The sequence below is a fragment of the Phyllobates terribilis genome, unplaced genomic scaffold, assembly GCF_046119375.1.
Source record: "Phyllobates terribilis strain yellow unplaced genomic scaffold, ASM4611937v1 Scaffold_4__5_contigs__length_816908805, whole genome shotgun sequence".
In the NCBI taxonomy this organism is placed as follows: domain Eukaryota; kingdom Metazoa; phylum Chordata; class Amphibia; order Anura; family Dendrobatidae; genus Phyllobates; species Phyllobates terribilis.
Genome location: NW_027362764.1, coordinates 89,647,551 through 89,791,729, shown reverse-complemented (window position 1 = coordinate 89,791,729; position 144,179 = coordinate 89,647,551). Strand labels below are relative to the sequence as shown.

Below are 144,179 nucleotides of genomic sequence, written 5' to 3'. Positions count from 1 at the left end.
GGCATTTCGTCAATGCTCACCATAACGATTGGGTTGAGCTCCTACCATGGGCTGAGTTCTCCTACAACAACCATGAGAGTGAGTCTTCTTCCAAATCCCCGTTCTTTGTGGTCTACGGTCAACACCCCCGGATCCCGTTTCCTGTCTCCGCTTCTGTGGACAATCCTGCCACGGAGTCTCTGGTCAGCAAATTTTCTACTATTTGGGAAGACACTAGATCCGCACTTTTTCAGTCCTCTGAACGGATGAAGAAACATGCCGATAAGAGACGTCTGGATCCGCCTCTATTCCGTCCGGGAGACAGGGTCTGGCTCTCCTCCAAACATGTTCAGCTCAAAATACCATCGTATAAGTTGGGTCCGCGGTTCATCGGCCCGTTTGAGGTTCTCCAGCAAATCAATCCCGTGGCTTACAAGCTAAAACTCCCGGCCACCTTACGGATTCCCAACTCCTTCCACGTATCTCTCCTCAAACCAGTCGTTCTTAATTCTTTTTCTGACGATCCAGGTACCACTCCAGCTCCAGTCTCCGTTGAGGACGTCTATGAGGTAGAGAACATTTTGGCTACCAAAAGGGTAAGAGGAAAAACCTTTTTTCTGGTGGATTGGAAGGGGTTTGGCCCGGAGGAGAGGTCTTGGGAACCCAGGGAGAACATCCATGCCCCTCTTCTCCTTAAAGAATTTCTTGCTGGCCTGAAAAAGGGGGGGCGTAAAGGGGGGGTACTGTAGCATCGGCGTCTTAGCCCCCTGCCAGGCAGAGACGCCGTCTCCCTTACCGCCGCGGTCCTGCTCCGGCGTCTTCTGGCCTCCCTGCAGCTGTTGCTGGTGCACGCAGCTTCCCTGGCCTTGTGCTTAGGGCGCGCGCGCTCCCTCCCTCTTAAAGGGGCCATGCATGCCGTCCTAAAAAGTCCCCGGCCAATGCAAGTCCTCTGCAAGTCAGTCCTGTCCGCCAGTCTGATCTTCAGTCCAGTCCGCCAGTCTGACTACTTTCCAGCCCGACAGTCTGCCTACAGTCCAGTCCGCCAGTCTGTCTATGGGCTCTGCCCATCTGCTTACCTGGAATCACCTGCCTGTTACCTGCTGTGCCCGCCAGCCTGCTTACCTGGAAGCACCTGCCTGTTACCTGCCGTGCCCGCCAGCCTGCTTACCTGGAAACACCTGCATGTTACCTGCCATGCTCACTTGCCTGCCTTTACCTGCCGTGCCCGCCTGCCTGCTTACCTGGAAGCACCTACCTGTTACCTGGCGTGCCCACTTGCCTGCCTTTACCTGCCGTGCCCGCCTGCCTGCTTACCTGGAAACACCTACCTGTTATCTGTTGTGCCCACCAGCTTGCCTACCCGGAACACCTGTCTGGCTATCAGCCGAATCAGCCTGCCTGACTACCTGGACCACCCGTCAGCCTGCCTGCCGTGCTCTTCTGCTGTACCGGTCAGTTCCTGCCTTCTGACCCGTGGGAGTCACCTGCTCTCATACAAGGTCGGTCCCAGAGTGACACCTGGTCCCTCTGCTTGGTCCCTCCCTGGTTCACGGAGTCGACTGAGCCGCCGTGCGACCTTGGTCAGGCCGAGTAGATACTTAGTCACACCCCTCTGGTCTCTCCTTGCACCGCAGCACAGAGGTTCCACCACCCGGATCCATAACACCACAGACTTTGAGATTTTCTCATAAGCTCCAGTTGTCTGATGGCTTGTTCCGTCTTCAACCGGACAAACCGCTTCGTGCGAACACAGTGCATGTCACTTAGGCTAGCCACCCTCTTCACTGTGATTTCAGTTGTGGACAGGACCACCAGCTGTTTAGCTTCTGAGGTCGAGTACACCTTACAGGCTCCCACGGCCTTCTTAAACTCTTCATGCACTGACTTTCTGGTGCATTCTTCTCTCAAATCTTTGGGTACATCTATGAGGCACTTGTACCAAGACGTTTCTGTCTCACCAGTGGTTTCCAAACGATCATCTGGCTCAGGTTTCAGGGACAACTGACTTTCAGCTTCTTCACCCTGTATGCTTCCCCTGAGCTGACTCACAGCTATGAACTCAAGAATTCTCGTCTTGACAACTTCCATTCCATACTTATCTTTTTTTAACATTCTCTCAGCTCTCCTCAGGTCCACCTTCTCATGGTTTAAAGGATTAAGCGCAATTTGTTTGCCCTTCTCCTTCTCCAAGGAGGCCTCGTTCACTGATTGGTACTTTGCCAGGTGACCTTTGAGCTCGACAACTTCTTCCTCTAGCTCAGCTACTCGCCTCTCAGCAACCCATCTCTGAAGCTCTTCCTGCTTCAACTGCTCCTTTATCAGCAGAATTCTCTCAGACCTCTCTGTCTCCAATGTGCCCACTCGGCTTTCGACAGCCAGTCTCTCAAGCTTCTCTTGCTTCAAATGGGCTTGTAGCGTCTCCTTGAGCTCCTTGATCTCGGCTCTTACATCCATCGAATCATCCAAGCTCGCATTATTCGAGGTGGTATTTACTTCATACCTCCCTTCTCCAGTGGCAAACTCCTGACCCTGGTCTGTGGCTTCTCTGATAGACTCCTCCAACTTTTTCCGTTCAGCCTCCATCCTGCCGATCCTATCCTTAAGGCACGACTCTGCCCTCTGGAGATCATCACAGAACGACTGCAGCTCCTTCACCTGAGCTTCCAGTCCTAGGATCTTTCTGCGGAGATCATCATTCTCATCACGGGTGCCCTGCAGAGTGGTCTCAATCACTTGGCGCATGTGCTGTGCATCAGCCTTATCATCCTCTAGATTTTTCTTAACCTTGAGGAGATCCTCACAATCTCTCTTGGTTTGTGGCTGTGGCGCCCTGCTGCTGTTAGAACCCTCCTGTTAGTTTTTTTCTATTTTGTGGTCACGTGACCTGCTGCCTATTTATTCCAGCTCCGCCCTCCTGGCTTTGCTGGACTTCAGTGTTACTTTGACTCTTAATCTAGCCAGGTGCTTTGTACCTATCTCTATAGTTTGCTTGGTCCTTGGACCTCTAAGTACTTTTTGTCTGTTTGTCTTTTTTGCTCCGCTACAACTTCTGCTAGGAGGTGTCCAATTTTGTCCCAGTCCTTAGTACTTTTATGGACCCCTCCCTTATATCTATGGGTCTGCGTTCAGACTAGCTGAGGACGAAGGCGGGTCTGTTCACAAGGAACAGGTTGCCCGCTGCATCGAAGGGAATCAGCTTAGTCCTTTTGTAGGGACAGTTTTCCTTTCTTTCCTTAGTTCTTGTAGCAGATCATAACAGTAAGTCCAGCCCAAAACAAAAGAAACTCTAAGGAAAGAAATCCGGAGATCAGCATGGTGTCTGTTCAGGAATTGGCTCAACGCCTGCAGGGATTGTCTCTTGAGGTGGCCGGGCTCCAGCAACACGTGAGTAGCTGTCCTGGAGCGCATTTTGTGGAACCAAAGGTAGGACTGCCTGATTTTTTTTATGGTAAACAACAAGATTTTTTTTCATTTAAAAATGCTTGTTTATTATATTTTCGTTTGAGACCCAGGTCCTCTGGGAATGAATCACAGCGCATTGGGTTTATCATGTCACTTTTGTGCAAGGAACCACAGGGATGGGCCTTTTCTCTCCAACCTAATGATCCGTGTTTTAGATCAGTGGAAGATTTTTCTTCTGCTATGGGGTTGTTGTATGACGATCCTGATCGAGTCTCATCTGCTGAGACAGAACTGAGACGTTTGAAGCAGGGGTCAGGTGATGTTGAAAATTATTGTACACACTTCAGAAGGTGGTCTTCTGAAGTGGAATGGAATGATTCGGCGTTAAAATGTTTGTTTCTTGCTGGTCTAAGTGAAAGGGTTAAGGATCTGCTGATTGCTTTCCCTGCACCTGGAACCTTGCAAGAAGCCATGCAGTTAGCTATACGTGTAGACAGGAGACTGCGTGCCAGGGTTAATGAGGAGAAAACTCCTGCTATGGCAGCTCCTAGTCATCAGAGGGTCTGCTCGGACGACGGAGAACCGATGGAGATTGGGGCAATGTCTCTCCGCTCTCAGGAAAAAGACCGCAGGTTTTCCAAGGGATTGTGCTTTTACTGTGGTAAATCTGACCATTTAATTAAGAACTGTGAGCTTCGGTTAAACAAAGAAAAAAAAAAGGTCAGTTACGCCCGTATTGCTTGTTTAAACTCTAAGGGAGTATTTCTTTCAGGAAGTACCTCATTGCAGGAGGAGTTGATTGAATTTCAGGTATTTGTGGATTGTGGTTCAACACTGAATGTGATTGATAAGGGATTTTTGGAAAAATTTAAATTAGAATCATAACCTTTGTCATCTCCTATTTCTGTGGTTGCTGTTTTTAACACTCCTTTGAAATGTATTACTCACAAGGTTGCTGAATTTCCCCTCACTATTAATGGTATTCACCAAGAGAATTTGGATTTGGTGGTATTGGATAATTTACCTTCTCCTGTAGTTTTAGGTTTGCCTTGGTTAAAACTGCACAATCCTTTACTAGACTGGTCTACTAATGAGATTAAGTCTTGGAGTCCTAAGTGTTATGATAAATGTTATAACGGTCGCATTGCTGCTGTGGAAAAAGGTGAATTACCTGTACCCATTCAGGATTTTTGGAAGGTTTTTTCAGAGGAGGAGTCGCAAATTTTACCTCCTCATAGGGATTATGATTGCACCATTGAGTTTATTCCGGGAGCTACTCTTCTCAAGAGTCGTTTATTTAATCTGACTATCCCTGAGAGAAAGGCCTTGGAGGAATACATACAGGTGAGCTTGGCTGCTGGTCACATTAGACATTCTAAGTCACCTGTGGCTGTTGGATTTTTTTTTGTAAAAAAAAAAAGGACAGCGGTTTACGTCCATGTCTGGACTTTCGCGAAATTAATAAAATTACCGTACGCAATTCCTACCCACTGCCATTAATTCCCGACTTGTTTAACCAGTTAGTGGGGGCCAAGTGGTTCTCTAAAATTGATCTCCGGGGGGCATACAATTTGTTGCGAATGAAGGAGGGTGATGAATGGAAAACTGCTTTTAACACTTCGGTGGGTCATTTTGAGAATCTGGTTATGCCTTTTGGCCTTACCAATGCACCAGCGTTTTTTCAGAACCTTATTAATGACATCCTGAGACCTTTGATTGGTAAGAATGTGGTTGTGTATTTGGATGACATTTTGATTTATTCGCCGGATCTGGAGTCTCATTGGCAGAGCGTACGTGAGGTATTGCAGTTATTAAGTGACAATTCACTTTTTGCTAAGCTGGAGAAATGCGAGTTCGCTGTGCAGAGGATTCGTTTTTTGGGCTACATTATCTCCAGCGAGGGCTTTGAGATGGACCTGGTGAAGGTTCAGGCTGTGCAGGAATGGCCTAGGCCTATTGGTTTGAAATCGATACAGAGATTTTTGGGTTTCGCCAATTATTACAGAAAATTCATTAAGAATTTTTCTAGAATTGTTAAGCCACTGACCGATCTCACCAGGAAAGGTGCGAATACGGTCCAGTGGACTACTGAGGCCATTGAAGCTTTTGTGTAACTCAATGAGAGGTTCAGTTCTGCCCCCATCCTTATGCAGCCTGATGAGACCAAGCCTTTTTTGGTCGAGGTTGATGCTTCTTCGGTGGGGGTCGGTGCGGTTTTGTCTCAGGAGAACAAGGATGGAGTTCATCCCTGAGCCTTTTTTTCGAAAAAAATTTCTGAAACCGAACTTAATTACGATGTTGGTAATCAGGAATTGCTGGCTATTAAACTCGCATTTGAACATTGGCATCATTTCTTGGAAGGTGCTAAATTTCCCATTCAGGTTTTCACTGATAATAAGAATCTGATCTATCTAGATGCTGCCAAGCGCTTGAATGCCCGTCAGGCTAGGTGGGCACTTTTTTTTTTGCGGTTTAATTTTTCTGTTACTTACATCCCAGGTACTAAGAATGTTAAAGCCGATGCTTTATCTCGCAGCTTTTCTCCCATGGTTGGTACCGAGGAGGAGGAGAGCATTTTACAGGAAGGAGTTGTGATAGCAGCATTGGACTCCGTTTTGGAAGATGGGATTCTGAAAGCCTAGGAGGATGCCCCATCTAACACTCCCTATGGGAGGTTGTTTGTGCCTAGAACCTTTAGGAGAGATTTGTTTGTTGAGTATCATGAGTCTCGGTTGGCAGGTCATCCTGGAATTTCTGAGACTAAGAGACTTGTAGGTTGCAGTTTTTGGTGGTCTGGGTGGCAGAAGGAAGTCATTAAGTGGGTGCGTCAATGTACTGTGTGTGCTAGATCAAAGGCTTCACATGCTCCTGCTGCGGGGTTGCTTTGCCCTCTGGAGGTTCCTAGTGCACCTTGGACGCATCTTGCAATGGATTTTATTACTGACCTTCCTGTGTCCGAGGGTTTCACTGTCATCTGGGTGGTCGTGGACCGTTTTAGCAAGATGTGTCACTTGGTTCCTTTCATTAAACTACCCTGCGCTAAGACACTCGCTAAGGCTTTTGTTAAGGAAATTGTCAGGCTCCATGGCGTTCCCACCGACATTGTTTCTGATAGGGGACCCCAGTTTGTGGCTCGTTTTTGGCGTGCCTTTGGTGACAGGTTGGGAGTCCATTTGTCATTTTCGTCTGGTTATCATCCTGAGTCTAATGGACAGACAGAAAGAAAGAACCAGGATGTTGAACATTTTTTGCGTTGTTTCGTGGCAGACAATCAAGAGGGGTGGTCTGAGTTTCTGCCACTTGCTGAATTTGCTCTTAACAACCATACATCCTCTTCTGCTGGGTGTTCTCCGTTTTTTTTTTGTACTGGGAGACATCCGTCATTTGGTTCGTTCTCCAAATTGGTGTCGGCTGTGCCGGAGGAGGAGAATTTTTCCGGTGATTTGGAGAGAGTTTGGACTGATGTACGTTGTAACCTTCAAGAGGCTAACAAAAAGTCCAAGAAGTATTTTAACAGGAAACGTCAAGAGGTTTTGTTTACAGTTGGTGACATGGTTTGACTGTCCTCAAAGAATCTGCGGTTGAGGATTCCTTCTAAGAAATTGGGTCTGAAGTTTGTGGGACCATTTAAGGTGCTTCAGGTGGTGAACCAGTCTGCTGTTAGGTTGGAGGTTCCCACCTCCTGGAAGATTAATCTGGTGTTTCATGTTTCCCTGTTGAAAAAAGCTGATGTATCGGATAGGGATGCCACTGTCACAGTTCCTCCGGTGGTGGAAGACGGTGAATATGAAATTTCTCGTATCCTGAATTCCAGAAGGCATAGAGGGAGATTGCAGTATCTTGTCGCTTGGAAAGATTTCGGTCCTGAGGATAACTCCTGGGTAAGGGCGGATGATGTCTCTGCTCCTAGACTTATCAGAGCGTTTCACAGGAGGTTTCCTGATAGGCCTGGGCCTGGAGGATCCGGAGGATCCTCATAGAAGAGGGGGTACTGTTAGAACCCTCCTGTTAGTTTTTTTCTATTTTGTGGTCACGTGACCTGCTGCCTATTTATTCCAGCTCCGCCCTCCTGGCTTTGCTGGACTTCAGTGTTACTTTGACTCTTAATCTAGCCAGGTGCTTTGTACCTATCTCTATAGTTTGCTTGGTCCTTGGACCTCTAAGTACTTTTTGTCTGTTTGTCTTTTTTGCTCCGCTACAACTTCTGCTAGGAGGTGTCCAATTTTGTCCCAGTCCTTAGTACTTTTAGGGACCCCTCCCTTATATCTATAGGTCTGCGTTCAGACTAGCTGAGGACAAAGGCGGGTCTGTTCACAAGGAACAGGTTGCCCGCTGCATCGAAGGGAATCAGCTTAGTCCTTTTGTAGGGACAGTTTTCCTTTCTTTCCTTAGTTCTTGTAGCAGATCATAACAGCTGCGCATTGGTGCCACAGAACCCAGAAGGGTGCATGGATGGACTTCTCCACAAGAGGCCCTCACACATTCACACACCTCCACCCTACCACCTCAGACCACCAGAGGGAGCCCGTTAAGGATATATAAAGGGAGGGTAGAGCCAGCAGCTCAGATTAGTTCCTGCTGAGACACAGAGAGGAACAGGGCTCAGAGTGAGCAGAGAGCGTGCTGACGCTCAGAGAGCAGCGAAGAGGCAGCACGCTGGCTGCTGTGCTTAGGTGAGCCAAGGCCTACAGCACAAGTGAAAGCCTAGTGAGGGCCTTGAGTGGGCCGAAGGCAAGAGGAGAAGGAAGAAGTAGTGAGGGGGCAAAGGAGCATACCAGGCTCACCCTGAGCCTACAGGGACTCTTTACACCCAGTAGCAACCACCAGAACCCCTGAAGGACTACAGGTCCCAGGTTCACCAAACGCTGACTACAGTACCAGGGCTAGGAGTCACGGAGGCCCCAGCATCCAGGGAGAGTGATCTCCAAAGAGAAGGCCCTACCACCAGGTCAGCAGGTGCAAAGAGAGACAGTAACCAAGTTAGGCCTAGTTCCAGGCAGGCCAGAAGCTTAGCGAGTAAAGCCACGGATCAGGAGGCCCTATACCCACTCACTGGGGAGAGTCCAAAAGTCCACCCTTCGCCCGGAGTACCCTTGATCAAAAATAGTTCACTAAGTACCCTATATTTATTATGCAATTTTGCTTTACATTTATATATAATTATGGTAGGGTATGAGATATATTTTTGTCTTGCTTCTTTTTTGCTAGTGTGAACATGCCTCTGTTTCTTGTATGTCTGCCATCTTAGACCTCAGTTCACATTGTCTGGTTTTTTGACTTGTTTGCATTCTGTGCAATTTAAGGGTGTGGCATGCCCTTTGTTGAGCTGATTGGTATATATGTAGCTTACCACGGGCCTAGGTGGTCTGGAGTTGGGACCCGGTCCTATTTGTCTACCCTTTTATGTGCATTACTTCAACTTTGATATACAGTAAGGTTTTTAATATAGGCAGTATAGGTACCGTCCCAATTTAGGGTCACCTTGCCGCTGGTGGGACGGCTTGTATACTTTTTTTGATCAAAAATAGTTCACTAAGTACCCTATATTTATTATGCAATTTTGCTTTACATTTATATATAATTATGGTAGGGTATGAGATATATTTTTGTCTTGCTTCTTTTTTGCTAGTGTGAACATGCCTCTGTTTCTTGTATGTCTGCCATCTTAGACCTCAGTTCACATTGTCTGGTTTTTTGACTTGTTTGCATTCTGTGCAATTTAAGGGTGTGGCATGCCCTTTGCTGAGCTGATTGGTATATATGTAGCTTACCACGGGCCTAGGTGGTCTGGAGTTGGGACCCGGTCCTATTTGTCTACCCTTTTATGTGCATTACTTCAACTTTGATATACAGTAAGGTTTTTAATATAGGCAGTATAGGTACCGTCCCAATTTAGGGTCACCTTGCCGCTGGTGGGACGGCTTGTATACTTTTTTTGATCAAAAATAGTTCACTAAGTACCCTATATTTATTATGCAATTTTGCTTTACATTTATATATAATTATGGTAGGGTATGAGATATATTTTTGTCTTGCTTCTTTTTTGCTAGTGTGAACATGCCTCTGTTTCTTGTATGTCTGCCATCTTAGACCTCAGTTCACATTGCCTGGTTTTTTGACTTGTTTGCATTCTGTGCAATTTAAGGGTGTGGCATGCCCTTTGTTGAGCTGATTGGTATATATGTAGCTTACCACGGGCCTAGGTGGTCTGGAGTTGGGACCCGATCCTATTTGTCTACCCTTTTATGTGCATTACTTCAACTTTGATATACAGTAAGGTTTTTAATATAGGCAGTATAGGTACCGTCCCAATTTAGGGTCACCTTGCCGCTGGTGGGACGGCTTGTATACTTTTTTTGATCAAAAATAGTTCACTAAGTACCCTATATTTATTATGCAATTTTGCTTTACATTTATATATAATTATGGTAGGGTATGAGATATATTTTTGTCTTGCTTCTTTTTTGCTAGTGTGAACATGCCTCTGTTTCTTGTATGTCTGCCATCTTAGACCTCAGTTCACATTGTCTGGTTTTTTGACTTGTTTGCATTCTGTGCAATTTAAGGGTGTGGCATGCCCTTTGTTGAGCTGATTGGTATATATGTAGCTTACCACGGGCCTAGGTGGTCTGGAGTTGGGACCCGGTCCTATTTGTCTACCCTTTTATGTGCATTACTTCAACTTTGATATACAGTAAGGTTTTTAATATAGGCAGTATAGGTACCGTCCCAATTTAGGGTCACCTTGCCGCTGGTGGGACGGCTTGTATACTTTTTTTGATCAAAAATAGTTCACTAAGTACCCTATATTTATTATGCAATTTTGCTTTACATTTATATATAATTATGGTAGGGTATGAGATATATTTTTGTCTTGCTTCTTTTTTGCTAGTGTGAACATGCCTCTGTTTCTTGTATGTCTGCCATCTTAGACCTCAGTTCACATTGTCTGGTTTTTTGACTTGTTTGCATTCTGTGGAATTTAAGGGTGTGGCATGCCCTATGTTGAGCTGATTGGTATATATGTAGCTTACCACGGGCCTAGGTGGTCTGGAGTTGGGATCCGGTCCTATTTGTCTACCCTTTTATGTGCATTACTTCAACTTTGATATACAGTAAGGTTTTTAATATAGGCAGTATAGGTACCGTCCCAATTTAGGGTCACCTTGCCGCTGGTGGGACGGCTTGTATACTTTTTTTGATCAAAAATAGTTCACTAAGTACCCTATATTTATTATGCAATTTTGCTTTACATTTATATATAATTATGGTAGGGTATGAGATATATTTTTGTCTTGCTTCTTTTTTGCTAGTGTGAACATGCCTCTGTTTCTTGTATGTCTGCCATCTTAGACCTCAGTTCACATTGTCTGGTTTTTTGACTTGTTTGCATTCTGTGCAATTTAAGGGTGTGGCATGCCCTTTGTTGAGCTGATTGGTATATATGTAGCTTACCACGGGCCTAGGTGGTCTGGAGTTGGGACCCGGTCCTATTTGTCTACCCTTTTATGTGCATTACTTCAACTTTGATATACAGTAAGGTTTTTAATATAGGCAGTATAGGTACCGTCCCAATTTAGGGTCACCTTGCCGCTGGTGGGACGGCTTGTATACTTTTTTTGATCAAAAATAGTTCACTAAGTACCCTATATTTATTATGCAATTTTGCTTTACATTTATATATAATTATGGTAGGGTATGAGATATATTTTTGTCTTGCTTCTTTTTTGCTAGTGTGAACATGCCTCTGTTTCTTGTATGTCTGCCATCTTAGACCTCAGTTCACATTGTCTGGTTAGGTGAGCCAAGGCCTACAGCACAAGTGAAAGCCTAGTGAGGGCCTTGAGTGGGCCGAAGGCAAGAGGAGAAGGAAGAAGTAGTGAGGGGGCAAAGGAGCATACCAGGCTCACCCTGAGCCTACAGGGACTCTTTACACCCAGTAGCAACCACCAGAACCCCTGGAGGACTACAGGTCCCAGGTTCACCAAACGCTGACTACAGTACCAGGGCTAGGAGTCACGGAGGCCCCAGCATCCAGGGAGAGTGATCTCCAAAGAGAAGGCCCTACCACCAGGTCAGCAGGTGCAAAGAGAGACAGTAACCAAGTTAGGCCTAGTTCCAGGCAGGCCAGAAGCTTAGCGAGTAAAGCCACGGATCAGGAGGCCCTATACCCACTCACTGGGGAGAGTCCAAAAGTCCACCCTTCGCCCGGAGTACCCTGGACCGTGCCTGCAGCATCACCAGTAAAGGTACTGAAGCTTACCCCCGTGTGAGTGTCCGTCTTTCCTCCGGGACCGTCCTGCCATCTCTCCCCTGCACCACCATCTACCCCTACACTGCCCTGGAGCAAGCTCTACCTGTGGAGAGCCACACCATCCCTGCTGCCGTAACACCAGCTCTAGAGGGCGGCCCCCTTTAGCCGCATTCCACAGGTGGCGTCACGACAAATCCCCTATAAATAATATTCCCCCTTTTTGCACTGACCGCCCTGGGTCACGGACCAGGCCAGCCACCGTTATATTCCCCAGACCGGCATCAATAGGCCCGGCTGCCGAGTACCCCACGGCCCTGGGGGCGCGTCAAGTTTGGCGTCACGAACAGGATTGAGTGCCTGTTGCCACCGGGTACTGAGCACCTTAAAAAGACTGTAGTACTCACTGTGGTGAAGTTTCCCCGCCATTCCTCAGATTTCCCGCCATTGTCCGCCATCTTCCTGTCGCCGCGCGGGAAGAAGAGGGGCGTAACCACGGGAATCGGAGAGGCGTAACCGCTGGAAGCGCGCGAAGCCCAGGACACGCCCCGCCCCTGACTTCGAACCAGGAAGCGTCAGGTCCTGGAAGGAGCCCAGAGGACGCTCTGACATCAGACGCGAGCGACGCAAGGTCCTGGAAGAAGTCCATTGCCCGCGGAGCTGCGGCCTACCTGAAAAAGAAAGTGAAGAAGGTAGGCTCCGGTTCACTAGGGGGGCGCAACCATGGCCGACGACCAGTAAGCCGCCGGAGCACCGGTTAATGCTCCTGATGCCCAATTTGCGCCCGGCGCTGCACAGGCCGGAGCGGCCGCTCCACCAGCAGGGGTCATGACTCCGTTGATACCCATGGCCCTGCCGTATATCCCTGGAGCGAAATGGCTTCTCCAGTATAATGGCAAACCAGACACCCTGTCCGGATTCAAGAGAAAAATATGCGGTGTGCTAGATATGTACTCTATGACTGGCAAACAGAGAGCTGCTGTTGTACTAGGACAATTGACTGGTGCCGCAGAGCGGGAAGTTGAAACCTGGCCAGCCGCAGACCGGGAATCAGTATCCATCATCTTTAAGAGACAGCAAGCAGTGTTTGAAAACCGCACTGAGACAGATCTCCGGATGAGGTTCTACCACTGTGTCCAGAAACCTGAGGACATTGTCCAGGACTATGCCTGGCGCTTACAGGAACCCCTGCGGGCCCTGAAACAGGTTAGTCCAGCCAGCATACAAAATGAAAATAAAATGACGGAACAGTTCATCCGGGGGTTGAGGTCCCAGGAGGAGAGCAGAACTGTACGGTGGTGGGCCTTAGATCATCCAGATGCCACCTTTGACACCCTTAAGGACATGGCTATAAAGGGTCTGTAGCCCCTGGAAACAACAGATACTGCTATCCAGCGTTACCAGGGTGGGGCCACCCCAGTGCCCGCAGCACCCACTGCTCCTTCATTAACGGCTGAAACAAAGATGCAAACAGTGCCTCCTAGCGAGCTGGACAGCCTACGCTCTGAAGTGCGCCCGTTAAGTAAAACCCTGGCCACTGTCCTGAGCACCCTGCAGCTACAGACGGAGCCTGAGCCGGAAGGAAGGATCCTACTAGCCGACAGCCCTGAGGACGTCCCCTGGATGAGGAGAAAAAGGAGGACAACGCCACCCCGTAGGAGGACAACGCCACCCCGGAGTAGGACAACGCCACCCCGTGGGAGGACCAACGACCAACGTCACCCTCCAGGAGAATTAATCTGCTACTGCTGCCAGAAGGCAGGCCACACAGCGTGGAACTGTCCTTTAAATGAGCAAACCCTGGGGCCGAGGGCCGACACCCAGGAGTAGATCAAGCAGGTCCATCAGGCTGGTACCATCGGTTCGTGGGAGAAAGACCTTTCTTGTCCATTGTGCTGGATGGCATCGCGACACCTTCCCTGCTGGACACTGGATCTCAGGTAACCATCATGCCTGATGTCCTCTACAAAAGGTTCTGGTCCGTAGATGAACTTCACCCGCCAGCTCCAAACCTTTCCCTGTATGCCTCCAATGGCCTTCCACTTAACCTAGTCGGGGTTAAGGATGTGGCAGTAAAGGTGGGAAGAGTGGAACTGAAGGACCAGGGACTAATTGTAGTAGAGACTAATCCTGATGATACAGACTTGTATATGGTACTTGGCTCAAATATTGTTGGTAACTGTTTGGGAGAAGTGTTGTTCTTGCTCCAACAGATGGCCGACACTGCCAAACCAGGGCAGAGGAGGGTGCTCCAGAAAGAGATCTGAGCCCTTATGTACCAGCAACAGGTAAAGCTAACAGGTAGTGAAATTGGTAATGTACGGGTGACAGACCCGATATCCATTGTGATTCCCCCGATGAGTGAAATGCTGATTTGGTGTAGGGCAGCAATAGGTCTCAATAGGTCTCAAAGGACAGAACTATCAGGCGGTAGTGGAGCCCATTAGTTCGGAGCACAGACCTGCACTCTTAACTGCTAGAGGGGTAGTGGATGTACGCAATGGGAGGGTGCCCGTACGCCTCCTAAACTATGGAGAGGATGAAGTCAAATTACCACGATATGCCACTGTTGCCAGATTGTACACTGTAAATAACAACGCTATCCACACAGTGGAGTCCTTAACCTCACCAGACAGAGTGGAGGATACCGACTCGGAAACCCAGGTGGGGGATTGGTGTCAACAGCTCTATGTTGGGACTGATATCACTCCTGTCCATCAGAAACAGGGTGTACACAGGGTGGTTCAGGAATACAAGGGAGTATTCAGCAAACACCCACTTGATTTTGGGAGGATTAAAGGGGGTACAACACCATATACCCACAGGTGACCATCCACCCATCAAAGAACGTTACAGGCCCATACCACCAGCACACTACCAGAAAGCGAAGGAAATGTTGCATGACATGAAGAAGGCATGGGTAATAAGAGACAGCTGGGCAGCTCCCTTGGTCCTGGTCAGGAAATAGGATAGAAGCATGAGGATGTGTGTAGATTACAGACAGGTAAATCGCATAACACACAAGGATGCATACCCTTTGCCCCGTATAGAGGAATCCCTGGCTGCACTAAAGTCTGCAAATTACTTCTCTACCCTTGACCTCACTAGTGGGTACTGGCAAGTAGCAGTTGCTGAAGAGGACCGGGAGAAAACGGCCTTCACTACCCTGATGGGACTCTGCGAGTTCAACAGTATGCCGTTTGGACTCTGCAACGCCCCTGGAACGTTCCAGAGATTGATGTAGTGCTGTTTGGGACACCGTAACTTCGAGACCGTGCTGCTATACCTGGATGACGTGATAGTGTACTCCAAGACGTATGAGGACCATTTGAAGCACCTGGCGGAAGTATTTGAGTCGTTGTCCCGGTATGGGACGAAATTGAAACCTTCCAAGTGCCACCTGCTCAAACAGAAGGTTCAGTACCTGGGGCACATTGTCAGTCCAGAAGGAGTAGCACCAGACCTGGAGAAGGTCACTGCCATCCAGAAATGGCCAGAACCGAACAATCTCAAAGAGGTACGTCAGTTCCTGGGACTGGTCGGGTATTACCGGAGATTTGTGAAAGACTACACCAAGAAGGCAGCGCCTTTGCAAGATCTCCTGGTAGGACAGTCCAACAGAGGCAAGAACCCCCCCTTCCAGTGGGGTAAAGAGCAGGCTGAGTCCTTTGCAGTGATGAAAGAGATCCTGACTCGCGAAGAAATCCTGGCCTACCCTGACTACACCCAACCGTTCCTGCTGTACACTGATGCCAGCAACGAGGGACTAGGAGCTGTGTTGAGTCAGAAGCAGTATGGCAAGGAGAAGGTGATCGCCTATGCTAGCAGGAAGCTTCGTCCGACCGAGAGGAATCCGGAAAACTATAGCTCCTTCAAGTTGGAGTTCCTGGCCTTGGTCTGGGCCATCACTGAACGATTCAAGCACTACTTGGTCTCCAGTAAGTTCACGGCTTACACTGACAACAACCCCTTGACACATCTAGAGACAGCCAAGTTGGGAGCCATGGAACAAAGGTGGATGGCCCGGCTGTCAAACTATCAGTTCACCATCAAGTACCGGGCAGGCCACAAGAACGCCAACGCCGATGCCCTATCCAGAATGCCTCACCAGTCGGACACTGAAGAAGAAGTGGATGACCTGGAGGAGATTGAGCTACCTGTCTTCCACAGAAATGGGATGGTCCACGAGCAGCGCACCTCCAGGAGGTATCGTGGTAAGAAAATTAAACCCTTTACCTCACCACAGTTGGAAGGAGACCCAGGACAGCGACCCGGTTGTCAGCCGTATCAAAGAACTGATAACCCAGGAAGGTTCCTCCTTGGAGAAGGACGCTTCTCCACAAGCCAAGCAACTGTGGAATGAGAGAAGCGGGCTGTTCATCTATAGAGAGAATCTGTGCCGAAGGTATGTTAACCCTAGGACCCATGAGATGGTATGGCAGATCGTAGTGCCCAGGACAGACATCCAGATGGTATTGGAGGCCTACCACGATCAAGCAGGGCTCTTTGGCTGTAAGAAGCTGGAAAGCCTCCTGAAGAATCGGTTTTATTGGGTTGGAATGCGGAGTTCCATAGAGAGGTGGTGCCGGGATTGTGGACCCTGTAGCCTCAGAAGAAAAGACTACAGCAGCCAGAAGGCACCCTTGCAGCCCATCAAGACAATCCAGCCCCTGGAGATCGTCGCTCTGGACCACGTCAAGCTGTCACCCAGCAGGTCAGGCTACTCGTATGCCCTGACCATGGTGGATCACTACTCCCGGTTCCTGGTGGTAGCCCCAGTCAAGGATCTGACGGCAGAAACTGCAGCAAGGACGTTTCAAGCATACTTCTGCAGGCCCCATGGATACCCGGAAAAGGTGCTGACGGATCAAGGCCCTGCCTTTGAAGCCGAGCTGTTCAAAGAGTTTTGCCATCTGTACGGGTGTAAGAAGATCCGGACTACACCGTACCACCCCCAAACCAATGGGTTATGTGAAAAGATGTATAACATAGTCATCGACCTGTTGAAGACCTTACCTCTAGAAGAAAGAAACCAGTGGCCAGACAAACTACCTGACCTGGTAAATCTGTACAATCACATACCTGTGAGCTCCACCAATTGTACTTCAGCGTACCTCATGAGAGCAAGACCCGGAAAGTTGCCCATGGACCTTGAGCTTGGAGTGGTAGAGCCAGAAGCAGATATGTCCACTGAAGACTGGGATACTACTCGACAGGAGCAGTACAAGAGAGTACAGGCCTGTGTCGAAGACAGTCTAAGTAGGGTGAGAGATAAGCAGGAAGCACAGTACAACAAGAGTGCACCAGCCGAACCCTTGACACCTGGAGAAGTTGTGCTGAAATGAAAGAGAAGAAACCACAAGCTTGACGACCAGTGGGAAAGAGAACCTTACACTGTGTTGAATTACAGATTCGACAATAGGAAAACCTGTCTAATTAGCAAAGACGGAGGAAGAACAACTGCAACGGTATCAAGAGACCATCTGAAGTTGTGCCCAAGTCTGTTGAAGCCCCAGGAGGAAGTGTCTCTCACTGTACCGGAGGAGCCTAAAGAAGAAGTACTCCATACTGTCTTAGGAGATTTCCCGGCAGATTGGCCCCAACTGGATGGAGCGGTAATAATACCTGTGCTACACTTCTACCAACAGCCAGAAGACTCTCCACTGCAAGTAAGACCTGTAAGTGCCCCAGAAGAGCCTACTCAGGAAGAATCCCCGGAAGAAGGATCACCGGTAGAAGCAGAGCCAGTAGGCCCAGTAACCAGTGTACTTGCCAGTCCCGTAGAGAGGTTAAGGCAGTCTTGCAGTCCACCAACACATAGAACGGAAAATAGCGCACACATCCACACTACACGCATCCCCGTACTACCCAGGTCATCGCGTAGCACAAAAGGCCAGATCCCTGTCAGGTATAAGGAGTAAGTTAAAAATACCTGCAGTATAAATAATTACCCAGTAGGGTATTGCATAATGTTTATTGTATAAACTGAAATATATGTGTTTAGTTAGTTACCAGTAAGGGTATATATAAAGGACTCGGTGGCTGAGGACTGTGAGCAGCCCAAAAACTGTTCATGTACATAGTTGCACTCCCTGGAGTGCCCCTTAAGTGACCACGGAACAAAAACCCGTTTGGCGTGGCCGAAGACGTGGTCCAGCACCTGGATCACCTATGCCCTGTAGCCACGCCCAGGGCCTACGTTGAGGGTTTTCAGGCGGGTCCCTCATGTTCCTCATGTTCCTTCATCGGTGAAATGGACACCAGGTTACGGGACTTGCTGTAACCTTAATGTTATTCATAATTGTAATTATTGTATTATAATGTTACCTGCAATGTTTAAGAAAAGTGCCTCCCATAAAGGGAAGAAATGTTATTGTTAACCTGTTTTGAGAAAATTGCTTCAGTCCAGGAGTACTGAGTTTTACTAGGGGGGAATGTGGCGCCCTGCTGCGCATTGGTGCCACACAACCCAGAAGGGTGCATGGATGGACTTCTCCACAAGAGGCCCTCACACATTCACACACCTCCACCCTACCACCTCAGACCACCAGAGGGAGCCCGTTAGGGATATATAAAGGGAGGGTGGAGCCAGGCAGCTCAGATTAGTTCCTGCTGAGACACAGAGAGGAACAGGGCTCAGAGTGAGCAGAGAGCGTGCTGACGCTCAGAGAGCAGCGAAGAGGCAGCACGCTGGCTGCCGTGCTTAGGCGAGCCAAGGCCTACAGCACAAGTGAAAGCATAGTGAGGGCCTTGAGTGGGCCGAAGGCGAGAGGAGAAGGAAGAAGTAGTGAGGGGGCAGAGGAGCATACCAGGCTCACCCCGATATATATACCGGACACCGGGTCCGCGCCTACAGGGACTCTTTACACCCAGTAGGAACCACCGGAACCCCTTGAGGACTACAGCTCCCAGGTTCACCAAACGCTGACTACAGTACCAGGGCTAGGAGTCACGGAGGCCCCAGTGTCCAGGGAGAGTGATCTCCAAAGAGAAGGCCCTACCACCAGGTCAGCAGGTGCAAAGAGAGACAGTAACCAAGTTAGGCCTAGTTCCAGGTAGGCCAGAAGCTTAGCGAGTAAAGCCACGGATCAGGAGGCCCTATACCCGCTCACTGGGGAGAGTCCAAAAGTGCACCCTTTGCTCGGAGTACCCTGGACCGTGCCTGCAGCATCACCAGTAAAGGTACTGAAGCTTACCCCCGTGTGAGTGTCCGTCTTTCCTCCGGGACCGTCCTGCCATCTCTCCCTTGCACCACCATCTACCCCTACACTGCCATGGAGCAAGCTCTACCTGTGGAGAGCCACACCATCCCTGCTGCCGTAACACCAGCTCCAGAGGACTGCTCCGCAGCGGCGACCCCCTTTAGCCGCATTCCACAGGTGGCGTCACGACAAATCCCCTATAAATAATATTCCCCCTTTTTGCACTGACCGCCCTGGGTCACGGACCGGGCCAGCCACCGTGATATTCCCCAGACCGGCATCCATAGGCCCGGCTGCCGAGTACCCACGGCCCTGAGGGCGCGTCATTGCAGTTCCCTCACGTGTTCATCATACTCCTTCTTGGATTCACACAGCTCCCAGTTGAACTGTTTGCGCAGTTGTTCTAAGTCTTGATCATGTCCAGAAACTTCGTCCTTCAGCGCCCCTTTTACGGCAGGCAGCTCCCAGTCTTGCTGGTACAGAGAGTCCTCCAGCCGCTCCTTCTCCTGCATTAGAGACTTTACTTTGTCTTGAAATCTCTGCACTTCCTTTGCATCCACAGAGCCTTTCTTCACTTGGTTCAGCTCTGACTGTACCAGGGAGAAACGATCTTTCATCTCGTACAGCTCATCTTCAAACTCCACTTTGTCAAGCTTCAACTGAAAAACCTCCTCTTTATTTTTCTGGAACATTTCCTTCCATTTGTTGATTTCCTCGCTGCTTTTTTCCAGTTCTCGCTGTAAGTTCCTCACATCCTGGTTTATTTTCTGCCGTTCAGACTCCAGATTCAGCTGGTCCTGGGACACGTTCTCCATGTTTTTCCTTAGTTGCTGCACGTCACTCTGATACTGCTGCCTGATAGGCTCCAGCTCTTGGTCAGGATTGGCCACCTCCTCTTTCAGCGCCCCCTTAAGGGCTGTCGGTTCCTGATCCTTTTGTCTCAGTAGATCATCCTGCTTGTATTGAATCAGGTTCCTGATCTTCTTTGTTGTCTGAAACTGTACCGGAGGTTGCTACTGGCAACGTCACCTCCTCTTCCATCCTGATCTCCTCTGCTTCTAAAGGAGAATCCACACTCGGAATAAAGGCACCCAGCATTGCATTTTCTTTATTTACCCTTTCAGCAAATGCTGCAGGAGCAACTTTTTTGTGGCCCTTACGCCTTCAACGACGAGAGGGGGACTTTCTCACCTCGTTTAACTCCTCCTGACTGAACTCTCTTTCTACTTTCGTAGTGGCACCGTCAGCTGTGGGGTCTGTATCACTCCCCACGGTGTTGTGGACCAATAAGTCACCTCCCACTTTGACGTCAACCCCTTCTACTGGAGCTACCCAGTTATCAACGGTCGAATTGACATTTTTAGGCAGTACCAACACACGACCAATAACCAATTCTGGTTTTGTATGCTCCACCCCTTTTTGAGACTCTGCCCCTTTTGTACAACCACACCTGTAGGGGGTACTTTAAAAACAAAACCCGCGATAGTCTTAGGGCCCAGTTCACAACATATCTTACTACCTCCCTGGGCCCTCTGGGATAGTGCCAGCACCACAGGAGAACTCAAGGAATGGTCCGCTGCTGCCATTCTGTAATGTGCCAACAGCTCCCGCCGTTCCTGTAGCATGTCCTGCTGCTGCAACAGGCACTTTAATCGCTCAATAGCTTCGGTCTCATTTTCTGCTCCCTTCACAGCCATTTTCATCAGCTCCCGCATCTCTTCAGGACACTCCATTCCGTTGCAGAACGTCTGCAGCTTGTCATCCAAACAATTCTCCATTCCATCTGGGGATACCGCTCCATTCACAGCCATCGCAGTACGCTGTTCACACCACTCTCCCCGGAAAAATTTTCGGGGGGCCACAGCAAACCAGGCTTGAGTGCGACGACAATTTTCGTAACCCCGCCGAGTTACAGCCAGATGCTTTAACCTTCATGGCCCCATCGAGCCACAGCAAACCAGGTTTGAGTGCGACGACAATTTTCGTAACCCCGCCGAGTTACAGCCAGATGCTTTTAGTCTTCGTGGCCCTGCCGAGCCACAGCCAGATGCTTGCATCCACGTTCGTCGTCCTGTGCCGTTACCCCTTGCAACCACGCTGCAGTTGCCCGCATTCTCCACCAATTGTAAGGTAGCACTATTCATCATGTTGAGGGGCACTCACTTCACCGGGTCAATCAAAGCACACATGCAATGTTTTCTGGTAATATGAAGTCCAGCAGTTTATTACACATCATAAACTGCTTATTACATAGTCCATCTCAGTGGCTAGCAGGAATATTACACTTGTAATATCCTAGAGCCTTTTCAGTGGCAGCTATGCCCGCTTAGCTTCAAATACAGACTTCAGCAAGGTAACAACAACAATGTCCTTATAAAGCACCGTTTTTACCTTTGCCGGGTCTTAGCTGCTTCTATCAGCTCTGTTCTGCCAAAGCTGTGGTTTAAGGCTCCCCAGACATGGTCTCCAGGCCACGTGCCTTCCAGGGCTAATGGTGTCCCAGACACAGGGATCAGGCCTCTTGCCTTCCAAGGCTAATGGTGTCCCAGACACAGGGACCAGGCCTGTAGCCTCTCCACTGTTTCAAAACCACCAGGATTTATATATCCTTCTGCGCGCACAGGATCTGTGATGATGTCACAGTCATGTGATCAGTCACCTGAAGGGGAGCTATGTGTTCAGCCAGAACACACCCCCTGGACATTTTAGTAATGCAGCAAGCCGCTGCATTACAGTTGTGACAGTCACTGGAAAAGTACTGGAGGGGAGATATTTAGCACTGAGATTGTTAGCTCCAGTAATTAAACATAGGAAAAAGGTTCCAGCACACATAGGGGTTAATCAGCCATCTTTAATGCTAGGATGATTGAACACCTGTAGAGAGAGAGGAGGTCAGAGGATAAAATTCACAGCCTTTAGAGCATTTGGTGTGGTGAGGGCCTGTGTCAGGCAAGATGTGGGAAAGACTTAGTGCAACACAAAGGGAAGAGGGAAAGGGAGCCCAGACTCTAGGGAAAGGGGCGAGTGGAGACCTCCTGGCTGATAGAATATCACCCTGTCTCCCCTAGCGTCCCTTTATTGGCTCTTCACCAATCGCCCCACGTGTTCCTCGCCATGTTTTTCCCTGGCATTTGGCCCTGGTTAGGAAAGGAAGGGGATGAGCACTAGTCGATCCCCACTGAACACTAAAGACAACAAGGGAGGACCATAGGCGGATTATAATGAGGGCAATCTGGGCTACCGCCCGGGGTTCCGGGGAGCCCGGGGCTCCGGGGGGTCCATGGCCAGATTGCCCTCATTATAATATGTGCGGTGCCGCGGCACATACCGGCAGTCAGAGGCGGGGGGCCCCCGGACCGCTCCCCCAGCAGCGGCGCATGGCCGCTGCTTCTTCTTCGGCCGGGCCAGCACTGCACCTGTTAACTTCCCTGTGTGCTGGCCCGGCCGCGTTACAGCTAGGAGACACGGCCCTGTGCGTGGCCGGCCGTGTCTGCTAGTGTGACGTCACGTAGTGCGTGCCCTGCACTGCTACTTACCACCGGAGAGGAGCTGGACGACGGGAGCCGGGGGATGGTGAGTGAGTGAGTGTGTGTGTGTGTGTGTGTGAGTGTGTGTGCAGATATCATTGTGTGATGTCTGTTTATATGTATTTTTGTGTTTTAAATGTGTTTATGCGTGTATGTATATGTCTTTATATGTTTTTGCGTGTGTGCGTGACTGCGTGCGGCCTCCCGCTGTCTCTGGGGGGGCGCCGTGCGGCCTACCGCTGTCTCTGAGGGGGCGCCGTGCAGCCTACCGCTGTATCTGGGGGGCGCCGTGCGGCCTCCCGCTTTGTATAGATGGTGCCATGCGGCCCCCTGCTGTGTATAGATGGCACCGTGCGACCCCCTGCTGTGTATAGATGGCTACGTGCGCCCTCCCACTGTGTATAGATGGCTCCATGCGGCCCCCTGCTGTGTATGGATGGTGTCGTGCGGCCTCCTGCTGTGTATAGATGGCGCCGTGTGGCCCCCTGCTGTGTATAGATGGCTATGTTCGGCCTCCTGCTGTGTATAGATGGCGCTGTGCGGCCTCCTGCTGTGTATAGATGGCGCCGTGCAGCCCCCTGCTGTGTATAGATGGCTACGTGTGGCCTCCCACTGTGTACAGATGGTGCCGTGCGGCCTCCCGCTGTGTATAGATGGCGCCGTGCGGCCTCCTGCTGTGTATAGATGGCGCCGTGCGGGCTCCCGCTGTGTATAGATGGCTACGTGTGGCCTCCCGCTGTGTATAGATGGCTACGTGTGGCCTCCTGCTACGTATAGATGGATACGTGCGGCCTCCCGCTGTGTATAGATGGCTACGTGCGGCCTCCCGCTGCGTATAGATGGCTACGTGCGGCCTCCCACTGTGTATAGATGGCGCCGTGCGGCCCCCTGCTGTGTATAGATGGCTACGTGCGGCCTCCCGCTGTGTATAGATGGCTACGTGCGGCCTCCCGCTGTGTATAGATGGCTACGTGCGGTCTCCCGCTGTGTATAGATGTGGCAGCTAATATTGTGTGTAGGGTCTCATACTGTATATAGGGGATGTCAGCATACTTAATTCTGCTCAATATTAAGTCATACAATTAATGTAAAAAAAATTATTAGAATTAATATATTAATAGTGTGCCAAATTAATTTCACGTGAACTATCACATGATCTATCACAGGGGATCATGTGACATGTCACGTGATACATCAGGTGTGTTTTGTGGGGGGCCCGTGCCTTCTAAACTGCCTGGGGCCCTTGCTACTCTTAATCCACCCCTGGGGAGGACATACAAGGGAAAATTGCTTACCCCCCCTCTTTTCCTGGGAAACCCGGTCCTGAGTGTCCGGAGGCCACTCGTAGAGGGGGGGTACTGTCACGGGTGTGTTAGAAGTGACAAACATTCGCCTTGCAGTTGGCTGCAGGAGATCTCTACGTTTGGCATTACGGACACCTTCTTAGAGGCTGTCTCTAGGACCCAGCGGCTACTTTCCTCTGGCTAATTAACACCCTGGCTTGAGTGCATAAATACCTGCTGTATGTCAGAGGGAGATGCCGGCGATATTCATTACTCCTTGTGAAGGCTTGAGCGAGAGCAGCACGTCTTCCTCTCTGGTGCTTGAGGACGTGTGCACATTTGTCTGGAGTCGTCTAAAGCTAAGCAATTTTCCCTTGTATGTCCTCTCTTGTTGTCTTTAGTGTTCAGAGGGGATCGACTAGTGCTCATCCCCTTCCTTCCCTAACCAGGGCCAAACGGCAGGGAAAAACAGGGCGAGGAACATGTGGGGCGATTGGTGAAGAGCCAATATAGGGACGTTAGGGGAGACAGGGTGATATTCTATCAGCCAGGAGGTCTCCACTCCCCCCTTTCCCTAGAGTCTGGGCTTCCTTTCCCTCTTCCCTTTGTGTTGCACTAAGTCTTTTGAACACCTTGCGTGACACAGGCCCTCCCCACACCAAATGTTCTAAATGCTGTGAATTTTATAGTCTGACCTCCTCTCTCTCCTTTACAGGTGTTCAATCATCCTAGCATTAAAGATGGCTGATTAACCCCTATGTGTGCTGGAACCTTTTTCCTATGTTTAATTACTGGAGCTAACAATCTCAGTGCTAAATATCTCCCCTCCAGTACTTTTCCAGTCACTGTCACAACCTATAAGGCAATAAACCCTGCCTATATGCCTCTAATCCAAAACTACCCCTACGCTGAATGCAGATAACAGAGGTTTTACTAGAGAAAGGACAGTATATAGCCCTGAAAAGGACTTCTGTTTTTAGGTTACAGCAGCAATGTACCTATAGAAGGACGGTAAGGCAATAAACCCCGCTTATATATCTGCTCTAAAATAAGCTCTCCCTCTTGTAACAACTCTCCCTGAACTGTATGGCGGAAACGCTGCGAAAACGCTTGTTAATAGGTCTGCCAAGTATTGCAATGGTAATCCTGATGTGCTGTGCACATGATGAGGAAATTTCCACTCAGGATTACGATTGCGGTAAAAACCACAGCATGACCATTGTGCGGGTGTTTCCGCCGTGAATTTGCGCTCATTGATTATAATTGAACCGCATCAAATCCGCAGGTATAATATTTATACCTGCGGATTTGATGCGTTTCAATTAAAGCCAATGGTCACAAATTTGCGGCGGAAACGCGCTGCGGGTGGTACCAGGGTCGGAAGAGGAAGACTACTACTCCTCTCATCCGACCGCCGCTCCCGCTGATAACAGCGAGAGAGGCGCGGCTGGGAGGAGCAGTAGTCTTCCCAGCCAAGCAGGCTACCACGCGGTTAAAAAAGAAAAAATAAAGTAAAAATAGAAAAAACTTATACTCACCTGTCCGGCGACCCCCGATGTCCTCCTGGTCCCCCGCGATGCTCTCTCCCCGGCGGCCGGCGGTTTACTGCTGGAAGCGCGGTCACTCCCAACAGTATACTGTGCTTCCAGGACCTGCGGTCACGTGAGCGGTCAGGTGACCTCACCCTGGGAACAGAATGTTCCCAGGGTGATGGTGGTGAGAGCTCACCGGGGCTGTTCAGCTGACCTTCAGCTGATGAACCCCAGTGACCTCCGGCATAGCAATGTATACTGATAGGAGTGATATTACACTCCTGTCAGTATACATTCCTGTCTTCGACAGCAGTGACATCAGTGATTGCTGCTACAGAAGTGACCCGGATCACCGTGGGACAATCATTGGCGGTACGTGGACTGCATCGTTGACAGCAGACAGGTGAGGGATATGGTTGTTTGTTTTTTTTACTTTTTTTTCAGAAGATCGATGGCTTCACGGACTTAGTACAATAAAAAAAATGTAAAAACTGTGTGTTTTTTATTTCATTAAAATACTTAATTCTGGCCGTGTCTTTATTGAAAAAGCGGCGACCACTTTACTACGCGGTTAGACGCTCTCCACTTCTAACCTGGGCTTCACGTCAGCCGCCAATACAAGGCTGACGTGAACCCTACCCCATTACCCCACTCGCTACCACTACAGGGCAGTGGGAAGAGCGAAGGCTAAGCGCCAGATTTGGCGCATCTTATGGATGCGCCATTTCTGGGAATGCTGAGGGGTGATATTAATAGCCGCGGAGGAGGCTAGTATTCATGGCCCCTTCCCTGGCTATTAATATCAGCCCGCAGCTGTCTAGTTTAGCCTTTTCTGGTTAGATTTTATAGGAGGACCCCACGTCAATTTTTTTCCGGGGTACCCCCTGTAATCTAGCCAGTAAAGCTAAACAAACAGGTGTGGGCTGATATTAATAGCCAGGGAACATTGTTGGTTAATGGATACGAAATAGCTTTCCCTCTGCTGGTTATAAAAATGACGTGGGAGCCCACGCAATTTTTTTTCCCAATTTTAGGCTCTGTGCCCACAATTCAGACTTAGTAGCGCTTTGGACGCATATTTTTGCTGCGTTCAAAATGCTGCATTCTATTGCACGCAGATAAATCCACATGTGTTCACTGAACCATGCATTTTTACCGCATTCAATGCATTCTAGTGGTCAAATTTCCGTTGCGGAGATTAGCGACTCCGTAAGAGAATTTGACATGTTGCGGTCCTGAAAGATGCGCCGCATGTCACTGTCCACGGGTGACTCACAGCCTCTGATGCACGCATAGTGGATAAGGGATTTCTAGAGATCCCATCCACGATGCTGTAACATCTGCACGCTGCAGGTTTGAAGCTGTATAAACACGCAGCGTCAAACCTGCAGTGGCTCCTGACAGTGCCCAGGTACCCAAACTCACCCGCAGCATGTCAATTTCTGTAGCGGACACGCTAGTCTCCACTGCAGATTTTTACCGATTGAAGTGTCATTATATGTGGTGGATTCACATTTACCAACAACAAAAGTGCGGCATTAGAATACCGCGTTTTGGACACAACAAAAATACGTTGTGTCCAAAGCGCTGCTGGGTGCTGATCGGGGGAACGTAGCAGCTAACGAACCAGCTGTGATCTGTTAAATATAGTCCTGGACCATGTTTGCAAATGGCACCTTCCCAGGCTAAAAATAGCAGCTCACAGCTGCCACATAAATTACATGAAATATAAATGCTAATGAAGATTGGGTGAATGGGACTAGCTGACACCTAGCTCTTTTGTTTGGTGATGACAAGGTGTCAATCAGACCTTTTCATGACCAAACCTAATTAAAGTAAAGTAAAGAGTTAAATAAACACACAGAGCAAACCCTTTATTTGAAATACAACAGACACATTCTTTAATCATTTAAATTAACCAATATACTCACCCCAGTTCTGATGGTAATCCAAGGGTTTAAGCAATGTCCCACTAAATAACTTTATTTAGCTCTAAAAAGCATTAATTGATGTACAAAAACGCTTAAAAAAAAGCTTAAAAAACGCATCAAAAAACACGTCAAAACCGAATGGAATTTCTGCAGCGTTTTTCCTGCCAAGGAGATGCAGAAACACTCAGGAAATTTCTGCTTCAAATCCTGATTGTGCGCACATAGCCTAAGCTAAGACCCCATGAAGCGATGAGGCCGGCCAATCACAGTAATGCCAGTAGTCAACAGGGCTACGGCATTACCGTTTATGGCAGGCAATCCGTGCATGTTTATTGGCTGTCAAACAGGAGTGAAACATGCAGGGTAGGTACTCGAGCATGGCACTCGAGCGCCCGCGAAGCTTGATCGAGTAACGAGCACCCCCATGCTCGATCGAGTATCAAGCAGTGCCGAGCACACTCGTCCGTCACTGTCTCTTATCGACTGCAATGTTAAAAGCATACAGCACACAGATTGCAAACGGATGGCATTTGTGTGCTGGCTGTGAATTTCATAGATCTGTGTGGGGAACTTTGATCCATTACTTTTTTTTACAGGGATCACTTGATGTGTAAAACAAATCACACACATATGAACAGCCCCATAGACTGTAAGGGGTATATGTTCTATCTCTGAAAAACGAGGATAGAATACATACGTGATAAACAGCATCTTCATAAGGCCTAATGGCTTGCTCACGTGTTGTATTTTTTGTGTGCTTTTTTTCCATCGAAAAAACATAGCCTTTTTAGTACCAGCAAAGTGAATTCGATTTTTAAAACCTCATGTTCAAGCTGCTTGAACCTGGCTACGTTCCCACGATGAGCTTTTGGTGCGTTTTTGACGCTGTGTATTTTCCCTTTGTCAAAAACGCAGTCTTACAGTTCCAGCAAAGTGGATGAGATTTATAGAAATCTCCTGCCCACTGTGCTTCTTTTTAACGCTGCATAAACTCACCTGCAGTGTGCGTTTCAAATTCGTAGCAAGTCAATTTCTCTTGCAGGTACACTGTGCGGAAACTTCCCATAGACTTACATTAGATGCGGGAAAATCCGCAGCAAAAAAAACGCACATGCGATTTTAGTTAGTTTCCAAGGCGTAAACAAAACACATAAAAAATGCATGTAATGCGCACCTAAGTATAGGAATAGGGTTTTGGCAAAGCAAAAAAGACAGAAAATATCAAAAACAAAGCAGCTTTATTAAAAGCATGACACACCAAACAAGACACAAGAAATGCAGCGTCAAAAACAAAATAAAAAAAATACACAAAAAAACGCAATGAAATAGCTGCAAGTAACCTAATTTAAACCCCTTTAAAGCCCATGACGTACTAATACGCGTCTGTGCCCTGGGCTTTAAGAGCCTGACCCGTATTAGTACGTCATCGCGATCGCGCGCGCACACAGGCTGTGCGGGCGCGATCGCCGCCAGGTGTCAGCTGATTGTCACAACTGACACCCGGTACTATGTGCAGGGAGCAGTCCCGCACCGCTCCCAGCACATTAACCCCCGCAATGCTGTGATCGAAGAGTGCATCTCCAAACTATCTTCTTCCTGTCCAGCGCTGACTGCCTGCATGGCACAGGGATGGTGCTGCATTCCTGTGCCATGCAGGCGATCAGAATAAAAAAAGTGAAAGTCCCATAGTGGGACAAAGTAAAAAAGTAAAAAAAACTCCCAAAAAGTGAAAAAAAAAAATTGTAAAAATATTTAAAAGAAAATAAAAAAAAATAATCCACTAAAAATAAAAATATAATGTAGCCCCCATCAATAAATATTAATATGAAAAAAAACAAAAACAAACAATAAAAGTACACATATTTGGTATCGCCGCGTCCGTAACGACCTGGCCTATAAAACTGTTCCACTAGTTAACCCCTTCAGTGAATACAGTAAAAAAAAAAAGCAAAAAACAATGCTTTATCACAATACCGCCAAACAAAAAATGGAATAACACACGATCAAAAAGACGAATAGAAATAAAAATGGTACCGCTGAAAACGTCATCTCGTCCCGCAAAAAACAAGCCGCCATACAGCTCCATCATCCGAAAAATCAAAAAGTTATAGCTTTCAGAATAAAGTGATGCAAAAGAATAATTTTTTCTATAAAATAGCTTTTACTGTGTAAAAGCGCCAAACATAAAAAACACTATATAAATATGGTACCGCTGTAAACGTACTGACCCGAAGAATAAAGCTGCCTTATCAATTTTACCACACCCGGAGCAGAATAAAAAAATGTAAAAAAACACAATTCCTGAATTGTTGGTTTTTGTTTATTCTGCCTCCCAAAAATAGGAATAGAAAGTGATCAAAAATGTCACGTGTCTGAAAATGGCACCAATAAAAACGGCGATCGCCGCCGGGTGTCAAATGATTGTCGCATTGTCTCAACTCATCCCGCAAAAAACAAGCCGTCACATGACTCTGTCGGCCAAAATATGGCGATGCAAAAACTAGACTTTACAAAATATGTGTCTTTTAGTGTGTGACAGCTGTCAATCATAAAAACCCGATTCTGGTATCGCTGTAATCGCACCGCCCCGAAGAATAAAGTAATCTCATCGCTTATACCGCACGAGGAACGGCGTAAAAAATAAACGCTAGGGCTGGGGTTGGGGTTGTGCTAATGTTATGGTTGTTTTTTTTTTCAAAAGTAAAAAAAAAAAAAAGATGACGATATGGCAACTAGTGTTGAGCGCAAGTGCTCGCAACTTGAGTTTGCATCGGGTGCTCGGGTATGCACTGAGTATCGCGGGTGCTCGAGTCTCCGTCCCATATGCTTCGCGGCCAAAAAAACCTTGTGGGGATTGCCTGCCATGCACGAGCGATCCCCGCATGTTTTTTTGGGGTGTCTAATAACCGTGAAACATGCGGGCGGAGACTCGAGCATTTCACTTGAGCACCCGTGATACATGGTGCATACCTGAGTACCCGATGCAAACTCAAGTAGCGAGCACTTGCGCTCAAGAGTAATGACAACTCATTCAATATGATGACCTAATGTTATCAAATTCTGCGTCGTACCTCTGGGTTCAAAATGGTCACTATACCCCTTAATAAAATCCTTGAGGGGTATAGTTTCCAAAATGGGGTCACTTGTGGGGGAGCTCCACTGTTTAGGCACATCAGGGGCTCTCCAAACGCGATATGGTGTCCGCTAACAAATTGAATGGAAAATCGTCTCAAATTGTTAGCGGACACCATGTTGCGTTTGGAGAGCCCCTGTGTGCCTAAACATTGGAGCTCCCCCACAAGTGACCCCATTTTGGAAACTAGACCACCCAAGACACCTATCTAGATGCATAGTGAACACTTGGAACCCCCAGGTGCTTCACAAATTGATTCGTAAAAATGAAAAAGTGGAAAAAATACTTTTTCATTTTTACGAATCAATTTGTGAAGCACCTTGGGGTTCCAAGTTCTCACTATGCATCTAGATAGGTGCCTTGGGGGGTCTAGTTTCCAAAATGGGGTCACTTGTGGGGGGTTTCCACTGTTTAGGCACATCAGGGGCTCTCCAAACGCAACATGGCGTCCGCTATTTATTCAAGCAAATTTTACAATCAAAAAGTCAAATGGCGCTCCTTCCCTTCCGAGCCCTGCCGTGCGCCCAAACAGTGGTTTTTCCCCACATATGGGGTATCTGCGTGCCCAGGGGAAATTGCACAACAAATTTTGGGGTCCATTTTTTCCTGTTACCCCTGCGAAAATAAAAAAAATTGGGTCTAAAGTAACATTTTTGTGAAAAAAGTTAAATGTTCATTTTTTTCTTCCACATTCCAAAAATTCCTGTGAAGCACCTGAAGGGTTAATAAAGTTCTTGAATGTGTTTTTGAGCACATTGAGGGGTGCAGTTTTTAGAATGGTGTCACTTTTGGGTATTTTCTGTCATAAAGACCTCTCAAAGTGACTTCAAATGTGATGTGGTCCCTAAAAAAATGGTTTTGTAAATTTTGTTGGAAAAATGAGAAATCGCTGGTCAACTTTTAACCCTTATAGCTCCCTAATGAAAAAAAATGTTGGTTACAAAATTGTGCTGATGTAAAGTAGACATGTGGGAAATGTTATTAACTATTTTGTGTGACATATCTCTCTGATTTAAGGGCATAAAAATTAAAATTTAGAAAATTGCAAAATTTTCAAAATTTTCACCAAATTTCCATCTTTTTCACAAATAAATGCAAATGATATCGAAGAAATTTTACCACTATCATGAAGTACAATATGTCACGAAAAAACAGTCTCAGAATCAGGGGGATCCGTTGAAGTGTTCCAGAGTAATTACCTCATAAAGTGACAGTGGTCAGAATTGTAAAAATTGGCCTGGTCATTAACGTGCAAACTACCCTCGGGGGTAAAGGGGTTAAATTGAATGCAACATCAAAAACTCAACAAAAGCTCATCCTGGGAATGTAGCTTAAGACTCAACGTACCCGCAAAAGAGACTGATGTTTTGCGGAACACGCACCGCGGGTCAATTTACGCTGAGTAAAAAAAAAACACAGTGAGCATGAGATTTCTATAAATCCCATCCACTCTGCTGGAACTGTAAGATGCTGAGAGGCGGCACGGTGGCTCAGTGGTTAGCACTGTTGGCTTACAGCGCTGGGGTCCAGGGTTCAAAGACAACATCTGTAAGGATTTTATATGTTCTCCTTCAGTTTGCTTGGGTTTCCTCCCACACTCCAAAGACATGCTGATGTAGATTGTGAGCCACAATGGGGACAGCGATGATAATGTCTGTGGAATTATTGGTGCTATATAAGGGAGCAAAATAAATAAATTTTGATGCAGCGAAAATACATAGCGTCAGAAACTCATCATGGAGGCACAGTTCAGGCTACGTTCCCATCATGAGCTTTTGATGTTGCAGAATTTCCACATCATTTCTGCATCTATCATTTAAATTAGATCTCTTGCGATTCTGTGTGCGTTCTTTACATGTGTTTTTATCACATTTTTGACCCTGTGGTTTTTGTCTCTGCTGTAATTAAAGCTGTCTTGTTTTTGAAACTTTCTGGTATTTTGATTTCACTGAATTTTATGGACTTTATGGATTACATGCATTTTTAATGCATTTCTGCCACGGAAACCTACTACAAACTCATGTGCATTTTTTTACTTGAGTATTTTCCACATCTAATGGAAGTCTATGGGAAAAATCTGCACAGAAAACTCTGCGTACCCGCAAGAGAAATTGTCATACTGCAGATTTGAAAAAATGCACCGCAGAAAAAAACACAGCAAAAACGCAATGTGTGAACATAGCCTTAGGCTATGTTCCCACATGTTGTGTTGTTTTTTTTTATGTCAGAAATCTGCAGCAAAACTGCTCTCTGGCAGGAAATCAGCTGCGTCAAAAATGCAGGTGTTTTTTTACTGTCCTTCTGTCTCTATTTATTCATGTACATAAAGTTCAGTGAAAAAAAAAGAACCCAATTCTATTTTGCCATCAAAAACGCTGAAAAAAATGTACCTGCGTTTTTTGGTGCATTTTTTTCAGTGCTTTTTTACCACCCATTACTTCTTACGGGTGAAAAAACGCTGAAAAAAGCTGACAAAACGCTGAAAGAAGTGACCCAACCAAGGCACAAAATATGCAGCAAAAAAACAAACCAAGATGTGTGAACAGAGAATTCTGGTTTCTCATAGACTTTGCAGGTACTCCAAAACGCAGTTGAAAATTCGCATAAAAATCTGCAGCAAAATACGCTGAAAAACCCCAACGTGTGTGAACATAGCCTTTCTGCTGCGGAAAAGCTCTAAAAACGCATATAATCCGCACATAACTGTATCACTAAAGGTCTATCTGTAAAAAAATAAACAAACAAACATAGATATAACATGTATGTGAAAAACTATACGAGATTTGACTTTGGGAAAGCAAGATTTAATGTCAGCAGATAACTGAAAAATATATAAATTAATATCAGCTCTGCTCCCCCCCCCCCTAAAATTAAAAAAAAAAAAATGCTACATATAGCTCAAATAATATAAATGCATTTTTTGTGTTGTCAAGTAAAATTCAATCTCCATGAAGGTTAACTAGCAGCTCAGACAGTGAGCTCTGCTAACCACACTCCCATTACAACAGCTCACAACCCTCTGAGTCAGCTCTGCACAGAAAAGACACACAGGCATCACATTACACCAGCCCACTTGATTTGAATCCCTGCCAAGGTAGGTGAAAGACCTCATAAATATGCAAAGCAGGAAGTTTTTTTTTTCTTCTTTCAGTTAGCATATTCATGTAAATCCTCCATGATTGGCAGCTGATCACATTCCTAGAACAATGGTCTGTCTCTGGAAAGTTTCAGCTCTGGTCACAGGAATCAAGGACAGGAGCCTATTTTTTTTTTGTTCTGAAGGGGGCTGATCCACATTGTTGATCTTTACCACTTCCCTGGGAGAGAAAGGGAGGGGCAGGGGCAGGGGGAGGGTTTTTAGAACTCACTGCCATGGCCATTTTATTTGTGGGCAGCATGGTAAGTAATAAACTAAAGCCCCTTGTGCACCATATCCTTATTTATTTATTTTTTCACTCCCAGGAACAGGTTAGGGTTACAGATCAAGGGTAAAGGAAGTGAGAATTCCCTTGTCACAGTCTCTTGTATCAGATGATAAACAATGCCTGCATCAGATATTGTTACATTGTAGCAACTTGTCTCTTTCTTCCTCCTCCTCCTCCTCTTACATGACATCACTGCAATCTGATTAAATTGTGGAGGTGTGATTGATTCAGGCTTTATGTAAACAGATCAATCTGCTGGGTCTGATTGTATCATGGACAAAGGTTGTGTGCACAGTAGGTGCTATAGTTTGGCTTTCACATAAGAAAGAAAAAAAGCAGGTTTGTGTTTGTATGATAGGAGTTTAAAATGGCACACTGCCTTTTTTCCAGGCTGCAGAAGGGGGTGGGGGGGAGGATAGTGCAGACTGGAGGGACACTGCCCTCCCATCCAATCACAATCCGCCTATTTGCCATTGCAAAGTTGTTAACCCCAGAGTCTTGTGGTTATGCCTCTGCTTCTATAATCTTCTTTGGCTTTTTTTTCTTCTTCTTCTTCTTACAAAGCTTGAAGATTGAGGAAGAAAACCTCTGTGTAATCAGACATCATGGAACTAAGTAGGACTTCTTGCCTGCCCTGCCATTTCGAGAGGTTTGCAAACCCATCTGCTTCTTCTTGGAAATTGTTTGATAAAACCCAGATCGTCATCTTCTTTATATATTGTTTTAATCTTTCCTCTCTATGGCTTCCCATCGCCTGGCGAAGAGGTGAGTGCATTGTTAATTTTAATTCAAGTTCTCTCCAAAGTGTTAGTTTAAAAAAAAAAAGTGGGTGGATCTGGTAGGAAAATATATAATTTTTTTCTTGTACAGTATACTTTTTGTAACTCAGATTGTTAGATTGTAATAATGTTCTAAATACAATGTATCTTTTATATTATTGTTATGCTCTTATTATTTTTTTAAATATTACATGACTGTCCATAAAATATCTAATATTAGAATATCCTGCTCTGCGTTTTGTAGCTTACATCATAATACAGTACTAATAAAAAAAAAAAACTAAAAAAAAAAAACTAATATAATATATAGCTTTATATATTTCATTTATAATGAATGTATCAACAGATTAATTCTCTGCTTGACACATCTGGTGTATGTACATGGTGTTAAATGATCTGAATCGTTTGTTTAAAGCAAAGTAGAAGGAAGGAGGAGACGTGACACAAGAGGTTTATTATATTCTAAGTTATGGCTGGTACTAAATGGTGGCTGTTCTTATTTGTGAAGATCAACTCCCTCTATGGCGATGACTGTGTGTAGAATGACACTGGAGGAAGATGATCTATGGATATATACTCCCCTCTTGGCCTGATTGTTATTGAGCTGGAGACAATTAAAAATATATTGTAGGATTTTAATGTCCCTTTTTTGTCTTTTTTTTTTTTTTTTTTGCACACGGTGGGAGTTTTTTTTTTTTTTTTTAATACATTGATCTGTGTTGGTGGCGCTGTGGTGCTCTTAACCAATTTTATATGTCAGTTACACTAAGAGAAAGGGTAGAGAGGTGGGGCAAGGCTTGATCTGATCTGTGTACATTATGTGCTAAAGATATGTCATTGTGTCTGAGTAAGAACTGCAGCATTGAGCAAACAGTTTTTTAATTTTATTATTTATTTTTTTATAATTTTTATCTGCGGTTTCTAATACAGAACCTGGTCTAATCAGCATTTCTGCCCAGACAATGCTGGAACAACAAGAAAAAGGCTGATCCATTTTGTAGGCAGCTCGCCCCAAGACTGTTTATAATTTATAATTTCTCCTTTTTATTGTTGTACGATGTTCGAATAAAATAATAAGCTATTATAAATATATAATGTTCTCTCTAGAAATGAACTAAAAAAAAAAAAAAAAGTTGTCACTTTGTGTGTTGGGGTTTTAAGTGTCTGTCGATGGGAAAACTCTGGCAAAAGAAGGGGGGGGGGGGGGGGAGTTTTTTTTTTTTTTTGGCTTTCTTGAAAAGTTTCTGATGACCCCCCTTCCCCCACTCAGCAGGCAGACTATTCGCTTTGGGAGGTTGTTTTTTTTTTTAAAGTTTTATAAGTTCCTACTTTTTGCTGCCCACAAAGTGCCTAATTCACTGTTTGTTTTGTTTAGTTTTATATAAAATAATATAACATGTATATGATGTAAGTCCCCTACTGGGACATACTCAAGGACAATGTGTTCTATTAAACTGCACAAAAGAATTCAGCAGTTTTTTTGGTTTTTTTTCTACCCCCTTCCCTCCCTTATCTGCTGACAAAATGGCTGTTCATTTAATTGGAATCCTCTATGTGAGAGTTCTCGGTGTAATCCTCAGATTAATTTAAGACATGCGAAAAGCTGGAAAACATTGGTGTTTTGTAGCTTTTGGGAAATTAGCTGGAATGTTTTTTTTTTTTCGGTAAGCGCTCACTAATTGAAAAGGGCTAGGAAGTGATCACAAATACAAAGTGTGAGGGTAATATATATAAAAAAATATATATATATAACAGTCTATTCTCTGTCCCAATTTAAAATGCAATAAAATATGTATATATAATATATTTTATTGCATTTTAATTTGGGACAGAGAATAGACTGTTTATGCCCCTTTCACAAGGGCCGATCCATTGAACGACAGTCATTTACTGACCTATATCTATGTGTACAGGACGATCATTAATACAATTGTTCTGCGCACATAGAATATCATGTAATCGGCAGCACGAGGTGAGATGTGCTCCCAATAACGATTTTTAAGCCAGCTAAAATATCGTCACACTTGACGAACAAGCATTTGACTTGTTGGTCTGATTTTTGCCGGCCTGTTTAGATGAGCCGATATTCGGGATCGAGCAACCCAACAAACTCTCGTCTAAATGGGTCATTAGAAACTTGACAACCATACACATTAGACAAAAATGTTGGCAGAACCGTTCAATTTCAATTTTATCCGTATCATCCACCTTTTGTAATATGTATGGGGGTCTCCCGCCTCTCCCTTGACAGCAGATGTCAGGCAAAGCAGGAATTGAGCTCGGTGGGTTTCATCCTGCCCTATCCTTTGTTCTTATAGACGATGAGCCACTGCTGGTGACGTCCGCACTCCTCCCTCCTTTTTAAGGCCTTATTCAGACTTCTGTGTTTCACATACTTGTTATGTAGGAGTATTTCACAGATAGAACACATACCCATAATAGTCATCTGAGTGTTTTTTTTTGCCATAAGAAAAATTGATGATATGGTAAAAATGGATGAAGATTGGATCCAACATGCTGATTAGCGGGTGGAAGATCAGTGGTTTTATTTTATTTTATTTTTTTCCTTCTCATATTCAAAAATAATGGATGTCTGAATGAGGCCTTTATAATCAGGTTCAGTGTAATAGTGTTACAGGCAGCAGCTATTTTAAGGTCGATTTTGCAAATCCGTGACCAGTACGGACTGCAATACACGGACTGGCCGTGAGGCTCTAGATCATATATATACTGACTCACGGCCAGTCCGTGTATTGCAGTCCGTACTGGATATATAGCGTATATCAGGCTGTCGAGTTCCAGACAGGAAACCCTTAAAGCACCACTCCAGCTGGGTTTTTTTTCCCAGTGCTGGAGTGGCACCTTAAATCTAAGCCCCCTGCCTCCAGGCATATTCTCACCCTCCGGTGTCTTCACAGTTTTTTTTCGGTGCTGCTCCAGTCCCTCCCCTGCTCGCCATCTTGTGACAGTAGCTTTTGACTGGCCGGAAGTCAAAAGCTATGTCACACGTTCTCAATATAAGTCTATGACAGCCAGAATGAGGATCTCATAGACTTGTATTGAAAAGTGACCTCTCTGCGCCACTTCATGAAACACTGGAGCTGCCGTGAGGTCACTTTTCACCAGAGACCGACCAGAGCGACGCTGGAAACAGATGAAGGCGGCGGCAGGTGAGTATCAGACAGAGGGCAGGGGGCTTAGGTTTTAAAGCGCCACTCCAGCAGTGCAATAAAAAAACAATGCTGGAGTGGTGCTCTAATTAGTCAGTTCACTTCACTCCAGACTCGGACTAAGGGCTCATGCATATGACCAAGTCATCGGATCACACTCGGACCAATGTTATTCAATGACGCCGTGCACATGTCCAATTTTTTTTTTACCTCGGACCGAGTGAGAAAAATCACAGCAGGCATCATTAGACTCCAATAATCAGATCGCACTCGGCCATTCAAGTCTATGGATCCGTGAAAAAAATCGGAACGCACTCTCATGACATCCGAGTGCAGTAATATTCTGATCAAAGTCTGATTGGCATAATCGGACTGTTTTTCTGGGTATGACCAGCTTATCTGTGCATACAGATGTATATCAGCCAAAACAACACTTTGTTGGCCTCTGATGGTTGAATGGAACCCTATAAATACGTTCGACGTATGCAGGGAGCTTTTCCCCATGAACACACCGAAGTTAGGGTTCAGAAGCAGACAGGCCAGAGCATTATCCATTTTTCAAGTTCTATGGTCAGATTAAATTTTAGTTACTCCGGAAAAAAATTCAGGTTGGATGTTTAGTCTAAGTGCACGCCCAGACTGCAGGTCTCCTGACCCAAACTAACAACCTCATAGTCATATATGAAGCGTTTGGGTCAAGAGACCCGTGGTTGGTCCGGGCATTGTGGTCTGTTGACAAACCATGAAATGTGGACACGAGAATGTAGATTTTGCCGTGGAGTGGTCCATTGACTTCACCATTTCCATTGGGAAAAATCTCTTGCACAAATTTCACCAAAGGACACGGTAAAGAGCCACAAGATGTCTTGGTGTTCGTGCCATCTGTTGGTGAGGTTTTTGGGTATGACTGATAACAAGAAATTTACCAAACACAGCGACACAATCCTTCATGTGCGGCTATAGTGAAAGCCAGAAGGCGCTGTGGTCTTTCACCTTCATTCTTGTAATTTCGTTGGGGTCCCAACCTTGTAGTCAAATAGCAAAAACTAACAGAGTACAATGTGCTGTTCTATGAGAGAAACTGATGTAAGGGTTATGGTCATTGTGGCTTCCAACTCCAAAAGGTTGGTTAATTCCAAGTGGAAGGCGCCAGGAGGATGGACCGGTCACTAATTTTAGCTGCTCCACTGCTTTCGAAGTCTGAAGCGGTTAGAAGAAGTGCCAAAATATGGAACATATACAAAGAAAATCGTTTTGACATTTCTATGAATATATTAATTCTTTTTTTTTTTTCTTAATTTTTTTTTGCACTTGTTCAGAAGGAATCTGCCTGAAGAAGTTATGTGCACATACCCTGAGGCCTCATTTTCAGGTTTTTTTTTGCATACGAGTGCTATTTGTGATTTTCACGGATTTTCACGGATAGCACTCATACCTGTGATATTTTATGGGGCCATTCACTTGTATTTTATTTTTCTCTCGAAACGAGCAGAGACCTGCCCGATTTTGATTTGGGGGTCAGATCAAAATCTGCAATGCAAGTCAATGGGTCTGTGAAAAATCAGACTGCACTTGGACTACATCCGAGTGCAGTCCGATTTTTAACAGACAGTCAGAATGGAAAAGGAGAAATTTGTGTTTTGTTTTTTCTCCACGTACAAGAAAATCTGATGGCACTCGGATCCGAATAATTGATCCGATTTTTCTCGTATGCAACAAAAAATAAACCTGGCGTCTGAATAAGGTCTTGGGGTGTGTTTACACTGTTCAATGATGGTCTTTAAATGATTGCCAACCTGTTTGGACAAGTGGACCGCACTTCCCATGCGCACAGAACGATCGGTAATATGATTGTTCTGTACACACAGACCGTCATTTTTCTCGGCAGTACGTCCTGTTAAGTGCATGAAAATCATGTTACTTGATGAATGAGTTTTTCGCTCTGATTGGCCGCCTGTTTACACTGCCCAGTTATCGAGGAAACGAGCGTTACTAAAAACCGTTCCCAATTATTGACCAGTGTAAATGTACCGAGTGCTTAAAACATGTATTTAGTTGTGAATTGGGTACCAGGCTTCCAGTAAAATGGTCCCCATGATGTGCCGATGTTGCCCCAAGTAGTGTCGAATTTTTGTTTTGCATCAGTTAAGTATATGTGCACACACAGGGCTTATCCACTATGGGAAATCTGCAGCAGTCAATACCGCCATGCTGTGGATTCAAAATCCACCCAACAGGTCAATTTACATTGCCATTTTGTTACCTCTCAACCACAACTCTGCTACTGTAACTTGCGACAGAAAATCCTCTGCGCATAAGGAGTATATGTGCACGTAATCTGAAATTTATTTGAAAATGTCACCAAAACAAGTCACATATGAGATGGTTGGCTAATGGAGGGTGAATGCTATCTTTCTGGATCAGCTGAGAGGCCGCTCTTGCATGACCATTAGCTAGTATGTATGTTGTCAGAGGTGCTTCATACCCAAATTTATTGCAAAAAAATAATATACTTTCATGTGTCGTTAAAAATCTAACATGGGTTAAAGAGGTTTTCCCACTAACAAATGTTAATTTTAATCTATAGGTCTTGGAATAATAAGTTCCACAACTGGATGTGTTTAAATAAAATGTTCCTGTGCTGAGATAATCTTATAAATGTTCCCCTGCTGTGTACTGTGTAATGGCTGTGTCTGACCGTGTAGGGACATGGTCTGATCATACCACAGCTCCTGGGCAGGGGAGGACGCAAAAGAGTATACAGACGGGACAGCACAGGATCACAGCTGATTCTTTCTCTGAGGTAAAACATTTCCCTGCCTGTTTCTAAACCATGTTCTACTTCAAAGAAAGAAAGAATCATCTGTGATCCCATGCTGTAATGTCTGTATATTCTTTTGCTTTCCTCCTGCCCAGGAGCTGTGGTATGATCAGACCATGTCCCTGTGGTCAGACACAGCCATTACACAGTACACAGCAGGGGCACATTTATAAGATTATCTCAGCACAGGAACATTGTATTTAAACACATCCAATTGTGGAGCTTATTATTATTCAAAGATCTATTGATTTAAAATTAACTTTTGTTCATAGGAAAACCCCTTTAAATCACTTTTGTATGCAAGGATGCCTCCTGGTATAATGGTGTCCCCAGACATAACATTTTCGGTTAGCCTAAATCTTGGATCCCACTTAACCATTTTGGCCCCCATGGGTTTACAGTATGGTCAAATTTCTGGGGAGGCTTTGTTCACTTCAGAGGTGGCTGGTAGCCTAGGCAATGAGCAGTAAACTATAGAATTTACAAATTGCTCCATTCTTGAAAGTGAGGAAGATTTTTACAAAAAAAAAGTAAATTGCCAAGTTAAAGCACTTTGCAATTTTACCCATATCGACAGGTTTGTATGAGAGGCTTAAGACCTATATCCATTTTGGATTGTTTGGGCTAAACTACAGTTTTTTTTGTTCCCTTTTATTAAGACTTCTGTGTGCACCTTGTCCCCAAAGTCCATAAAGACCAATATATTTCCATGTACTTGAGGATTGTTGAAGTTTTTACCATTGATCATTTTGCTCATTTACATCGAATGATTATCACTCAGCCCAGATCAATAATACTTTGTCGCATTCAACAACCGCCCATGACATATGCTCTATTATCAGGACCCGACGCTATGAGCCAGAGTCAGGAGCCACTAACGAGCTGCTCTGCTCGGTCCAGCGGTCTGGAGACGTTGATGACCTTTCATACTACTATATGGCCAATGTAATGCTGCCATCACTGAAATAGTCTACGACTTGGGGGTCAAGAGTCAGACCTGGAGTCATGGTGGCTCTGAAAGTAATAAAGGGGTTCTCTATGATGAAACCACTCCTTTTTAACATCTTTTTCCAATTTTAATTTTGTGTTTTCCAGTAGGTTTGGGAAAATCTGCAGCGTAGTCAAGCACCAGCAAAGAAGTGAAGGTTGTCACAAATCCGCCTGGAAATAGACCTGTGGTGTGGATTTTAGATCTGCGGCATGTCCATTTATGCTCTGGATTTCACCCAATGTATAAAGTGAAATCTGAGACAGATCCATATGTAACTAGTATGGATGTGTCGTTTTGTTTTTTACACCTAGTTTGTGACAGATGTTCGTAAACTTATTTGGTGAACAAATGGTCAAAGTTGACAATATTTCCTTAAAGGGTTCCTCCACAATTTTTGTATTCGTAGATTATCTTGAGGATAGGTCATCAATAGACTGGTAGGGGTCCCACAGCTACACCCACTATTCGACCTAATAAGAGTGGATCTGTGGTGCAGGGCAGTAGCCATCAGTAAGTTGTCGGAGCTGTACTACATCCATGAGCCTTGATGGCAGCTGATCTGTGGGGTTTGGCAACCCCACCAATCACGCAATGAAGACCCATCCTCATGATAGGTCATCGGTATAATAATGGCACAACCCTTTAACCAATTCTTCACAAGCTGGAGAAGGTAGAGAATCCCGCAGCTATATATGACCCTATGGGGTGTGACCTGCAGAAATGCCCTCAGGTTAATGATACAACTTGAAGCTTATGGGCCCCAATCCAAAATGTCCAATAGGGCCCCCAACTAACACGAGTCTTTAATGGTTTTTGTCTTCTGATATGTGTCAAAGGGTTGTAGAATATTGATTATGGGGATAAACATCTGCAATCATATCTACATACAGTACATTAATAACCTAATGACAAGGTAGGAAGAGGAAATGTATAGATTTATGCTGAAAATGCACATCTTCATGTAGAAACCTAGAATGTAAGCGCTGGAAGGGACCTCCAGGGTCATCGTGTCCAACCCCCTGCTCAATGCAGGATTCACTAAACCATCTCAGACAGATGTCTGTCACACTTTTCAATATGGTCAATAATGATCATCTTTTATTCATCAAATCTCCTGCTTTATTAGTGTCTGATACTGACTTCAGTATTTCATCTTGTACGAAGATCCTGTCCATCATGGGCTGCTACTAGGAGGTTCGTGGACCCACTGAGCCACAGACCGGACCTACCCTGGAGGGGTGTGACTAAGCAGCTACCTTGGTGTTCACTGGAGCCTCTAGTGGAGAGGTCAGGCTTGTGCGGCAGGTAGGTACCAGGTACCACTCCAGGGCGATGTCTGGCCATAGCTGCTGAGCCCAAAGGGCAGAGATGTTCCCAAGGAGCAGAACGGCCACTTGGGACTAGAACGGACTGTGTAGGCCGGACGGCCACAGGGATAGATTCAGACACTCTGGTCTTGGGATAGCTGACAAGTACGGGGTACAGGTACCGCAGACGTGGTTTGGGATTCGGACATCGCCGAAGCGGGCACAGGATACTATGACTAACTATGGCGGACTAACAGGACTTGGGACACAGAATACTAATATGGACTACGGACGGGGGGCCTGGCAACATACAGTTGCATATACACATCAACCACCTAACACAGAACTATAGGGGTTGCTCAGGCACCTCCCTATTGGGGAGGGTGCATTTTATACAAGATATTGCAGGTGCGCAACATTTGGCTAAATACCTCCCAGCTGCCACTGGGGATATTTACCATGTGCATGCGCTGTCCCTTTAAAAACAGGAAAGTGCGCACCATAGGCACGCCGCCGTGACACATTGCAGCGTGCACGGAGGAGGGAGGAGGCAAGAACAGGAGCACGCCGTGGACCAGGGTAGTGAGTAACCTGGTGTCCCTGCACGGAGGGAGCAGGGGACAGCGTGCATGGGCGCCGGGCAGAGCGTTATTTACTTACGGGTTTTTTTCATAGGATTTTTTATCGCCTTTTTGTCTTTTTGAAATGTCATGTTAGAAAGAAAAAATGCCGCCTAGTTTTTGATTCTTACTGGCATTTTGCTTTGAAAAATATATTGATAGTCATGTGCGGACTTCATGTGGACTTTCCGCATCTAATGTAATTCTATGAGGAAAATCTGCACATTAAACTCAGCGTAGCCGCAACAGAATTGACATGTTGAGGATTTGGAACGCGCATCGCAGGTCAGTTGACGTTGCGTAAAATAAAAGCACAGTGGCCCTGAGATTTTCCTAAATCCCATCTACTTTGCTGGAATTGTAAGATGCTGCGATTTTTAGCAGAGAAAATACAATGTCAAAAACTCAGTGGGAACGTAACCTAAGGCCTCTTCCAGATCTTCACTTATGACTTCTGTGTATTTCACAGTTAGGCACAATTTCTATTATAGTGTATGGCGCTGTTCATATGTTAGTGTATTTTTGGACACCACTCGGGTGCCATCCACGTGTTCTCTGATCATTTTGGCTAAGATCACATGAACATATTTCACAATCTGTATAATGGACCGCAATGCCTGGTCTCTCAAACCAAAACAACAGCCTCATATGTATCTACGAGGCTATAAGTTCAGGTCGGGAAAGGACATGCGATCCCTCAGGGCATTGTGGTCCATGTACGGACAGCGTATATCAAGCTAGCTCGGCCTTTGATAGCTTAAGAAACTTCGATAAAATTTGATCAAAAACACTAATGCTACCGCTTTTTTGCATACGAGGAAAATCACTGGTGTCTGAATGAACCGTAACAAGGGGTTGTATTAGATTAGAAAACTGTGGTTGCTTTCTGCCAGAGCCAGCGCAACTTTGGACCATATGTTGTATGTAGTATTGTGGCTCAACCCAATTTGAAAGGGAGAGTTGGTTTTGAAAGAAATCAGACATGTTTTACACGTTGTTGGCATTGGAGCCAAGCAATATTCTTAAACTTTCCTAACTAGAAAAGTGTTGGAAACCAATGGCTGATCCAGCTACAGTGACTTTCCTCCTATGAAAAATTAATTGCTGGAGTCTTAAACCAATAAGGCGGTGGCTGGACGGAGACAGACACTGCAGCCAAATATCGCGTTGTGTTGTTGCTACACTGCGGCATAGCGCAGGTGAATCTGCAGGAAACTGATGAGCAAGTTGTAAGAAGTTGGAATTTTGTTTTCCAACTTTCTTGTCATGGTCACAGTACCTTGTAGATCACAATATGACCCCATTACACTGCAATATAATAGCAGCACTGAGCAATGTTTGGCTGTGCTACCAATGTCGCCATCCAACCCCCAGCCTGCTTTCGTGGGGCTTTGAATCAAACCCATAGTGTCGACATTGTGTCTGCACCAGGGCTGTGGAGTCAGAATCGGAATAAAATGGCCCGACTCCAACTCCTAAAATATATAATAAATTGGGTACAGTAGTTCAATGCAGTTTGTGGGGAATATTTTTTCATAAGAATTTGGGAAAGTTATGAAATGTCCTATAAATGTCGGTCCTATTCCTAATCTAAGGGTCTAGACTTTCAGCTTAGATGAATCTGTGCTATAGTAAATTTATCACTTAAACATGAGCCATGTATGAGGGAGTCGGCGTCGTGGAGTCTGTGTCATGGAAATTTAGGACTTGGAGTCAGAGGTTTAGCTTACTGACTTCACAGCCCTGGTCTGCACACACGGCATCGCGCCTATTTTGCAGAAATGTATTGAAATGCTATCACGTGTTACGTGATTACAATGGACCACATATCTTCATATATCTTTAGCCTTGTGCACTACTGTAGGCTTAAAATGGATCTCCCGCCATGATTATAGATCGGACTTCTAGCTATGGGTCTCATGTATTCCTGAGGAGCACTCCCTCCACCCATCACTGTAGATTGACGGCTGCTATGTGTATAGCCAGGTACACGTCAGTAAGCGGAACGCTTTGGAGCTTCTTCTCCCTCTGTTGGCTGCACATTTTGGCAGGAAATGTGGCTGTGGATATTAGGACGACCTTGATAATTCCGTTCTCTTTCTCTGGTCAGTATTCCCTTACAGTCGGAAAAGGAAGGAAGAAGAAAGACTTTTGTTTGTTGGGATCTGTTCTATTTTTTAATGTTGATATGTAACAACACACCAGACATATATTCTATTTTTTTTAGAGTTAAATTGATCCTCCACCCCCAATATTAAATATGACTACCGGTACATGTTTCTAATGTGCCGCCTTCTACTGTTGCTTCCTCGGTCTCTAGGATTGGTGCCACTTCCTAATCTCCAAATCGGCCTCTGCATACTGTAGGCTTGGGGAGCGCTATGGAAAGTCTGAACCATAACTTCTGCCTTTCCATTGTTGTTGGATTGACCATGATGACAGAACAGTGGCTGACAGGAGAGGCGTTGTTCACACTTTGGAGCATGCTCCCCATGCTTCTGGTCTTACTCATGCATAATATTTATTATTCCTTTCCAGCAGGAGCCATTAGCAGATTAGGCTGCTGTTTAGCATAGTCTTTGTACTAGTGCACTGCAGACACAATCATGGTGTGATGACTTCGTGACTCAGCAGTGACCACTAAAGTGTAGGGAGCTGTGCTTGCCCGTTCCGTTTACAGCAGAGCACCGGACCTCCACAATCTCATATACAGTGCTGGCCAAAAGTATTGGCACCCCTGCAATTCTGTCAGATAATACTCAGTTTCTTCCTGAAAATGATTGCAATCACAAATTCTTTGGTATTATTCTCTTCATTTAATTTGTCTTCAATGAAAAAAACACAAAAAGAATTGTCCTAAAGCCAAATTGGATATAATTCCTCACCAAACCTATAAATGGGGGTGGACAAAAGTATTGGCACCCTTTGAAAAATCATGTGATTCTTCTCTAATTCGTGTAATTAACAGCACCTGTAACTTACCTATGGCACCTAACAGGTGTTGGCAATAACTAAATCACACTTGCAGCCAGTTAACATGGATTAAAGTTGACTCAACCTCTGTCCTGTGTCCTTGTGTGTACCACATTGGGCATGGAGAAAAGAAAGAAGACCAAAGAACTGTCTGAGGACTTGAGAAACCAAATTGTGAGAAAGCATGAGCAATCTCAAGGCTACAAGTCCATCTCCAAAGACCTGAATGTTCCTGTGTCTTCCATGCGCAGTGTCATCAAGAAGTTTAAAGCCCATGGCACTGTGGCTAACCTCCCTAGATGTGGACGGAAAAGAAAAATTGACGAGAGATTTCAACGCAAGATTGTGCGGAGGGTGGATAAAGAACCTCAACTAACATCCAAACAAGCTCTAGCTGCCCTGCAGTCCGAGGGTACAACAGTGTCAACCCGTACTATCCATCGGCGTCTGAATGAAAAGGGACTGTATGGTAGGATACCCAAGAAGACCCCACTTCTTACTCCGAGAAATAAAAAATCCAGGCTGGAGTTTGCTAAAACTTACCTGAGAAAGCCTAAAACGTTTTGGAAGAATGTTCTCTGGTCAGATGAGACAAAAGTAGAGCTTTTTGGGAAAAAGCATCAACATAGAGTATACAGGAAAAAAAAAGAGGCATTCAAAGAAAAGAACACGGTTCCTACAGTCAAACATGGCAGAGGTTCCCTGATGTTTTGGGGTTGCTTTGCTGCCTCTAGCACTGGACTGCTTGACCGTGTGCATGGCATTATGAAGTTTGAAGACTACCAACAAATTTTGCAGCATAATGTAGGGCCCAGTGTGAGAAAGCTGGGTCTCCCTCAGAGGTCATGGGTCTTCCAGCAGGACAATGACCCAAAACACACTTCCAAAAGCACTATAAAATGATTTGAGAGAAAGCACTGGAGACTTCTAAGGTGGCCAGCAATGAGTCCAGACCTGAATCCCATAGAACACCTGTGGAGAGATCTCAAAATGGCAGTTTGGAGAAGGCACCCTTCAAATATCAGGGACCTGGAGCAGTTTGCCAAAGAAGAATGGTCTACAATTCCAGCAGAACATTGTAAGAAACTCATTGATGGTTACCGGAAGCGGTTGTTCGCAGTTATTTTGGCTAAAGGTTGTGCAACCAAGTATTAGGCTGAGGGTGCCAATACTTTTGTCCCGCCCTTTTTTGGAGTTTTGTGTGAAATGATCAATGATTTGATTTTTGCTTCATTCTCTTTTGTGTTTTTTCCTTGCAAGCAAATTAAATGAAGATAATAATACCAAAGAATTTGTGATTGCAATCATTTTCAGGAAGACACGGAGTATTATCTGACAGAATTGCAGGGGTGCCAATACTTTTGGCCAGCACTGTAAGTGACCTATCCAACGAATAGGCCATCAATATGTAAAGGCTTCCCATACATATTAGACTAACATCAGCTGGACCCACTGAAATGTTTTGGTGGGTGCAACAGGGCGCACCAGCCCGGTGCCACCTTCTCCTGGCTTTTCCTTGCACCTAGTTGATTGACAAGTCTATCCCGTATGTATACATAAGGAGAGATTAGTCAATCACCTGGAGGATGCAGGTAGAAACCAGCCAGGGGCAGCACCAGACTAGTTTGTCTTTTCTTATAGTCCCTGGCCATATCTCTAAACTACCATTTCTCTAAAATGCTGGAGAGTTTCTGAGAAAACCATGCCTAGCTGCCATCATGCAGCTCATTCTGTTCCAGAAGCACATTTTGAATGGCCCAAATATCTTTTTACCCAGCCCAATGTGCTAAAAGGTAGACTGACAGCATAGTATGACTGTTCAAACCAAGTACAAGTGCTCTGTGCACTATGGCGTGGCCAAACATTTAAGTGCACCGTCCCACTTACCTGTTTTCCCTCTATCTTGACACCCTCCTCTTCTTTGATGACTCTGGCTTTATAGAGCAAGAGAAGGACAGAGAGATGGGAAGGTGCACTTAAATGTTTGGCCACGCCATGGTGCACCAACGCCTGTACTGGGTTTGAACAGTCATTCTGTGCTGACAGTCACTTTAAGATTCTTGTTCAGGTGGCATTTTATATCTGCTGCTCAAGTAACGTGGGTTAATTTTCTTGGTGTGCTGCAGCAGCGGGGCAGTAAGCAGCGATCAGGCGAGGACACTGTGAGCTCTAGAGCGCCTCAGCAATCGGGCACGAACAATGTGCCATGTACTGTGTGCGCCTGACCTCCATCTCTACGCAGGTAATGTGCACACTGTGCCATAGAGCCCACACACTCGCGCGCACACAGCATTGCCGCAGCATTTGATTTGTTTCTTCGGCTGTCCCTCTCTGCGGGCCTGTGGTGGAGCATTCATTGACTTCATGAGCTGCCATACTACATTTATCCTGTGTGCATAAAGTCTAAGGCTGTGGTTACGCTGCTACTTATCATAAACAGTGTTTTAGCATTCAGTCATAGTGAATACTGTGGCCTCGCCGGCAGCTCTTGTGGCCTCGCCGGCAGCTCTTGTGGCCTCGTCCACGTTCTGGATGAGTACAGGAGCCAAGTTCTGTTGTGTGCAGTAGTCTCGTGCACAAAAAGGAGCCAACCCGTGCATGCTGCAATCTGTGTATCGGTTTAAGGCCACGGCCCCACTATCAGTATTTGATCAGTATTTTTTCTCAAGAGTGGGAGCCAAAACCAGGAGTGGGAGATCAATTCTGCATTGATCTCCCACTCCTGGTTTTGGCTCCCACTCCAGAGAAAAAATACAGACCGAATACTGATAGTGGGGCCGTGGCCTAATGCAGAAAATAGTCTGTGCTGTCACTTGTGCAGACTGACTGAAAATAACGCCAATGAGACTAAGCTAGATTTGCAAAACGGTGTCAAGGCCCATTTACATGGGGTCATTAGGCGCTCAGCTGATAAACCTGCAAAATGCTTGATTGTTGGCAGATCGGATCATTTATTAAGAGAAATTATTGTCGGCAGTCCATTGCCCCCAACATGCACACTGTATGGGAAAGGAATGATTATATTACCATTTGTTTTGTAAGACTTGTGAATGGGGCATAAACTAGCGTAGGTCGCCTTGTATATACACTGTGTTCCAAATTATTATGCAAATAATATTTTCTCAGATTTTACCAAAATGCCCCGTCTCATGCTGCACATAACACATCTGCATCTCTGGCTGCTATGGGCATAAAAGGGGACAAACTTATGGTGTGGCCAGCATGCTCCCCTGACCTCAACCCGATTGAGAACCTCTGGAGCATCATCAAAAGGAGTGTCTATGATGGCGGGAGGCAGTTCACATCTAAGCAACAGCTCTGGGAGGGTATTCTGTCCTCATGCAAAACAATTGAAGCAGAAACCATCCAAAACCTGACAAATTCAATGGACGAGAGAGTTCAGAAGCTCCTTTCGAACAAGGGGTCCTATGTGCAAATGTAACATCACCTAGAATAAAGTTTTGAGTTGAAAACTGTTTGATTTCAGTTTGTAATAACTTGCTAATGCTTATAATTTCAAAAATGACCATTTTTTTGTTCTTTATTGAGATTAAAAGGTTGAAAACTCTGCTGTGCATAATAATTTGGAACATGCATTTTGAGTGCAGTTTGAGTTTTTTATTTTTTTTTAAAAATATACTGTTATCATAGGCAGTTTGTACAAAAACCTTTCAATTGTACTCTAATAGTTATTTGACTGGAAAATTACAATGACTGCAATTCATATAGGTAATTTGGGAAAATCTGAGAAAATATTATTTGCATAATAATTTGGAACACAGTGTAGTCCGTCAGTGCTGGTTTATGGGTAGAAATCTGCCTGTCTAGATCAGCTTATTTTATTTCATATATTTATTGTTCTGGCCCATAAATGTCTTCTCTGTGAAGGTCATCACAGTGTAAATCTAAAAATGTTGTAGAAGTTGCACGCAGCAATGAAGGGAACGCTTTTTTTGTGTATGAACATTGTACATTAAGAGGTTTACAGAAGAGACCAGTCCTTAGAACTGGAGCTGACGCCGATCACTTCAGGACTATGTGTGGCCTTAGGAGGACAGTCTCATTCAGAGCAATCACCGAATTGGACGTGTAACAGAACATTGTTTTTATTATTATTTCTATTAGAATGGATACATTGTACGTTTATTAAGCAAAGATGAACTCCTATGCAAACAGTAAAGCCTTTCTTCCAATGAGGAATTATAACAGCATTCTTACCTTCTTGTACAGAAACATAAGAAGCTATCAGATTCTAATGATTGGCCAAACATAAAAAATTACCCCCAGTGTAGGAAAATCTAGAAGTTGCTGGATGGTTCAATGCCGATTCTTCAATAGAGGTAGTCTAGAGCCCATCGCAGCAGGGCACAGCCATTGTAGGTGGCATACTGAAGATGGGGCAGAGAGGGACACCGTTTTTCCAAATCTTTCTCCTCCTTTAAAAGGTTCTCTGAGCTTAAGAAAACAAAAATGTTTTTTTATTCGATGGGCCGATGCAAAAGTGAGTGAAACTAGATTACCCCTTTAAGTTATGGTCTTGACACCGCAAGAAGGGATAGTAAATTAGTCTAAATATGATTGGAAAGGTTCAAATAATGCTGTAGGCCAGGGGTCCCAAATTTGTGACTTGCAAACAACTGATGGTTGGTTCACGGATGTCTCCCAACTCTGTGCATTAGTGCCGAGTCTAGCAGACAACTGGAACTTTTTTTTTTTTACCCAGAGTATGAGGTAGAAGAGCTATAAAGAGGCTGTAGTGGCACTGCGGCTGCCTCCGGCCCCCAGCTGGGGGCCTCATCCCATCATACGTTCCTACAGTTTTGTTTCCTTTGCACTGACCAATTCACGCTCGGTATGTGTAGAGTGCACAATGCACACACTCATGGCTCCACAGTGCTCTCCCAAACCTGCCCTCCTCCAATAAGAGATTTTACTGTGAGGACAGCAGGTCAGATGGACAGACATTTTACATAACTATTGTCAAATTTGAAAAAACAATGATACAACTTATATGGGAAGAAATGACGTATAAATGAGACCTTAGTGTGAGTTCACATGAGCGCATGAAAAAAATCAGATTGTAAGGGCATCTCATGTGTACAGCTCCATCTTCAGGTCACCCACAGATTTCCTATTAGATTTGGCTGGGCCGTTACAAAACTTTGATCTGTCTCTGGTGAAGCCATTCTTTTGTTGATTTGGAGGTATGCTTAGGGTCGTTGTCGTACTGAAAGGTGAAATTCCTCTTCATCTTCTTAGCAAAGGCATTGTTGGTTTTGATATAAATTTGACTGATATTTGGAACGGTTAATAATTCTCTCCACCTCGACAAAAGCTCGAGTTCCAGCTGCCGAAAGCATAATGCTGCCTCCACCATGCATAACTGGGGGTATGGTGTTGTTTTGGTGATGCGCAGTGTTTGGTTTTGCACCAAACATAAATTTTTGGAATTGAGTCAAAAAGTTCAATCTTGGTCTCATCAGATCATAATCAGTTTTCCCACATGCTTCTGGCAGACTTGATGTAGGTTTTAGCAAAACATATCTGGGCCTGAATGTTTTCCTTTAATAAGAAAAGGCTTCCATCTTGACACCCTACCCCATAGGTCAGACATATGAAGAATATAGGCCTTGTTGTCACATGCAGTCCACAACCACTACTTTACAAAAATTCATGCAGCTCCTTGAATGTTGCAGTAGGCCTCTTGGCCGCCTCCTGGAACAATTTTCTTCTTGTCCTTTCATTAATTTTTGAGCTACGTCCAGTTCTACGTAATGTCACTGTTATGTCAAAGAAAGGTAAAGGATGCAGCTTTAAATTTATATATACACACAGTGCAGACCAAAAGTTTGGACACACCTTCTCATTTAAAGATTTTTCTGTATTTTCATAACTATGAAAATTGTACATTCACACTGAAGGCATCAAAACTATGAATTAACACATGTGGAATTATATACTTAACAAAAAAGTGTGAACAACTGAAAATGTCTTATATTCTAGGTTCTTCAAAGTAGCCACCTTTTGCTTTGATGACTGCTTTGCACACTCTTGGCATTCTCTTGATGAGCTTCAAGCGGTAGTCACCGGAAATGGTTTTCACTTCACAGGTGTGCCCTGTCAGGTTTAATAAGTGGGATTTCTTGCCTTATAAATGGGGTTGGGACCATCAGTTGTGTTGTGCAGAAGTCAGATGGATACACAGCTGATAGTCTATTCAGTAGGACTGTTAGCTGCTTTTTTCTTGCCATAATACAAATTCTAAGTAAAAAAAAACGAGTGGCCATCATTACTTTAAGAAATGAAGGTCAGTCAGTCCGAAAAATTGGGCAAACTTTGAATGTGTCCCCAAGTGCAGTTGCAAAAACCAGCAAGCGCTACAAAGAAACTGGCTCACATGAGGACCGCCCCAGGAAAGGAAGACCAAGAGTCACCTCTGCTTCGGAGGATAAGTTTATCTGAGTCACCAGCCTCAGAAATCACAGGTTAACAGCAGCTCAGATTAGAGACCCGGTCAATGCCACACAGAGTTCTAGCAGCAGACATACCTCTACAACAATTGTTAAGAGGAGACTTTGTGCAGCAGGCCTTCATGGTAAAATAGCTGCTAGGAAACCACTGCTAAGGACAGGCAACAAGCTGAAGAGACTTGTTTGGGCTAAAGAACACAAGGAATGGACATTAGACCAGTGGAAATCTGTGCTTTGGTCTGATGAGTCCAAATTTGAGATCTTTGGTCCCAACCACCGTGTCTTTGTGCGACGCAGAAAAGGTGAACGGATGGACTCTACATGCCTGGTTCCCACCGTGAAGCATGGAGGATGAGGTGTGATGGTGTGGGGGTGCTTTGCTGGTGACACTGTTGGGGATTTATTCAAAATTGAAGGCATACTGAACCAGCATGGCTACCACAGCATCTTGCAGCGACTTGCTATTCCATCCGGTTTGCATTTAGTGGGACCATAATTTATTTTTCAACAGGACAATGACCCCAAACACACCTCCAGGCTGTGTAAGGGCTATTTGACCAAGAAGGAGAGTGATGGGGTGCTACGCCAGATGACCTGGCCTCCACAGTCACCAGACCTGAACCCAATCGAGATGGTTTGTGGTGAGCTGGACGGCAGAGTGAAGGCAAAAGGGCCAACAAGTGCTAAGCATCTCTGGGAACTCCTTCAAGATTGTTAGAAGACCATTTCCGGTGACTACCTCTTGAAGCTCGCCAAGAGTGTGCAAAGCAGTCATCAAAGCAAAAGGTGGCTACTTTGAAGAACCTAGAATATAAGACATATTTTCAGTTGTTTCACACTTTTTTGTTAAGTATATAATTCCACATATGTTAATTCATAGTTTTGATGCTTTCAGTGTGAATGTACAATTTTCAAAGTCATGAAAATACAGAAAAATCTTTCAATCAGAAGGTGTGTCCAAACTTTTGGTCTGTAGTGTGTGTGTGTGTGTGTGTGTGTGTGTTTGATATATGTAATAACTGTTGGACACAGTAATGTTTCTGCCTTGAAATGAGGTTTATTGTACTAACAGAAAATGTGCAATCTGCATTCAAACAAAATTTGACAGGTGCATAAGTATGGGCACCCTTATCATTTTCTTGTTTTAAATACTCCTACCTACTTTTTACTGACTTACTAAAGCACTTTTTTTGGTTTTGTAACCTCATTGAGCTTTGAACTTCATAGCCAGGTGTATGCAATCATGAGAAAAGCTACTTAAAGTGGCCACTTGCAAGTTGTTCTCCTGTTTGAATCTCCTCTGAAGAGTGGCATCATGGGCTCCTCAAAACAACTGTCAAATGATCTGAAAACAAAGATTATTCAACATAGTTGTTCAGGGGAAGGATACAAAAAGCTGTCTCAGAGACTTAACCTGTCAGTTTCCACTGTGAGGAACATAGTAAGGAAATGGAAGAACACAGGGACAGTTCTTGTTAAGGGCAGAAGTGGCAGGCCAAGAAAAACATCAGAAAGGCAGAGAAGAAGAATGGTGAGATCAGTCAAGGACAATCCTCAGACCACCTCCAGAGAGCTGCAGCATCAACTTGCTGCAGATGGTGTCACTGTGCATCGGTCAACTATACAACGCACTTTGCACAAGGAGAAGCTGTATGGGAGAGTGATGCGAAAGAAGCCGTTTCTGCAAGCACGCCACAAACAGAGTCGGCTGAGGTATGCAAAAGCACATTTGGAGAAGCCAATTTCTTTTTGGAAGAAGGTCCTGTGGACTGATGAAACCAAGATTGAGTTGTTTGGTCATACAAAAAGGCGTTATGCCTGGCGGAAAAAAACACAGCATTCCAAGAAAAACACTTGCTACCCACAGTAAAATTTGGTGGAGGTTCCATCATGCTTTGGGGCTGTGTGGCCAATACCGGCACCGGGAATCTTGTTAAAGTTGAGGGACGCATGGATTCCACTCAGTATCAGCAGATTCTTGACAATAATGTTCAAGAATCAGTGATAAAGTTGAACTTACGCAGAGGATGGATCTTTCAGCAAGACAATGATCCAAAAACCGCTCCAAATCTACTCAGGCATTCATGCAGAGGAACAATTCCAATGTTCTGGAATGGCCATCCCAGTCCCCAGACCTGAATATCATTGAACATCTGTGGGATCATTTGAAGAGGGCTGTCCATGCTCGGCAACCATCAAACTTAACTGAACTGGAATTGTTTTGTAAAGAGGAATGGTCAAAAATACCTTCATCCAGGAAATCATTAAAAGCTACAGGAAGCGACTAGAGGCTGTTATTTTTGCAAAAGGAGGATCTACTAAATATTAATGTCACTTTTCTGGTGAGGTGCCCATACTTATGCACCTGTCAAATTTTGTTTGAATGCAGATTGCACATTTTCTGTTAGTACAATAAACCTCATTTCAAGGCAGAAACATTACTGTGCCCAACAGTTATTACATATATCTAACTGAAATAGCTGTTGCAAAAACACCAATTTTAAGAAAACATTAAGCTTAAGATTAATAGGGGAGCCCAAACTTTTTCATATAACTGTACTTTGTCACTGTTGTACCAAATTTAAACCACTTCTTCTTGACTATTTTCAGTATTCACTGCTATTATTTATTTTTAGAGCATTCCATGGTGCTGTACATGAGAAGGGGTTACGTACAAAATCCAAATTAATAGGGCGTTGATCCAGGGAACTAGTCTGATTGCTGTATGGAGTCAGGAAGGAATTTCTTTCCCCAATGTGGAGCTTAGTGTTTGCCACATGTTTTTTTTTGCCTTCCTCTGGATCAACAAGTTAGGCTATGGGTTGAACTAGATGGACTTAGTCTTCCTTCAACCTTAAAAACTATGTTACTATGTTAATTACAACGTATAAACTAGCAATGACAGACTGGTACAGAGGGAAGAGGACCCTGCCCTTGCGGGATTAAAGTCTACAGGATAATGGGGAAGGAGACAGTAGGTTGGGGGGTTGCAGCACCTCTGATGGTGGTGTGGAGGGAGCGTGGCCATTGCAGGTTGTAAACTTTCTTGAAGAGATGGGTTTTCATGTTCCGTCTGAAAGTTCCAAATGTGGCGGATAATCGGACATGTTGTGGCACAGAATTCCAGAGGATGGGGGATAATCGGGATAAGTTTTGGAGGCGATTAGGTGAGGAACGTATAAGTATGGAAGAGACAAGGAGGTTTTGGGAGGATCTAAGATTATGTGGGGAGATTAGTTCGGAGATATACAGAGGAGACAGATTATGGACGGTTTTGTAAATCAGTATTAGTAGTTTGAACTGGATCAGTTGGGGAATTGGGATATCTAATGCCTTGGAAATTTTTATTTTGTCCACTTCTCCTGACTGATAACTTTCAACAATGAGATCCCTTTGCTGTGTTGTAAGCAGTTTACTGAAAAATGCAACTAAGAAAATGTCAGGAAAATCCTATTAGAACAACTAAACTTTCTACGGGATTAATCAGAATTACTGTAAATGATGGCAGCTGTGTACTGACTACAATGTTACATGAGGGTAAATGTGATTTGGGGATGTTGTTGTGTTTAGAGTTAGCCAATTATAAGAGGGAGTTCACACTTATGCAACCACATTATTTTAGATTTGGTATTTTCTAGCTCCCTCCCCCCATTCCCTCCTCAATGCATTTGTACACATTATGGGGGACATTAAAGGTAGAAAATGTTCTAAATTGATTTTTCTTGGTATGATTTTCTTGCATGACAATTTGTCATTTTAATAGGGGTGTGTAGACTTTTTATATCCACTGTGTGTCCATTTTGACATTCCTATGGTCTCTGCTTTTATACATTAATAATTAAAACTAATAGGCCAAGTACAGTTTCCTATGTTAATAATTGCAATGGACCCATTAAAAAAAACAGATTTTACAGGGATTATGTCAGTATGACATCCATTTTTTTTCTTTTTCGTGCACACATTGAGATATATACGCGAGCGTCATCGGAATATCAGGTGAGACTATTACCTGCTGTAATTTCCCACATGCACAGTTGGTCAGTATGGAAAAGCGTTCATGTGAGCTGAGCGTGCATGTAGGTAGAATGGAGAGAGGGGTATAAGCTGCTGCCAAACTTCTCTAAGGCTATGTGCCCACGATGCAGAAATGCTCAGGATTTTTTCCTGAGCGTTTCTGCATCTCCCTGGCAGAAAAAAAACGCATGCGGATTGTACATGCGTTTTCCTGCCAGGGACATGCGGATGTGAAGAGTTCTACACTTGCATTTCCGTATGCGGGTTGACAAGCGCTTTCCAAGCGATTTTTAGCATCACTTGGAAAGTGCTTGACAACTCGGTCACACCTTATAAATCCATGCAACCAGCATGGATTTATATAGTGTGACCCGACAGAATGTCAAAAAATAAAACTTATACTTACCTTCCGATGGTCCCCGAGTCTTGCTGCGCTCCTGTGCTGGCTGCCGGTAGATCGCTGTACGCTGTACTGAAAGACCTGCCGTCACATGACTGACGTCAGCGCAGGTCTTTCAGTCCTGCGCGATCTCTCGACAAGCACAGAGAAGCACAGAGAAGGAGTCCGGGGGCCGTCGGAGGGTGAATATAATCTTTATTTTATTCTTTTTTTACAGCTTTTAATGGTACCTGGGTGTGGAGGAGAGTCTCTTCTCCTCTACACCCGGTTACCATCCGCACATTAGAACGCACCAATTACGCAAGTACAGATGCAGTCTTGCGGAATTGGCGCGTTCTAATGCAAGTCAATGGCGGCGAAAACGCAGCGCTTCCGCAAAATAATTGGTAGTGCTGCGTTTTTTTCCGCAATGATAATCCGCAGCGGAAATTTCCGCATCATGTGCACAGCACATGCGGATTATCATTGGGGGACATGGCAGGCCTTCTACCAAGCGTTTAAGTGTTTCTGCAGCGTTTTTGCCGCTGCGGAAACGCTTAAAAAACGCATCGTGGGCACACAGCCTAACAGTCGCTTATCGCCTGTGGGGGGTGTCTAACAATTGTCATGTTGAAATCCAACTTCTTGATCCTTCTTTCCCCTCACATCTGCAGGACACGGCCAAGCTTTATTTTACTCACTTATATAGCGCCATTAATTCCACAGCACTTTACAGACAAAATCACTGTCCCCATAAGGAATCTAGATTGTGAGCCCCAATCATTATGTCTTTGGAGTGTGGGAGGAAACCGGAGAACGTGGAGGAAACCCACGCAAACATGGGGAGAACATACAAACTACTTGCAGATGTTGTCTGTGGTGGGATTTGAACCCAGGACTCCAGCGCTGCAGGGCTAACTACTGAGCCACTTGTTAGCAATCTGTCCTGACCAATTTGTCAGGCTCATCAGCCTTTCCTCCAATGTGTACAAGCACATTAAATTTGGCCAGATGCCATCAGATTTTGCAGTGTTCTAACCCTGTTTTTCACTTATGGAACACGTATCTAATCTAGTCTATAGGGCTGTTCACATGGCTGTGTTTTTTTTTCTTGTGGACTGAGTGTTCACAAAAATAAAAAAATCACGGCGACATGTCTGTTTTTGATCTGAGTCACAGATCAAAATTACCCATATAAGTCTATGGGTCTTTGCAAATTGTAGAGCACACTGATGGCATTCGTGGACTCAGACAATGGAGACGTTAAGTTCTCCATCTTCTCACCTGTGCTATGATTCATCCCAGAGAAACTGATTGAAGTTTGTTCGGGATGCTATTAGCATAATCGAGGCGATTCTCTCGCATTAGAGAATCAACTCTTGTGTGACTCTGGCTTAATGGATAGAAGAAGCTTTTATTATTTTATTTTTTTCATATGTGTAAATTCCTGATGGTAAAAGCTGAAACACTCATGATACTTGGACCGATTTTTTTTTTTTTTTTTGCGTATGTGAAAAATAATAGACGTCTGATTGAGGCCTTATCTAACAACCATGGTTGCCACAGTTAATTTTTCTCTACCCTATAGAAGGGGGTATGCCGCTCTATAATTTCCATATAATCTAATATCCTATTTTATTGCACTCTAATAGCGAAACTAGAAATATAAAATTGTGGTATGTTCTATAGGGTGTGATATATGTGTTTTGGACTAGAAGCGGAGCATCTGATGAAGCCATACGGCAGACCGGTGCTGGCAGTAACCACACAATGCATTTACAGCAAAGCAGACACTAAATCCATGCTGCCTGAACCACTGGCTCCATGAATCGGATGGCGGTTGTGATATTGCGTTTCAATGTAAACCTTTGAAAAGCCGGTTGAGGCCCATGTGTCTCAGTCTAGGTGGCTTCTTCCTATGTAGCCATAAATAGGGGTAGACCTGTCCGTCCCGGGCACGGAGAAGCATAATTGGCCTCTTGTACGGCTCATCCGAGATGCACGATCCACAGTCGGCTTTTCAAATGACTGTTTTCTCTGAAACTCTGCAACAATAACGCAGCCAGTGTTCGATTCCTGCTGCTCGTCACGTGCAGCGTGTCTCTCGAACGTGATTTTTTTTTCGTGCAGATTTATCTCGGATTTGCTGTATATCGCAGAGGGAAAACTCTGCTGCATATATTTAAACTACACCACGTCACTTTCTGCGTGGCCTCCTTGCTGATTGTTTCCACAGTATGTGACCAAAGTTTTATTGTGCCCATTTGTGCTCCCTTTAGACCACACATGTCAAACTCTGGCCTGTGGGCGATTTATATTTGGTCCGCGACACCAGAACCACCACCCCTATGTGGGGCCCATTTATTCTGTGGGCGGGGCCCATTTATTCTTTATGCCAGTTGGCCCGTGACTTTGTCCAAGTTTTTTTATTTTGACCCTCTGTGTGTTTGAGTTTGACATCCCTGCTTTAGACAAAGTTTCATACTTTTGAGCTTTGTTTGTTGCATCTGAATCCCATTTCTCAGAGATTCAGACAGAGCCTATAGATGCCAACATTTGAGGACATTTTAAGCCCCCAATCTCTTGCTCGTGGGAACTCCCTACCCCTCTGTAATGCCCCTGAACTCGCTCTGCGGAATGTAGTGTGAACAGCATAGGTGATTATATATAATTGCAGGGGGTCTGCCTGCGGGGCTCCCCCACTAATTACACGTATAAGGGTCCAAAAGTGTGTTTTGTGAATGGAGAATTATCACTGCTCCATTAGTTTAATTTACACTGGGGATATTGTCCCCTTTCCCCTCTATCAGTGGGGGTCCCAGAGATCGGACACCAAGCTTTCATTATTCAAGTTTTTGGGACTATCCCTTTTTTAAAGATGCTTAATGTATAATGAAAAGTTCTATTTTTCTTTATTGCCCCATTTTCCAGATCTCTGCTGGCTGTCAGCGTACAAGCCTCAAGCAGCCCTGTGTCAAATGTAGTGTAAGGGGGGATTCATTCACTGACAACAGAAATCTCAAAAATGGTGGAAGCGGCAATCAATGTAGTTACAAAACGTAATCTATATAAAGATGGAGATGTAATGGTCATGGTGTAATTAGGACGGGCACCAGGGCAAGGTCCCAGGACTCGCTATGTGAGCACTGGGTGTATGGAGCGCCCCCTGGAGGTGAATCCACTCCCTGCAGCCCGGGGGGGGGGTCAGAGGTGTTGTGATCGCAGCAGCCTAATGACTTGAATGTCACTGAGAAATGGAGGCGAATGTCCCTTCTGCAACATGATTGAGGGGGTCTCACTGCGTTGTCATGACAACTGTCGGCCATGTTTGTACACCCATAAAGCCCAGCCTGCACTGTAATACTTATTATTGAACTGTATTGTACATCGCCCCATGGATGACCAGTTAAAAAAAAATGGAAAAAAAATTATCATTCCCTTTTCCCCAGAATATAATAATAATTCCACATGTGGCCTCTCCGCGTGCGTCACCATCTGCACTAACAAAATATATTATCCTTATCAGATCAAATAAGAGAAATGGCGGAATCGCTGGGAGGTTATTTATTTTTTTAAAACTTTGCCTTTAAAAAAATGGACTAAAAATACACGAAAAATGGTGATAAAACTACAGCTCGTACTGAAAAAAAATGGAAGAAAGTTATCAGTGAGGCGGGGGGAGAATGAAGGCACTAGAGGCTGCAGTGGATGTGATGGAGCAGAATGACGCAGCCCTCCGCCTCATGTGAGCGCAGCCCTCACTGCCTCCATCTGTCACCATAGTAACACTCGTGTGAGGCGCGGCCCCGCTGTCGTCCTCCTGTGTGAGGCGCGGCCCCGCTCTGCTCCCGTGCGCGCCCCCGCCCTCCTGTGCGCGCTCCCTCGCTGCGGCTGGCCCGGGCCCGGCGGACGCGCAGGCGCGCTATGCACTCTGGGAATGGCTGCGCAGCTCGGGTTGGCTGGGGGAGCAGACAGCGGAGTTTTAATGTCCGCCATGTTGGCCATGGCGTATTGAAGAGGGAGGGAGAAAGAGAGACACCGGAGAGCACAGAACCCCACGAAATAACAGCCCGAACCGAGCTACGGACCACCCGGAACACCGGGAAAGGCGCCATTTTGATCCCGGCGGCTGGTGGGCGAGCGGCGGCGGCAGAGCACGGAGACCCCATGAGAGCAGCGCGGCACGGGAGGATTTCCCCGCTCGTCGGTCGCATGGCTTTGTTGTGGTAGACAGAAAATGAGCAAATTATCGTTCCGGGCTCGGGCGCTGGACGCGTCCAAACCGTTACCCGTCTTCCGCTGCGAGGACCTCCCGGACCTGCACGAGTATGCCTCCATCAACCGGGCCGTGCCGCAGATGCCCACCGGCATGGAGAAGGAAGAGGAGTCGGTAATGATTGTGGTTTTATTTGCTGCCTGCGCCCCCGGCTCTGCGCGAGCCTGCACAAAATGGCCGCCATGTTCTCCTCACGGCCGCCGAGGGGGGGCCGGGGCCGCTCTCCGGGGGTGTCTCACCCCGCTGACCCCGGGGAGGGCGAGCCGGCCTCCTCTACACCACGTACCTGCCTTGTAGGGGGGGGAACGGGCGGGTTATCGGGGAGAATTTGGAGGCGAAAGGCACAAAGGGATCACGTGACGGGGCCGCGGTCCGCCATCTTGTTGTGTGGGGATCCTGTCTTTTGGGCTGGGCCTGCGCCTGTAGTAGCGGCGGCTATCCGCCTGGGGGAGCCCGAGAACAGGCTGTGCGCTGCGCTCACCTTGTGGGATTGTTTGTGTACATCCAGGCTGACAGCCCGGCCTCCTCCTCCGGAGATGTGTGTGTGTGTGTATATATACACTGCCAGTACTGTACAGGCTGACAGCCCGGCCGCCTCCTCCGGAGATGTGTGTGTATATATACACTGCCTGTACCGTACAGGCTGACAGCCCGGCCTCCTCCTCCGGAGATGTGTGTGTGTGTGTATATACACTGCCTGTACCGTAGAGGCTGACAGCCCGGCCTCCTCCTCCGGGGATGTGTGTGTATGTGTATATATATATATATATATATATATATATATATATATATATATATATATATATATATATATATATATATATATATATATATATACACACACACACACATACACATACACATACACATACACATACACATACACACACACACACACTGCCTGTACCGTACAGGCTGACAGCCCGGCGGCCTCCTCCGGAGATGTGTGTGTATATACACACTGCCTGTACCGTAGAGGCTGACAGCCCGGCCTCCTCCTCCGGGGATGTGTGTATATATACACTGCCTGTACCGTACAGGCTGACAGCCCGGCCTCCTCCTCCGGGGATGTGTGTATATATACACTGCCTGTACCGTACAGGCTGACAGCCCGGCCTCCTCCTCCGGGGATGTGTGTATATATACACTGCCTGTACCGTACAGGCTGACACCTCGGCCTCCTCCTCCGGAGATGTGTGTGTATATACCCTGCCTGTACCGTACAGGCTGACAGCCCGGCCTCCTCCTCCGGGGATGTGTGTGTATATACACTGCCTGTACCGTACAGGCTGACAGCCCGGCCTCCTGCTCCTTGGATGTGTGTGTGTATATATACACTGCCAGTACTGTACAGGCTGACAGCTCGGCCTCCTCCTCCGGAGATGTGTGTGTGTGTGTGTGTGTATATATACCCTGCCTGTACCGTACAGGCTGACAGCCCGGCCTCCTCCGGGGATGTGTGTGTATATATACACTGCCTGTACCGTACATGCTGACAGCCCGGCCTCCTCCTCCGGGGATGTGTGTGTATATATACACTGCCTGTACCGTACAGGCTGACAACCCGGCCTCCTGCTCCAGGGATGTGTGTGTATATACACTGCCAGTACCATAGAGGCTGACAGCTCGGCCTCCTGCTGAGGGGATGTGTGTGTATATACACTGCCTGTACCGTACAGGCTGACAGCCCGGCCTCCTCCTGCTCCGGGGATGTGTGTATATATACACTGCCAGTACCGTAGAGGCTGACAGCTCGGCCTCCTGCCAGTACCGTAGAGGCTGACAGCTCGGCCTCCTCCTGCTCCAGGGATGTGTGTGTATATATACACTGCCAGTACCGTAGAGGCTGACAGCCCGGCCTCCTGCTCCGGGGATGTGTGTGTATATATATATACACTGCCTGTACCGTACAGGCTGACAGCCCGGCCTCCTCCTCCGGAGATGTGTGTGTGTGTGTGTGTGTATATATACACTGCCTGTACCGTACAGGCTGACAGCCTGGCCTCTTCCTCCGATGATGTGTGTGTATATACACTGCCTGTACCGTACAGGCTGACAGCCCGGCCTCCTCCTCCGGGGATGTGTGTGTGTATATATATACACTGCCTGTACCGTATAGGCTGACAGCCCGGCCTCCTCCTCCGGGGATGTGTGTGTATATATACACTGCCTGTACCGTACAGGCTGACAGCCCGGCCTCCTCCTCCGGAGATGTGTGTGTGTGTATATATACACTGCCTGTACCGTACAGGCTGACAGCTCGGCCTCCTCCTCCGGAGATGTGTGTGTATATACACTGCCTGTACCGTACAGGCTGACCGCCCGGCCTCCTGCTCCGGGGATGTGTGTGTGTATATATACACTGCCAGTACTGTACAGGCTGACAGCCCGGCCTCCTGCTCCGGGGATGTGTGTGTGTGTGTGTGTGTGTGTGTGTGTGTGTGTGTGTGTGTGTATATATACACTGCCAGTACTGTACAGGCTGACAGCCCGGCCTCCTGCTCCGGGGATGTGTGTGTGTGTGTGTGTGTGTGTATATATACACTGCCAGTACTGTACAGGCTGACAGCCCGGCCTCCTGCTCCGGGGATGTGTGTGTGTGTGTGTATATATATACACTGCCAGTACTGTACAGGCTGACAGCTCGGCCTCCTCCTCCGGAGATGTGTGTGTGTGTGTATATATACCCTGCCTGTACCGTACAGGCTGACAGCTCGGCCTCCTCCTCCGGAGATGTGTGTGTGTGTATATATACACTGCCTGTACCGTACAGGCTGACAGCCCGGCCTCCTCCTGCTCCGGGGATGTGTGTATATATACACTGCCAGTACCGTAGAGGCTGACAGCTCGGCCTCCTGCTGAGGGGATGTGTGTGTATATACACTGCCTGTACCTTACAGGCTGACAGCCCGGCCTCCTCCTGCTCCGGGGATGTGTGTATATATACACTGCCAGTACCGTAGAGGCTGACAGCTCGGCCTCCTGCTCCGGGGATGTGTGTGTGTGTATATATACACTGCCAGTACTGTACAGGCTGACAGCCCGGCCTCCTGCTCCGGGGATGTGTGTGTGTGTGTGTGTGTGTGTGTGTGTGTGTGTGTGTGTGTGTATATATATACACTGCCAGTACTGTACAGGCTGACAGCCCGGCCTCCTGCTTCGGGGATGTGTGTGTGTGTGTGTGTGTATATATACACTGCCTGTACCGTACAGGCTGACAGCCTGGCCTCCTCCTCCGATGATGTGTGTGTATATACACTGCCTGTACCGTACAGGCTGACAGCCCGGCCTCCTCCTCCGGGGATGTGTGTGTGTATATATATACACTGCCTGTACCGTATAGGCTGACAGCCCGGCCTCCTCCTCCGGGGATGTGTGTGTATATATACACTGCCTGTACCGTACAGGCTGACAGCCCGGCCTCCTCCTCCGGAGATGTGTGTGTGTGTATATATACACTGCCTGTACCGTACAGGCTGACAGCTCGGCCTCCTCCTCCGGAGATGTGTGTGTATATACACTGCCTGTACCGTACAGGCTGACCGCCCGGCCTCCTGCTCCGGGGATGTGTGTGTGTATATATACACTGCCAGTACTGTACAGGCTGACAGCCCGGCCTCCTGCTCCGGGGATGTGTGTGTGTGTGTGTGTGTGTGTGTGTGTGTGTGTGTGTATATATACACTGCCAGTACTGTACAGGCTGACAGCCCGGCCTCCTGCTCCGGGGATGTGTGTGTGTGTGTGTGTGTGTATATATACACTGCCAGTACTGTACAGGCTGACAGCCCGGCCTCCTGCTCCGGGGATGTGTGTGTGTGTGTGTGTATATATATACACTGCCAGTACTGTACAGGCTGACAGCTCGGCCTCCTCCTCCGGAGATGTGTGTGTGTGTGTGTGTATATATACCCTGCCTGTACCGTACAGGCTGACAGCTCGGCCTCCTCCTCCGGAGATGTGTGTGTGTGTATATATACACTGCCTGTACCGTACAGGCTGACAGCCCGGCCTCCTCCTGCTCCGGGGATGTGTGTATATATACACTGCCAGTACCGTAGAGGCTGACAGCTCGGCCTCCTGCTGAGGGGATGTGTGTGTATATACACTGCCTGTACCTTACAGGCTGACAGCCCGGCCTCCTCCTGCTCCGGGGATGTGTGTATATATACACTGCCAGTACCGTAGAGGCTGACAGCTCGGCCTCCTGCTCCGGGGATGTGTGTGTGTGTATATATACACTGCCAGTACTGTACAGGCTGACAGCCCGGCCTCCTGCTCCGGGGATGTGTGTGTGTGTGTGTGTGTGTGTGTGTGTATATATATACACTGCCAGTACTGTACAGGCTGACAGCCCGGCCTCCTGCTCCGGGGATGTGTGTGTGTGTGTGTGTGTGTATATATATACACTGCCAGTACTGTACAGGCTGACAGCTCGGCCTCCTCCTCCGGAGATGTGTGTGTGTGTGTATATATACCCTGCCTGTACCGTACAGGCTGACAGCTCGGCCTCCTCCTCCGGAGATGTGTGTGTGTGTGTGTGTATATATACACTGCCTGTACCGTACAGGCTGACAGCCCGGCCTCCTCCTGCTCCGGGGATGTGTGTATATATACACTGCCAGTACCGTACAGGCTGACAGCTCGGCCTCCTCCTCCGGAGATGTGTGTGTATATACACTGCCTGTACCGTACAGGCTGACAGCCCGGCCTCCTGCTCCGGGGATGTGTGTGTGTATATATACACTGCCAGTACTGTACAGGCTGACAGCCCGGCCTCCTGCTCCGGGGATGTGTGTGTGTGTGTGTGTGTGTGTGTGTGTGTGTGTGTGTGTGTGTGTGTGTGTGTGTGTATATATATATATATACACTGCCAGTACTGTACAGGCTGACAGCCCGGCCTCCTGCTTCGGGGATGTGTGTGTGTGTGTGTGTGTATATATATACACTGCCAGTACTGTACAGGCTGACAGCTCGGCCTCCTCCTCCGGAGATGTGTGTGTGTGTGTGTGTATATATACCCTGCCTGTACCGTACAGGCTGACAGCTCGGCCTCCTCCTGCTCCGGGGATGTGTGTATATATACACTGACTGTACCGTAGAGGCTGACAGCCCGGCCTCCTCCTCCGGGGATGTGTGTGTATATATACACTGCCTGTACCGTACAGGCTGACAGCCCGGCCTCCTCCTCCGGGGATGTGTGTGTATATATACACTGCCTGTACCGTACAGGCTGACAGCCCGGCCTCCTCCTCCGGGGATGTGTGTATATATACCCTGCCTGTACCGTACAGGCTGACAGCCCGGCCTCCTGCTCCAGGGATGTGTGTGTATATACACTGCCAGTACCGTAGAGGCTGACAGCTCGGCCTCCTGCTGAGGGGATGTGTGTGTATATACACTGCCTGTACCGTACAGGCTGACAGCCCGGCCTCCTCCTGCTCCGGGGATGTGTGTATATATACACTGCCAGTACCGTAGAGGCTGACAGCTCGGCCTCCTCCTGCTCCGGGGATGTGTGTATATATACACTGACTGTACCGTAGAGGCTGACAGCCCGGCCTCCTCCTCCGGGGATGTGTGTGTGTGTGTATATATATATATATATATATATATACTGCCTGTACCGTACAGGCTGACAGCTCGGCCTCCTCCTGCTCCAGGGATGTGTGTGTATATATACACTGCCAGTACCGTAGAGGCTGACAGCCCGGCCTCCTGCTCCGGGGATGTGTGTATATATATACACTGCCTGTACCGTACAGGCTGACAGCCCGGCCTCCTCCTCCGGAGATGTGTGTGTGTGTATATATATACACTGCCTGTACCGTACAGGCTGACAGCCCGGCCTCCTCCTCCCGAGATGTGTGTGTATATATACACTGCCTGTACCGTACAGGCTGACAGCCTGGCCTCCTCCTCCGATGATGTGTGTGTATATACACTGCCTGTACCGTACAGGCTGACAGCCCGGCCTCCTCCTCCGGAGATGTGTGTGTATATATACACTGCCTGTACCGTACAGGCTGACAGCCCGGCCTCCTCCTCCGGGGATGTGTGTGTGTGTGTATATATATATATACACTGCCTGTACCGTATAGGCTGACAGCTCTGCCTCCTCCTCCGGGGATGTGTGTGTATATATACACTGCCTGTACCGTACAGGCTGACAGCTCGGCCTCCTCCTCCGGAGATGTGTGTGTGTATATACACTGCCTGTACCGTACAGGCTGACAGCCTGTACGGGGATGTGTGTGTGTATATATACACTGCCAGTACTGTACAGGCTGACAGCCCGGCCTCCTGCTCCGGGGATGTGTGTGTGTGTGTGTGTATATATATACACTGCCAGTACTGTACAGGCTGACAGCTCGGCCTCCTCCGGAGATGTGTGTGTGTGTGTGTGTATATATACCCTGCCTGTACCGTATAGGCTGACAGCTCTGCCTCCTCCTCCGGGGATGTGTGTGTATATATACACTGCCTGTACCGTACAGGCTGACAGCTCGGCCTCCTCCTCCGGAGATGTGTGTGTATATACACTGCCTGTACCGTACAGGCTGACAGCCTGTATGGGGATGTGTGTGTGTGTGTATATATACACTGCCAGTACTGTACAGGCTGACAGCCCGGCCTCCTGCTCCGGGGATGTGTGTGTGTGTATATATACACTGCCAGTACTGTACAGGCTGACAGCCCGGCCTCCTGCTCCGGGGATGTGTGTGTGTGTGTGTGTGTGTGTGTGTGTGTGTGTGTGTATATATACCCTGCCTGTACCGTACAGGCTGACAGCTCGGCCTCCTCCTCCGGAGATGTGTGTGTGTGTATATATACACTGCCTGTACCGTACAGGCTGACAGCCCGGCCTCCTCCTCCGGGGATGTGTGTGTATATATACACTGCCTGTACCGTACAGGCTGACAGCCCGGCCTCCTCCTCCGGGGATGTGTGTATATATACCCTGCCTGTACCGTACAGGCTGACAGCCCGGCCTCCTGCTCCAGGGATGTGTGTGTATATACACTGCCAGTACCGTAGAGGCTGACAGCTCGGCCTCCTGCTGAGGGGATGTGTGTGTATATACACTGCCTGTACCGTACAGGCTGACAGCCCGGCCTCCTCCTGCTCCGGGGATGTGTGTATATATACACTGCCAGTACCGTAGAGGCTGACAGCTCGGCCTCCTCCTGCTCCGGGGATGTGTGTGTATATATACACTGACTGTACCGTAGAGGCTGACAGCCCGGCCTCCTCCTCCGGGGATGTGTGTGTGTGTGTATATATATATACTGCCTGTACCGTACAGGCTGACAGCTCGGCCTCCTCCTGCTCCAGGGATGTGTGTATATATACACTGCCAGTACCGTAGAGGCTGACAGCCCGGCCTCCTGCTCCGGGGATGTGTGTATATATACACTGCCTGTACCGTACAGGCTGACAGCCCGGCCTCCTGCTCCGGGGATGTGTGTATATATACACTGCCTGTACCGTACAGGCTGACAGCCCGGCCTCCTGCTCCGGGGATGTGTGTATATATACACTGCCTGTACCGTACAGGCTGACAGCCCGGCCTCCTGCTCCGGAGATGTGTGTGTGTATATATACACTGCCTGTACCGTACAGGCTGACAGCCCGGCCTCCTGCTCCGGGGATGTGTGTGTATATATACACTGCCTGTACCGTACAGGCTGACAGCCCGGCCTCCTCCTCCGGAGGGGTGTGTGTGTGTGTGTATGTATTTATACACTGCCTGTACCGTACAGGCTGACAGCCTGGCCTCCTCCTCCGGTGATGTGTGTGTGTGTGTATATACACTGCCTGTACCGTACAGGCTGACAGCCCGGCCTCCTGCTTCGGAGATGTGTGTGTGTGTGTGTGTGTGTGTGTGTGTGTGTGTGTGTATATATACACTGCCTGTACCGTACAGGCTGACAGCCTGGCCTCCTCCTCCGGAGGTGTGTGTGTATGTATTTATACACTGCCTGTACCGTACAGGCTGACAGCCCGGCCTCCTCCTCCGGGGATGTGTGTATATACACTGCCTGTACCGTACAGGCTGACAGCCCGGCCTCCTCCTCCGGAGATGTGTGTGTATATATACACTGCCTGTACCGTACAGGCTGACAGCCCGGCCTCCTCCTCCGGAGGTGTGTGTGTGTGTATATATATATATATATACACTGTCTGTACCGTACAGGCTGACAGCCCGGCCTCCTGCTCCGGGGATGTGTGTGTATATACACTGCCTGTACCGTAGAGGCTGACAGCCCGGCCTCCTCCTCCGGGGATGTGTGTGTATATACACTGCCTGTACCGTAGAGGCTGACAGCCCGGCCTCCTCCTCCGGGGATGTGTGTATATATACACTGCCTGTACCTTAGAGGCTGACAGCCCGGCCTCCTGCTTCGGGAATGTGTGTGTATATACACTGCCTGTACCTTAGAGCTCCGGGGATGTGTGTGTATGTATACACTGCCTGTACCGTACCTGCTGACAGCCCGGCCTCCTGCTCCGGGGATGTGTGTGTGTGTACACTGCCTGTACTGTACAGGCTGACAGCTCAGCCTCCTGCTGTGTGTACACTGCCCTGTGCTGTATGCCGCAGGGTCTGTGACTGAGCTTAAGTCTGTGTGCCCACGATGCGTTTTTTAAGCGTTTCCGCAGCGGCAGAAACTCTTAGAAAAACGCATGGTAGAAGGCCTGCCATGTCCCTCAATGATGATCCGCAAGTGCTGTGCACATGCTGCGGAGATTTGCGCTGCGGATTATCATTGCGGAAAAAAACGCTGCACTAACAATTATTTTGCGGAAGTGCTGCTTTTTCGCCGCCATTGACTTGCATTAGAACGCGCCAATTCCGCAAGACTGCATCTGTACTTGCGTAATTGGCGCTTTCTAATGTGCGGATGGTACCCGGGTGTAGAGGATAGGAGAGTCAGTCACACCCAGGTACCATTAAAAAAAGAATAAAATAAAAAAATAAATGTATACTTGCCTTCTGGCGGCCCGCGCTGCATTCCTCCTGGCTTCCCGGCACTTCGCGATGGAATGAAGAACCTGCGCTGACGTCAGAGTCATGTGACGGGACGGTGAAGCAGCCGGGACGGTGAAGCAAGACAGCGCGGGCCATCAGGGGTTAAGTATATATTTATTTTTTGACATTCTCTCGGTCACACTATATAAATCCATGCCGGTTGCATGGATTTATATAGTGTGACCAGGTTGTCAAGCATTTTCCAAGTGATGCTAAAATCGCTTGGAAAGCGCTTGACAACCCGCATGCGGAAATGCATGTGAAGAATGCTTCACTTCCGCATGTCCCTGGCAGGAAAACGCATGTACAATCCGCATGCGTTTTTTCTGCCAGGAAGATGCAGAAACGCTCAGGAAAAAATCCTGAGCATTTCTGCATCGTGGGCACATAGCCTTAGTCTGCATGTGATGCTGTTCTGTATAATGTGGCTGTATGAAGTGTCAGCAGCTGTAGGAGGAGGGTGATTGTAGCAATGTGATAATGTTCACTTGTGGAATTAGTTACAAATGTCCCATAGGGAGTTTCTTACTATTGAGAAGATATGCACACTCCTTCTGTTATGTCACTACAACCCCCAGCATGCCCTGACCACCGCACATCACCAGCTACAGTGCCACGGGTTGCTGACATCCTGGATTATTTGAGAGGGTCTGAACAGTTGAGGTCTCCATCAGTTACTAAAAGCCCCATATGCATGAAATAAGTCTGCCAGACCCTGGAATGTGCGTCTTCATTGCCATGTATCTGATCAGCTGCTGTGTGGTTTTTGATGCTGAATATTAAAGGGGGTGTTTGGTGAAAATGAGTAAACACTTTCACACGGGACAGATGACAACTGACTGACCAGTGGGGGTCTGATCCACAGCCTTGGGAAGACTGATGGCACGGCAGTCATATGCCCGACCACCACTCCATTTATCACCTATGGGGTTGCCAAGTGTTGCAGTCGGCAATTTCCGCCAGCTCCATAGAGATTGAATGGCGTGGTGGTCGGGCATCAGTCCGGCTGCTCTGTTATAATGGGGAAGAGAAGTGCTGATCACAGCGGTCAGACCCCTGCTAAGTCACTTATTACCTATAATTGGGATAGGTGATGACTGACTTGTTTTCTCCAGACAACCCCTTTAATCCATTTTTTCTAGTATCGGACCAGTACTAGGGACATGATATAAATGTTGTGCTCCAGTCCATCCAAAAACTCTGCATACAAGTTTGATATCTGGCATAAAACTGGGCAGATACAATTGATATGAGGAGCCAGTGATTAATAAGGGCCATACACTTCAGAGCAGCGGGCGCCTCGCTCTTGCATTGGCTGCTTTTCTGTGATCTGGTTATCCAGTTCTCGTGGGTGGAGCAGCCTGGTGTATCCGCTGACACGAGTGAGCACCAGACCCCACTCATCTACGTCTATGGCATTAGGATATCCCATAAATATATGTTGATAAGAATACTGATAGAGGCAAAACCATTAGGCCGATCACACGTGTGGACCAGCTGCCGGCCTCATGACCTGAACTCTGCAGCCCCTTATGAGACTTATCAGTCCGAGATCAAGTCAGGCGGCCTTTTCAGATATTGCGGTCCGTAGTCAGATCGTGAACGTAGCAAGTGTTAAAGCAGTTGGGCCACAGGCTGAAAATGTGCACTAAGAGCTGGAACTGTTATCCCCCGCCGGGCTTTGATCCTCTACATCAGTGGTTCTCAACTCCAGTCCTCAAGGCCCACCAACAGGTCATGTTTTCAGGATTACCTTAGTATTGCACAGGTGATGGAATTATTACCTGTGTAATACTAATGAAATGCTGAAAGCATGATCTGTTGGTGGATCTTGAGGACTGGCGTTGAGAATCACTGCTCTACATCATTCATGTGTCCTCTGCAGCCAATCACAGGCCTCCATGCTGATTCTGAGGCCTGTGATTTGGCTGCCGCAGTCATGGCTGCCGCAGTGGTTGGGAATTTAAAGGGAATCTGTCAGCAGGTTTTTGCGGTGTAATCCAAAGACAGCAGGAGGAGGTAGGGGTAAAGCACAGAATTCAAGGATGTCCCTTGTTAGGCTGCATGCCCACTATGCGTTTTTCAAGCGTTTTTGCTGCCGAATTTCCGCAGCGAAAACGCTTAACCGCTTGGTAATACGTGCCCCATTGTCCCCAATGATAATCCGCATGTGCTGTGCGCATGCTGCGGAAAAATACGCAGCATGTCCATTAATTTTGCGGACACGCCGCGTAATTGCCGCCATTGACTTGCATTGAATCGCTTAATATCTGCATCATACATCTGCACATGCGGATATTAAGCGATTCAATGTGCGGATGGTACCCAGGTCTGGAGAAGAGGAGACTCCTCCGGACCCGAGAACCATAGTACCTGTTAAAAAAAGAATTTAAAATAAAAAAATACATTATACTCACCTTCTGATGTCTCCCGTACAATGTGTCCGGTCTCTTGTACGGCTCGCGTTGGTCTAAAAGGACCTGCGGTGACTTCAATTAGTTTTGACTCCTGCCAGCCCCTTTAATACTATTTTTCACTTTGAAGCTGGATTTGCAGTCGGTGCCTTTCTACTAACAGACTCAAACTCCCCCCAGCCCTGGTGTCATTCACAGTGGTCTATCTGAGCGTTGTGGCGTCGTCTTATAACTTGTTATCAGAGTCCTACATGAATGGGTTGCCTGCATGCAAAGGGACCCACTCATAGTCTGCCCAGAGACTTTTTAATGTGGTTGTTATAAAAGGTGATTTTACTTCTATTGGGACACAATAAAGCAGGGTAAACGCTGATTTACCATTTTCTGGGGAATTGCTTTTTTATGAAATCTAATAATAATGCTGGTCCTGGGGTGGGGGGTGTGTGGCAATGGCGTGTGTATGGCATGATGAGGATGTGTATGTAGGAGGACTTCTCTCTCCTGCCCTTATGTCTACAGCGCTGCTGTTTTGTTTCACTTTCTCTTTGTCGGCTTCACCTGTCTTTAAACAGTGGCGTAGTTTTACCTTCCATGTGCACTCAGCGACCTGTTACATAAACCCGCTTAAGGCTATGTGCCCACGATGCAGAAATGCTCAGGATTTTTTCCTGAGCGTTTCTGCATCTCCCTGGCAGAAAAAACGCATGCGGATTCTACATGCGGTTTTCCTGCCAGGGACATGCTGATGTGAAGCGTTCTTCACATGCATTTCCGCATGCGGGTTGATAAGCGCTTTCCAAGCGATTCTAGCATCACTTGGAAAGTGCTTGTCAACTTTGTCCCACTATATATAAATCCATGCAAACGGCATGGATTTACATACTGTGACCTTAAAGAATGGTAAATAAAAAAATAAATCTATACTTACCTTCCGATGGCCCCCGATGTCTTGCTTCGCTCCGTCCTGGCTTGCCGGCAGCTCGCGGTACACTATACTGAAGGACCTGCCGTCACATGACTGACATCAGCGCAGGTCCTTCAGTCCACCGCGAGCTGCCGGCCAGGGAAGACAAGGAGAACGGGGGTCATCAGAAGGTAAATATAATATTTATTTTTTATTTTATTCTTTTTTTTTTTTACAGGTACTATGGTACCCGGGACTGGAGGAGAGTCTCCTCTCCTCCAGACCAGGGTACCATCCGCACATTGAAACGCATGGATTCCGCATGTACAGATGCAGTGATGCGTAATCCAAGCGATTCAATGCAAGTCAATGGCGGCGAAAACGCAGCGCTTCCGCAAAATAATTGGTAGTTCTGCTTTTTTTTCTGCAATGATAATCCGCAGCGGAAATTTCCGCAGCATGTGCACAGCACATGCGGATTATCATTGGGGAACATGGCAGACCTTCTACCATGCGTTTTTGCCGCTGCGGAAACGCTTAAATGCATCGTGGCCACACAGCCTAACCTTTCAGGGATAATGTGTAAGACTTTCTGGTACGTTCCACTTTTTCCCACAAGTCTAGCAAGGCTGTTTTAGAAAAAAAAATAATAATTCTCGCTGCTAAAGGGACAATCACTTGTTATTAGGTTGTATATTAAATTAAGACCCTTCTTGTGTTGATCTGTATTTTATGACGTATTTATGGGGAGCGTGAATATTATTCATATACTATTGTGTGTTTTCCCCCTACCTAAAACGATCTGAACATAGCATTCAAAAAGCAGTGAGGTGATAGTGGTGGAAAAGTGTATACAAGTGAGGATAGACTATTTCTGTAACTCCCATAGACTTCAGTAGAGAGCATGCCTATCCTTGAAATCTTTCTATATGTGCTGCCACTGGCTACCTTGGCTCTTTGAACAGGTCAGGGGTGTTCTGATAGGTAGGACCCCCAGCTGCCAACTTATGGCATATCTAGTGTGTGGCGTTTAAGACTCCGTTCACACATTCGGTAGTCATATGTTTGAAGCTGATGCAGTAAGGCAAAATAAAAAACGGATTTGTTTCAAATGAAAGAAAAATGGATTGTTATATAACAGATCCGTTTTCCATAGACTTCAATGAATAAAAAGTTTTTTTTTTTGTCCTAAGATAACTGCTGCTAGATCCATTTTATACAGCTGATTATTGGACATGTGAACTTAACCTTTATCTGCAGCCCTTCCCCTGCTACATGCTAATAAGGGCTCATTCAGATATATTGAGTGATTTTGGTAGTATTTCATGGGTAGCCCTCATACCTATGATAGTATATGGTGTAGTTAAATAAATGTAACATTCAGCACTCATAAAAGATACAGGAAATGATGCATAAAGTGAAGATTTTATTCACAGCCGACACAAAAATAAACAGATTAAATCAACGTTTCGGCATATTATTGCCTTTATCAAGGTTATCTGTAATTGTGAGAGTCAGCGCAGGAAAAATGAGTAGTGCGTCCAGATAAGAAGGATAACCTTGATAAAGGCAATGATATGCCGAAACGTTGGATTTAATCTGTTTATTTTTGTGTCGGCTGTGAATAAAATCTTCACTTTATGCATCATTTCCTGTATCTTTTATGAGTGCTGAATGTTACATTTATTTAAATATTATTGGCTCCTTCATAGCACCTCTTGTGGACACTCCTGACCTTTTAAGTATATAGTGTAGCTCACATGTCCAATGTATTTATTTTCTCTCCTCGGCGTGGTCCACACAAGCACGCGCACTTCTTTGATATTTTTGAGTGTCGGTTCAAACTCCTCATTGCAAGTCTTAAGTATCCATGAAAAAATCAGACAATACATGGATAGCATCTATGTGCTGTCCATTTTTCACGGACTGTTTGATAAGCTTGAGAAACCTTAAGGCTGTGTGCCCACTATGCGTTTTTTAAATGTTTACGCAGTGGCAATTCCGCCGCAGAAAAGCTTAAAAAACGCTTAGTAGAAGGTCTGCCATGTTCCCCAATGATAATCCGCATGTGCTGTGCACATGCTGCAGAAATTTCCGCTGCGGATTATCATTGCGGAAAAATCCGCAGCACTACCAATTATTTTACAGAATCGCGGCGTTTTTGCCACCATTGACTTGCATTGGAACGCATGACATCCGCGTCGCTGCATCTGCAGATGTGGATACCATGCGTTTCACTATGTGGATGGTACCAGGGTCTGGAGAAGAGGAGACTCTCCTCCGGACCCGGGTACCATAGTACTTGTAAAAAAAAAAAAAGAATTAAATAAAAAATCTGCATTATATTCACCTTCTGATGGCCCCCGGTGTCCTTAGCGATCCGTCCTGGCTTGCCGGCAGCTCGTGATGTTCTAAAAAGGACCTGCCATGAAGTAATTTAGTCATGTGACCGGTCGCGCGACCGCTGACGTCGGTGGTCGCGTGACCCGTCACATGACTAAATGACGTCATGGCAGGTCTTTTTAGTCCACCGCGAGCTGCCAGCAAGCCAAGACCGATCGGATAAGGACACCGGGGGCCATCAGAAGGTAAGTATATTTATTTTTTATTTTTAACCATTCTTTTACGGTGACGCTATATAAATCCATGCCGGTTGCATGGATTTATATAGTGTGACCAAGTTGTCAAGCACTTTCCAAGTGATGCTAAAATCGCTTGGAAAGCGCTTGTCAACCCGCATGTGGAAATGCAAGTGAAGAACGCTTCACATCCGCATGTCCCTGGCAGGAAAACGCATGTACAATCCGCATGCGTTTTTTTTTTGCCAGGGAGATGCAGAAACGCTCAGGAGAACTCCAGAGCATTTTTGCATCGTGGGCACATAGCTTTAATCAGTCACTTGTGTGTTGTTTTGTTTTTGTTTTTTTCTTCCCATCCTAGAAAAACTGATGGAACTCTGATAAAAAAAAAAACACTTTTTTGCCTATGTTATCCAATATTTTAGATTTAGGACTATATCTAGTCACACGCGGGGCGCAATGTAATAAAGACATAACGCTGCACAGGTTTTTTTTTTGTGAATTCTTTTAAGGGTATATATTCACATGGCCAAGTCAGTTAAATATAAATACAAAATTGTGGCTTCTGGGTGCCATTTGTTTGTAACAAACTTTGATAACTTTCTTCTCGACTTGCAGTTCTCAGAGTAGGAGATGAATGGAGTCTACATAAGACACTCTGATCCATTAAAGAAGTGGATATGTGAATGGCTTTAAATCATGTGATCCACCTTCACAAAGAGAAATACTGTTGTGTGAATCTCCCCTAAATTTGTGTTTTAAGAGCTGATAGTTTTTGCATTTGGAAGGCGTTATCCCGCTAATGTTTGAGTCCTTATTCCCACAGAGTAGTGTTTATATCTCCAGACAAACTTGGCTTGTTTAGTTAACCCGCTGTGACCTTTCATAGAGAGATGTTTCTAAAACAAAGCGTGTTATTGTAGTGTTTGACGGGTTTTCCCATTTGTCTGGTGCATAGTTGTCTTGGTAGAATTGTGAATATAGTAATCTTCAAATAATGAAATGCACATTCTAGTAAATAAAAAAAAATGTAAAAAAACTAATTCGGTGCCCCCATAAGCTACGGAAGCTGTTCTTTCTTAGGGTTTGTTCAAACATCAGGGATTTTTCTTGCACGCAAAAAAACTTTTCTTTTTTTTTTTCCCCCCCCAATGTTTTGGATTCGATTTTCACCGGTGTTTGCCAGTGTCTTTTTTTTTTTTGCCATCAGTTTCATCTGTATTCCTCGTAAGCAAATAGAAGGTGTGGCGATTTCTCAAGCTTCTCCTGTCTGTGAAAAATGGATGGAATTAAATTGCTGTCCATTTCTTTTTCTTTTTTTTTTTTTTCAGTGACCATTGGCCTTGCATTGGAGAGATTGATCTGTGAATCGGATTGAAATCTGTCATCACCTTATGTTTTTAACGGCGACCACTCTGTCCGCAAAAATAAGCGGACAAGTAAACAGCCGAATAGACCATTAGTACAAGTTCTACCAGTGAAAGACACAGAACACAAACATGAAAAAAAACTGATGTCTGAATGACACCTTATTCTGCTAGTCGCATCCTTCTGTGTTATATTGGTGGTGTGTTATAGCAGTTGGCCTGTAGCCTTGAGTGATGATCGTGATATTATTTCAACAATATCAGAAAATATAAGTACACTTTGTCCGTTGGGGTTGACGTAACAAAATCGAGAGATTTTGCCCAATACATATAAGCTACGTTTCGACCTGACATAGATCAATCATTATTTGTGCTGCTCTGCTCCTGGTATGCTTGTCATGCGTAAAATGTTAGAGAAGTTTCCCTTTTTTCCTGTACTGAGGATGTTGTATACTATGAAATCCTTTTTCTAAATACTGCATTCCCTAATCTAAAATAACAATAGGTACTCCCCTCAGGCAGCATTGTAGTGATGGTTTGTACAGGTTATCCTACCTCTTTCTTGACATTTCTTATTCCACATGAGCGCTGCAGCCAAACAATGTCACGAGATTTTGGAGATCCAGCAGCACTGCAATGTTGCCAGTGCAGGAGGCGAGTATCTCTCGTTTTTATTTTACACTTAAGAATAGAGTATTAATGAAGGATTGTACCGTTCATGGACGTTCCCTTTAAGAAGATGTATAGGAGAACCTTGAACAGTCCTGCAGCTCTTTACCCATACAGACATTTAGTTATAAATGTGTTGTGATACATGCAATTGAGTATAGTTATTAGGAACTTTGTACTACTTTATTTTGTGAACCAATAGCTTATTAAATTTGTACAACTCCATCTCTGTATACAGCTTATGCATTTGGAACTGATTTATCTAATAAGATTAGTGTTTTAGGCTGTGTGCCCACTATGCGTTGTTCAAGCCTTTTTGCCACGGAATTTCCGCAGCGAAAACGCTTGGTAATACGTGTCTCATGGTCCCCAATGACAATCCGCATGTGCTGTGCACATGCTGTGGGTTATAGTTGTGGAAAAATCCGCGGCATGCTCATTAATTTTGTGGACACGCGGCGTAATTGCCGCCATTGACTTGCATTGAATCGCTTAATATCCGCATGACTACATGTGCACATGCGGATATTAAGCGATTCAATGTGCGGATGGTACCCGGGTCTGGAGAAGAGGAGACTGTAAAAAAAAAAATATATATATATATATACATTATACTCACCTTCCGATGTCTCCTGTATGATGCGTCCTGGCTCCCCGGCGGCTTGCAGTGGTGTAAAAGGACCTTCCATGACGTCATTTAGTCATGTGATGGGTCACGCGACCGATGACATCGGCTGTCACATGACTAAATGACATCATGAAAGGTCCTTTTACACCACCGCGAGCCGTACGAGAGATTGGACGCATCACTGAGGAGACCATGGGACATCAGAAGGCGAGTATAATGTTGTTGTTTTTTTTGTTTGTTTTTTACCATTTTTATTCTTTTTTTTTTTTTCTTTCTTTTTTTTAACTATTAGTTTGGTCACACTATATAAATCCATGCCGGTTGCATGGATTTATATAATGTGACCAAGTTGTCAAGCACTTTTCCAAGTGATGCTAAAAGCGCTTGATAACCCCCATGCAAAAATGCTTGGGAAACGCTTCTACCTGGCAGGAAAAACGCATGTAAAATCTGCATTTGTTTTTCCTGCCAGGGAGATGCGGAAAAAATCTGCAGCATTTCTGCATTGTGGGCACTTGGCCTTAAAGAGAATCTCACAGGACAGTCATGCTTTAAGCAACGTCACCCAAAGATCAACTGCGGTGTTTTAGCCATCTATATTTTCCTTTGAAAACGCTGTTGTATCCCAGAGACCACGTCGTTTGAAAAGTCGGCCAGGGATTATGCATCTAGGATGACTAGTCCAAGAGGCCGTTCCCCGGCGGCTTCTTCATCCCCTGCTCAGATTAGTGTTTTGTTTTTTTGAGTAAGCCAATTGCCCTTGTGAAAATTGCAGCAAGGACTAGTCTGCTCCGTATCTCAGATGAGACTCGCCTGTTCGAATCTGTGAGTGCGCAAAAATTCTATTCCATACAGATCAACCGTACAGCGTCCAATTTTTACGAATATATTGTAATTCTTTAACATAGGAAACTGTATCTGGTCTTGTAAGTTTTAATAATTGCTGATGTATTAAAACAGATGCCATACAGATGAAAAATTGTCAGTTTGCTTTTTTTTAGATGAAAATTGAGACATTCCCCAAAGTGTGTATTTTGCCATGGGGAGCAGGGTGGTGAGGAGCAATCCTGGAATGGACTAGTTATTCAGAACACATAATTGCATGTGTTTTGGTGAATTTTTGATATTTTGCTCACAAAATTAATGTTTCATTTGCATCTTTTTTTGTTTGCCTGCTTTTTTTTTTTTCTTTTCACAGGGTTTTTATCCAATTTATCATTTGTCACTTTTCAAAAATTGCAAAATTTGTCTCAAATCCTGCAGTGACTATACGAACACCAGAACCAGGATCGCCCCCCCCCCCTCCTGGCGATATCAGACCACTACTATGGCCATACAGAGTATAGAAAAGTAAATCTATAGTTACCTGTATGGCCAATAGTAGTGGTCTTATTGCTGAGAAATCTTCTTTTTGCAGAGGCTTGGCGCCAAGGCAACCTCTCCCATCTGCTTATTATACACGTAATTTGCCGCTTATACACGTAATTTGCCGCTTCTTTTGGAAATGAACATATTCCCTCTTCCCCGTGACGTTCCCTGCGCTATCACCCATCCCGCGCATGTGCAAAGCGCGGCTCCCTTGGATTGCAGCGGTTTCCCTCTGGCCCTGTTTGGCTGCGCACTTGTGTGACGCTGACGCAGCCTCGCATTGCGCAAGCTCCGGGAGTCACTGAGACTCCAATGTGCAGCCAAACAGGGCCGGAGGGAAGCATAGCGCGGCTCCAAGGGAGCTGCGTATTGCGCATGCGCGAGATGGGTGTCAACGCAGGGAACGTCACAGGCCCATCACAGTGCCACGGAGAGGGGGGGGAATATGTTAATTTCCAAAAGAGGCAGCGAATTACGTGTATAATAAGCAGATAGGAGGGATTGGCCTGGGGTCCCCTGGACGCCAAACCTCTGCAAAACAGATTTTATTAAAGAAGATTTCTCAGCAATCAGACCACTATTATTGGCCATGCAGGTAAGTATAGATTTACTTTTCTATACCCTGTATGGCCATAGTCGTGGTCTGATACCGCCCGGGGGGGTGACAGATTCCCTTTAAATGGAACTTGTCACCAGAAATAAAAATATTAACCTGTAGATATGTGGTTAATTTTAAGTGTTATTATGCTACCTGGCGCTTGCACCTAGCAGAATGCAATGGGGAGAAAGTGAACTTTAATCTCGCCAGCTTTCAGTTTCAGTCATGAAGGGCGGCCCTGACTGACAGCTGAGCCCCAATGCAGGAGAGTGTCAGTCAGGGCCAGGATTGAACCCACGCCGCCCCTGTGGCTAAATCCCAATGCTGGTGGGAAGAATAAAGTTAATTTCCTGCTGCATTCAAGCGCCAGAAGATATGTGTATAAATAAATATATTATTATAATATATTTTATTTTTTTTCTTTGTGGGTGGTTCACTTTAATATGTCTGAAACTGTGTTGTGGACCCTGTGATACATCCGTGAGATCAATGAATGTATCTGACCATTGCACACACAAACCTCAGGCCACTGAAAAACCTAGAAATTTTGGTCACATAATGAATATATACTCAAATACTGCTGTCCTCGCAGCCTCCTAATTTTTTTGGTGCCAAATTCATCAGAATGGTGCATGCAATTAATTTAGTGCAAAGTAAAAAAAATATATATTTTTTTTTTCTCACTGTTGGGCATTCTTGAAAATGAACAAATGGGTGGAAAAGTAAAATTGCACCAAATTTTGTGACTTTTTTTTTTTGTTACAATTGATTGATCGTGTGAAAATATCTGGAGTAGCTAAACTCTGCCAACAAAGCGTAAGGCAATGTGCCCACGATGCAGAAATGCTCTGGAGTTCTCCTGAGCGTTTCTGCATCTCCCTGGCAGAAAAAAACGCATGCGGATTGTACATGCATTTTTCCTGCCAGGGACATGCGGATGTGAAGCGTTCTACACTTGCATTTCTGCATGTGGGTGTCCAGCGCTTTCCAAGCGATTTTAGCATCACTTGGAAAGTGCTTGACAACTCGGTCACACTATATAAATCCATGCAACCGGCATGGATTTATATAGTGTGACCCGAGAGAATGCCAAAAAATAAACCTATACTTGCCTTCCGATGGCCCTTGAGTCTTGCTGCGCTCCTGTGCTGGCTGCCGGCAGATCGCGGTACGCTGTACTGAAGGACCTGCTGTCACATGATTGTGACGTCACCGCAGGTCCTTCAGTCCTGCGCGATCTGTAGGCAAGCACAGGGAAGGAGTCCGGGGGCCGTCGGAAGGTGAATATAATCTTTATTTTTTTATTTTATTCTTTTTTTTTTTTACAGCCTTTAATGGTACCGGAGTGTGGAGGAGAGTCTCCTGTCCTCTACACTCTGGTACCATCCGCACATTAGAACGCGCCAATTAGGCAAGTACAGATGCAGTCTTGTGGAATTGGCGCGTTCTAATGCAAGTCAATAGCGGCTAAAACACAGCACTTCCGCAAAATAATTGGTAATGCTGCGTTTTTTTCAACAATGATAATCCGCAGCGGAAATTTCCGCAGCATGTGCACAGCACATGCGGATTATCATTAGGGAACATGGCAGACCTTCTACCAAGCGTTTTTTAAGCGTTTCTGCAGCGTTTTTGCTGCTGCGGAAACGCTTAAAAAACGCATCGTGGGCACACAGCCAAGACAAAAATAAATCAGACGAGCACATGTACAATAGACTTCCAAAAAGACCCAAATAAAATAATGGATTGGGTGAAAGTAATAAAAAAAATAAAATAAAAAAAAAAGACAAAACTAGACAAAAAAACAGGTGCAAAGCCAATGGTGAATCGGGGCAATGGGCTAAATTGTTTGCCAAGTGAACAATTGTTATCTCTTGGATAAGGCTATGTGCACACGATCAGGCTATAGCAGCGTTTTGGAAGCAAAACACTGCGTTTTAATCACGTAGGTAAATCCGCATGTGTTCATTAAACGATGCGGACTTAATGCATCCTATACATTCTATTGGGGAAATTTCTGCTGCGCAGACTAGTGTCTCCGCAACAGAAATTGACGTGCTGCAGCACTTAAACCCGCACTGCGGGTGAGTTTACGCGGCGTGAACTAGAAGCACAGTGGGCATGGGATTTCTATAAATGCCATCCACTGTGCTGCTAATGCAGGATGCAGCGCAGGTGAGCTGTGTCCAAAACGCTGCTATTGATGATCGTGGCCTAACCGCACATAGTGAAACAAAAATCTGACAAAAGATAGGACAATGCTTTCAATTAATGCCGTTACATAATAGCAACACTACTAAGATAAGTGTTGTATTACTAACAAAACAAGAATTCCACCTTCACCACCACCCAACCAAATTACTAAACACAATTTCTGTGCTCCAAGCAGTGATTTTACATAATGACCTGAACATTTTCTGTCACCAGTCACCACTTTTACTTATTGTTTTAATATTTTCACAAGCTTTAAAAAAAAAAAAAAAAAAAAATCTCTCCACCTTCTCCTTGCTGTCGGTCCTTGAAAATCATACCATACTCAGGTGTTATCCAAGTGTAGTCCTGTTTTTATTTTTTTCGTGGACCCATAGACTTGCATTGGTAATTTTGATACTACCCTTGGAAATAAATCGGACATTCCTGCAATTTTTCACTGACTTCACTGTCAGCAAAAAATCACGGATGTGTGAATGTCCCCATATACAATAATAGGTATGAGTGCTTTACATGAAAACTGCAGATAGCACTCGTGTGCAAAAAATGGACGTCTGAATGAGGCCTTAAGGCATACATTTTTTTGTGGAACAACTTTGGTGTAAAGGCTGGTGCAGATGTCACTTGAAAGCCCCATTAGATAAATAAAATATAATAAAATTTAGCTTTGTTTTTTTTTTTTAAACCCCACTGGGCATTTTTTAAAACTCTCTGTAGAAACAGAAATGTGGTTTTACGATTTTTAAATCTTCAAGCGGTTTTTGATGTTGTTTAGAGCTGAAACTATGTGAATGTACCATCGCAGTGAGGGGAGGTGGAATCGACCCCTGCTTAGTCACACAATTCTTGCATTACACCAGGAATAGCCTAGCCACTTACCAAGCTTGAGAAGAAAGTGAATGCTTACGCTCTCCACCTCCGGCCCCCACCTCCATTAGAGCCCTATCTGTACAAACAGCTGTATATCCCTATGAGGAGTCAATGTGCACGTCTCCTTGTAAATATTTATAGATATCTTTTATAAAATGTGATGTTACAGATTGTCTCCTATTATAGTTTTGTATTTCTTAGTTTATCCTAATAGTTCCTCTTCTGTAAACAAGTCCCGCAATAAAGGTGCTGCTCAACACTTCAGTATGTCATGTTCTTGTTATTTTAATATAATTATAATAAATCTATCAGACAGCACTTCACTGAGATTTTGTATTGCTCTGATCTAGAATTCATTGTGTATAGAAACAGTAATAAGAAAAATAACTGGAAAGTTACTCAAATGTGTGAATTTTTAGAGGTCCTTTGCTTATGGAAATTAATCTTAGAGAAAATACTAGCTTTAACACATTTAACTGTTTTTAAAATAAGGTTTCATAGAAGAACCACTATAATAAATAAAATATAGAGCCTTGTAATGAAAAGAAATCTAGTTTTTACACAATTCTTTCTCTTACAAGCAGCAAAGCTCAACACATGAATTGTAGTATTAATGTCACTCCACTGCTACAAGATGAAAACCTATATAGACTTGGCTGCATGAGGGGCATTCTCTGCTGTATTGCTAAAAATACATATATTGAATGACCATTCTATCAATTGAGCTGCTAATATCGATGCTCTGAAGGCAAAGCTTGTGTATGCAGCCATCATTAGCGGAGGCTAGCTTACTCAGACTGCACATACTGTGCGAAGAATAACTGGACTGAATTATCCTTGGTATAATTAGGCAAACCTTCTAAACAAATCCGTTTGACATGGTTACTCTGCTCTTTCCTGATGATGTTGGATCTTGTTCTATACTTTTTATATGCAGCTTTCTGAATAAGCGGTATTATGGCTGTCTGAATGCAGCCTTACAGAGCCATACACCTTAGATGGCTGTAACTTCTGATGCACAATATACATGCACGCTCACATTGGCTAAGTGTGCAGCTGTTCTCAATATAATGGGAATATGGCTCGGTCTACAGTTTATCTACCCAAAAGCAAGGATTAGCATATAAAAATCCAACATGCCCAGCGCTCCCTTTGCTGTGATATCTTACATTGGTGTAAAGTTTAGTGACTCCAATGAGCATTAGCAGGTCTGCTGGATATCGCTGAAATCACTGAGTTCAGACAACATTTTTCTATTGTGTATGGCCAACTCTACTCATGCAGTGCATCCAGATCTGGAGAAGGATACACGATTGGGGAGGTTGTACAGTTTATGCACCAGACCATAAAATTACAGCAGATTTGTGCAAGACGTTTTTGCAGAATATCAAATTACGGTACCTGATTAGTCCAACAGATTTTCCTGGTGGTTTGAGGATTTGTTTTCTTCTCAATCCTTTCTGATAAGGGTGTGTTCATTATTTTTAATTATTTTTTTTTCTTTCAAACAATGGCAAAAATACAGTGTATTCACACGTTAATTTTGTCCCATTTTTTGGTTGAGTTTTTGCCTTTGTATGGTTTTTAAATGTGTAAACTGACCTGCGGTGCATTTTTGAAATTTGCAATTTGTCAATATCTCTTGCAGCAATACTGAATTATCTGTGGGGATTTACCCATAGAATTGCAGTAGATGCGTGAAAACAAAGCTGCTTTATTTAAAGTGTGATATTCTAAAAAGAGACAAAAATAACAACTTGAAAAACATTACAAAAATGTATGTTTAAGAAAAACAAGTAACCGAATAAGGCAGAAAATCTGCAACATCCAAAGCTCCCCAAATACTCATTGTGGAAACTTTAGTTTTTCTGGAATCATTTGCTCCTTTTTAGTGGCTTTTGTATTTGCGCCTTGTTCTCTATACTTTTTTTTTTCCCACCACTTTCTGTTTTTTTTTTTTTTTGTTGTTTTTTTTTTCCCCTCAACCATTTTGCTAGTTTAGATGTTTTATATCGATTCATGAAATGCGACTTTTACAAAAAAAAAAAAAAAATAGTTAAAGGCAAAAGCAAAGGGTGATTTTGTGACTAATTCACAAATCACATGCACCATTTTAGAGTGTCGTCGTAAAAAAAGTCAGCGAAAACCACAAGATAACAAAAGATAGTGACTTCAATAAATTAATATGAAAATTGCCTCTTCAGAGATGAAGAGGACTTGAACTCTATAGTGCCACCTATTGGAAGCAGCAATCCTACAAGTCACAATCGACCCTTTAACGAGTCTTGCCATATGCCTTAGGATAAAAGCCAAATCAGAATCTCAATTTGCAGATCCGGTGTTTTGGGCTGTTGGACCTCATCAGTGCAAAGTATGAGAACTGATTTGGCTAGGTGAGGGGCTCTGGACTGAGGTCTAAGGTGTAGAGTTTCTCCTTGTGGAGAGTGGCATACCGGCTCTGGCATGCCAAGGTAAGGAGGCTTATTCGCTGTGCAATGCTCCTCTGGGAAATTTAATACGCAAATTTCCTCTTCAGAGATGGAGGACTTAAACTCTATACCGCCACCTATTGGAAGCAGCAATCCTACAAATTAGAAATTATTAAAGGGAATCTGTCACCACTTTGGAGTTATCAGACCTCTACTATGGGCATACAGGGTATAGAAAAGTAAATCTATACATACCTGTATGGCCCATGGTAGAGGTCTGAATGCAGAGAAATGTAGTTTTATCTCCTTTGGTTTTTCACAGCCTTGGCGTCCCCTGGACGCCAAGCTATCCCCGCCCATCTGCTTATTATTCCACCAAGTCCTTGCCTATGTCCATGTTTATCATACTTCCCTGTTTACCATACGTCCCTGTGACGTGCGCTTTTTTCCCTCACCTCCCGGCGCAAAGTGCTGCTCACATGGAGCACGCTTTGTTTCCTCCCGGGCCCATTTGGCTGAGCACAGTACTCTATTGCGCAGGCGCCGGGGAGTCCACAGTGACTCCTACCTCTACCATGGGCCATACAGGTAAGTATAGATTTACTTTTCTATACCCTGTATGCCCATATTAGAGGTCTGATAACTTCAAAGTGGTGACAGATTTCCTTTAATCAGGCCCTAAGCCTCAGGAAGATCACCCTGAGCCATGCATTTAATTTCAGGAAAGTTTAGCTATAGACTTTCCAGTAGTTTTCCAGATTAAATCAATTTAATTGCACATTTTTATTAAAAAAAAAAATAAAAAAATCTAAGTAATAAAATAAATCATGCCTGTGATAAGACTCTTTTTTTTTTTTTTTTTTTTTTTTTTTTTTTTTTTTTTTTTGCCTGCTTCAAAGCTGAGGTTCTTTACCAGTTTGCAGCTCAGGATTCATGTTACAATATGGGGTAGCAGTGAGCCACACTGGATAATGGGAAGGAGACCGTAAACCCAAGAGCAAATAATATGGTTCAAAGGCTGCTCTCCATTGTACATTCAGAAAGTCTGTAAAAATGGGAGGTTTCTTTATCCTAGAGTTTACAGCCAGTGACTGGGCAAATACAATAACGACCCAAGTTAGTAAAACAGCTTTGTTTTTAGAGTATTTGCCCACCGTGTTACGAAGAGTGTAATGGATTAGCATTTGTTAGTAGAGCATCTGCTGCGGCTACAGCCATCTGTGCCGACTCTTGTGAATTATCGCGACTTTTAGACTACCGGTAGTTATTTTGTTGGCGTGTAATCTTAGAAACATGTTAATTTGTGTCACTTCTGTAACAGTAGGGTCCTAATATTTTTATTGCTTAGAGGGGTTTCATTTGGCAGCAAAAAAGTTGATATAATTCCCGTAACTAATCTCTGTGAGTTCCAGTGATCTTTTAATAACTTCTCTACAGCAATGACTTGCTATGCTGGCATTTTACAGTTGCTGGCCACAGCGATGATTCCATGTGTGACCACTGAGGCCCAAAGATAGGGCCATCTGTAAAAAGTCCCGGGAAACTCCTTTAAAACCTGCTGAATTAAACGTCGTCGTAAGCTTTAAGAAGCACTCCCAATTTTTATCCTCTTAATATATTGCAATCACCAAATTATATAGCACTGTGTACTTACAATTGCTCAATTTGCCTTTCTACCCAGCAAATTCTTCTCTTTTTCATTAGGTCTATGACATCACGTGTAGGGTTGAGCGCGTATGTTCTGTCCGTGTATGCTCGGGCCGAGCTCCGAGTATTTATAGCTGCTCGGTGATATGGTTGAATCGCTCCCGTGTGCATGATTTGCAACTGTTTGACAGTTTTATTACATGTGAGGAATGTGTAAGAAATAGACAGCGATTCAACCATATCACCGAGCAGCTATAAATACTCGGAGCTCGGCCCGAGCATACTCGGCGAAAGGGTTAATAGAACATACTCGCTTAACACTAATCACGTGATTAAAAACGGTGCTGAATCCTTCTAAGCTCTATGTAGAAACAGGAGGTCAATTTTCACCTATGAGTCACTGCAAAAGTCCCTGGCAGGAGGGAGGAGGAGCAGCTGGGTCAGGAGGGGAATGATAAATGCTGGGAAAAGACATCCTGTTTCTTCATAGAGCAGAGAAAAGCGAAGCATTACTGGGTAGAAAGACAGAATGAGCAGTTGTAAGTCCACAGTGCTGTATAATAGAATGACTGCAATTATATTAAGAGGATAAAAACTTTGATGGGAGTGCTTAATATTTGAAGCTTTGCCTCAGGCATGTTCTGTAGTAACAGTGAATTCCTATCCCATGAATACTCACATCCCAATTCATTAAGACTGGTATTTTTCACGCCAAACTTCATGAAGGGAACGCCGAAGAAAGATGGGTCAAATTAAGAGGTGTACCCCTTTTTTAATTTGGCACATTTTTCTGCTTGATTCAAGAGTGATTGTGGCCTATACTCAACTACACTGGGCATTATATAAAGAACTGCAAATATATAGCTATATATGCTCAATATTTATTTTATATTGAATTCGCCTGAAATTTCCCCATTCCTGAGCATTGATACCAGACACCTCTTGGCAATTTAAGGTGTTTTCCAGAATGACATTAATAGAAAACCCCTTTAGAGATTAAGCTGTTAGGAAGTCTATAAAGGTTGTCCGGACCTCACAACTACAGCTCATGTGACCACTGCAGCCAAATACTGGGCTCATTGGTCGAGATGGCTGCTGCCCCCATATGAACAGCCAGTGTGCATGAGGCTCTCCCAGATGGATCATTTAGGGAGAAAGAAGGATCGGGCATGTTTAATTACAGCAGCCGATCCTTTTCTTTCCTGAAAAGAGATTGCCATTAGACTTGGCTTACTCAGTTCTCATTAAAAAACCTGTGCACTTTTGGCTGAAATGTCTGGGAAATAGCTGAAGGCCAAATGCTATCAAGGGTCTGTTTTACATTTGGCTTTGAAGTTAGGGTTAGTAGGGTCTAATCCCTTGGACCCCCATGAGTCAGCCGAATGAAAATGCTTGTTTTGCTGCTGGTGTTTCTGGATCTCTCCTAAATCGATAATTGTATATTTCCACAATGTGATTGTGCATATATCACCCAGTAGTAAGAAATGTGATAGTGACTTTTGACTCGCGGTGGTGATACCCCCTTCTTATTTCCAAAGCTTTATTAAAGCATTCTCTGCTTAATTATTAAAGCACTATAACTGCTGACTTGTCATCAATCAGTTTCTAAGCCCCAGTGCGTTTATAAATTACGTCATATATTATAATTTTAATCCCGTGCCCTATTGTATATTGTGCTAGAAGGTGAATTATAATCTAATATTCTCTGTTCTGTTCCTAGGAACATCATCTCCAGCGAGCCATTTCAGCACTGCAGGTATATGGAGAGAAGCGGGATAACATGGTTATTCCAGTCCCGGAGGCAGAAAGTAACATCGCTTATTATGAATCTGTGTACCCAGGGGAATTTAAGATGCCAAAGCAGCTCATTCACATACAGCGTAAGTACTGCTCTTTCATCATCAAGTGACTTTCTTACTGTTGAGTGCATAAGTTGACTGTAAAGGAATATTTATAAGTCCTTCGTACTAAAATATTTCAATCTTTAACATTTAGAGCTCTTGTTCAGTCTCCATCTATGTTTTAGGCTGATTTCCATTTTTACCTGAATTGTGTGTGATCACAAAAGTGTAATATATATTAATAAGTCCTCCAAAAAAATGCTCATCTTACACTGATGTGTATACTCTTTCTTCAGCTTTTAGTTTGGATGCCGAGCAGCCGGATTATGACATGGATTCTGAGGATGAGATTTTTGTAAACAAACTTAATAAGAAAATTGAGATTTCTCCTCTTCAGTTTGAAGAGATGATTGATCGATTAGAGAAAGGCAGTGGTCAACAGGTAAGTCTGTTGGATTTCATTCTTCAAGGATAAATGTTTTGATTTTGTATAAATTCCTAAAAAGTAAAAACTATTTTTTTTTCTTTAGCCAGTTAATCTCCAAGAGGCCAAACTGTTGCTGAAGGAAGACGATGACTTGATCACAGAGGTGTACGACTATTGGATCAAGAAAAGGAAAAACTCTCGCGGCTCCTCTCTTATACCAGCAGTGAAACAGGAGAAGCGGGATGGCTCCAGCACCAGTGATCCTTACGTTGCTTTCAGAAGACGTACGGAGAAGATGCAGACACGGAAAGTAAGAAAAACTTTTTTGAAAAGGGAAAAAAATATATATATATTTTCGGTTCCCAGTAAATTGTTTAGATGTGTGGTGGTGGTGGTTTTTTTTTTTTTTTAACGTTTATGTTCTATCTGTGTTTTTTATGGATATAACATGCACCCATTCTAGTCTATGGGGCTGTTAACAGAGACATGGGTCTGTGAAAGCACAGGAAAAGCAATTAAGGAGACACATGGAAGATCTGATCCAGCACACTGAGAATCATCTTTTTGCATAAAAAAAACAGACATCTGAATGAATTTTTTTTAATGTAAATTTCCAAATTTAAAAAAATAAATAAAAAATCAGGAAACTGTTACTTTAAAAATTAACCAAACAAATTAGCCCTTTAATGACTCAGACTTTTTTCTGTTTTTGCTTTTTACTCCCACCTATTCTAAGAACCAGAACTCCCACGCCCAATCGACTTATATGTCGTTAAGGGGTTAAAAATAATTTAATGGTGATGAGGCCATTTGAACAATAATATACTGAATTTGTAAGGTTTTTGTGACAGGCAAGCGATATAAAATATATTTTGGTATTCATTAGTACATTACTATTATATGAAGCCTTTAGGAAAACTTGACACTTGCATTTTTCAACCTGAATTAACACTTCGGAAAATATATTTGTACATTCTCAGCGCTGTGCTACTCAGTGTATAAAGTTTTTGTACATTTGATATGCATTTCTTCAAAGTTTTTATAATACTTCAACTGTATTTTATACAGAATCGAAAGAATGACGAAGCTTCTTATGAGAAAATGCTGAAGCTACGTCGTGACCTAAGCCGAGCTGTAACGATACTAGAAATGATAAAACGACGGGAAAAAAGCAAGCGTGAATTACTGCATCTAACACTGGAAATAATGGAGAAGAGGTTGGTATTTTTTTATTTTGTATAGTAGTGATGCTGCGGATATTTCTGCAGAGCTTGACTAATGCCAGGAGGCAGGTAGACAATGCACCTAGAGATTTGCAACTGACTTCTAATTTAGAAGTATCAAATCCACTAAGTGCATGATGACTCAAAGCTAGGTAAACTCATCAAAAGGTAAAAAAAAACCCTCTGTTTATAAAAGTAAGGATTACCAACTCCAAGTAATTATCTGGTCAAGTGGAATGTTTACTGCCGTGTGGATCCGCGCTCTGCCTTGCTCCCTGCCTGACACATGACAGTACACATTGTCACATTATGCAATCTCGTGGCCTGTTTTCCAGTAGATTGCAGCCTGTATTCGCAGATTATTCTATGTGTCCAGGAGCATGGAAGGAGTTTTGACTGTAATAAAGAAACTGTTTAAACTAGCAGGCACTGATCCCCAGCGGAGGAGGATGGCAGGCAGAGTGAAGAGATGCAGCTTGGCATGGGCTGGCCACAGGGGAGGGAGGGAGAGCAATGAGAAGCCAAATTCAGTAGGTACTGTCAGGATTAGAAACAGCACTATGCATGTTGGCTTCATAAAGTGTATAAAGCGTTGTTCATTAGAGTACTTCATCTCCTTGGACTACCCCATTAATTAATGGGTACATAAAAAGCTTCCGGATGACATTGTTTCTTAGGCCAGCATTTGCTTTGCATAGCCTACCGCAAGTGAAGGCTCTTAAGTTTTTCATTTGATGAATGACGTGCTTGTTCACTCCTGACGTATAAATATAATTTAATGCATTCATTGTTTTATTTGCAGGTATAACCTAGGTGATTATAATGGAGAAATCGTGTCAGAGGTTATGGCACAACGTCAGCCATTGAAGCCCACCTATGCCATCCCTATCATCCCTATTTCTAGTCCGTTTAAACATCAAGATACGATAGAAATTAAGATTAACAAGGTACGACTGATCCGTTATGTTATATTGCTCCTCCTATTTGTCCTGCAAAAATCTAACATCAAGCAGAGTCATGTAGATGAATGCAGCTATAGAAAACTGGAAGAAAAGCCTCCCCTGATTACATTGCATGATGCATTCTGATAACTTTTTTTTTTTTTTCTTTTTCTAATAACTTTAATAACCAGGTTCTCATTAGTAAACTAATGACTAACTAGATATTCTCATTAAATTATGTTGTTGCTGTTTTTTGTTTTTCATGATTACTCATCAGATTTTATTTTTTGTTTTTTTTTTGTCTTCTCAATGACTTGTAGCCAGAGAAATCTGATGTTGTACGACCGAAACGTAAATATGAGAAGAAGCCCAAAGTCTTACCCTCATCCCCTGCTGCTCAACAGACAAGCCCTGCTGCACTGCCAGTGTTCAATGCTAAAGATCTGAATCAGTATGACTTTCCAAGCTCTGATGACGAACCCCTCTCACAGGTATATTAGAAGCAATGAAAAGCTTGCTTAGTTATCGGCTGTATGTCATTCAGGTTGCTAACAATCGTGAGCCCCTGTATTTCATATAATTCAAAGTTAACTGTTCAAGGTGATTTTTGTAACTGTAGATCTGATTTACAGTTCGTCAACATGTAATATATGTATTTATAAATGAAGATACCGCACATTGAGTATATAGTTATAAAAGCCAAGGGCTGAATATATCCAATCCAATATATTTTCAACATTTTTGCTTTTCTGTCTTTATAAGGTTATGTCTGGTTCATCAGAAGCCGAGGAAGAAAACGATCCAGATGGCTCCTTTGCTTTCCGTAGGAAAGCTGGCTGTCAGTACTATGCTGTAAGTAAAGAGACCATTTTAGATAGATATTTTTTTTATTAAAACTTATTTTACCTTGTCTAAATGTGTTTTTTGTTTGGTTTTTTTTTCGTAATTTTTAGCCACATTTGGACCAAACTGGCAACTGGCCATGGTGTAGTCCAGAGCAAGGAGGATTAGGAGACATTCGCTATAGATACTGCCTCACTACCCTCACGGTTCCGCGCAAGTGCATTGGGTTTGCACGAAGACGGGTTGGGCGTGGAGGAAGGTGAGTCGCTGTGTTTGACTGACAGGTTTTTTTGTAGTTTCAATTACATATGGACACTTTTGGTATCTTTTAGCTGAGATTCATAAAAGTGGAAGCTGCTTTTACTCGTGTGTTTTTGTAATTGGTATTTTTTTTCTTTATATAAATGTGTTTTTTTTTCTCGTCTTTTTCAGGGTACTTCTTGACAGAGCGCATTCTGACTACAATAGTGCTTTTCGTCAATTGGATGTTGACATGCTTTCCTCTCCAGAACACACTTCAATCAACTTATTTGCCAATACCTCAGAAACGAATACCTCGGATAAATGTTTCTCTAAAGACCTCAGCCAGATATTAGTCAATATAAAATCACGTAGGTGGCGCCATTTTAGGCCTCGGACAACATCCCTACATGACAGTGACATTGTTGACATTTCCTGTAGAACGTTTCACAAGGGTATAACACGAACAGGCACAGCACAACCTGGGACCCAGACTTGCAGTACCTCGACATCAAGTAAAAGTAGCAGTGGTTCAGCACACTTTGGTACGTGGTCCATTGCCTTGTTTATTCTCTTTGATTATGTGGGAATACCACTCCAGGGATGAATGGCGACGTGTGTGTATTGTAGGGGTTTGTATAATACTCATTTTAGACCCTTTGCATAACCTGTTTGTTCATTCTGCATTGCATAGTGTAAGCACACTAGGTAAAAGAACTAACGATTCGCTCTTACTCAAGTGATCTGTCATTGTCAAGCTAAATAGGGTTGTTATTGTTAAAAGTACAGTTAATTTAATCTTTTGTAGTGAGCTTAGGATGGTTTGTAAGCAGGTTTAGGAGGATCCTCTAAGACTGCGTTCACCCTTTGTGGTTTTCTGCTGCAATCGCAATAGACAAGCAGCTTTTTTTCTCTAATAACCCCCCACGACAGCACACAGGAGGATGTAACCCCACCCTAATAGGGACAGGAAATAACACTGGATGTGAGAGGGGCTATTTAAACCTCTTCGTATTTCCTGTCCCTATTAAATAGCCCCTCCCACATCCTCCCTCCAGTGTTATTTCCTGTCCCTATCAGGGATGAAGAGGTCATCCCCGGTGTGCTGGGCCGGCGACAGGCACTGGGGGAAAGCTACTAGCAGGGCAGCGGAGGATCGAGCGGTCTTTACCTCTCCTCCTCAGGGCGCTGCTCCCATCTCCTCCGGATTCGGGACCCCCTCCTGCAGTCCGCACTCTCGGGCAAGGTCTGCAGGATCTTCTGACCAGAGGCCTCTGAGCTCTCTGGTCCGTCTCCTCCTCCTCTCCACCTCTGGATTCGCGGGCGATGCCGGTTCCCAGATGTGGAGCGCACGCCACGGCGCCGGAAGTGACGCCGGGCGGTGGATGATTACGTCACTTCCACCAGTTTGCGTTTCACTGTGAACTGCATCAAAAAACTATGTGGGAAGAAGAGCGGAATGCTGCCGGTGATCAGAAATCTTCACCTGGACACCGGGGGAGGAGCCCTCTAAACAGAGGGAGGCGCTGGTCCGGTCGCCCATAAAAGGAGCCCTGGACAGGAAGACCTCTACAGGTAGGACAAAACCATGTGATCTTCTCGCTCTACATCTGTAGAGCCCAGCACCGGTCCGGTCCCAGTAAGTATGGCACTGGTAGTCTATCTCCCAGATGCAGGAAATAGTGATTATAACTCCCCTCCCCTTCTCCCCTCTCTTGTAGGGAACGACCTTCCTTAATGGAGGAGATAAAGGGGATTGTACGCCAGGAGATCAAATCCTCCTTCGCCTTGGTCACTCTCCCTACGCCTCACCTAGTCAGGGTTCTACATACTCCCTCAGCAGCCAAAAAGAGGAAGATTAGCCCCCCAGAAGGAGGGGAGGAAGACTCTCAAGAGGAGATGTATATCTCGGAAGATCTTCCAGAGGAAGGTGAACTAAGTCCGACCCCTGATAACTCCCAATGAGAGAGATATATTACTTTCCATCAGATAGCTTGGAGGAACTCCTCATGGCAGTAAGGAGAACTATGGAGGTCGAGGAAGAAAAAGTGCCCCAAACAGTACAGGATCAGGTGTTTGGGGGGCTACGTTCCAGGAAAAAATTGGTGTTCCCTATACACCAGAGTATTAGGCACTTGGTCTTAGAGGAGTGGGAATCTCGAGAAAAGAGATTAAATACCCCTACAGAGTTAAGCGATAGATTTCCTGTGGACAATGAGACGACAGAATGCTGGTCTGAAGTCCCAAGAGTGGATATCCAAATTGCACGAGTAGCAAAGAAAACCACACTGCCCTTTGAAGATTCCTCTCAATTTGAAACGCAAAATGGAGGGACTACTCAGAAAATCCTGGGAGACCTCGGCAACACTATTAAGCACCAACGCAGTATCTACGAGCGTAGCTCAATCAATGGCTCGTTGGCTAGATCAAATGGAGGAACACCTAGTTTCAGGCTCCCCCAGAGAAGACATCTTGGCATCCCTACCGCTTCTACAGAAGGCTACGGGGTTTTTAGCTGACGCCTCTGCAGAGTCCTTGAGAGTGTTGGCAAGAGCATCTGGGCTATCAAAACTCTGTAAGAAGGGCCCTATGGTTGAAATCCTGGAACGGCGACGTGGCATCAAAAATGAAGTTGTGTTCCATCCCCTTTTAAGGGGAAATACATGTTCGGGCCAGCCCTAGATGATCTTCTAGAGAAGGTCTCAGACAAGACGAAGGCCCTCCCGGAACCTAGGAATGTGAGGAAGAGGCCTTTTCGTCCTTCCCAAGAGCAGACCCCTCAATATAGGGGTAAAGGCAAAACAGGAGGATGGAGCTACCCAAAAGGTAGAGGAGGGTAAAATCTTTTTCTCTCCCAAAACCAACGTCAGAACATACGATGACGTCAGGACAGTCGGGGGCCGCATCTCGAATTTTCTCCCTCAGTGGAAAGAAATCTGCTCATACCCCATGGGTCCTGAGGGTTGTCGAGTCCAGAGTAAAAATAAATTTCTCCTCCTGTCCTCCAGAGAGGATAAGGTTAGCACTGCTCTCCTCTCAGTTGTCAGGCCACCCTGATATCCGGTCTTACAGACCTATTGTCCTCAGGGGTGATATCCCTGGTTCCTACAAGAGAGATAGGCACAGGACATTATTCCAGACTCTTCCTAATAAAAAAAACAAATGGCTCCCACCGAGTTATAATCAATCTAAGGCCACTGAATCAGTATATCCACTACCAACGATTCAAGATGAAATCCATCAGGTCGACTGTCCCTCTGATCGGACAGGACCATGTCATAGCCACAATTGACCTCCAGGATGCATATTACCACATCCCCATACGTCCACTTCACAGGAGGTTCCTAAGATTCACAGTGGCTCAAGGGGATCAAATAGTCCACTATCACTTCAATGTTCTCCCATTTGGAATTTCAGCAGCCCCGTGAATATTTACAAAAGTCATGGCTGAAGTCATGGCTTATATCCGAGGTAAGAACATTTCAATAGTACCATACCTCGACGACCTGTTATTAATTGGGCCCTCCGTACCAGTACTCCGAGAACATCTACTGTTGACCACTCACATCCTATCGTCTCTGGGCTGGTTAGTGAACCAGGAAAAATCCGAGATGGTTCCCTCCATGACAAAAACATTTGTAGGAGTACTATTGGATTCCCACAGCCAGATGTCATGATAAAAGCAAAAATCAATGTCCTAAGGAGCAGATGATCAGTATCATTAAGCGACGCCATGTCGCTCCTCGGGTCTATGACATCCTGTATTCAGATGGTGGCCTGGGCTCAGGCGCACACCCGAACAATATAGACCCACATCCTTACGAATTGGGACGGATCTCCACGGTCTCTGATCAGGAGAATCCCTATACCACCATTAGTAAGGACCTCTCTATTCTGGTGGCTGAACGGAAAAAATCTGAACAGAGGAGTACCATGGATCCAGAATCCGCTGGTAACCATAAAGGTGGATGCCAGCGAAAAGGGATGGGGAGCCATGGTCTCCCAAGAGCTATTCCAGGGTGTATGGACCAAAGGTGAGCCAATGCTCATCGAATTTCAGAGAACTAAAGGCCGTAGAGGAAGTCCTCAGAGCAGCAGAGCCTCTGGTCCAGAAATCTCACATTCAGATATTTTCAGACAATATCACCACGGTAGCCCACCTTCGTCATCAAGGGGGTACAAGATACAAAAGCTTAAAAGCAATCTCAGCAAGAATATTCTCCTGGGCTGAAGAACATCTTCTATCCTTGTCGGCTCTTCATATCAAAGGTTCAGTCAATATCCAGGCCGACTTCTTAAGCAGAACAAAGATTCATCCAGGAGAGTGGAGCCTAAACCCAGACGTCTTCCAGATTTTAGTCGAGAGATGGGGCTATCCAGAGGTAGATCTCTTCGCCGGACACCAGAACGCGAAAGTACCTCAATATTTCTCCCTGGATCCAAACGGCCCTTGCCTGGTCGTGGACGCATTCGCTTACAAACGGGAGTTCAAACTAGCACATGCCTTTCCCCCACTACCTATCCTTTCAAAAATCTTACAGAAGATAAGGACCGAAGGGACCAGAGTAATCCTAGTGGCCCCTCTCTGGCCAAAAAGGAGTTGGTTCGGAACGTTAACCAGTCTGAGTGTGGAGAACCCTCTAATCCTTCCTCCCATCAAGGATCTCTTTCTCCAGGGACCGATTCACTATCCGGATCCCGAGAGACTACACCTAACTGCCTGGCTTCTGAATTCCTGATATTAAAGACAAGAGGCCTCTCAGAGAAAGTCATCAAAACTCTCCAGAAGAGCAGGAAACCTGTAACGAACACCATTTACCATAAGATCTGGAAAACCGTCTTAAGGTGGTGTACACCCACTCACCCAGACCCTCTTAGGGCTGATGTGGCTCAGATTCTAGACTTTTTACAAGAAGGCCTGGACAAAGGTCTCAGACCTAGTACTCTTAAGGTCCAGGTAGCGGCGTTAAGTACATACTTCGATCAAAGACTAGCGGAACATCAGTGGGTGAGAATATTTGACAGCAGCCACCTGCATCCACCCTAGAGTAACAGACCTGGTTCCCCCCTGGGACCTTAACATTGTTCTGAAATGGTTAACCCTTCCACCCTTTGAGCCCTTATCAACCATAAGACTGGACAGGCTGACCTGTAAAACGGCTTTCCTGGTGGCAATAACTACAGCCAGAAGAGTATGTGAACTACAGGCCCTTTCGATCAACGAACCCTACCTGAGAATCCTGGAAGATCGTCTGATTTTCCAACTTGACCCTTCATTTCTACCTCAGGTGGTCTCAAATTTCCACAGATCTCAGGAGATAATCCTTCCATCTTTTTGTGACAACCCAAAAGACAAAAAAGAGATGGAATTCAACACTCTGGATGTACAGAGAATAGTACTGCACGATCTTCAGGAAACAGAAGAAGGAAGCAAAGACAAGAACCTATTTGTCCATACACAAGGTCCAAACCGAGGAAAGAAAGCAGCAAAATCCACAATAGCCAACTGGATTAAGAGGGCGATTACGGAGGCTTACCAGATCCAGGATCTACCTCCTCCTGCAAAGCTCAAGGCCCATTCTACAAGGGCGATATCTGTCTCCTGGGCTGAAAAAGCCAGCGCATCCATCGAACAGATTTGCAGAGCTGCCACATGGTCCTCAATTCATACCTTCTCCAAACACTACAGACTAGACCTAATGTCTGTTGGAGATTTAGCCTTCGGAAGGAAGGTCCTTCAGGCTATTGTTCCTCCCTAGTATATCTTTGGTATACCTCCTGTGTGCTGTCGTGGGGGGTTATTGGAGAAAATAGAATTAGACTTACCGGTAATTCGGTTTCTAATAACCCACCAGGACAGCACAGGCAATTCCCTCCCCCTCGCTTATTGTTTCTACGACCGCTTGATCAATAGAAAAAAAATGAATTTGCAGCATCTATACTCTTGTGGTCCTTTGTAATAACACTGGAGGGAGGATGTGGGAGGGGCTATTTAAACCTCTTCCTATTTCCTGTCCCTATTAGGGTGGGGTTACATCCTCCTGTGTGCTGTCGTGGTGGCTTATTAGAAACCGAATTACCGGGAAGTCTAATTCTATTTTTTTTTTACGCAATTTTGGAAAAAACACAACACATGAGCAGAGCCTTAATGTCCTAATATATTCAGGATATTCCTTGATGAAGATTTTTAGCCCATGTGTGGTTACATGGATATGTTATTGATGGTCAGAACTTGTGTGATCTTCGTTTTTGGTTACGTATTATTGAGTTAAACATAAAAAGGGACCTATTGTTTTATAAACCTTTGACATGTCATAAGTTTTAATTAGTGAAGGTCTGATTTCTGAGACCCCACCAACAAATAAAATGAGGTGACATAAGTGATTGACAGAGAGCGTTTTTCCCGTTTTGGCTTTGACCAGTCCCAGCAATGGAAACTTGTGACATAATCATCAAACAAAGAGAAATCCCTCTCCAGCACGCAGAAGCTGCTAAGGGAAATCTAAAGTGATCTAACTCTGATATACTCTACTGGCCAATATGATGGCGCTCAGAAGTTTTATAAAGCAATAGTTCTAATTTAAAAAGCCCTATGGATCGGTCAGGGTCTGGATTTTGAGACCACCGTTGATTGCTCGGCCCTGGCACAAGCTTGTGCACAGTGGTGTCCAAATTTAGAAACTATCTACTGAGCTTATCTGTGATCGAGGGACCGAATCTCAGCCAAGTTTAGTTACACATTAAGTCTTGTAATACAGTGTTACAAACATAAGCCGACCATAAGCCAACAGCATTTGTGCTAGGAACTGTAATGGCTCGTTTTATAGTGATTGCAGCTAGATTGCACTTTACCATGGCTCATGCTTGCTTGTGATTTCTTAAGTGTGTGCTGTGTCTAGTTGATTTTTTTTTTTTTTTTTAATATATATAAGAAAGTATTGAATAACTGTAAAGACAGGGACTGAAGTGAGATTTCTGGTGTAGATAACACCATAGCTCATCATGAATTAGACGAGTTCAGCCCATTGTGTTGGAGCTGGGAAAAACTGGTATGAAAACTCCAAAAGTTGCAAAATTTTGTCTCCACTCCAATTTGCGCCTAAATTTTGCAACTTTTCAAAGCTTTTACGCCAGAATTCTGGCATGAAAGCATTGACTAATTGGGGCCAGAGTGTAAAAGTCTTGCAAACTGTTTTCTACAGTGGAGGATGGGGTCCTGAATGCTTTTCTGCTTGTTTGAGACTTGGGCATAGCTGAGCCTTTTCCACTTGTCGTGTGTAGGGGATTAGAAAGTCAATGTGATCATACTTTGAACTGTTCAGATCTAGAAGATGTGTGGGGCCCATTTTGCCTGGGACTTGACTGACAGCATAGATACATATATTTTTTTATAGTGTTAATTCTAAGACTTTTTATTAGTCTGTATAATGCTATATATTGGCATTTTCCCACACAGCTGTTAGTGCATGTTGTATTTTGGCACTTACCCTAGTGGGGGTACTGTTTTTTAAATGAAGTGTTACAAACAATTCTCCCTGGGGGCATAAAGGGTATCCCTACCTATTTATTCCAGAAATAAGAAACCTGTCTCCAGTGACCCCTCTAAGCGGCAGCTGCCTGATTAGTGCTTTAACCAGCTCTAAGGCGTGTCTCAGTATGTCGGCCAAACTAGTGTCTCCTCCAAAAGTAAGAGGCACACATCTGCAGGCATCTGTTTTAGGGTTCTTGGCAGCCCATTGGAGCAAGCTACTGGTTGGACGGGTGAGAGTGCTGTGATTCCTTGAGGAGGCTGCCAATACCCTTGAATACATCTATATTGGATCCAGCTTCCATGCCAGATTATTCTAAACAGCGCTTTTGGAAACTTACCCAAAAGGTCTTCACTTGGGACAAATTACCTTGTCATGTCCAGACAGAGCGGAACCTAAATGTGTCTAGTATGGGACAACCCTAAAAAAAAGCCTTTAGCCCTCTGGCCATAGAGGTTATAACTATGTGCAGGTGATCAGCAAGGGAAAATGTAGAACTATATGTAGACATTGCTGTGATATGAAAGTAATGGGCTGTGGATAAGACAGTGTCATTGATGGTTTGGATATGGTTATTACACCAGTGTTTTGTCTGTCTGTGTATTTGTGGAAGTGGCTGCAGGGAACACGACCTCACCTGTGGCATTGGCCGAATACAGTCGTATAAAACAGCAGCTCTGGTCTTGCGGCTGCATCTCAGCTTCTGCTCGTGGATGCACTTCCCGGAAATGATGAACTTTAATTGAGATTGCCATATATCCGATAAGGTTTCAGACTGCATTTTTGGTATTGCCTGTTTTGTACCATGTAGTTATGCAAAAGCTGGCATTGCATTGGGAGTTGCAATGAATGCATTGCCAAAATACCTGAGGGGACATGAGGGTAAAATTCTGCTGTTGTGCCATAAAGGTGTCAACTAAAAGGTTCCTGGGATTATAAGAAAATACTAAACAGGAAATGTGATTAAATGGAAATGTGACCTGCATTTTTGTGTAAGCTCCACACCTCTGCACCAGTGATCCTCTGGCCCCTGACCTTTCCCTACTTCGCTGCTGCAATGTCTTTCCATACGTCAGACTGGCCGCTGCAGCCAGTCACTAGTGTCAGCTGTGATGCTAGCAGTAGTCTGCATAAAGGAAAAATCTTTGCCAGTGAGCTTTCCAGTATAATTTTACTTTTATAGTAAGGATTTGCCAGACTGTTAATGGTATTGTGTATCATAATCTGTTGTGTAAGGCATAGATAAAGAACAATAAGGCCATGTTCACGCATTGCGTTTTTTTACGCAGACAAAACCTGCTCTCTTGGCATTGAAGAAGAAATGTAAAAAAAGCAGGTTTTGCTGCAATTTTTTTACTGCGGTTTTGTCAGTGTTTATTTGTCTCTTGAGCATACTGATCATGACAATCCTGTAACTGTCACCTGTACACTATAGCTGACAACTTGCTGCATCAGCCATGATCAGTGTTGGCACCGACCATGGACGTTTAACCCCTTAGATTCTGCTGTCAGTAGTGACTACAGAATCTAAATGGTTAACAGAGTGTAGTGGCTCCCTCTTTAACCTCATCTGCACCCTGAGATCTTGATTGTGTGGTACTGATGTCTGCCTTGGCAGTTCATGGCCAAATAACAGCCTTAGTCTGCCGGTTATAGCGGCCTATTCAGAAGTTATGAACATTTAGGCTGCGTGCACACGATGCGTTTTTCATGCGTTTCCGCAGCGGAAACGCATCAAAAACGCATGGTAATCCGCACCCCATGGTCCCCAATGGCATTCTGCAATGTCAATGCACATGCTATGGATTTTTCCGCAGCGTTTCTGCAGTGCTCATAAATCCGCAGCATGTTCATTAATTTTGCGGAAGCGCCGCCATTGACTTGCATTGAGACGCATAGAATCCGTGTCTGTACATTTGTACAAGCGGATAATATGCGTCTCTATGTGCCGATGGCACCCAGTTCTGGAGGAGAGGAGACTCTCATCCAGACCTGGGTACCATTGTACCTGTAAAAAAAAGAATAAAATAATAAATAAAGTTTATATTCACCTGTCCGGCAGCCCCTGCAGCGCTTCTCCTTCCAGGACCTGAGATGACGTCGCGGTCATGTGACCGCAGGCTGTCTCGCAAGATGCCGGCAAGCCAGGAAGGAGCGCGACAGCTCACGCGGCGGCATCGGAGGTAAGTATAGCTTTATTTTTTTATTTTTACGGTCACACTGTATAAATGCATGCCGGTTGCATGAATTTATACAGTGTGACCTAGTTGTCAAGCACTTTCCAAGTGATGCTATCGCCTGGAAAGTGCTTGTCAGTCCGCATGCGGAAACACATGCGTTAACGCATGTGGATACGCATGTGAATCCGCATGTATTCTGCAGGAAAAACGCATGCACAATCTGCATGCGTTTTTTCTGCCAGGGAGATGCAGAAATGCTGCAGAAATTTTCTGCTTCATTTCTGCATCGTGGGCTCATAGCCTAAGGCTATGTGCCCACGATGCAGAAATGCTCCGGATGTTTCCGGAGCGTTTCTGCATCTCCCTGGCAGAAAAGACGCATGCGGGTTGTACATGTGGATTGCACATGCGTTTTTCCTGCCAGGGACATGCGGATGTGAAGCGTTCTTCACTTGCATTTCCGCATGCGGGTTGTCAAGCGCTTTCCAAGCGATTTTAGCATCACTTGGAAAGTGCTTGACAATTTGGTCACACTATATAAATCCATGCAAATAGCATGGATTTATATAGTGTGACCGTAAAGAATGGTAAAAAATAAATATCATTACCTTCTGATGGCCCCCGGTGTGTTTATTCAGTGAATCTCGGCTTACCGGCAGCTCGTGGTACACTGAAGAACCTGCAGACGTCGGCGTCGCATGACCCGTCACATGACTAAATGACAGCGCAGGTCCTTCAGTCCACCACGATCTGCCGGCCAGGGAAGACAAGCACACCGGGGGCCATCATTAGGTAAGTCTAATATTTATTTTTTATTTTATTCTTTTTTTTTACAGGTTCTATGGTACCCGGGTCCGGAGGAGAGTCTCTTCTTCTCCATACTCGGGTACCATCCGCACATTGAAACGCATGTAATCTGCATGTACAGATACAGTGATGCGTAATCCATGCGTTCTAATGCAAGTCAATGGCGGCGAAAACACAACGCTTCCGCAGAATAATTGGTAATTCTGCTTTTTTTTCCGCAATGATAATCCGCAGCGGAAATTTCCGCAGCATGTGCACAGCACGTGCGGATTATCATTGGGGAATATGGCAGACCTTCTACCATTTTTTTTTTTAAGCGTTTCTGCAGCAGAATTGCCGCTGCAGAAACGCTTAAAAAAAACACATTGTGGGCACACAGCCTCAGGTGGTAAAAATAAACTTTTTCTTTCTGGTCATGCCACTTTCCATTACTTCCTGAAAAGAACCAGAAGAGTTAATGGACTACCTGAAAGCAATTTTAAATACGTTGAGGGGTGCAGTTTGATGGTATGACTTTTGGGTGGTTTCCAACATATAGGACCCCCAAAGTCACTTCAAAACTGAACTGGTCCCTCTAAAAATAAGTTTTGTAAATTTCCTTGAAAAAATGAAAAATTACTGCTACATTTTTAAACGTTTTTGTGTGGTGTTACTATTGAGATGAAAGGGATAGTCATTCAAAGTTTGAAAATGTAAATTTTTAAAACATTTTGTCAAATTTCTGACATGTTTGCTTTTATTTATAAAAATATCAACCTAAATTTACCATTATTATAAAGTATCCCGTGTTGCAAAAAAAAAAAAATCTCAATCAATGTGATATGTTGAAGCATTCCAGAGTTATTACTACATAAAGTGACACAGGTCAGATTTAAAAAAATTGGTCTGGTCACTAAGGGGTTATTTAAATTAGTGATGTGTACACTGAAAACATTGGGTGAGATTGAACAATACCTGTGGTCCAGTGAAGTGTGAAATTCCTGAGCAATTCAATGGCAGACCAAAATGTGAAAATAGTGTCATACAAAAGCAATGCACTGCCAGTGTCTTAGGTAAACTATTCCTGAACAATTCACCTCCCCCCACTGTTACATGTGTATTTCTGGTTAACCCCTTAACCCCCGAGGGTGGTTTGCACTTTAATGACCAAGCCAATTTTTACAATTCTGACCACTGTCACTTTATGAGGTAATTACTCTGGAACGCTTCAACGGATCCCCCTGATTCTGAGATTGTTTTTTCGTGACATATTGTACTTCATGATTGTGGTAAAATTTCTTCGATATCGCTTGCGTTTATTTGTGAAAAAATGGAAATTTGGCCAAAATTTTGCAATTTTCAAAATTTGAATTTTCATGCCCTTAAATCAGAGAGATATGTCACACAAAAGAGTTAATAAATAACATTTCCCACATGTCTACTTTACATCAGCACAATTTTGGAACCAAAATTTTTTTTTTGTTAGGGAGCTATAAGGGTTAAAAGTTGACCAGCGATTTCTCATTTTTCCAACAAAATTTACAGAACCATTTTTTTAGGGACCACATCACATTTGAAGTCACTTTGAGAGGTCTTTATGACAGAAAATACCCAAAAGTGACACCATTCTAAAAACTGCACCCCTCAAGGTGCTCAAAACCACATTCAATAAGTTTATTAACCCTTCAGGCGCTTCACAGGAATTTTTGGAATGTGGAAGAAAAAAATGAACATTTAACTTTTTCACAAAAATGTTACTTTAGACCCAATTTTTTTTAATTTCACAGGGGTAACAAGAAAAAATGGACCCCAAAATCTGTTGTGCAATTTCCCCTGGGCACGCAGATACCCCATATGTGGGGAAAAAACACTGTTTGGGCGCACGGCAGGGCTCGGAATGGAAGGAGCGCCATTTGACTTTTTGATTGTAAAATTTGCTTGAATAATTAGCGGACGCCATGTTGCGTTTGGAGAGCCCCTGTGTGCCCATACATTGGAGCTCCCCAACAAGTGACCCCATTTTGGAAACTAGACCCCCCCAAGGCACCTATCTAGATGCATAGTGAGCACTTGGAACCCCCAGGTGCTTCACCAATTGATTCTTAAAAATGAAAAAGTGAAAAAAAAAAACTTTTTCATTTTTATGAATCAATTGGTGAAGCACCTAGGGGTTCCAAGTGCTCACTATGCATCTAGATAGTTGCCTTGGGGGGTCTAGTTTCCAAAATGGGGTCACTTGTGGGGGAGCTCCAATGTTTGGGCACACAGGGGCTCTCCAAACGCTAACATGGTGTCCCCTAACAATTTGAGCCGATTTTCCATTCAATTTGTTAGCGGACACCATGTCGCGTTTGGAGAGCCCCTGATGTGCCTAAACAGTGGAGCTCCCCCACAAGTGACCCCATTTTGGAAACTATACCCCTCAAGGATTTTATTAAGATGTATAGTGAGCATTTTGAACCCAGAGGTACGACACAGAATTTGATAACATTAGGTCATCATATTGAATAAGTTGTCATTAGTCTTGAGCGCAAGTGCTCGCTACTTGAGTTTGCATCGGGTACTCGGGTATGCACCATGTACAGCGTGTGCTCGAGTGACATGCTCGAGTCCCCGCCTGGATGTTTCACGGTTATTAGACACCCAAAAAAAAACATGCGGGGATCGCTCATGCATGGCAGGCAATCCCGCAAAGTTTTTTGGGCCGTGAAGCATATGGGGCGGAGACTCGAGCATGTCACTCAAATACCCACGATACTCAATGCATACCCGAGCACCCGATGCAAACTCAAGCAGCGAGCACTTGCGCTCCACACTAGTCGCCATATCGTCATCTTTTTTTCTTACTTTTGAAAAAAATCCCAAACCCAGCCCTAACCGTAGCACAACCCTAACCCTAGCACATCCTTAACCTGAGAGTTTATTTTTTACACCGTTCCTCATGCGGTATAAGTGATTAGACGACCTTATTCTTCGGGTCGGTGTGATTACAGCGATACCAGAATCATATGGGGTTTTTATGACTGACAGCTGTCACACACTGACGCATTTTTTGTAAAATCTAGTTTTTGCATCACCATATTTTGAGAGCTATAATTTTTCCATATTTTGGCAGACAGTCATTTGACGGCTTGTTTTTTGCGGAATGAGTTGACGTTGTTATTGGTGACATTTTCAGGCACGTGACATTTTTTGATCGCTTTCTATTCCGATTTTTGGGAGGCAGAATGAACAAAAACCAACAATTCAGGAATTGTTTTTTTTTTTATTATTATTCTGTTCCGCGTGTGGTAAAATTGATAAGGCAGCTTTATTCTTCGGGTCAGTAGTTTACAGCGGTACCACATTTATATTGTATTTCTATGTTTTGCACTTTTACATAATAAAAGCTATTTTATAGAAAAAATTATTTTTTAGCATGGCTTTATTCTGAGAGCTATAACTTTTTTATTTTTCGGCTGATTGAGCTGTATGGCGGCTTGTTTTTTGCGGGACGAGATGACGTTTTCAGCGGTACCATTTTTATTTATATTCGTCTTTTTGATCGCGTATTATTCCATTTTTTGTTTGGCAGTATGGTGATAAAGCATTGTTTTTTGCTTCGTTTTTTTTTTTTTACCGTGTTCACTGAAGGGGTTAACTAGGTTAACATTATATTTTTATTTTTGGTGGATTATTTTTTTTATATTTTTACAATTTTTTTTTTTTTCACTTTCTGATAGTTTTAATACTTTATTACTTTGTCCCACTGTGGGACTTTCACTTTTTTTTCTCTGATCGCCTGCATGGCACAGGAATGCAGCACCATCCCTGTGCCAAGCAGGCTGTCAGATCTGAACAGGGAGAAGATTGTTTGGAGATGCACTGCGCATGTCCAAAAAATCTTCCTGCTGTCTGGTGACCCGGATGTTGTCATGACGACATCGGGTCGTCATGGCAACATCCTGGAAGCCACGGCAGTCAGCGCTGGAAGCCGGAAGAGGAGGTGAGTATCTGCGATCACCTCCCCTTGCCACCGCAATGCTGCGATCGACTTTGATCACAGCATCGCGGGGGTTAATGTGCTGGGAGCGGTGCAGGACCGCTCCCTGCACATAGTACCGGGTGTCAGCTGTGACAATCAGCTGACACCCGGCGGCGATCGCGCCCGCACAGCCTGTGTGCGCGCGCGATCGCCATGACATACTAATACGGGTCTGGCTCTTAAGTCCCAGGGCACAGACGTGTATTAGTACGTCAAATGTTGTTAAGGGGTTAATATGGTTTCACATATGTCTTGCATTGGTGACCTGTGTTCATGCTTCTGTGGTGGAAGCAAAGCTGAATTTTGGGATCCTGAAAAATGCACCAAAAAACAAACAAAATCCTGAACAAGCCTTCAGGTTTTGCTGCAGAAGAAAGGCTGAAAAAACGCAATGTGTGAACATAGCCTTAGTCGGCAGTTGGGTTGCTTTTATTTTCCAATAAACCACCTTATGATCCCAAAGATATGACTGTTATCATACTACTGCCTAGGTGTTTTTTCTACTTTAGAGCATATAGACACATTTTCTGGAGATTGTTGTCCGTCCCATTGAATAGATTTGGGCACACATTACCATGTGCCACTGTCTTGGTTGCTGAAAGTGCTGAGATTGGTAGTAATTTCTGGCTGCTTAAATACAGAGGGATTTGCATTGGTTCTATAATTGTAGTACCAGTTTCATGTGGCTGTGATCAGCCACAAGGAAAGGAATCGGGGTACTTTTTTGGGCGTTTGGCATAATTAACAGAAACTAATGAAGCGGTAGTGCCGGTCATAGCACTATTCTTGTTACTTCCTAAAAAGCATCACAAGGCTGGTCCTATCGCCTATCAGTTGGATAGGCGAAATGTTATGGATCGCTAGGGGTTCGACCGCTGGCACCCTCAGTGACGCTCGGCTCTGCAGAGCCCCAATTTGAATGGAACGGAGCTGCACATACACCTCTGCTTCATTCATCAGCTATGGGACTGCTGGAGAAAGCGGAGTACAGCGCGCAGCTATTTCTGACAGTCTTAGACATTGAACAAAGCGAAGGTCTAGCATGTGCAGCTCTGCTCTATTCCAGAGTGGGCTTCGCAGGGCATGGTCCAGAGCCTTGTTTTTGGCATCGCTGTTGGACCCTCAGCAATCAGTAATGTATCCCCTGTACTCTGAATTAAGTAATTTTTTTATAAAGATATATCTGGGGAAAACTTGATGAAATGTTCTGTTGCACTACTTCACTAAAAGTTGTATTGGCACAGCCGTGAGTCTCCTTTAGTAAGGTTTTCTGTTTTATATCAAAGAGGGCAACGGCAGAGCGGTCACATCTGTGTAATGTGTGGCTTTGACATTATTAGAAGGTTGTTGTGTATCAATTGCTCTGAAGGCAAAGCATAGATTTCAGTCTGTAAGTAATTACAACAGGGCCGAAAGACGCACTTCACTTGTAAATTTTGCTACATTCACTTTCTACATGTTATGCTAATTTGCAATAAATCGCCACCCTTAAACCCAGTTTTGTTAGAGTCTGAAAGGTAAGGTGTAGTGTTGAGCCACCCCCGTAGTGTTCGAGTTCGGTTCGGTTCGTCGAACACCCGTGTGTTCGCCAAACTGTTCGTCGAACACCTTCGAACACCGTTAAAACCAATGGCAGGCAAACAAAAACACATAGAAACACATAGAAAACACCTTCAAAGGTGTCCAAAAGCTGACAAACTGCTCAGAAGACACAACTAACACATGGAAAAGTGACAAGTACATATAGTCATGCGAAAATAAAAGAGGTGGAGGAGTAAAAGGAGGGGGAGACACAGATATAGGCATGTCATGCCCTTCTAAAATCCAAAAAGTGAGAAGCCGACACGGCCAGTCCGCTCCTGCCCGTGCCACCTCCGTGTCGCCGGGTTTGTGCCAGAGCCGCGGTGAACCCTGATGGCCAGCCCCCCTCTCCCAATACTGGTGCCTGTCCGCTGGTGGGTCGAGCGAGCCCCCCTGTGGTGGAGGCAGCTCTAAGCTTTTTAATTTAAATTGTCTCTCTAATTTGAATGAATACACTTTAAATCCATTTACAAGGATCTATTGGAGGGCAAGTCTCATGCCAGCAGCCGCGTAATTCCAGCTCCAGTAGCGTCCACTAAAGCTGCTGCAGTTAAAAAGCTTTTATAAGGATCGAGCTCGGCTGTCCACCGCAAGGCATCCTACTGCCAGTCCCAGCCCCTATGCCTTGGGGTGCCTCCTGATGCTCTTCACTGAGTATCCCGTGGTCCCGAAGCATTTCCTTTGAAAAAATTAAGTGTCTAAACTACAGGTGGTGTAGCTTGCTTAACAGCCGGGATAATCCGCTGACTAGCAGACACTGCTACTAGGCACAAAGTATTTCCTGGGCTAGATGCAGTTAAAAATTTGTAATTAGATACTCTCGTTGGATGCTGAGAAAGCATTCCATAGAGTCTCCTGGCACGCCATATATGATTCTCTTAAAAAGCTTGGGGTAGGGGTCTAGGGGACCCTTTTATAGCCAAAATCACGGCCCTGTATCGCAATACGTCACCTAGGCTGAAAATAAATGGAACTGTAGCACCCTGAGGGCTCGGTTGCTACAGACGTATTGCACCTCACCCAGAGGTGTGATATCTCACTCTCAGGTAAGGATGGAGTGTGGATCAGGACCCGACACCTGCATGCATTACACCACATTGCCGTGGGGCAGGGCGACCAATATGCCCCTGAGATGGGCACGACAGTCCCTGTCCCTGGCTGGAGTGGGGGGAGGGAACACTGAGGAAGGGGAACCCTGTAGTGCAGGAGCAGGGAGGAAGCAGTTCCTGGGTGCATTGAGAAGGGAGTATAAAAGGTGGGCACCATCTTAGTTCAGTGCAGAGAAGTCTGAGCAGAAGTGGCAGGGAGCAGGGGCTCTGCATGAGCTCTGCTCCGGAGGCGGGCCTAGTAACAGAGGCCCAGGCCTGGAAGAGGAGCGGAGAAGGCTCCAGGAACGAGGAATGAAGGGATCCCAGGGGTGCGGACGGGCGAGTCGCCACCGCACGCCCAAATCCACCTGCGTGGAGGGGTCAGGCCAAAGGGGGAGACCGGTCCCCGAACTAGTGGAGGCAGAAAACGACCCTCAGCTAGAAACCGGAGGCTCTGACATTTTATGTGGCGCAGCCCCTCGCTACACCCGCTAGGAAGGCACCACATAGGGTCAGGGAAACTGGTGCCAAGTTTACCAAGAGGAGGCCCGAGGCAGCCGGACAGAAGTGTTGGTAAGAAAAGGCCAGACAAAGGACACACAAAGGGGGTCCTGTGAAGTGCTCCAACGTTATCTGGGAGTTGTCTGAGCCCCTCACCTGGTGAGCACAGTACGACGTGGGCAGCCGTTACCTGCAGACGTGGTCTGGATAATAAGAACTGTGAGTAAAGGCCCTGGACTGCATCACTGACTCCGTGTCGTTACTGCTGCTGCCCTGCACCATCACCCCCATCCTCCGCATACACTGCCCTGAGGCTATACTCCTCCCGTGGGGAGTTATGCTACGCTCTGCTGCACCCACAACACCAGCCTCAGCGGTCTGCCCTGTAGCGGCGGTTCACTCTGACCGCAATCCACGGGTGGCGTAGTCGGACATTTAAACATCAAAACCACATAAATAGTTCCGCCACTGGTTTGACCGCCCTGAGCCACGGAACCGGGTCGCCGCCACGAAGACTACAACCACCAGCATCCACCAAAAAGGGTCCGGCTCCGGGTGTCCCAAGGCCCAGGGGGTGCGTCAGAACATTTTCATCACCTTTCACAATCACCAATGGGACAAGGCAGGGATGTCCTCTGTCCCCTCTCTTATACATCCTAGTGACGGAGCACCTGCTCTCATCAATTCGCCATAACCCCAATATTAGGTGGATTGAGGTGGGAGGCACCGAGTACAAGTGCTCTCTATTTGCTGATGATGTCCTAGTATATATCACTCAATCACATATATCCATCCCTGCTGTTATGGCTGAAATAGATCACTTTGTTACATGGTAAAATTTTAAAATCAATGCAGCGAAGTCTGAGGCCCTCGATGTCTCCCTCCCCAAATCCATATAGGATTCCATCCAGTCCAACTTTCCCTTTGCCTGGCCCTCACAGGGTATCAAATACTTAGGAATTCCTATTCATAGAGACCTCTCCCATCTATGTTATCTTAATTTTGGGCCCTTTATTGAACAACTCCATACAGACCACGGTTGGCAAGTTAAAACTGTAAGATTCACTACGTGAACCACTGGTGTTTTGTGGAAAAGCACATGTACACTGTGTTCCAAATTATTATGCAAAAAGTGTTTAGGAGTGATAAGGGAAGAATTTGTTTGTTTGTCAGTTAAACTCATTGATGGTGATGTGTGTCAGGGCTCTTTATATCACTGTAAGCAATTGCAGACACCAGTGCTAATTAGTTTGGCAGGTGTGTCCAATGAAAGGCAAGACTACTTAAGAAGGCTCTCTCACATTATTCAGCAGCCTACATTTTCTGCCAAAATGGGAAAGAAAAAGGATGTGTCGGCTGCTGAGAAGCAACAAATTGTGGAGTGTTTAGGTCAAGGCATGACTACAATCAACATTGTGCGATGATCAGGATGAAGTGTCTTGGCAATCAAGAAGTATGTAGCTGATTCACAGTACACACGTGTGCGTGCTGATAAGGGCAAATTGAGGACTCTTTCCTACAGGCAATTACGTCAGGTTGAAAGAGCAGCGGCAAAAAAGCCTTGTCATAGCAGCAGACAAGTTTTTGAAGCTGCTTGTGCCTCCAACGTCCCCCGAACAACAAGATGCAGGGTCCTTCAGAGGTTTGCAGCTGTGCATACGCCATCCTGTCGACCTCCTCTATCCACTTCACACAAGCAGAAACGGCTCCAGTGGGCCAAACATTACATGAAGACTGATTTCAAAACTGTTTTGTTCACGGATGAGTGCCGTGCAGCGCTCGATGGTCCAGATGGATGGAGTGGAGGATGGCTGGTTGATGGACACCCCACGCAAACACGGCTACAGCGCCAACAAGGAGGAGGTGGAGTAATGTTTTGGGCTGGAATCATGGGGAGAGAGATTGTCGGCCCCTTTAGGATCCCTGAAGGCGCTAAAGATGAACTCCATAATGTATGTGGATTTTCTCAAACAGCACTTCCTGCCATGGTTCAAGAAGAAGAACCGTGTATTTCACAGCAAGATCATTTTTCTGCATGATAATGCACCATCTCATGCTGCACATAAAACATCTGCATCTCTGGCTGATATGGGCATAAAAGGGGACAAACTTATGGTGTGACCCCCATGCTCCCCTGACCTCTACCCCATTCAGAACCTTTGGAGCATCATTAAAAGGAGTGTCTATGATGGCGGGAGGCAGTTCACATCTAAGCAACAGCTCTGGGAGGGTATTCTGTCCTCATGCAAAACAATTGAAGCAGAAACCATCCAAAACCTGACAAATTCAATGGACGAGAGAGTTCAGAAGCTCCTTTCGAACAAGGGGTCCTATGTGAAAATGTAACATCACCTAGAATAAAGTTTTGAGTTGAAAACTGTTTGATTTCAGTTTCTAACAACCTGCTAATGCTTATAATTTCAAAAATGACCATTTTTTTGGTCTTTATTAAAATGAAAAGGTTGATCGAAAAGTTTGGGGGATCTAAGAGTGTGGCAACCCAGTAGTCATGATTACTTCGAATTCTGACAATATGAGGGTCATGCTGCAGGTAGTGCAGCAAGAAGGCACTTATGTGTCTTGCGCATCTCGGAGCCCCAAAATTATTTTCCGGGCTAGATGCAGCTAAAAATTATTTTTAATTTTAAATCTGGTGGAGCTTAGTATAGATGGGCTAATAGGATCAGTGCTGCACACTGCTACAAAGCCCAAATTATTTTCCAGTCAAGATACAGATAAACATGATTAGTAATTTGAAAGCTTAAAACGTTTGGTAGGGTGATTTTAACCAATCATCAAGCTTTTACTCTCCCCAGGATGACACAGGGGTAGAAAAGTCGTTTCGGATCCATGATTTGTTCATCTTTATGAACGTGAGTCTGTCTACATTATCAGTGGAGAGCCGCGTGCGCTTATCTGTCAGCACACCACCAGCAGCGCTGAACACACGTTCAGACAGAACGCTGGCTGCGGGGCATGACAAGATCTCCAAGGCGTAAGTGGCTAGCTCCGGCCATTTATCCAGATTGGAAGCCCAAAAAGAGCAAGGGTCCAGTGACACAGTCGTGGCTTCAATGTTTACTTGGAGATACTCCTGTACCATCGTCTCTAGGCGTTGACTATGTGTCAGACTTCTTGTCTCCTGTGGCCTTGCAAAGGATGGGCTAAAAAAAGTGGTGAAATGATTCCGCAAAATTGATGTTACCAGCAGATACTGTGGTTCTGTTACGGTTTGAGTGCTGAACACTTGACGGTCCCACGGTTGGCAAGTTGGAACTGTGAGATTCACTACGTGCACCACTGGTATTTTGTGGAAAAGCACATGTAAGATTCTGCAACAGTCTCTGCTGATACTCCTGCATGCGTGCATCCCTTTCTATGGCAGGAATAATTTCTGCAAATTTACTTTTGTACCGGGGATCTAACAGTGTGGCAACCCAGTAGTCAGGATTATTTCTAATTCTCACAATTCGAGGGTCATGTTGCAGGTAGTGCAGCAAGAAGGCACTCATGTGTGTTGCGCATCCAGGAGCACCAAGTCCCTGTTGTGTTGGTGGCGAGGTAACAATCATGCTTCCTTCCTCTGTCCTCTCCCCCCAACCTCGCACAACAGAAATGTGATCAAGGTCTCCCTCATCTGATGAGTCTTCCATCAGTTCGTCCTCCACTTCTTCCTGGGCTCCTGCACCTTCCTCACTAGTTTGGCTGCTACCATGCGCCCTGGTAAAACCATCTCCCCCACCCTCACATGCCTGCCGCATTGGTGCTGCCGACCTTCTGGACCTTGCAGATGTTAGCCCTTCCGCATACAACTCCTCCTCCTCTACTTCCTCCACCTCCTCTTGTGCCACCACCTGACTCCGAATTCTGTTTAACATGTGCTCCAGCATGTAAATCACCGGAATAGTCATGCTGATAATGGCATCGTCAGCACTAAACATCTTCGTCGCCATTTCAAAACTGTGCAGAAGGGTGCATAGGTCCCTGATCTGAGACCACTCCTCCAGCGTGATTTGCCCCACCTCTGAATCTCGTTGGCCCAGGCTATACGTCAGAACGTATTGCACCAGGGCTTGTCGGTGCTGCCACAGTCGCTGCAACATGTGCAGAGTTGAATTCCACCGGGTAGGCACATCGCATTTTAGCCGGTGAAGTGGCAGGCCCAACGACTTCTGTAGAGATGTAAGTCGCTGAGCTGCGGGATGCGAACGGCGGAAGTGAGCACACAGCGACCGTGCCCTCTGCAGAAGGCCATCTAGTCTGGGATAGTGGGCTAAAAATTGCTGGACAACCAGGTTCAACACGTGAGCCATACAAGGCACGTGTGTGACATTGCCCCGGCGAAGGGCCGCACCCAGGTTTGCAGCATTGTCGCACACGGCCTTCCCTGGTTTCAGGTCCAGTGGAGACAACCATTCATGAAATTGGTTCTCCAGAGCTGACCACAACTCCTCAGCTGTGTGACTCACATTTCCCAGACATTTCAATGTAAAAACCGCCTGATGACGTTGAGCCCTACTGCCAGCATAGTAAGGAGGTGTGCAGGATCCCTTCTGTGCAGTTAGAAAGCTTGTGGCATGACCAGACAGGCTTTGGGTGCAGGTGGAAGACCGAGAGGAGGTTGAGGAGGCAGAAGCAGTGGAGGAACTTTGACATAAAGAGGATTGACGCACAACTCGTGGGGACGGCAAGACTTGGACAGCAGCCCCTTGTCCTGCTGTCACCATAGTTACCCAGTGCCCAGTCAGCGACATGTAACGCCCCTGTCCATGCCTTCTCGTCCAAGTGTCTGTGGTGAAATGCACCCTGTCACACACAGAGTTTCTCAAAGAAGCGGTGATGTTGTGTGCGACATGCTGGTGGAGCGCAGGCACACCTTTCTTTGAGAAGTAGTGCCGACTGGGCATCTGGTACTGGGGCACTGCGACGGACATAAGGTCTCGAAAATCCTCTGTGTCCACCAGGCGGAAAGGCAGCATTTCTGTAGCCAAGAGCTTGCAGATGGTGAAATTCAACCTCTTAGCTTTCTCATGGCTAGGAGGAAATGGTCTTTTACTTGTCCACATCTGAGGGACCGAGGGCTGGCTATTGTGCTTAGACGGGGTTGATAAGGGTGTCCCCGTCAAACTGCCGGTCTGTGAGGAAGATGCAGGCGGACATGTTAGGTTGCCTTGATCCAAAGGTGGTGCTATCGATGTCGGACAGCGCTCAACACCAGCTGGTGTTACCACCTCCAAAGAAAATGATGACCTGCCAATCACGCTGGCTGTTGCGGGTAAAGAGGTGGCAGGTCTGCGCCCCAAAACAGGTGTGACTGCTGTCCCCCCAGTCACAGAGGATGAAGAGGCCGCGGATGCACAAGATATGGCAGACGGTGGTTGGCCCGGCCGGCTAGGCCGCATTGTAGCACACTGAGCTTCCCACTGCAACTTATGCTTCATGTCCATGTGCCGGTTCATGCATGAAGTACTCAAACTATGTATTTTTTGGCCTCTACTTAGCTTTTGCTGACAAATGTTACAGATAACACGAGTTGGGTCATCTTTATCGATCTGAAAAAATGCCCAGGCTATGCAAGGCTTAGCACCCATGCGACCTGAAGAGCCACCACGACTTGTGGTGAGAGGCAGAGTTGTGTTTGAGGATGCAGTTGTTGACGTGCTTCCAGTACTACGTCTCTGTCCAGGAAGGCGCAACCTGACCTCGTCGTCACTAGCATCTTCCTCCACCTCCTCTGCTGACCTCATCTCTTGGCTGACTGTGGGTTGACAGTAAGTGGGATCTCCGACCTCATCATCATCACCCTGTGCGTTATCACACCCGTCGTCCTCAGAGCCAACCTGTTCCTGCCCTGACAAAAAACTAAAGTTGTCGCTCCAATCAGGTATTTGAGTCTTATCGTCTTCCTCATTGTCTCCACCAACAGGAGTTACAGTTTGGGAATGAGGGTCTACATTATGGTCAGAACCTTCTGCGTCTGGTCCTGGATCCGACTCCTAAAGATTCTGGGCATCAGTGCAGATCATTTCCTCGTCTGGATTCACAGAAGCGCTGGAGTCGACCTCTGATTCCCAGGCTATAGTATGAGTAAACAGCTCTGCAGACTCAACCATCTGTTCTACCTCATACTCAGACGGGCAGCTGGAGATTTGGGAGCTGTGAGGAAGCAAGTGCGATTTGGGTGACACCTTTGAGGACTGGAGTATTTGTGATGTTGAAGTTGATGTGGAGGAGAGCCCACTTAAAGGAGCACTTGATATCCGTTGAAGCACCTGCTGTTTTTGTGCCTCATCTGGAATTTGTAGCGATTGGCGTGGCCGTAAGAAAGGGATCTTATCACATTGTCCGCTAAAAGAAGTAGACATTTTAGTTTGGCTGGAAGATGGTCTTTCTTCTGCAGATGTTACTGTTGCTTTAACACCTACCCCACGGACACAACCTTTTTTCCCCTTCCCAACACGCCTATTCCCCTTTCCACCAGCAGCAGGCCTTTTTCCACTCATTTTGGTGGTTAACTAATTAACAACTCTGGAGTTGTTTGCACAAAAAAACAATGGATGGTAACCGAGCAGAGCTGAGTGGCCAAACTGTGGTATTAGGCCAAAACTATTGGCTGGGTTAGATGCAGAAAAAAATTATTTTGAATTTGCAACCTGATGGAGGTCAGTATAGATGGACTAATAGAGAAAGTCCGACACACTACTAGAAGGCCAAATATTTTTTCAGAGGTAGATGCAGAAAAGAATATATTCAGTTTGCAACTTGATGGAGGTCAGTATAGATGGATTAATAGAACAAGACCCACACACAGCTAGAAGCCCAATATTTTTTCAGAGGTAGATGCAGAAAAAACTATATTCAGTTTGCAACCTGATGGAGGTCAGTATAGATGGACTAATAGAACAAGTCCCACACACTGCTAGAAGCCCAAATATTTTTTCAGAGGTACTGTAGATGCAGATAAAAATTAGTTTTAATTTGCAACCTGATGGAGGTCAGTATAGATGGACTAATAGAATGATGCTATGCCCAAAAGATTTTACTTCACTAGGTGCAGTAAAAAAATTGGTATTCTATACACAGGTGGTATATCTTGCAACACAGATAGGCTACTCCACTGACTAACACACTCTGCAATAGGCCAAAAAGGATTAGCTTTGCTAGATTCAGCCAAATGCTGTGAAAAAAACTTGCACAGCACTGGCACAGACCTGCCTGGCAAAAACTGATAGGAACTGATGTAACCTAGTCCTGAAAAGGACTGCAATTACAATTAGTCTTTACTCCCACAACCGATCTATTTAAGAGCACAGACCTGCCTGATAAAAGTCGTAGGAAATGCTGTAACCTAGTCCTTAAAAGGACTGCAATCACAACTATTCCCTACTCCCAAGCTATCTGTATATTTGTGCGAAAATTGGCTTGAAATTAACAAGGTATAGCGCACACAGCAACAGCGGTGCCGTCAAACACGCAGCTGCAGCAGTGAGAAAATGGTGGCGACGGGGAAAATGGCTTGGTCTTATAGGGCAAGGACATGTGACATACACTGCCAATGACACATGCCCTTGCTTGTGTGAAAAAAAGCACTTCGCTCCGTGTGTGCGCTGCTGATAGGCTGACAGATTGCACCTCCCCACTGTAAATGCGGGAAAGAGAAAAAAAAATGGAGATCTTCATTGTTCCTGCAGAGATCCATCCCCTGCCCCTCCCCCCACCCCGCTGTACACTCAAACTGCGTATTAACATTAATTTTCATCATTACTGAGAAAAAATCCAGTTATGATTTTGGTGCACGAACAGTTATCGAACATAACCTCGAACAGCCGAATTTTTCTCAAATTGTTCGTGTTCGCCGAACGGCTCGAACACCGCCCAAAACAGCTCGAATTTGAGATTGGCGAACAGTTCGAGTAGAACAACGCTCATCTCTAGTAAGGTGGAGAGTGACATGCCAGGTCTGGCACACCAATATGAGGAAACTTTTTAAATGCCTTGCATGTGCCTCTGGGAAATTAAATATGCAAATTGTCTCTTCACATAAGCAGAGGATTTGAACTCTAGTGCAACCTATTGGAAGTAGCAACCCTACAAGTCATTATCGACCCTTTTAACAAGCCTTGAAATATGACTTGGGATAAAAGCCAAATCAGAATCTCAATTTGTAGACCCGGTGTTTCAGGGTATTGCCCCTCGTCAGTACAAAGCATGAGATCTGATTTGGCTGGGTGAGAGGCTGACACTGGGTTCTAAGGGGTAAGGCTACTTACAATAGGTGGCACTAGGAAGTCCTCTTCCTCTTTGAAGAGCCGATTTGCAGATTTAATCTGAGGAGCATGCAAGGCGTTTAAGCCTCCTCATAATGGCGTGCCAGACCTGGCATGTACCTCCACAAGGAGAAACCTTACCCCTTAGATCCCAGTCTTAGCCTCTCACCCAGCCAAGTCAGATCTCATACTTTGTACTGACATGGGCAGCACCCCCAAAACACCGTGTCTACAAATTGAAATTCTGATTTGGCTTTTATCCCAAGTCATATTTCAAGGCTCGTTAAAGGGTCAATATTGACTTGTAGGATTGATAATTCCAGCATGAGGCACTAGAGTTCATCATCTTCTGAAGAGAAAATTTGCATAATTAGTCTGAAAGGGAACTTGTGAAGTTGAATCTGCTCTGTAGGCAGCATGGTATGGAGAAGGAGAAGCTGGGCAGAATATCAGTTTGTTAGAAAAGATTCTGTTTTATTGATTGAAATCCCAGGTGTTTGTATGTAGGAGTCCAGTGGGCAATCCTACTAGTGATTGATGGCTATCTACTGGCACAGTCATACAGGGGACACTGTCATTCACTGAATAGGAACTCCCACTGGAATTTCATTAAATAAAATGCAAGTTTTACTGAAACTTTTCCATCTTTTTGATTTTCATAATGCCATTAAAGCATCAATTCTCCTAGGTACACTTGCACAGTTTTTTACGGACCTTGGCAGGGAGGTTGGTCTAAACTTGACTCATCCCTTGTGGTATTGTATGATTATCTGCCTGTGTTTCTCAGCATTGAGGACACTATTCATTTTGATCAAATCCCCAACTCATTTTTTAAAATATAGCCCTAAACTTTCAAGGACCCTCCATCGTGCTTCACTGTTGCCTGCAGACACTCATTATTGTACTGCTTTACAACCCTTAGATGAACAAACTGCCTTCTGTTACAGCCAAATATTTCACTTTTTGACCAGTCAGTCCAGAGCATCTGCTGCCATTTTTTGTACTCCAGTTCTTATGGTTTTGTGCATAGTTGAGTCGCTTTGCCTTGTATCGATCTCAAAGTATGGGTTTTCAGTTATGCACTTCCTTGAAGACCACTTCTGGCCAAACTCTTCAGATGGGTTTAACTCTGTCCTATTGGTTGCTGCCGCTTCTGATCTGATGCCACTGCTGGATATCTTCCGATTTACAGGGGAAGTAAGCATGATGTTTCTTTCTTCTGCTGCACTAAGTTTCCTTGGCCAACCACTGCATCTACTGTCCTCAATGTTGTCTATTTTTGGAGTCTTCAATTCGGAGAAATTTATATATCCTCAAATAGCATCAGGGAGGTGTCTGGCTCCAAATTTATTCTGCAGAAGGACAACGACCCCAAACTTACCGCCAATGTCATTAAGAACCTATTTTCCGCACAAAAACAAGGAATCTTGGAAATCTGTTCTGTTCTGTATCATTACACAGTATCTACAGAGTTATGTAACATTACAAACCCTTCCAGAATGCGCCTCACAGAAGTCAGTGTGGGGGGAGGAGGGTGAACGCTGACAGCAGTGTAGGATAAGATCTGAAAAAGTGTTTACAATGATGTATAACTTGGCTTTGGTGTATCTCTACACAGTAGCTGCAAAGATCAGTGAGGAGAGGAGGGAGTGTTCTTTTCTCCCCTGTATGCTGCCTCCTGCTTATGATTGGTCAGCCTCATACAGGAGAAGTACACGCCCCTAGAAACAAATCTGTGGTAACACCCAGTTGAATTACAGCATAGATAGGAACTTAACCATTTCCCGACCGCCCACTGTACATAAACGTCGGCGCTGCCTGGGCTCTGTGCAGCGCTGACGTTTATGAACGGTTGGTGGTCCTGCAGCCCTCAAGACCCCCAGGGTCCTGCAAGTGCTGCGGTTGCAGTTCAGAGCAACAGCTCTGACAGGGGACATCATCTTGACCTGATTGGATCAGGTCCCAATGATGTTAACCCTTTGCTATCTTCTATATGCCGCGATCTATAGTGATCGCAACATTTAGAAGATAGTGAGAGGAGAGGGGGTCGTTCACTTACCTCTCCGACAGCCCCCTGATGTCTTCCAGGACCTGCCGTTGTTGTGACCTCCGGCTTCCATATGACTGCCTCCGGATCTGCCATATATGGTGCCCTGCTAGGTTCAGCCTGCAGCTGAACTCTAGCAGGAGACAGTGTGAAACTGTCAGCAAAGCTCTCATGCAATGCAATACATGTCTATTGCATTGCATGAGAACAGTGATTAGAAAAATAAAAATTAATGTCCCATGCAGGACTAAGTAAAAATGTAAAAAAAAAAAAGTCTAAAAAATGTTTTCAAACGGTTAAAAAAAAAAATAAAATCACAAAATAAATAAATTAAAATATTAAAACAATAAATCCGTATATTTATGCAAAAGCAAAAAAAGTACACCTATTTGGTATTGCCACGTCCGAAACAACCCGATCTATAAAACTGTCACACTAACTCCTTCTGTGCACACCGTAATAAAAATAAATAAACCGATCAAAAAACTATGCTTTTTCATCATATCGCCAAACAAAAAGTGGGAAAAATGCGATCAAAAAGCAAAATGGAAATAAAAATGGTACCGCTGAAAACGTCATCTTGTCCCACAAAAAAAAACCCGCCATACAGCTCCATCAGCCGAAAAATAAAGTTATAGCTCTCAGAATAAAGCGATGCAAAAAAAATTTTTTTCTATAAAATTGTTTTATTTTGTAAAAGCGCCAAAACATAAAAAAAATATACAGTAAGTGTAGTATCGCTGTAAACGTACTGACCCAAAGAATAACGCTGCCTGATCACTTTTACCACACGCAGAACGGCATAAAAAAAAACCTCAAAAAACAATTCCTGAATTGTTGGTTTTTGTTAATTTTACCTCCCAAAAAACGGAATAGAAAGCGATCAAAAAATGTCACGTACCCAAAAATGGTACCAATAAAAATGTCAACTCGTCCCGCAAAAAAAAAACAGTCACATGACTTTGTCGACCGAAATATGGAAAAATTATAGCTCTCAAAATATGGCAATGCAAAAACTAGATTGTGAAAAAAAAAAAAGCGTCTTAGTGTGTGACAGCTGTCGATCATAAAAACCCGATATAAATCTGGTATCTCTGTAATCGCACCGACCCGAAGAATAAAGTAATCTCATCACTTATACCGCACGAGGAACGGCGTAAAAAATAAATAAAACCAATTCTTCACCTGCTACTGATTTGTTTATTATGTCTCCCAAAGATCGCAGTAGGGCTCGGCGCACATTTATCCTGCGCTCTGCGCTGAGCACTTACACCAGAGTTTCCGTGTAAATCTCTGAAATACGTGATTCAGACGGAACCCATGACGGAAGATTCCCTGTAATGAGGCCGATATAGGCCACTGTGGACGCCGTCTAGCCTGGGATCCCACGGTGTCAGTTTTTTTAGGCGTGCATAAAAGTGCGGTTGGCCACAGTTTTGTGCACTTCTGAAAAAAAGGACACCGCTAAACAGAGGCCAGACGGAGTCCAGAGTAACTCTGCTGCCTCATTACAGTGAATGGATCCCGCAGGGGTTTCATCTGAATTACATCACTTGGAAATTTAGATGGAAACCCCGATGTAAGTGCTCAGCCTAGAGCGCCGGATAAATGTTACGGCCTCACTACTGAGCATGTACATAAAGTGCAGCACGGCCTCACTACTGAGCATGTACATAAAGTGCAGCACGGCCTCACTACTGAGCGTGTACATAAAGTGCAGCACGGCCTCACTACTGAGCGTGTACATAAAGTGCAGCACGGCCTCACTACTGAGCGTGTACATAAAGTGCAGCACGGCCTCACTACTGAGCGTGTACATAAAGTGCAGCACGGCCTCACTACTGAGCGTGTACATAAAGTGCAGCACGGGCCTCACTACTGAGCGTGTGCATAAAGTGCAGCACGGCCTCACTACTGAGCGTGTACATAAAGTGCAGCACGGGCCTCACTACTGAGCGTGTACATAAAGTGCAGCACGGCCTCACTACTGAGCATGTACATAAAGTGCAGCACGGGCCTCACTACTGAGCATGTACATAAAGTGCAGCACGGCCTCACTACTGAGCATGTACATAAAGTGCAGCACGGCCTCACTACTGAGCGTGTACATAAAGTGCAGCACGGCCTCACTACTGAGCATGTACATAAAGTGCAGCACGGCCTCACTACTGAGCATGTACATAAAGTGCAGCACGGCCTCACTACTGAGCGTGTACATAAAGTGCAGCACGGCCTCACTACTGAGCGTGTACATAAAGTGCAGCACGGCCTCACTACTGAGCGTGTACATAAAGTGCAGCACGGCCTCACTACTGAGCATGTACATAAAGTGCAGCACGGGCCTCACTACTGAGCATGTACATAAAGTGCAGCACGGGCCTCACTACTGAGCGTGTACATAAAGTGCAGCACGGGCCTCACTACTGAGCGTGTACATAAAGTGCAGCACGGCCTCACTACTGAGCGTGTACATAAAGTGCAGCACGGGCCTCACTACTGAGCGTGTACATAAAGTGCAGCACGGCCTCACTACTGAGCATGTACATAAAGTGCAGCACGGGCCTCACTACTGAGCATGTACATAAAGTGCAGCACGGCCTCACTACTGAGCATGTACATAAAGTGCAGCACGGCCTCACTACTGAGCGTGTACATAAAGTGCAGCACGGCCTCACTACTGAGCGTGTACATAAAGTGCAGCACGGCCTCACTACTGAGCATGTACATAAAGTGCAGCACGGCCTCACTACTGAGCATGTACATAAAGTGCAGCACGGGCCTCACTACTGAGCATGTACATAAAGTGCAGCACAGCCTCACTACTGAGCGTGTACATAAAATGCAGCACGGCCTCACTACTGAGCGTGTACATAAAGTGCAGCACGGCCTCACTACTGAGCATGTACATAAAGTGCAGCACGGGCCTCACTACTGAGCATGTACATAAAGTGCAGCACGGGCCTCACTACTGAGCATGTACTTAAAGTGCAGCACAGATTCATCTCAACTAACAGCCGAGATCCTTAGATCAGGTACAGAACATTTATAGGACATTTCATTATTTCCCAAATTCTTATGAAAACATTTATAGTGCATTCTGCACAGTAAGAACAAAACCCCAAAAACAATGGCGAAATTGCACCCACCTCCTCACAATTTTATTGCACTTTGGAATTTCCCTCCATTCCTATTTTTCAGTACATCATATGGTAAAATAAATGACATTCAGAACTACAACTCAACCCATCAAAATATGCCCTCATACGGCTATGTCATCAGAATAATATAGTGTGTTTTTTGTGGCCCCCACAGGATTTCTTGCTCTCCTCTGCATGGGTTAAAATCTAATAGGAGCAGGAGCACTAATTACTGTCATCTAAATATAAAATGCTGCCATAGAGCGAGCAGCTCACTGCACAGGTAGAATAACAGTGTTGTTTGTGTCTGTCAGGAATTGAAGCGTTGACTCGCTGAGCACACCGTGTGATAAGCAGCTCTGGTACAATGGCATTAAGACAGCACTTTTATAAAGAAGCGTCAAATATTTATTCCACATACTTCTAGCAGCGGTTTAGAGCACTGTGCAATCTCCTCTTGTGGTCACACACTAATGTATACCGCTTTTACTTTCAGCATTTACAGCCGAACAATACCAGCAACATCAACAACAACTGGCACTAATGCAGAAACAGCAAATTGCTCAAATCCATCAACAGCAGGCAAATAACTCATCCGCCAACACTTCACAGGTAATAATGGCGCTATCAGTATGCTGAAAATGTGTTTGGTAGTCTGTAAAATCTGTGTGATGTGAAACTCTAGTTCTCGCTGATGTTTCCAGTCATTGGACGCATTTCACTCCTCCATCAGATTTACCAATCCCCTGAACTAGATCATTACATCCTTCAACAGTAACCAAATCTTCTGTTCCTTTTGCTTTGCTTCATTAATTTATTACTCTACGAAATGTTGTGTTGTTGCACCTATATTTAGGGGGGTGGAATGTGCTGTTCACTTTCTTACAATAACTTTATAGTGTTTAAACTTTTTTTTTTTTTTTCTTTTTCTGGTGCAGAAAAATATAAAATGTTATCTATCTACAGATAACCCATCATTAACGGGACCATACAACAGTATTCCTTAAGCTCACAAGCCCCACGTATTGATGTTAATGTATCAGTTAACCCTTTCTACAATTCTTGATCCAAATCTCCGGAATAAAGATGTATTAGGAAAGGCTGGAACTAAAATTGGCCTTGTGTGTAAAATCGCAAATAAAAGAGCCGCTGTCTGCACGGACGCTTCTGACTTTCCAAGAGGGACCAGCCATGTTGGCGCATAATACAAAGGCGCCTGTAATTCCCAGCATGCCTGCCCAGTTATGCTTTATTGATTGCATTGTAACAGAACAGCAGGTCAGCTCTGTCTTTCTGGAAATGTTCAGCTGTTCAGATCCTAATATATATATTTTTTCTTTCTGTTAGGGTTTTGTTTCGAAGACGTTAGACTCTGCCAGTGCTCAGTTTGCTGTTACAGCTTTGGTAACGTCTGAACAGCTGATGGCCATCAAGATGAAGGATGATGTTGTCCTTGGCATTGGAGTGAATGGCATTCTTCAAGCCTCAGGTATGCCATGATGCCCAAAGACTGAATGTGTTGTATTGTATCCTAAATGACCCACTGCTGACGTGGTTTGTCTCTTCTTTACAGGAGTATACAAGGGCTTACACCTCAGTAGTAATACGCCTGCAGCACTCGTACATACAAGTTCATCATCGACATCGACTGGTTCAGCCTTGCTACAGCCTTCCAATATAACACAGACTGCGAGTTCCCACAGCACTCTGAGTCACCAAGTAACTGCTGCCAATTCTGCAACAACTCAGGTCCTGATTGGGAATAACATCCGATTAACTGTACCCTCGTCCGTTGCCACTGTAAACTCTATACCCATCAATGCACGCCATTTACCCAGGACTTTAAGTGCTGTTCCCCCATCTGCCTTAAAGCTTGCTGCAGCAGCGGCAGCGAATTGTCAGGTACCCAAGATTCCAGCAGCGTCTTCTGTGGATGGAGTACCAAGGTAAGACCCCACCGACACCTAGCAGAAAAGGATTAGCAGTGGTGGTGTATGTTGCATACCCCAAGAGCTTTTGAAGAGAAGGCAATAAGCTCATGCTGTGTATAGACCTGTCAGTAGTTGTCGGCTGCCTCCACTATTTCTCTCTTCTTTTTTTGCCCTCTTCCCCCACTCTTTTGCCCTCTTCCCCCACTCTTTTGCCCTCTTCCCCCACTCTTTTGCCCTCTTCCCCCACTCTTTTGCCCTCTTCCCCCACTCTTTTGCCCTCTTCCCCCACTCTTTTGCCCTCTTCCCCCACTCTTTTGCCCTCTTCCCCCACTCTTTTGCCCTCTTCCCCCACTCTTTTGCCCTCTTCCCCCACTCTTTTGCCCTCTTCCCCCCCACTCTCTTTTGCCCTCTTCCCCCCCCCACTCTCTTTTGCCCTCTTCCCCCACCCCACTCTCTTTTGCCCTCTTCCCCCACCCCACTCTCTTTTGCCCTCTTCCCCCACTCTCTTTTGCCCTCTCCCCCCCCACTCTCTTTTGCCCTCTTCCCCCCCCCACTCTCTTTTGCCCTCTTCCCCCCCCACTCTCTTTTGCCCTCTTCCCCCCCCACTCTCTTTTGCCCTCTCCCCCCCCCACTCTCTTTTGCCCTCTTCCCCCCCCCCACTCTCTTTTGCCCTCTTCCCCCCCCCCACTCTCTTTTGCCCTCTTCCCCCCCCCCCACTCTCTTTTGCCCTCTTCCCCCCCCCCCACTCTCTTTTGCCCTCTTCCCCCCCACTCTCTTTTGCCCTCTCCCCCCCCCACTCTTTTGCCCTCTTCCCCCACCCCACTCTCTTTTGCCCTCTTCCCCCACCCCACTCTCTTTTGCCCTCTTCCCCCACCCCACTCTCTTTTGCCCTCTTCCCCCCCCCCACTCTCTTTTGCCCTCTTCCCCCACCCCACTCTCTTTTGCCCTCTTCCCCCCCCCACTCTCTTTTGCCCTCTTCCCCCCCCCCACTCTCTTTTGCCCTCTTCCCCCCCCCCCCACTCTCTTTTGCCCTCTTCCCCCCCCCACTCTCTTTTGCCCTCTTCCCCCCCCACTCTCTTTTGCCCTCTTCCCCCCCCACTCTCTTTTGCCCTCTTCCCCCCCCACTCTCTTTTGCCCTCTTCCCCCCCCCCCACTCTCTTTTGCCCTCTTCCCCCCCCCCCCACTCTCTTTTGCCCTCTTCCCCCCCCACTCTCTTTTGCCCTCTTCCCCCCCCACTCTCTTTTGCCCTCTTCCCCCCCCCCCCACTCTCTTTTGCCCTCTTCCCCCCCCCCCACTCTCTTTTGCCCTCTTCCCCCCCCCCCCCACTCTCTTTTGCCCTCTTCCCCCCCCCCACTCTCTTTTGCCCTCTCCCCCCCCACTCTCTTTTGCCCTCTTCCCCCCCCACTCTCTTTTGCCCTCCTCCCCCCCCACTCTCTTTTGCCCTCTTCCCCCCCCCACTCTCTTTTGCCCTCTTCCCCCCCCACTCTCTTTTGCCCTCTTCCCCCCCCCACTCTTTTGCCCTCTCCCCCCCCACTCTCTTTTGCCCTCTTCCCCCCCCCTCCCCCACTCTCTTTTGCCCTCTTCCCCCCCCCTCCCCCACTCTCTTTTGCCCTCTCCCCCCCCTCCCCCACTCTCTTTTGCCCTCTCCCCCCCCCTCCCCCACTCTCTTTTGCCCCCCCCCCCCCCCCCACACACTCTCTTTCGCCGTCTCTCTTCTGACGCAAATGTGAATAGTGTGTGTGTGTGTGTGTAGTAGTATGTTGCCCAACTCTCCCGGCAAGCTTGTGAATCTGGGTAACAGTTACTTTGAACTGTAAATTTGTCATTTATAAATATATTTTATTAAATCTCATTATAAGCCAACCCGTCCTTCCGAATACAGCTTGCTATATAAAAACCCATATAGGTGCTATGAAGACTTTAAAAATTAACTTATGACCTTGTAGGATGGGGGGGGGGGATTCATATTCTAGCACCTATTGTGTTTTTTTTTGTGGTGTTCATGCTTTATATGGTCCCTGTAGGATAGGTATTTGTTTCTTCACACTGAATTAGTGGGCTGCTTTGGGTGGTATGACTGTGAGCCATCAAACGCTCAGGAACCAATGTGAAGCCGTGAATTCTAGGTGCTGCTTTGAGCAATGTGTACTACTGCCTAACTGCGTTCTCTTATCCATCATTATGTCCATTTGTCTGCTGACCTCTGGCTTCAGTTTGTGATTCATTAATCTTTATAGAGCGCAAACATATTCTGTTGCATTTTACACTTGTAGCATATTTGTGTAACTAGACTTTATAGAGCAGCAAAATAATTATCAGGTAAAAAAAAAATACTAGTGAGGTCCCTGCTCATAAGGGCGTTCATTCTAAGAGAAAATAAGGAGTTATATGAAGGGTATTTTATAATGGTCCAAACAGTCTTTATTACGAAAGAGTAGTCACCGGCCAGTGTCTTTGTCTGCGCAGATATGATGGGCATATTTGGAGACAAAGGACACGGACAGTTTTTGAATTGTGATAAGCTTTCTGTAAAGATATGTTTCTGAAGCACAGCTGCACAACTATAGTGGCTTGCAAAAAGTATACTCTCCCCCTTTTGGCTTTTTAGCTATTTTGTTACAATACAACCTGTGTTTAAATATTTTTGTAATCCGGTTTGTGTGTGATGCATGAGCACTAAGGGTCCGTGCCCACGTAGCGTTTTACAAGCGTATATGCTGCGGAATTGTTAATCCGTCCCCAATGAGAATACGCAATTTCAATGCCCATGCTGTGGATTTTTCCGCAGCTTTTATGCGGCACTCAAAAATCCGCAGCATGTCCATTAATTTTGCAGACGCATGCGGAATTGCCTTGTCAATGCAATAAAAAACGCAAGGCAATTGCGCATGTCCCAAACGCATCATAAATGCGCAAAAAACGCTTGCCAATTTCTGCAAGCGGTTTTCCGGGAGAGGACATGCAGAAGTGAAGCAGAAATTTTCTGCTTCATTTCCGCAACGTGGGCACATAGCCTAAATATTATCAGCGAAGTGAGAAAAATATAGACATAAATCAAATAACTAAAAACTGGCATGTACATGTGTATTCACCTCTTTTGCGATGAATCCTCTAAAAATGTCTGGTGCAAGCAATTACCTTCATAAGTCACATGCTTAGTGAAAGGAAGCCCACCTGTGTGCACCTTTTGAGCAAGAGGCACTACTAACCTAACACCATGAAGACCAAGGAGATCTCCAAAGAAGTCAGGGACAAAGTTCTTGAAGTACAAGTCATATCATCAAATGGAATTGATTGTCTGGGGTGGAGCAAAAGAAAAGCATTAGTGGAGCCTAGTTGTATTGTTATGTGTATTATTTAGCTTGTGAAAGGTCTTTCTTCATGAAATAAAGTAACACCTTTTTTATTTTCTTTATAGGGAAAAGCATGAAACAGAAAAGCCAGCATTGAACAGTATAGCAGACAACACAGTAGCGATGGAGGTGACGTAGCTTTGGCCGGACTGGGCTGCAGCCTTGGGGACTGGTTTCGGTGCTATGCATCAGTAGCATTATGAATGCACGGGATGATGGGAAGCAGCACACTGCATTTCCACCACAGCTGTGGGGACTCGACAGCGACGCACATCTCTCATGCTTTGATTTCTTTTCTTTTTTCGTACTGTTAATAGGAAAGCATAAAACATCTGTAAATTATGAATACAGCAATTATCTGTACAGTACTGCATATTTGTAATACCCTTGTATATATGTTACTTGAATACAGAACTGTTCATTTGTGATGCTTTGCACTGGGGGGGTAAAAAAACAAAACGGGAAAAACAAAAACTGCAACAAAGTAAGAGTGTGAGATTGTATAGAGATGGGAAGTGTCATCACATCATGTGCATGGTGCGGAACCTGCTGTTTTATCTATTTATTGTGCCGTGTTTACAGTTTTTTGTACACTGTACCTTCATTGGTTCCTGTGCTGTAGTAAATGTGTTAGGTAGCTGTGGACTCCTTGGTATTTTGTAAATGGTATAACATAACTTGGTTCCCCACTGGGTCCCTGAGTTCTCTGTATCATGTGAAGAAATGGTGACATACATACAGAATCTTAAGAAAAAGGCATCATTTTTTTTTTTTTTTTTTTAAATAACGGGGAATGTACTAATGGGGGATCTTCCTGTTCTAATATCAGAAGTGACAAGATTATAATGAAGTCTCTTCCCTTCCCCATTCACCTGTACGTCGTCACGTAGGGTGGTTTCTGGTACTTCAAGCACTAAGGTTTTGTTGCTGCTTTACAAACAAACCCCCCTTTTTCCCGACCCTCCTGCCCCATTTCCTCCTACACCAAAAAAAAGTGTTAAATCAAGTATGCAAATGGAGTCCATTCAACTGGAGTTTTTTTTATGTTGTCTGCCCTTTTTTTTAAGAAAAAAAAAAAATAGAAAAAAAACACTTTAAAAAATTGTATTTTTTTATTGTGTAATCGTAAAAGACTTCATTCTTTACTTGTTCTTAAGAAAACACAAGGACATAAGGGAGAAGAATGCAGTAATTGCTGTACGTGTATCATCATTCCAGTTTCTATAACAGCCAGCTTTTTATTTTATTTTTCCGATATTTTCTCCAGAAGGCTGCAGGTCCAGAACCACAACTATCGGGTGCCTTCCTTTGGAAATATGCGCTCTCTTCTGTGAAGAGCATGGTACTTTACAGACTACTAACGCTTTGTCAGTACCGAAGTCTGAATGCCCAGTCCAGTGGCATAACATATTTATCCTTGAGGTTTTTTAAATCCCACCTGGAAATACATTGTGAATGAATTCTCACAACAACAACAAAAAAATAAATAAACCCAGGGCATTACATGTTGACAAACGAAAATGTGTGGTGATGTTTCTTCTTTTTCTTTTCTGTATTAATTTCCGCTCTTAAGTACATTGTCAATTTCAATTCAATGTTCTGCACTTGTTTCTTAAATGGAAGGAAAGAAAAGCTCCCACTAAATTAAGGAAATATTAAAATACATGAACTATTATCTGGCTCCTTGTGGTTCTAGATTTCGTTGTGGTTTTCTTTAATTGACAATTTGAACAGAGGTCACCTTGTCGTGATGCATAAAGCAGCGTGTAAGTGTTTCCACTCAGGTACATGATTTATGGGAGGGATGAAAGTGAACCCATACAGGTCACATGTTCATCATGCATGCTAAGTCCTTGTGCACACCACTTAAAAATCGTCCCCATGTTATTCTATGGGGCAATGCACTTTTTTGAGTTGCATCAGATTATCGGATCTCACTCAGCCATTCGTGTCTATGGGTCCATGGGAAGAATCTGACTGCACTTGGATGATATCAGACTGCGGTCCGAATTTTAAAGACCGACAGAATTGAGTCGATGAAGAGTAATTCTTTATTCTCCACAACCGAGAAAATCAAGCTGATTATGCTAATCACGCACTGATCAGGATGATACAATCTGTTGTGTGACCCTAGTCATGATGATAACTGCCTATCCTTAATTAAAAAATGTAAAAGTGCATCAAGCAATTTTTCAATTGACTTGTTAAAAATCCTCCGTATTGTCAAGAATACATAGATGTTTATTTTTTTTACTGCTAGATTACCAGCTACCACTGTACTCAATGACTGGCCTCTTAAGCAAGTAGAGCTGCACTTAAAAGCACTTTCCTATCAGCTTGTAAGTGCAGCTCTGAATCTGGCTGGATCCCACCCGATGCTGCAGAGATTAAGCTGCCTCTTCAAAAACTTGACATTTCCGCTATGTTCTGAACTCTGCAAACATCCTTAGTAAGAATATACCCTACTTATTATGTGGATTACAAATGTAAAACTACTTCAGATACTCTGAATACACTTCCTATTCATTTTAATGGGAAATTATGCCCAAGATGTACAGGGTGCAGGTTGTTTTTTTTTTTTTTTTGTTTCTATGTGAAGAAAAAAATCAACATGTCAGTTTTTGAAGCATTTCTGCTTGAATTAAAAAAAAAAAAAAAAAAAAAAGATATTGGAATTCTCACATTGGCCACTGGAGCTTTTTTTAGATTTTTAACTTCCTGTTTTTTTTTTCAGGAAATAAAACCTGCAAAATCTACAAAAAAACAGACCCTATCTTACATTTTATTTGCTTATATAGCTCCTAAATATTATTCAGTGATTTACAGACATTGTCATATGTTTTGTTTCTAAGCAGCCATGGTGCAAAGGTCAATGAGCAGAGAAGGGGGGCTGTGACATCCCTTAGTAAGAATGCATATAGCGTTGGAAGCTGTTGATCAGTATCCACTCAGGATGATTTGTATCCACTCACTGCTCCTCCGCGGACTTTACATGTTTGAAATAAATTGCTCGGCAAATAAGCCTCCTTACCTTGCCGTGCCAGAGCTGGTGTGTCACTCTCCACAAGGAGAAACGCTACCCTTTAGACATCCGTCCAGTGCCCCTCACCTAGCCAAATCAGATCTCATGCTTTGCACTGAGGAAGGGCAACACCCAGAAACAAGAGTCTGCAAATTGAGATTCTGATTTGGCTTTTATCCTAAGTTATATTGCATGACTCGTTAAAGGGTCGATTGTGACTTGTATGATTGCTGCTTCCAATAGGTGGCGCTATAGAGTTCAAGTCCTCTCTGAAGAGGCAATTTGCATATGAAATAAAGTGCTAATTTTAACCCTCTTAAATTGAGCTGGAGAAATCCAACTCCTTATTCTTTTTTTTTTTTCTTCCTCCAAACTTCTGCCGGATTTGTTGGTAACGATAATGCTGCATGCATGGAGCGCAAATCAAAATGACTAGGTTCACTTGTTGCAGATTTTTCATCAGTGGGTCTGCAGCAAAATCTGTGTATGGTTACATGCAGACATTCTACTTCTTTGACCCTCTCAATTGCACTGAATGAAAACTTGCCACGAATCCACACAAAGAATTGACTTTATGTGGATTTAAAATTCTGCACCACAGGTCATTTTATGCACAGGAGACATCTGCAATGTGATATTCCATCTGGTGAAATGGCTTCTTATATGGTACTAGATTACATTACACATCTTTTGCATGCAAATACGCAACATTTGAACTTAAAGGGGGTCCAAAATGTAAAATAAAATCAGATTACTCAAACGTCTCAGGGACCAGGAAAGGTTCTTTGCCGCTGCTCCAGTCTCAGTGTTTTTGCTGCAGTGTTGACAGTTCACATCACCGCTGCAGCCAATCACTGAGCATGACCAATGCAGTCAGCATGAGCCAGTGAGTTCAGTGCTTGGCTGCAGCTGTGATTTAGCTGTAGACGTTATGTAACTGTTGCAGCAAAAACACTTGAGACTGGAGCAAGGTGAAAGAGCCTTCCCTGGTACTCGGTAGGGTAAGTACTGCATGACTGTCATTTTATATTACCGGAAATGTTTGGGGTCGACTTTTCTAAATGTGGAAAACACCTCCTTTCAGCAGCAGAAGGGAAGGAAGGGAGACACAGATTCATTACTAGTGGGTAGGCAGAGCCCCATAGGATAGTTCACCTCAGATTAGAAAAAGTGACGACTGGCCCCTCCAGCTTAGGCTCCTCCTACTCCCATGTTCTTCAGTCTAAAATTTGAGGTCGCAGAGGATAGTCGCTGCCTTTGCAGCTCCTCAGAAGAATTTTTTATTTTACATTCCCGGAGACCTGGACCCCCCGTGGTCTAGAGGTCTCAGGGGGTCTCAGCGCTGCTGGGACCCCTGACCCTCACCTGGCGGATCTGCGTACCCCCTAAGGAGGTCCCCGCAGAAGCCTGCCGGCCCCGGGGGATAGAGGGCGCTCCCTGGCGGAGACACACACCGCTTCTTGGGGTCCCTGCGCGCTCTGCCGTGAGGGGGAGCAAAGGGCCACGGCGCCACACACCCCTAGGGGTCCCTGTGACGCTCAGCTGGGTAAGTGCTGATCCGTTCTGAGTGCTTCAGTGGCTGCTGCGGCAGCTGCTCTTACTGTACATGTGGTGACTGCAGTTTTGTCCGTTACAGGATATCACCGCTGCATTCGGCGTTTGGAGATGTCTCTGCTAGCAGGGGAGCAGAGACGGGGAAGCGCAGGCTCCGTTAGTGTGTGACGGCGGGGGGGGCGTGGCTTCGCGCTTCTCTGCTCCCTGCTCCCTGTCACTTATCCTCAGGAAGCGCTCGGAAAGCGCGCGCTGGAGCCGACCCAGCCCCTTCTTCTCCCGGGTCCTTCGGCCGTCGTCCATTTCCACGTGCAGCGCCCCCTGCTCCCCGCTCTCTACACCTCCCCAGAGAAGAGCAGTCATCACGGTCAGCTGGTGAGTCACTTCTGCCTTTTAAAACAGAAGGTTCCGTTTGCTCACTATTGCTTCGCAGAGCACCTTACTGCTGGCCTGTTAAGGCAGACAGGGTGTGCTATATCCGGCGCTGCTATCTCCCTGCTGAGGAGACTCTGGGACCCGCACACCTCTGTCCTTTTAAGGCAAAGGTGTATTGTGTGGTCAGCAGCATTAACCCCTTCTGAGGGGTCTGGCCTCATCAAGGCAGTTAACCTGTTCTGGAGTGCATGCTTCTGGGATCAGAGCGCGCATCTCCCTAGTCTGTTAGGTTAACTTTTGCTCTGCAGGCAGCTGGGGTAGCTCTCTCCCTTTGGAGGAGCTTTAACCCTTCAGTGCTTGGTGATTTTTTGCGAGGAACAGGCTGTGGTAGCGGGATCACACATCCTCGGTTACTGTACCCATTGTAAGGGGTTATTACCGCCTTATCTGCGACGCTCGCAACTGTGTGGGGGCATGTCGGATCAGGGACCAGGGGGCGCGGACCTCTCTCCCGGTCCGCTTCAGGATCGGTCACGCGTATCTGATACGCCGGGGTCTTCGACGGCGTCAGGTTCGACACTGGTCGGGGGTCTCAGTGATGTTAAAGTGGAAGCGCTCACTCGCTCCATTGACAGTCTGTCTGACCTCCTGGGTCATTGGGTATCAGCTAAGTCCCAAACGACGTCACGAGGCAAGAAGCGCCACAGGCCTGTGGTGGCGCCGTCTCCTCCGCGCAGTGCGTCGGAGGTTTCGGAATCACCGACAGACTCTGATGGTGAGATTCTGATGGAGGATCGGCAGGGTCGCTCCGCTTCGCTTTTGGGCCGCGTGGACGCTTTTATTGGGGCTATGCGGGAAGCGTTACAGCTGTCTGAAGAGGTGACGAGGCACCCTGGCAAGTCGGCCTGGCTGTATCAGGAGTCGCGTCGGGCTCACGGGCTGCCGGCGCACGATGAACTTAACGAGGCGGTGGAGAAAGAATGCCTGTATCCGGATAAACGCTTCCAGGGGATGCGGTTTTTTGATGCCCTGTACCCCTGCTCCTCGGAGACTATCGCTAATTGGGTCCCCTCGCCTGAAGTGGACGTGCCATTGTCTCAGCTGAGCAAATCCTCTTTGCTTCCTGTTAAAGGGAAGGCGAGTCTACAGGACCCGCTGGACAGAAGGACGGAGTTAGCGGCGAAGTCCATCTACGAGGCCCCGGGTCATGGATTCCGAGCAGCCTTGTGGGGCCATGTGGGCTGGTGAGGCTTCTCTGCGGTGGTTGGATCAGCTGCGGACGGCGTGGCAAGATGGGTCTCCGCTGTCTCAGGTGGAAAGGCTCTTCCAGCTGTTGAAAGAGGCGGCCCGATATGGCAGGGACGCAGTGCTGGATACTACTTTGGTTCTGTCCAGGGCTCAATCCTCGGCCGTCACAGTCAGAAGAGCACTGTGGCTTAAACAGTGGACTGGAGACGCGGTATCCAAACAAGGTTTGTTGAGTCTGGCATACAAGGGCGGTCAGCTTTTTGGTTCGGACCTCACAGAGCTGATTGCCAAGGCCAAGGATTCGGCTTTGCCGCAGCGAAAGCAGCGGCTTCTACGTCTGGCAAGTCAAGTGCCCAGGGGACGGTTCGGTCAGCCCTCTTGGAGATCGGGTCGTCCCTTGTCTTCCGGAAAGAAGACCACCCAGAAATCCCGTACACCCTGGAAACAACATTTCCGTCAGGACAAACGGGAGGTTGACAAAAAGCCCGCTAAGGCGGACTGACGCCAGGAACCCTCTCGAGGGCTCTCGGGTGGGAGGTCGTCTGCTTCAGTTCGGGTCGATTTGGGCGTCCCACGTATCGGACGCCTGGGTAACGCGGGTTATGTCGGCAGGCTATTTCATAGAGTTTCATTCTCGACCCCGGGACAGGTTTTGTCAGTCTCGCATCCCATCCGAGCCCAAGCTGGCTGCCGCACTGCTGCGGGAGGTCGACTCTCTTCTGCAGCAAGGTGTGGTGGTTCCGGTTCCGCCGGAGGACCGGGGAAGGGGGTTTTACTCCAACCTTTTTGTGGTCCCCAAAAAGGAGGACAAGCTTCGCCCCATTCTGGACCTCAAAGAATTGAATGTTCATGTCCGGACCCGGAAATTCCGTATGGAGTCTCTTCGCTCTGTCGTGGCGGCCCTGTCGCAGTACGATTTCTTGGTGTCGATTGACATCCGCGACGCCTATTTGCATGTCCCTATCGGCAGGGCTCACCAGCTCTTCCTGCGTTTCGCCATAGGTCAGGCCCATTACCAGTTTGTGGCCCTACCATTCGGGTTGGCCTCGGCGCCCAGGGTTTTTACAAAAATTCTTGCGCCACTCATGGCGCTCCTTCGAAGGCAAGGAGTTACGATTCTCCCCTACCTGGACGACCTGTTAATTGTGTCGCCCACAGCGGAAGAGGCGGTGACAGCTCGCGATCTCTCCCTTCAGCACCTGGAGGACTTTGGGTGGCTGGTCAATTGGAAGAAGTCGTCATTGGAGCCGTCGCAGTCAATTCTGTTCTTGGGAATGCATTTCGACACGGTACAGGCAGTGGTGTCCCTGCCTCCGGACAAACAAGCGAACCTTCGTCACCATGTCCAGGATATGAGGTCGGCGATGGCGATGTCCCTTCGGAAGTGTATGCGCCTTCTGGGTCTGATGGTGGCGGCAATGGAAGCGGTACCGTTTGCACAATTTCATTCCCGGGGTCTCCAAAATCTTATTCTGACCCGTTGGGATCGATCGCCGGCTTCACTAGATCGCTGTGTCACTATCTCCCGCAGGGTGCAAGAGTCTCTTGGATGGTGGTTACGTCCGGAGGCTTTATCCCTGGGGAAATCCTTCCTCCTCCCACAGTGGTCGGTCATTACCACTGATGCCAGCCTGACTGGCTGGGGGGGGGGTTTGGAACGATCTCTGGGTTCAGGGGGTCTGGTCGTCAGAGGAGTCGTCTCTGCCGATCAACATCCTGGAGTTGAGAGCGATTTTTCTCTGCCTCCGACATTGGATTGTCCCCTTGAGCGGTCTGCCGGTCCGGATTCAGACGGTCGCGTATATCAACCATCAGGGCGGGGCGAGGAGTTCCAGACTCATGATGGAGGTCTCGCGGATCCTGGTATGGGCCAAGTCCAGGGTTCCAGCCATCTCCGCGATTCACATCCCAGGAGTGCTGAATATTACGGCGGACTTCCTCAGTCGCGAGCAGGTGGATCCTGGAGAATGGAGTCTTCATCCGGATGTTTTTGCACTGCTGTGCTCCCGTTGGGGGACTCCCCAGGTGGACTTGATGGCATCCAGGCTGAACGCCAGGATTCCGACGTTCATGTCCAGGTACAGGGACCCAGAGGCTGTGGCGGTAGATGCTCTAGTGGCCCCGTGGGACCAGTTCAAGCTGATCTACGTGTATCCGCCGGTATCCTTACTTCCTCTGGTGGTCCGGCAGATCAAACTCGAACGAATTCCGGCAATTTTGGTGGCGGCGGATAGGCCGCGGAGGGCGTGGTATTCAACGCTGGTGTCTCTTCTGGCGGCGCCTCCGTTTCCACTGACTCTTCGCCCAGACCTGTTAACCCAAGGGCCCATTCGTCATCCGGACCTGAAGTCGCTTCGTTTGACGGCGTGGCTCTTGAGACCGAGATATTGACCTGTCGTGGGTTTTCGGCCGAGGTCATTGCCACCTTGCGGGCGGCCAGAGGTCCAGCTATGACTAGGATTTATCACAGAACTTGGGAGGCCTTCTATTCATGGTGTTCTGGATCGTCAAGGAACCCGAGGGTTTTTTCCATTCCCAACTTCTTGGCTTTTCTGCAATGTGGTTTGGCCAAGGGTCTGGCGGTTGGTACCTTGCGGGGTCAGGTATCTGCACTATCCGTGCTTTTTCGGAAGGCTATTGCCTCGCGCAGGGATGTGCGCTCGTTTTTTCGCGGGGTTGCACGTCAGTTTCCGCCTCGGAGGGTGTTTGTGGCTCCTTGGCGGCTCAATCTAGTCTTGGAGGCTCTTCAGCATGGGCCGTTTGAGCCTATGGATTAAGCTACGCTTTACTTGCTTTCCTGGAAGGTGGCCTTCCTGGTGGCGGTCACCTCCTTGAGAAGGGTTTCTGAGTTGGCGGCACTGTCTTGCTCGCCCCCTTTTCTGGAGTTCCACCCGGATCGCGTGGTGCTTCGTACCCGTGGCGATTTTCTGCCTAAAGTGGTGTTGCATTTCCACGTCAATCAGGACATCGTGTTGCCCTCCCTCTGTCCGAATCCGAAAAGTCCAAAGGAGCGAGCCTTGCACTCGTTGGATTTGGTGCGGGCTTTGAAGTTCTATCTTTCAATCACGCAAGGGTTTCGGAAGTCGGACTCTCTTTTTGTGATTCCTGCTGGTCGTCGGCGTGGTCAGCGGGCCTCCAAGGACACTATAGCTCGGTGGATACGTTTGGCTATCCTGGAAGCGTACCGGCTCAAGGGCGAGCCTTGTCCGGTTAAGGTTCGAGCTCATTCCACGAGAGCTGTTGGTTCGTCGTGGGCTTTTCATCAGGGGGCCTCGGCAGCGCAGCTCTGCCGGGCGGCTACCTGGCGCTCCGTTCACACTTTTACTAAATTTTATAAAGTGGACTTGAGTGCTTCCGCTGATGCGGCCTTGGGACGCAGGGTCCTGCAGGCGGCGGTGGTTTAGGTTTTCTCTTTATCTAGTTTTGGCGCTTGTTGGGCGCTTGCCTAAGTTGTTGGGGTATTGGCGATTCTGCCACTGTTTCCCACCCTTGAGTTCTGGACTGCTTTGAGACGTCCCACTAGTAATGGATCTGTGTCTCCCTTCCTTCCCTTCTGCTGCTGAAAGACGGATTTTGGTAAGACCTTACCTGTAAAATCCTTTTCAACGAAGGAAGGAAGGGAGACACAGCACCCTCCCATGGCAGAAGTGTATTATTGTTTTCCAGATGCAGCGCGACTCCTCTCTGATGGCGGTCATCTGGGCGGGGGTCGGCGCGCTAGGGCTCTGTTCCAGCATTGGCAGCTCATCGCAGTTGTCAGGTCCAGTGAGTAGTGCCTGGGACTGTGTGTTTTTTCTGTTATATGCATAACCTGTTCTCTTGCATTTCTAAATTTTCAGAAGGGGTTGTGTTGTTCCCCTGGTGTTGTCTGCTCTTCCTTTAGTGATGGGTAGCTCCTGAACGAGCCGGCTCTTTATAGTGAATCATATGAGTCGGCTCCTGGCAGGGAGCCAATTGAAATTTAAACGGCTCTTTGCCAGTTCACGTTCCACAGTCAGTCCCCTCTGGCCCCGCCCCTCCCCTCTGGCCCCTCCCCTCCCTCCCCTCTGGCCCCTCCCTCCCCTCTGGCCCCTCTCCTCCCTCCCCTCTGGCCCCGCCCCTCCCCTCCCGGCAGTAGTCACTCTGATCTTATCCAGGAGACTGAGAATGGCTGCTCCTCCTGCTGCCGCACATAGCACTGACTCACAGCCCCGCCCCCCTCCAATCTGTGACAAGCAGCAGTCAGGCAGTCAGGCACTTTATTAAATTACTGACATCTGGATTTAGCCTGATTATAGTTATTTACCGCCAGCTTGTAAATCCTCGCTGAGCGAGGGAGAAACAGCGGATGTAAATGTGCGTCCCTTGTTCTCTCTCATTCACTTGAATGGAAGAGAACAAATGATCCAGCGATGCATATGGGCAGGGCAGATAAGGATCTCCTCTGCAAACATACCATCGCTGGATTGAGCATCACTGGATCGCAGGCTCGGGTGCTGCATGGTCCATGCGGTAAGTCAGCGAGCGCTGGCCGACAACATGGTCGCATCCTGTGTGTCTTTTGCTGAATAGGGCTCCGGCACAGGACAACTTCCATGGAAACCCATGTAAACAGTTACATAGGTTTTTATGGAATACCAGCAGGATTGAAGCAGAATTTTTAAAATAAGTATATGGAGAATATACCTATTTTAAAAAGTTCTCTTCAATTAATGGCACTAATGCCCATGTGATCCAACCCCTTTAATGACATTATATTAGTGATGGCAAAAGACATTGGTCCTTGATGGGACACCAAAAAAACAGTCTTTTCCAAAACCGATAATAACAGAAGAAATAAACTGAATCAGTCCATCCAAGCTATGGCACTTAGTTTATCTATCCAATGGGCCCTAAAGACAATTTTAGGCTGCCTTCACACTTTGTGGATTTGCAGCGGAGTTTCCATGCAGATCATCAGCGTGGAAATTCCATGGCATTTACAGAAGCCAACAGTGGCAATGGTCTTTACCCAAAACACATTCTCACTTCGTGGAAAAATTCAGAATCTGACATGAGGTGTGAAATTGGCTTCAGCAGCAGCATGTCAGTATGTGCAGAATATCCGATATGCGAAATTCATTGCAGTCAATGGACGGGTGAATTCCGCAGCAAATTCCTTATCTAAATCCGCCTGGATGCAGATGCCACATTTGACACTGCAGTTTTTCTGCAGACTGTTTGCAGCAGACAGCCCACAGCGAACTCGCCAAGTGTGAAGGTAGCTTTAAAATGTGGCACTGATAATTAGTATCTTGTTGGTATTTTGCATCTTCATTTTGTGTTTGTTAAAGTTTTTACAGCAAATAATATAAAATCTGGTTATTCTTGAAACTATTCTGTTTTATGTCATAAATTGGCACATGTGTAGATTTTTACTAAAAGGTATACAATCATGGGTTAAAACATACCAGAAATTGGCTTCAAATTTAAAGCCAAAGGTAATAGGAAATGAAGAGCCATTTTCGGAGCCAAAAGAGCCGGCTCACCAAAAAATCGCATTTTACCCATCACTATCTTCCTTAGCTTGTGTACGGACTGGAGAATCATGGGAGCAGGAGGAGCCTAAACTGGAGGGGCCGGTCATCACTTTTTCTAATCTGAGGTGAACTATCCTGTGGGGCTCCGTCTACCCCCACTAGTAATGGATCTGTGTCTCCCTTCCTTGAAAAGGATTTTACAGGTAAGGTCTTACCAAAATCCGTCTTTAAGTGACTGTTCACTTCTGATGTAAGCCCCTGCTGCTCCTCACTTGTACAGCCCCATTTGAAGTATTTTTCTCTGGATACCAGTGTATTTTTTAAAAAACAGATTCTTTGGAAAATCTGCCTTTTTTATTTCAAGAGATCCCACCAAATATATATGTGAGCTTAGCATTTATATACATACACATTTATTATATACTGTGTATGGTAAACAGCACCACCATGTGGAAGATCTCTGTAATGTCACAGGATAATTTGTAGGTGTGTGTGTGTGTGTGTGTGTGTGTGTGTGTGTGTGTGTGTGTATATATGTATATATAGATATATATCTCTATCTATCAACATATCAAGTTCAATAATATATTATTTAACTTGATATGTGAGTTTGAAAGAAATATATTTACTTCTCCAAAATTAGTTTTTTTTTACACTTTATATATCTTTATATATATTTCCAGAATAATAGCAACATCCATGCCCCACACTAGTCAAGTGCTTCCCCTTATGCACAGCAGATTTTTGTCCTTCCTAAGTTGCACAAGTGCCCTTTCCTCTTCCCTCTGTTATCACAACAGTTCCTTCTCTTAGGCTGTGTGCCCACGATGCGTTTTTTAAGCGTTTCCGCAGCGGCAATTCCGCTGCAGAAACGCTTAAAAAATGCTTGGTAGAAGGCCTGCCATGTCCTCTAATGATAATCCGCATGTGCTGTGCACATCCTGCGGAAATTTCCGCTGCGGATTATCATTGCGGAAAAAAAAACGCAGCACTACCAATTATTTTGTGGAAGTGCTGTGTTTTCGCCGCCATTGACTTGCATTGGAACGCATGACATCCGCATCACTGCATCTGTACATGAGGATTCCATGTGTTTCAATGTGCAGATGGTACCCGGGTTTGGAGAAGAGGAGACTCTCCTCCGGACCCGGATACCATAGAAACTGTAAAAAAAAAAAGTATAAAATAAAAAATAAACATTATACTTACCTTCTGATGGCCCCCGCTGCGCTTGTCTTCGCTTGCCAGCAGATCGCGGTGGACTGAAGGACCTGCGCTGACGTCATTTAGTCATGTGACGGCAGGTCCTTCAGTCATGTGACGGCAGGTCCTTCAGTGTAGTGTACCGCTAGCTGCCGGCAAGCCAAGGCGCATCGAATCAAGACTCCGGGGGCCATCAGAAGGTAAGTATAGATTTATTTTTTATTTATTGCCATTCTTTCGGTCACACTATATAAATCAATGCCGGTTGCATGGATTTATATAGTGTGACCAAGTTGACAAGCACTTTCCAAGTGATGATAAAATCGCTTGGAAAGCGCTTGTCAACCCGCATGTGGAAATGCAAGTGAAGAACGCTTCACATCCGCATGTCCCCGGCAGGAAAACGCATGTACAATCCGCATGTACAATCCGCATGTACAATCCGCATGTGTTTTTTTCTGCCAGGGAGATGCAGAAACGCTCAGGAAAAAATCCAGAGCATTTCTGCATCGTGGGCACATAGCCTTATAGTTGTAGTAGTACCACCATCCCCTAGACTCTGGGCAGTATCTACCCCCCACCACCCCTAGTAATCATAGTAATCATAACAATCCCATTCCTTTACCCTATGATCATATGGTTCAACAATGCATCCTCTGCTGGAAGGAAGTTACATGTGAGCAATCTATGGCTGCTGCATGTTGCTTAAAGGGATTGTCCACTCTCACTTTTTTTTTTTTTTTTTTTTTTTTTTACCTTGCCCTGTCTTGTAACCAACAGGCCGGACTTTGCAAATGACATCAGTTACTGTTCTGCTCCGGTTTCCCCTCTGTGCCCTGTGGTCACATGTAACCCTGTGCTGATGTCACGTCACCACATAATATGGTACAGTGCCTCAAAAGCACTGCCCTACTGACATGACGTCAGCATTTATATTCCTCCCCCTTGGCATGATTGGCATTGTATTCTGATTCATTCATCTTGGAGGGGAATAGAAGAGAGCTGGACCTGAGATGGGGGGGTGGAACTTTTCAGCCCTAAAAGCATCAATGCACCCCACTGCCATTGTGATGAAAGCTAAATCAGACGGAAGAGCAATTGGAGCGCTGGGTCCAGGCTACAATGGGAAAGCTATTGTAACACTAAAGCCACTTTGAAGTCAA

At 45.6% G+C, this 144,179-nt stretch overlaps 1 protein-coding gene across 3 annotated transcripts; it reads left to right on the top strand.

Annotated features, from left to right (window-relative positions):
• The first annotated feature begins 33,570 nt into the window (after nt 1-33,570).
• EPC1 (enhancer of polycomb homolog 1) lies at nt 33,571-131,640 on the top strand. Of its 3 annotated transcripts, none has more exons than XM_073677629.1 (15): nt 33,571-33,639; nt 34,230-34,430; nt 89,901-90,060; nt 90,318-90,463; nt 90,552-90,758; nt 91,517-91,665; nt 92,474-92,618; nt 92,933-93,103; nt 93,375-93,464; nt 93,566-93,714; nt 93,888-94,240; nt 125,332-125,447; nt 126,183-126,324; nt 126,409-126,781; nt 130,185-131,640. In XM_073677629.1, the coding sequence occupies exons 3-15, from the start codon at nt 89,961-89,963 to the stop codon at nt 130,255-130,257; spliced, it is 2,214 nt and encodes a 737-aa protein (XP_073533730.1). In that variant the 5' UTR covers nt 33,571-33,639; nt 34,230-34,430; nt 89,901-89,960; the 3' UTR covers nt 130,258-131,640. The 3 variants fall into 3 exon arrangements, with proteins under 3 accessions (XP_073533730.1, XP_073533729.1, XP_073533728.1); XM_073677628.1 differs by lacking the exon at nt 33,571-33,639 and adding an exon at nt 33,872-34,004; XM_073677627.1 differs by lacking the exons at nt 33,571-33,639; nt 34,230-34,430 and adding an exon at nt 61,048-61,579.
• The last annotated feature ends 12,539 nt before the right edge of the window (nt 131,641-144,179 follow it).

Excerpts from the sequence above, each read along its gene's own strand:
- EPC1 (XM_073677627.1), top strand. The coding sequence starts at position 61,427 with ATGAGCAAATTATCGTTCCGGGCTCGGGCGCTGGACGCGTCCAAACCG. Across the intron at positions 93,104-93,374 it reads ATGACGAACCCCTCTCACAG|GTTATGTCTGGTTCATCAGA; the intron begins GTATATTAGAAG and ends TGTCTTTATAAG. Across the intron at positions 93,465-93,565 it reads CTGGCTGTCAGTACTATGCT|CCACATTTGGACCAAACTGG; the intron begins GTAAGTAAAGAG and ends CGTAATTTTTAG.